Source organism: Panthera pardus, unplaced genomic scaffold, assembly GCF_024362965.1.
Source record: "Panthera pardus isolate Hobbes unplaced genomic scaffold, ASM2436296v1 HiC_scaffold_1, whole genome shotgun sequence".
Taxonomy (NCBI): Eukaryota; Metazoa; Chordata; class Mammalia; order Carnivora; family Felidae; genus Panthera; species Panthera pardus.
The window spans coordinates 14,069,000-14,213,178 of NW_026526654.1; the positions used below are offsets into that span (position 1 = coordinate 14,069,000).

The window sequence follows — 144,179 nt, forward strand, 5'->3', positions numbered from 1 at the left end:
ATATCTCTAAATATTTTTATACTTTTCTTCATGCCTAGAACTGTAACATACTACACACTTACAGTCTAAATGTGTGTTCTAGAACTCACTATCCTCAGAGTTTCCCTTTCTCTGTACCTATCTCCACTCTTTTTTATTAAATGTTTCTAGTCCTGCAATTCCAAATTAAGTTGCTAGTTGAACTAACTTGCCCTGTTCAGATTCTTTATGTTGTGTGTGTTTATGACAATTTCTCATAAAATAATCAAGGACAGAAAAATAAGAGAGGGAGAAATATTATATAATATGCCCCAGGAATGTCATTGGCCGACTATATTGGTCAAATATAATTAAACCATTGTAGAGGAGATTTACAGTTTATGTTCCACTAATTTGATGTGTAACATTGAGAAACACACCCCTTCCTGTCTGTGGTCCGGGCTTCAAAATGAACATAGTATTGTCCTAGCCTGGGAGTTTACAGTCCATCTCTCTCTGGGCTTTGCCAGGGAGAGGAGCTGACCTTCTCGTCTTCTTTATCCCAAGACCCTGGCACATTATTGGAAGACACTGACCTCGGGTCAAACGCAGATCCCCGGGGAACATCTGAAATTCACCCTTCTGCAGAAAAAGTGGACGCTTTCTGCTTTGCAAGCCTGAGAGATTCTGATACTTCATTGGACCTTTATCCCCATCCTGTCCCCCTTCTCTATGTCCTTGTCACCACCGGCCCTTCCCCAGGATCTCAGGCAGATGGGATGGGGGCGGAGCTCAGCGCGGGAGATCCTGCAGCAGACTGCTCCAGACCACTGTGAGAAGATAGTGAGTGATGGAATTCATATGTGAGTCATGTGCTTTCCCTTCGGAATATTTTCTCTTTGTAAAATGACATCATTCCCTATGATAATATTTACAAGCACAGAAAACTCCTTCCCAGGTCTTCAAAACGTGGAGGATGGTAATAAAAACCAATGCCTTTCAGTAGCAGACCCCCATCAAGTACTAATTGAACTGACCAGAATAACTTCAGTCTCTATAATTCATGCTTTCAGATAATTCTGCCATAAGTCTTTGAAAAACATTTGCTTAAAAGTGTTCTTGGGGGGCGCCTGGGGGCTCAGCTAGTTAAGTGTTCAACTCTCGGTTTCGGCTCAAGTCATAATCTCATGGTTCACGAGTTTGAGTCTCATATCAGGCTCTGTACTGACAGTGCAGAGCCTGCTGGGGATTCTGTCTCTCCCTCTCTCTCTGTCCCTTCCCTGCTCTCTCTCTCTCTCTTTCAAAAATAAATAAACTTTTAAAACAGCTTTCTTGAAAATGATGTTTCTTCGGATCATAAAAACAAATCCCTTTGCATTCGATGCAATGGCTTTCTTAAAAGGTGTGCACAAATTCAGATTATTTTTACGTCACTGTCTAGACAGCAAACATGTTTAAGAGATGGAATTAACTAGTAAATATATAACAATTAACACACTACTCTCAGGGATCCTTTGAATAATAGGAAGGGGGCATGCTCCATTAGTAAATCTTACTTGTTTTATTGATTTCTAGTAAGAATTTCTAATAAGTTGTAAAATTATTAATGGCATCGTGGTACATTCGTCCACGAGTTAAAGACAGAGTTCTACAGAAAAAGAACATGAAAAAGAAAGGGTGGGTATTGGTGGAGAGTTGCACGCTGCCATCTCAGAGGAAGGCTGCACGGGGATTAATGCGATACGGGGATCATCAGGATGAAGGCAGTTGGAGAGGAAGGAGGTGTGAGAGCCACACTATGGCTTGTTAGCATTCCAGAAAGCAGAGCACTGGGGCCATCATGTCATCAAGTCTGTCTGATGTCTAAGGAAGGTGTCAATCAGTCATTGCCCAAAATAGAGATGTCATAAGCAAGTTCTTAGGAATAACCCTGTTGGAAGGCATTTAAAAATTGTGAAATAAAGGAGCAGCAGGGCTTTAATAGCTTCTGTGGGTTTTGTTTGTTTGTTTTGGTTTTTGTGCTGAGCTTATACCTGGACCCAGAGTAGGGACTCAGGGGAAGTCACTTGAGATTGCTCTTGGCAAGGCCAGCCAGCCCTCGGCGAAGGAGAACAGATGATCTGTTCTGCTCCCTTTCCACATGACCCAATATGCTGCTGGGCGCAGGGTCGGCTGAGCTGACAGAACCTCTCAGCCCTGCCGGGCTGGCTGTCCAGCCTGTCTTTGATGTTTATAAAAATGGCATCCTCATTAAAGCAGAGAACACAAGATCCTGCCATCTCAAGGACACGTTACCCCTTGTGAAAGGATAAGCAGGTCATGGTTGGCGCAGACTGCCTGGCCCAGGTGCTGAGGTCCTGTCTGAAGACGCAGGCCACCGTCACCAGGTGACTAGCAAGAAGGACCCCACCAGAGCTCCAGGGAAAGTCCTCTCTGCCGTTTGATTTCCACCAGACCCACGTTTTCTGTATTTAACGATCTAAGGAGGAAAGATAGTGTTTGGCAGAGGATGTTGATTTATCACTCTTTACAAAATGGAGCATACAAAAATCTCCACCGAGTTGTGCTGGCTTCATTTAAAATGTAGCATTGGCCTGAATACCTAACTTCTCACTTGAGACTCTGAATACGAGAAGCCATAGTTGGTCCGTTACTACTGGAAAGGTAGAGATTTTCCAGCAGTCTACATCTTTATTTCTATGGCAGTTCTATTCCTCAGATAGTTTTGAGAGTCACGTAGTGATTCAAACGCAAATGAAAGGAAGGCCGTAACAGAATACACTCCTGTGATACAATAAGAGTATTGATCGCCTGTAACTTTTATTCCTTATCATTTTACAAGTAGACGGTCCATGTGCTTACCTAGGGTATCTTTTTCACTTAGTTTGGGAATGAATAACAATTTTTAAGTGACCTGCTACCTGTCTTAGGCATATCTTATGAATTGTACTCTTTCCAGTTATGATTATTTGACTCTTTTTTTTTTTTTTTTTTTTTTGTATTCAAAATACCTTTATGGTCAATATCCCCTTGACTTTAAAACTAAGCTAGCATTTTTAAATGACAAATCCTTTTTAGATTAAAAAAGCAAAAAGAGGGGCACCTGGGTGGCTCAGTCGGTTGAGCGTCCGACTTCAGCTCAGGTCACGATCTCGTGGTCCGTAAGTTCGAGCCCCGCGTCAGGCTCTGGGCTGATGGCTCAGAGCCTGGAGCCTGCTTCAGATTCTGTGTCTCCCTCTCTCTCTGCCCCTCCTCCGTTCATGCTCTGTCTCTGTCTCAAAAATAAATAAATGTTAAAAAAAATTTTTTTTTTTAAAAAAAGCAAAAAGAGGGCGCCTGGGTGGCTCAGTCGGTTGAGCATCCGGCTTCGGCTCAGGTCATGATCTCACGGTTAGTGGGTTCGAGCCCCGCGTCAGGCTCTGTGCTAACAGCTCAGAGCCTGGAGCCTGTTTCAGATTCCGTGTCTCCCTCTCTCTCTCTGCTCCTCCCCCGCTCGTGCTCTCTCTCTCTCTCTCTCAAAAATAAATAAACATTTTAAAAAAGCAATAAGATGCAGACGAAAATACTCTTTCCTCGGGAACATGGTGGGATGCAAAATTATTTCTAAAATGAAGGCTATGCTTCTATAGTTACATTTCAATAATAAAATATTTTTAAATTTAAGGGACTAAAGTTATTGTTCACTTCATTATCCGATCATTTATATTGGGAAGAAATAGCACTTTTGTGTGTTATTTAAAATCTTTCTCCCTCCCTCTCTCTCTCTCTCTCCCTCTCTCTCCCTCTCTCTCCCTCTCTCTCTCTGGCCTTATGTGGTAAATGTAGTTGTTCAGGCACTGAATTCAATTTAGCTGGTATTGATTGTTGTTCCTCTCTTCCTGCCTAAGATCTGCTTACGTAACATGCAGCAGAGCCAGACAGAAATACGCCTCCGTAACTCTGAAAGCAAACCACTTGTGGGTATTTTTGTCCTTTTCTGATGCTCCCAGATTTTGGCTGCGATGGTCTGTTGGGGATGTTTTCCACTCAGATACCTACTTCAATACCCAAAAAGGTCCTTTACCTCGAGATCTTCCGAAGATGCATAGGAGATGAGAATTAGCAGGCCCGCACCCTAGGCTGTGAATGCCACACCTGTATGCGTTCTCCTTCTTGCTCACTCCTTTTCAGACAGGGCGAGCGACAGACGCTTCTCTTAACCATGATCCTTGCTCACTAGAAAAAGATGATACCGCTACTTGGAGATGACGGTGAATCCCTCTTGCTGTGGCCTTTTGCTTGCGTCTTGCCTTTGTCAGTGTCTCAACCTTCCCCCATGTCTCTTCCTGCTTCAGGCTACCTTCCTGATACGAGGTTGCAAAATACGACGTGGAGCGGACTCTCCGTCTTTAGATCTGGCAGTGTCCAAATTTCAGAATTAAAGCACCCCTTTTCCCCTTAACTATTTCAGTCATTTTATGTCGACTCTCAAGGGCGTAGAACCCAAAAGCTTCCCTTGGAACTTAAAACACTGTCCAAAAGATCAAGATGGGGATATGATTGTACCTCTGGTGTGGGATCATTTGCAGGACGACATAAGGGGCATCATATAAAGTATCTAGAACAACAACTCAAAAGGGGTAAGTGCTCAGAAAATGTAGGCCTTGTTTATTGTCTGTGGTGTTAGTTTCCCAGGAGCTATGTGCAAAATCTTTTTGCACGGGGCTTTAGCCCTCTGCCCCTCTGAGTGTTCTGCCTCGAGCCCAAGCAAGTGCCCTCCTCACTTCGGCCTAGATCACTAACGAGGTGAGAAACATTATTAAGATCATGAAATTTCATAAATTTTACACACACATCTAGCAACAGGAGCTTATCAAATTGGTAGGTACTGTGAAGAGCAGCCCTTCTGTGCCTCTTTTCCAAGGATTGCGATTAGGATGACACATTCAGTTGATTTCTAGGTCTGTTGTTTGTGCTACGTGAAAGAGCATAGAATCTTAGAGATGGAAGGCGTCGAGGTGCCTGGGTGGCTCAGTCAGTCAAGTGTCCCACTCTCGATTTTAGCTCAGGTCATGCTCTCGGGTTCTTGAGTTCGAGTCCCGCATTGGGCTCTGCACTGACAGTGCAGAGGCTGCTTGGGATTCTCTCTCCTCTCTCTCTGCCCCTCCCCTGCTTGCTCTCTCTCTCAAAATAATCTTTAAAGAGAGAGAGAGAGATGGAGGGAGTCTATGAAATGTCATCTTTGTTTCCGTTCCCCATAGTTGAGATCTCTTGTACTCTATATAATGTCAAAGATGATATAGATCCCAAGATGACTACACTCTGGCATCGTCTCTCCGTGATCAGATAGCCTCCCTGATCACCTCCATCGTTCCCCTTATTTGGAACTGTCCATTTGTTCCTCTGATGTGGATGTCAGGCACCATGGCAGGAATAATAAGGCATGCCCTTCCCCACCTAATTACCTTGGCATTATCTCCAAGGACTTACGTAAATGGTGACTGGGAAGGAGGAAATGGCCGTGATTTGTAGGACTGATGTACTCGTGTCTCCATTCTTCCCAGACCTTATTTGTAAATGTTTAAATTTAGATCAAAGTGCTTGATCAAGCCTGCTTATTACAAGCGCCCTGACTTTTTGCGGTTGTCCTGACACACTTGTTTCCCCCCAGCCGTTTTGAACTCTATTATTGAAAAATAAAAACGAAATAGATTAAAATTGCTTAAAAATGTTAGACTACTTTCACCTGAGCTGAAACATCAAAACTTCTCTGCTGCAAGGGATGCTGTCTGCAGTCACCAGTGAAGCAGAAGATTGGGAAGGGTTTTGAAGGGCAGCTAATATTTTCAGTCCTCCTTCCCTTTGACCTTGACGCCATATAATATGGTTTGGGGTTGCTCTTTAAGTGCACAAATCGGATTGGCATTCAAAGTCACACAGAAATTAACAGCTCTCTCTTGAGGGCAAAGAAATTTTTGCACAGCTCAAAAATTGCTTCTTTTTTTGGATATTATAGTCCAAAGGCTTAAAGAAGAGCTACCAGTAAGACCAAAATGTAGTTGGTTGATAGCAATGCCGAGAAGCAGAAAGGTGAAAAATACGGGGCATGGATTTTTTTTTAATGTGGAGCTTTTCCATGTAAAGGAATTTCGAGTCTGAAAGTAAGGCAAGTTCAAATATGCACCAGTCTTCACAAATTAGGGGGCAAACACGGATTATATGAGCTGTTAAGAGAGCTGCTGTCTACATGTTATACCTATGTAACATTTAAAAGTCATTAATATAGGGGTGCCTGGGTGGCTCAGTCAGTTAAGTGTCCGACTTTGGCTCAGGTCATGATCTCGTGGGTTCGAGCCCCACATTGGGCTCTGTGCTGACAGCTCAGAGCCTGGAGCCTGCTTCAGATTCTGTGTCTCCTCCCTCCTCCCCCCCCTCCCCTGCTTATGCTCTCTCTCTCTCTCTCTCTCTTACAAATAATAAACATTAAAAAGTTAAGGGGTGCCTGGATGGCTCAGTAGATTAAGTGTCCGACTTCGGCTCACATCATGATCTCACAGTTTGTGGGTTCGAGCCCCTCGTCGGGCTCTGTGCTAACAGCTGGGAGCCTGGAGCCTGCTTCGGATTCTGTGTCTCCCTCCCTCTCTGCCCCTCCTCTCCTTGCACTCTCCCGCTCTCTCTCAAAAATAACTAAACATTAAAAATAAATAAAAATAAATAAATAAATATCATTAGTATAGTAGAAGACTTTTGAGATAACACAGGCAAAAATCGACAAATAACTGAGGATGTGTGAGGCTTTTTGTGTAAAGATTTGTATGTCATTCGTAAGTGGGCCTTGGATCTCATTTTCATTCTTATCCCTTCTTCACCCTGTCCCGTGCAAACATTTTTGTAAAAACTGTATTTGCCAATTTTCCATTTTGAAATACAGGCTACTGAGCTTTCATTCGGTAAATTGCAAAAGCCTTGAATTTAGAACAGCCCACGGCCATCACTGGTTTTCAACGTCTAAGGCACCAACGATGATTCTTGTTCTCCTCTGCCTAGCCCAGCTGGCTGGCATTCTCTTTCACCTCCTCTCATCTGGTTCTTTCTTTCTTGGGTTTCCTTTCATTTTTCCTTTGTATCTGCTTTGTATTCCTCGCAATATCTACCAGGCAGGCAATAAATATTTATTATCTTGACGTTTGTAATTTTCCTACTTAGTTCTACTGTTCCGTGCATACTGAAGGGGGGATAAACACCCAAAGAGAAGATAACATGGTAAATACAATACTGTCCATATATTTGCACAGAAAGGCTTAAAGATGTTTCCACCCCAACAGGGAACCAGAGATAAAGTGGTGGACCTTACCCTGGGCTTCTAGTTTACATGTGTAGATATGGAAATGCTTTTGAAATTAAAGGACATATAGAGATGAAGGAAAAAAACTTGGGGGAGTATAGTTTTTCTTCATATATAAAACCTAGAGTTTCTAGTTTATTAGATTGAACCATGTGAACTTGCTGTTTTTATAGATTACAGTGGTTGAATATCAGGAATTTCTTATGGCTCAACCTGGTAAGATTAGCCCACGCATGATATAATAATTTTAATTCAGAACCGTTGCTGTCCGTGAAGACGGAAGTCGGCAATGCAGCAATTCACGCATTATTTCGCTGTAATTCTAATTAGCTTGCTTCTCAAGGGCAAAATCGTAGGAGACAGGACTTCTCTATGATGTGCCAAATCTTCTGTCACACAATGGAACAGTGCTCCTTTGCTTTTCCTTTTTTCTTGCATAGGCTTGAAGTTCAGTTTGGGATCCGAGGCAAGAATAATGGTTTTGCTGAGACAGCAACGAGAACATAAGTGAACCTGGAAAACCCCTACCTGGAAAATGAGCTTTCTTGAGCCCAGGGAGACTTTAATTAATGTTAATGGAGAAACCTCCTTCAAAACCCAATTAAGCACTTAAATGTGTTCTTAATGATCTCTGCTCCCTGAGTCAGGGTGTAGAGAGGGGAATTGATTTAACACCAGGAATAAAAATATAAATGTTCATGGGTCCGGTGTTGTGGCTTTTTTCTGCAGAAGCTTTGCTTTCTCTTGGCAAACAAACTCGCCTCCGGGTTTCTCACGCACCCTGAATCTCCTGTCGACCCCTCACCCCGCTCTCTTGAGTTATGCCATGCAAAGGTTAGCAGCTGAGCCAAAGGCATCCTTTGATGCATAATAACAGTTATATAAAGCACTTTTAAAATACAAACAGATTTTGAGTACCTAAGCATGAGAAATGATCTCCACACTCTCTTTATCACAGGGCTGACATAATGAAAATTCCCTCTCCTCGGAGACAGAATGCCTTTCTCCAGCAGCCCGTCATCCCCATCATCATAATTGGTATTGATGTTAGATTAGCAGGTATTTCCCATGATGTATTTCCTCATTAAAAATTTTTTAATGAAATCTAAAATGAATATGCTCACCTAGGCTTACTATTGCTTCAAAATATTTGAGTACCTGTGTCCAAGACATGGCCTATATTTTATCTGACACGTCTCCGGCTCAAAAAGTTTTATGCTGGAAGCTAAAGGCAAAACAATATTAGAAAATACTATAAAACATTCCCAAGACGTCGCTTCTAGGAAGCTGGTTGGCTTGAACCATAGAAGAGAATCAGTTTTCAGAACTGACTGAGGTGTCTGACTCTTGATCTCGCCTCAAGTCGTGATCTTGCGGTTGGCGGGTTCAAGCCCCACGTTGGGCTCTGCACTGACAGCACAGAGACTTCTTGGGATTCTGTCTCTGCCCCTCCCCCTCTTGCTCTCTCTTGCTCCCTCTTTCTCTCTCTTTCAAAATAAATAAACTTAAAAAATAATAAAATGGAGGGTTTTCCAGGGAGACAAGCAGAAGCATCATCAACCAAGAGTCTCTAAAACCCTTCAACTTGTGTATTACCCTTATATTACCCTCTCTGTTTAGGGTGTTCCTGGTAACAATACAAATGACTCAAAAGGACAAAACTCTTTTTGGCATATGTTTGAGATAAACTCGACAACAGAGCTCATCGAATGGCTCACGCCATTGCTTTGCCTCTCCAGCAGAGGCATACATTTAACTTCTAGCCCTCTTTCCCCTGTAGTGATACAGCGGTCTTCTGCCTGCTTTCCTGTGTCTCCCTACTCTCCTGACACTGAGTTCTTTCCTCAGTCTACCCCTTGGAGATGCAGGATCTTCGAAGACCCTACGAGAGATGTTTGATGATCTGATTTCATTGAATTAGACTCTCAATCTGGCCATTTCAGTAGAACTATAGGAGCTATGATCATAATTGCATGCTGCCTCCTTACCTGTGTTATGCATTTTTCAAACAGCCTATATAGGTTGGAACTGCCATGGACCTTCTTTTGAGCTTCACCTCCATGGATATCACTGTTGATCTAAATTAACCAAAAATACAAATGGATCAAATAATCAAATAATGGTACCAATCCCTTTACCAATGTCTCCAGCATATGCTTTCCACATAGTAGATACTTAGTAAATGTTGGTGGGGTGAGAAAGTCAACAGAAAAGGCAACTCCTCGGTTTTACCAGCATGTGTTACACATACAGAGCTCACATTTTGAAATATGGGTCTTTGCCAATATATACCGTTGGCAAGGTCTTATTAAATTCGATTTTCCTTACATATATATGTGATTATTTTATCCTTCCTAAAATCCTATGAGGTTGGTATTACTCACGGAAGCTCAACTGAATAAGCTAAGTGCAAATAAATGCACATCTCCAATGTATCACAAGTAATAAATGCCACTGCTCACAGCTTCCCATGGCTCTTTCTCACATGAAGGAAGCTAGTTGTCTGTTACGTATTCCTTTCCATTACATTGTCAATCTTGTCTTGTAAAACTGGCATCTACGGGGGGAATGTGTGATTGTTTTAAACATTGTTACTTCCTGGTTTATCAAGATGTGAAAATCACCAGGACTATGCAGTCTTGACTTAGGTAATGGAGAAGATATTTCAGAAGCGTAGTTTGCTAGAATCGTAACTTCAAGTAATTACCAAGAATAGTTGATCAGAAGGTCTTAATTTATTCATGATCACTGCTTTGATGCTTCAGAGCCATCTACAGACATGTGTTTACCTCTTGCCTTAGACGTTTTACACACCTTCTGACTTGAACATCTTTAACAGCTTGCAATAATCAAACCCGTTCACTAACTCTTCCTAGGCGATCAAGGCACAGTGCTAGACACGGAGGGCTCTTCACATGTGTCAGAAAACATGTTGTCCTAATGACAAGTCTAGGACACTGTCACGGGCAGAGGGGATACTAAGGCAAGCACAAAGCAAGTATCCACATGATTCACAACCAGTCAGAACTACAGGATTTAGAAGTGTCCGTGATCACACAAGGAAGGTCTATGTAGAAGTACACAACACCTGTTTTGCAAGACGGAAGACACGTAGAAGAGGATTGGGGCTTTGACTTAACCAGGACGAACACTGTTGCAGATGGATTGTGTCCGGCCCCAAGGAATTTTCCCTCCCGCTCTGGCGATGTGTTGAGGTGCTTAATCTATACTTATCATTTATTTCGCCAGAAAGAAATCTCCTGAGATGATAGAACCCGAGAACGTCTGCATACAATATACATAGGGACAAATGAACCCCATACTTTGTGAATATAAAGTATCCAGTGGACAGAGATGCCATGCAGTCCAGTGGCTGGATGTGTGGGGTCTGAATCTAGTCTGGGTTTTAAATTCTGGCTTAACTTGGTCACTGCATTCAGGGATTTAAACTTTCGGGGCCTCATTTTTCACGTCCACAAGGAAAAGGAGGAATATTGCTATATTTGCCTCAGAGGTTTGCTGGGAGAATCAAAGGAGCTACTATACGAAATACTTTGATCAACAATTTCTGGCACATAATGGGTGCTGTGTGTTAGTGCTTATCATCTTTGCTTTCCTCAACGTATGCACGTCGTTCTGTTGTTTCAGATCGACAGTGATGATAAGAAGTCATGAAACCGACCTTAACCATTTTTAGACTGTAGGTCTATGAAATACGAGCATCAGGATCTCATGTTTTGTTACTCAGTTTATTCCACAGTGAAGGAGAAACCTTTTTGGATGGCTTTTTACAGGAGCACTATGTGAAAGGGACAGGCTATTGGGCAATTTTCACCATAAAAGAAGCAATTTCCGTCTAACTGTTTATACATTCCAATAAATATGCAATTAACAGGATTTTGCTCTTATGAAGGAAAATGTGAAAGGCATTTTCTAGATGGATCTGGGTTTGAAATAATGAAAAGTACCATAAACTCTAACAAATTTATTGCGTATATATAATATATATAATATATAGATACATATATATTTTTTTTAATGAGAAAATATGTTTTACCTGCCTGGCACAATGCTTCCCTCATACTGAACTCTATTATTTATTTATTTATTTATTTATTTATTTATTTATAGCCGAGGTGTAGTTGACACAGTTTTACATTAGTTTCAGGGGTACAACATAGTGATTCAACAAGTCTGTACCTTATGCTGTGGTCGCAAGTGCAGCTAAATCTGTCGCCCCACAACGCTATTACAATGCCTTTGTGCTGGACCTTTTATGCCCGTGACTAAAAGCAAACTGTTTTTGCCAGAATTTTCTGATTGCTTCACTTGACAATATACATCTTACCCAGAGTCTTCCCTCCAGTCTGTTCTCTGGATGCTCCGTGACTTCAGTGAGGGGGTGGGTTTAAACCCCAGGCATTCCCTGTGGTAAATCTTGTTTCTTCCAGCTCACAGACCCTCAAGGAAACAGCCTTTATGAAGAATCCTAAATTCCATCAAGAATATTGGAGTCATAGCTCCACCCAGGGGAAAAATGTAAGGAATGTTCCTGGATGTGGAAAGTTTCTTCCCTAATTGCATGTGCTCTCTCTCTCTCTCTCTCTCTCTCTCTCTCTCTCTCTCTCTCTCTTTCTCTCTGTCTCTCTCTCTCCAAACAAACAAAAATGGAAATGACATTTTTATATCCAATGATTTATTTTTTACTGATGCATAGAAACATGCATTCTCAACCCAGAAAATTCCTCACATTAAATACCCGGATGTTCTCATAGCAGTCTACATAATGGTTTTAAAAAGTACTCTCTTAATTTAATTTAGACGTATTCCAGCACAGTTATGGACTTGCTGTCAGGTTTTACTCTGAGTATGAGACCAGGTTCCGCCCTATTCATTCTGCACAATTTATAATCATCAGCTCTCTGCTCCGAGACTACACCTTCCACAGTTACTAGCAATTAAATTATTACTAGGAATTCTGCTGGTTATAATTTTCAGTGTTAGTGGATATTGTATTGTTTTAAACAAGGCATGATTTTATGTTAAAAAACACATTTCTGATGTCATGCTAAGCCCTGGGTCAAAGAAGACACGTGCAACTGAGAGTGGCTTGCCTGCCTACAAGCCACTGTGTTGTGTCTGTCTCTGCCGAAGAGGGAACAAAATGTCTTCTTGTTGACCTTGAGTTTTATTCTTTTAAACACAACATTCGCAGGGTAAGTGGAAAGAGTCCATTAGCCTATATTCATATTCTTAACTCTATGAGTAGTATAGCTTATTTTTTTCCAAGACATACACAGCATACTTGGAAAACAGGAAACACACTGTATCTTACTAACCTACAGGTTAAGGCGACGGAAAGTATGGAACGCGAGAACATCCAATTAAAATTTGTCTTAGGAAACGTGTGAGGGAGGAATTCAAAAGCCCTGCCTTTCAAACCTTCATGGTTTGCCTTAATTTGAATTAGGAAGCCATTGCGCTTGAGTGAATTTATTTCTACTTCCCCTTGAAACATCTTAACTTTGCCATTCAAAGACATGTGTTTCTGATTTCTTTGGCAATGACATGATCTAAAACGTTGAAACAGTACATCTTGCTCCTACCAATCGAAACAAAGAAATAAGAGTTTTTACCGCTATCGTTGCTAAGTCAAGTCAGAGCCTTTTTGGCTTATCCAAAATTGTATTTATTCTCCCAGCTTCTACTACTTAGCCTCAAAAGAAATGGGTGTCATGCAGTTTCTAGATTAATAATAATAATAATAATCATTAAGGACTGATCAGGAAAATGAATTCTACTAAATAGAATAGGAGGGAACCGCTTCATTGGTCAGTGCCATTCGGACTCTCCTTCGACTTGTGTATACACCAAATCATTCATCATTCAGGAAACGTTAACCAAGTCCTGCCCCAGGCCGGGCCCCCCGCTGGTGGATCATTCATTGATAAGTATGGACAGATGAGGTTCTTAACCTCAGTAGGATTTTTACTGTTTGTCTAGTTGGTTAGATAAAATTCATTAAGATTTGTTTGCACAATTCAAGCAGGTGCTCAGTTTAGATGTCTGGCCAACGCATTTTCACAACTGTCATGATTTTCTCCAGGACTTCAGGAGTTTGCAATTGCTTTTTAACTAATTCAGGCTTCTCCTGAGTGGAGTGTATACACACGGGGCATTCACAACATGGTCCATTGGAAGGTGACAGGAAAATCGTAGAATTCTGTTCAGAGTTGGTATCTATCCCATGTTTTGCATCGCTTATGTTTTGCGTCTGTTTTATAGTGCGCATATTATGCAATGGTGCGTGTGTATACTTTATAAATCAATGTTTATGTAAGGGAAATATACTAAAAATTTTTAAACGAGTGAGTAATAAACATATGTAAGGGAAATATACTAAAACTTTTTAAATGAGTGAGTAATAAACATTTTCAGCCAGTATTGTTTAAGGTGTGTATAATTTAGTATCACTTCCATATAAGGTAATAGTTGAATCAATATGACGTGAGAAATAACCAGGGCAGAGGAAGGGGGGGTGCAGATTTAGGACCAAGACGAGAAAGGTAGGCTTCCTAATTAGTGGGAGCTGTTAGTTCTAATGAGAGGCATTTTTTTTCAGACAAAATTCTGGCTCCTTTCTCATTAACAATAGTATGACTTGTGTCACTAACGCTAGAGTTTCAACCATGTGTTAAGATCACAATCCTTGTGATCCTTTGCAGTATTTAAAATCTTTCACTATCGAGTAAACTGCATAGCATTGGCTGAAATATCTTATTTAAATATGCATTGGATTATGAAGTGTAGAGAAGGTTTGAATCTCCAAAGCTTACTCCCAGTAAGGGGGTTGTGGGTATCTGTTTATACCTGAGGTCAGTGATGCACAGTGAAACACATTTGGGGGCTCCCGGGTGGCTCAGTTGGTTAAGCCTCCAACTCTTGATTTCGGCTCAGGTCAGGATCTCAGGGTTTCGGGAGTTCAAGCCCCGCATAGTGCTCTGCGCTGACAGCTCAGAGCCTGTTTCAGATTCTCCCTGTCTCTCTCTGCCCCTCCCCTGTTCTCAGTCTCTCTGTCTCTCTCAAAATAACGAAATAATCTTAATACACACACACACACACACACACACACACATACACACACATTTGGATGATGGGTGGGAGTAGGTAAAATGACCCAAATTCTCAGCCTGGCTCTGCTCTGTTCTGCTGTGGGATTTTGGCCAAGTTGCTGAGATTCTCTGAGCCTGAGTTTTCACACTTGTGAATTTGGAATCATCACACTCCTGTCACATCGCTAATGCTCGGAGGACACTGGCAAGATAACTGATCCTAGGAAATATTTAATTATCTGCTTCCATCCAACAGTCTTCCTCCCACCCTTTGCTCTCCTCCTTTCCTTCCTGCATCCCAGGCACATCAGCAACTATCCCCTTTCCTCTCTTTGACGACCCCTGTCACTCCCTCTCATGGACTGTCCCCTCCTCTTGTCTAGTAAACCACCTCCCTTCGTTCATCAGTGATGTCTGCTTTCTCCAAACACAAGAGCCCTGGTCACATCTTGTCTTGTCGCCTTTAATCCGATGATATTATTCATGATGCCAGGAAAAGGGTCTTGTAGTGGAATTTTTAACCTGCCCCCAGCCCTGCTCCCAAGGCTACTTACCTAATGTCAGGTCCGTAGCCAGCTCTCAATATGTAATTTTGGGCTAACGGATCAATTGAATGACACCTTTGAAGCCTCGGTCAGCTTCTCCCGTTTGGTGATCACAGCGTACAACTCAATCCCGATTGGAATTTCGGAGCGTTCACTCTGTGACTTCTTAAAGCCATAAATTCTACCAGGATCACTGGCACGTTTCTAGCGGTCAATACAGACCAGGTTTCAATCAATAGCATGTTTCAAGGGTCGGGTGACGTGTAAGACTGCTGTATTCCCAAGGCGCTGGTTCGCTCACATCCACACAGGGGCTGCCGTCTATTAATAGCCTCCCTGCTCCTCATTGCTGCCAGGACACATCAGAATAAGGCCGGAAACCATATCAGTGGCACAGTCTTGGCATAGCTGTTGCGCATCGACTCTGATGACGAAATCAGAAGCGCTCACTTCCATGGGAAACATAGACACTGCGAAGGTCCCACGCGACCAAGGGACAATGCACCTTCTTTGGGCAAAGGTAGATCATTATAGTTTTAACTGAGAACCCGTGAGAATCTGTGATAGGTGAAGTAGGACTGCAGTCGGGCACTGTGGATACAGAAACGCCCTGACGATATAGCAAAGATGTAGGAAACTCAGATAGATACACAAAGCACTTGATATTGTAGCTCTGGGAGGTATACACGTATGTGAACATTTTGGAATAGATAGATTAGGAGTATTATCAGAAATAACTAGAAATTACATGACGAATTTACTTTGCTATTTCAAATTTTCCATATTTTACTTTGGGTTCTGTGACAAAGCTATGCATTAACTTTCTTCAGACCTTTTTGTGTGTGCTTCTCTTAAGTGAAGCAGTTGTAGGACGTCCCCTTCTATTTAGTCTTATGAAGAAGTGATACATCGGAATTTTTTAGCGAATGTACTGATTACTTATGACAGCTTAACTGAGTGTATGGGTATTTTCTAGATTTATTCTCCATTCCAGGATAGAGCACTGATTCATTTACTAATCATCACGTGCTCTATGTATTCTATGAGTCCTACAAAATAAGGAAAGTTTGACACATTTACTCTCCTTCTTTCCTTGGTGAATGTATTATCCCTTAATATGCCTAAGACCGGTTTCAAGACGTCTTATCTACAGACTCACTGCACTTCTTTCTTCAAAAGGCTGATTTCCCGCTGTTTGAACCCTTTTCAACATTCCAAACTCACTTAAGGCATGGGAGTCCAAAATTGAATTCATTCATTCATTCATTCATTCATTCATTTATGTGGGCTCCACACCCGATGGGGAGCCCAGCATGGGGCCCAAACTTATGACCCTGAGATCAAAAAAGACCTGAGCTGAAATCAAGAGGCGGACACCCAACCAAAGGAGCCACCCAGGCACTCCCCAAGACTGAATTTATATTGAGGTGTTTGCTCACTGTCTTTTTAAAGCTGTGAATTCTAGTAGGATTGCTTTGCTCAAAGGATACTTTTATGATGGTTCATACGGTGGGTTTAGAGGTGGATTTAGGGGGCCAAGTGGCATGCAGTACTACTGTGTTCCCAGGTCTTGGCTGGCAATTGGTCTACAAAAGGATCTATCATTGACTCCTGTTCCTATTGAGGACGGCAGTGTGTCAACCCATGGCTCAGACTTGGAAGTAGTCTCCATGAAAGAAATCCCTTCCTTTCCAATGTCTGTAGTTCTGACAGTCTGTAGTTCTGTAGCTTCTGACATCTTTGTCGCTAACGTGATAATCTGGTGACTGTGGCTCATTAAAAGAGGTCTTTCTTGACACCCTAAGAAATGGCTGCTTCCTGAGCACTTAATTCAACTACTAATTATCATCTTCATATTCATTTCTGAGTGTACAATAGGTGTAGTTTGGGAAAGGTATGAATTACTGTAATCTGTTTGCCAAAACTTTTTAGCCAAAGTCTCAGCCAAAGCATTACATCCATTTTTTTAAAATTTTTTAAATGTTTGTTCATTTTTCAGAGACATAGAGAGACAGAGCATGAGTGGGGAAAGGGCAGAGAGAGGGAGACACAGAATCTGAAGCAGGCTCCAGGCTCTGAGCCATCACCACAGAGCCCGAGGCAGGGCTCAAACTCACGAACCATGACCTGAGCTGAAATCATGACCTGAGCTGACACTTAACTGACTGAGGCACCCAGGTGCCCCAATCTTAGCTGATTTTTAAATTAATCACATAATGACATTTAAAATGTCTGTTTCTTTTTTTAAATTTTTTTAGTGTTTTATTTATTTTTGACAGAGAGAGAGAGAGATAGAGCTTGAGCGGGGGGGAGGGGGTGCAGAGAGAGAGGGGGACACAGAATCTGAAGCAGGCTCCAGGCTCTGAGCTCTCAACACAGAGCCCGATGCGGGGCTTGAACTCACAAACCGTGAGATCATGACCTGAGCCAAAGTTGGGCACAACCAACTGAGCCACCCAGGCGCCCCAACATCACATCCATTTTTAAAAGCAAGTGCAGAATAAACTCCGCTCTCCACAGCCCTGCGCATTAAACCATACCCTGCCTCCTCTGGGTGGGAACCCGTGTCTTCTTGTGTCCCAACCCCACATTGTGCCTCAGGACCTAAACCACGGCATTTGGAAACAGAGGTTCAATCCATGAAGTAGGCTGTCAAAACCTTATTTCTTAAGGATTTATTGGGCCTCTAATAAAAGAGTTAGCTGATCACTTCAAAGGGATCCATACACTTCACTGTCTTGGAAGCCCATTGAGGTTCTGGTTTGGGCTGTTCTGCACGAGATCTCAGAGCCAGGAGGACTGGCTCACGCTAACCAAATCACTGGACAGAGCTCTGCAGACCTGAGGGCCGTGGGACAAATCTTTAATGAGAATTCCGAGGAAGGTACACCCAGGGCATTGAGATGCAAAAGCGCACAAGTGCTCCCAGCAGGGAAGGTGGACAAGGAAGGAGCTTCGCCTTTAGCACAAGCCATAGAAACATCCATCTCAGATCATGAGAGGTGCATGTAGACTTACAGACACGGCCACAAAGGGTGGTAGGAGCCAACCGGGCTAAGAGATCTGCGAGGCAGGTGGCAGGAAGAGCGTGGGTGCAGGGCCGTGGAGGGCATGGCACATTTAGTGGCCCCACAGGTCACCCTCCACAGCCAGAGAGCACAGAGTGGAGAGAGACACAGACAGAAATGAGCTGCCGTGCCAGAAGAGCAGAGTCACAAGTCTCTGGGTCCATTACAGAGTTCCAGCTTCTTCCTGAGCGCTGTGCAGAGGTCTGGAATGATTTCAAGTGGTGCAATGAAGTAATCAAACTAACGGTGGATAGATTATTCTAAGTTTAGGGTGGAGAACAGCATGGAGGAGGAGTCCACGCCTGAAATCCCCAAATGAGGTCCATGGATGTAGCCATGTGTCAGTGTAGGAGAGCGAGTGATGGTGGCAGCTGGCATGATAATGGTGGCGATAGAAATCAAGAGGTATGGGACCATTGGGTGGCTCAGTTAAGCATCTAACTTTGCATTTAGGTTCAGGTCATGATCTCAAAGTTCGTGAGTTCAAGCCCCGCAGAGGGTACTGTGCTCACAGTGCAGAGCCTGCTTGGGATTCTCTCACCCTTTCTTTTTGCCCCTCCCCTGCTCGCTCTCTCTCTCTCTCTCTCTCTCTCAAAATAAAATAATAAGCATTTTAAAAACTCAAGAGGTATGAGCAGGTGTTAGAGCTATTTAGGAGGTGGGCTCACAGGACTTGGAGATTAAACAGTCGTGGGACAGAGCAGAAGGGGGTGTCCAGCGTGACTCCCAGATTTCTCACTCTTGCCTCTCCCTGAGAGGAAGTTGCCAAATCCCACTGTGGACCCGCAGCAGCGATTGAGAGGATAGAGTACTGAGACAGAGACTGGTAGGAGACCATTTCACCATTTCAAGGTAGACCAGATGCCAGAGAATGAGAGACAGAGAGAGAGAGAGAGAGAGAGAGGGAGAGAGAGAGGGGTGCTTTGGAAACAAAGATTTTAGCTTCTCTGTTTTAAAGATGACCATTGAATCCTCCTAAGAGTGGATGATTGCCCTGGAAGAACGTGTAGAGGAAAGGTTAGAACACAAGCCGCAGGGGTACCAACATTTTGGGGAGTGGCAGAGGAAGCAAACAACAGTGCCGGTGATGAGGAAGGACAGGTACAGATGGAGGAGGCGTGGCTGGGGGAGGGGCCAGCCAAAGTCCCATCATCAGGAGCACGGAGCCAGTGCGGGCATTGAAAGAAGGAGCTTCATCAGTAGCGTTCAAAGCTGCCAGGAGGTCAAATAAGAAAATAACCCATTTCAGCAGCTGGGTTTATCATCGGAGCAGCCAAGTTGCTTAGAAAGAACAGCTTCTGTGGAGCGGTTGGGGCTGACGCCAAATGAAAGGGAGAGAGGAGGGAAAAGATGAGACAAGCCTGCAGGGGCCAAGCCAGGCAGGTGTGAACGAGGAGGAGAAAGGGAGAAACGGAGTTGGCTTTGTATCCCTGGGATAGCGCTGGAGACACAAGTGCTTGCTGGGGTTTTCTGAGCCCCATTCTGAGTTCCATTCATCTTTGGATGGAACATTCTCTCTTTATAAGAAAGCGCCGTCGATTTGCTTTGCTTTTTTTGTCATCTGTAGCATCTCATGCGTGTCGACAGATTCCCACAAATAGCTCCCTGGCTGGCAGACTGACGAGGTCGCACCCCCTTTTCTGACCAGCTCCCTCTCCTGTGCGGAACGAGCCTGGGGCCCCGGCGTGGTGGTGAGCACAGTTTGGGCGGACTTCAAAATGTAGGGCAGCCCCAGGGAGCAAGGGGAGTTCTGAAGTTCTGGAGGGGAATAGACCAAGTGTTATGACAGGATCCCAAAGTGGGTCACCAGCAGAAACTGGAAGGTATTTGCATCTTATTTAGGAAATGGGGCCAAGACGTAGCCCTGGAGGACAAGGCGTACGGACATCGGAGGCTCAAGGAGCCCGGTGCTCAGTGTGCCGTCCATCTCCTAACACATTCTTCGCTTGCCTTAGCTCATCGTTAGGCAGGGGTTTGTTTCCTCGTTTTTCTCTTAGAATACATCAGTATTTCCAATTTCTGGGTGCCACGCGCTTTAACGAGACACGGACACAAATAAAGAAGAAAGCAGACATTCAGACACAGGAACGTGAACGTGTATTTTGACCTCTACCTCTACTTACGTTGCAACGGCGTGCGTTGCACGCATCAGAGTGCAGTAGCCTGAGGCATTTGCTACAGCAGACTTTTGCTTACATAACCAATTATTCCACCCTCACATACTCAAAACTCAGGCCACTAATGCATTAGAGCTGACAGAAAAGGATCTAATAAAAGGTATCAACACATGTCGTAACTGTAGAAAGAATCTGTCCTTGCTAATGCTTGGGGAAATAGGAAAGCAACCTTCTAACACAAAGATGACAACCATTTTCAATACCTGACGTTCTTCTTCATAATAAAACATTGTAACCAACATGATATTTGTTTCAGCAGGCCAGTGTATATTTGCAATATCAATCTGCTCTCTAGCTCTAAAACACAGGCATAGATTTGGGGGAGGGAGGCAAACATATTTAAAGGAAATGAGAATCCCAGCTGCTATTGGAAACATTTGAATCTTATGTATGTTTGAAAGGGTCTCCACAGGATCAGCCACAGCCAAATGGAATGTCCAGAACCAAGAGAAGTCATGGGAATCTGACATCGTATATTCCACTGGTCATTTATAATGGCGACCCTGTTAACCATGATTATTTGGTAACAAAATGGTGACTATTTTAGGCTCATCCTTATATCCACAGAAAGCATTCCCTTCCAGAACCCCATAGCTTAACATCGCTCCCCATAATTGGGAAGCAGACAAAGAACCCCCCACAGCCCAGTCTTCCTCTTGAGATTTTTCAGCTCAACCACACTAGTGCCATTACAACCAAAACTTTGCCGGGCACAGAAAATTATGTGGAAAACACATCATTCTTCATTGTGAGTCTAGAGATGACTTCTGTAGACCAGGTTCCCTTGGATTGCCCCTCCTCTCCTCTCTCTTTGCTGTCCTGGCTCACATCTTCAAATAGGTCCGTGTCACTAAGGGATGTGAGTGCAGAAGCCAGCCTGGGGGGCAGGTGGGGTGGCTCGTGACAGCCCGCTGTGTGGAATTACAAGGCAAAGCTTCCAGAGTACGGTCCTGAAATGAAGTGACCTGCAGGGGGGGAAAAAGAGGATGTTAGGAATGAAAAATGCTCAGTTGATGGCTTCCAATATGGCGGTGCATTATTAAAACAATGGTCTGGAAGTCAGGGGTTTGAGGTCATCATCACCTGTGATCTTTCTAGGCCCCTTTCCACTTTAAATTAAGAGGCTCAGAAAGACCACCACTAGAATCTCTCTACTCTGGAACGCCCCCTTCGGTGACTCCAGAGGTGTGGACCTGTTCATGTAGCGGTCACTCCCCGCATCCCCTCGAGGGGCGGGGGGTCTCCAGTTTCCAGCATTCCCAGTGCCGGTCTAGCTGTCGAGACCCGAACTCCATTCGTTTGGTGCTACAATCTCTCTGTCCCTGTTTCTTTATCTGTAAAATGTTTCCCGAACACGTCCCAGAGTCTTCATGGGCAACACATAACAAGTGCGAAAATGGTTTGGGAGAGAAGGAGAATATCGTAACCGAGATAGTAAGTAAAAATGACATCGTCCTTTAGGCCATTGTAATCACGTAGTCTGTTGCTTTTGCAGACTGCGACTTGAGCATGTCGCCTATTTACCGAACAGTGGGCAGCTGCCAAGCAAGGTTTCTGTACAGTCAGTGCTCATTTCCACGGGGCACGGGGTGGAAGTGAGCATGTGGGTGAGGAGGTCATTTGCGGTGTCCTTCGTGAGCATAGGTACCTGGCAAACAGTGCTCTCCAGACACAAAAGAGCCCAATGCCCTCAAGGAGGGGTGTGGGTGGATGTACTCCAATCACCGGTTTTGTTTCTTTCCCAAATTATTGTTCAGCATCATATAATCATTTCTTCTATTTAGTGACACCTAAGAAAGCGATAACCTAATGCTTCTCTCTAGAGGAGAAGGCGAGGCCATCATAAGAAAAGATTGCCGACCTTCTTTATACTGCAGAGTTTGTATAAAAAGAGACAACTTCATTTACTCTTTATCGTGTGCTTCTGTGTGAGAATCCTTCAGTACTTTAACAAATTAACCATCTTGTTTCTTTAGCTTTGTGCCACTGAAAACCATCTAACTTTCTCAGCCTCTCTTCCTCAAAGACTTCTAAAAAGGCACTGACAGGTATCTCAGAGTCTCTTACTTCCCTCACTGTCCCCCGAGAATCACAGCACACTGGCGGGAGCTAACTCAACTCCGGCTCACGTGTTCCTGGTTACAGACAACTCATACCTCACAAGACAGCCCGTTGTATTTCTTCTCTTCTGGCAAGAAAGCTCTTCAGCCCACGCCAGCATGTACTTGTCTGCCTTCCCTTGGTCTGTGTCTTCTGATTTCACACTTAGAAACCCATTGGCCATGAGCACACAGTAGCAATGCCCTCAAAGTCAACAGCAAAGGCCTCCCCTTTCTTTTTCTGCCCACGATGCTTCTGTTCCCCGATTGCTTTCTGACGTATCGTATCCCCTGAACCAAAATTTTGGAAGATGTGGAAGGCTCAGGTGACGAACCTTCCATTGCATTTGGAAAGTCTCAGAGTTAGTTAATAAGAACTAATGATGCATGGAAACCCGGCTGGAGAGGTTGTTATCGCTCCGTAGAAGGTCCAGAGCCCTTTGTACTTTTGTCCATAGCTTACAACCTGATATTTATAAAAAGTGCTTTGATTACTTACTAGGTCTTTAAGTAAAAAAAAAAAAAAAAAATCTGCCAAGGAAATATAGCTGAAATAGCATGGAAGGAACCAGAAGAAAAATGGATCCATTCCAGTTGGGTGATGCTAAGGAGTTTGATTGCAAGGAGAATGTGTATATTTCCCGAGAGGCTTCGATCTGTGATACCCCATTGTCTGTGAGAGGCGACAGGGTCTTGCCTAAGGTGGGGTTGACCAGGTACAGGATATGACTTGCTATTCAGAAACCACTTTAATTTGAAGAGCTGTGCAATAGCAAAGTAGGAGGCGGAATGGAGAGGAGACTCTGGCCCATAAGAATGTGTGCAACTTTCTGAAATTGTGTAGCGGTATTCCCTAAGAGCAAAGAGGTCACTCTACTTTTTTTTACAACCCCAGAAATATGCAGAATGTGAACATTCCTTATCATGGAATTTTATTGTTGTTGGAACTGTAGACATACTCAACTTCCCCTGGTACTGAGAAAAGGAAATTAAAACCAGGAATCATAAGACAGACACTGCCATTCCTAGATTACAGCTTGGTTTATGTCATAAATCCTTCATATATCATATTACATATTATGTTATATCGCACAAATACCAATGTATTTTGAAAAACAATCTGCATTGCCCCCGAAACATGGTTGGGAAACCACGTTACTTTTCTTTCTTCTGAAACTCGTACTTTTGACCTCTTTCTGACAGCATGAGGGCACTGTCCCCACCTGTCACCTCTGTCCCCTTGCCTCTCATTCACACACCCCTTCCCGTTGTTTCTGCATTGAGATTTAAGAAATCGTAGGGGTTCCCTTAGCTATTTGTAGTACTTTTTTCTAATGTACACTTTTATGTTAAGACCTGTTCAAAAGACCTATGAGAGTGCCAATTATTTATGTATTTTCCTATCAAGTTTTATAAACCCTTATAAATGAATTGCTGATGACAGCGAATAAATGACTCTTAGCGGTCTAACCTTAAATCTGAATCTCACATTCATTCCATTTTACCCCCACTGAGGCCCCTTCGATCAAAGACTAAAGTTTCATTTTGATAAAGCAACATAAAGTGATGAATAAAATTTCAATACCAAACAGACACTGGCCAGGCACACGCAATTTGGTGCTGATGTCAGATGGATTCACAAACTCCCTTGTGATTTTACAAGTTCTTCTTGAAAAAACATTTTCGGATTAAGCAGAGCATCATTTTGAGGAGTGCAGGACTTGGAGCCCTACAAAGAGTGGGTTTGAATTCTGGATTTTTAAATTTACTTCCATTACTAATTACGATTTGTACGCAAAGCATGACGGGTCGTTACCTTCGAAGCGTGTGCTGAGCATTACATGGAGAAAAACGTATGTGACACGCTTAGAACAGAGTATATCAACCAAAGTTGATAAATACTATGTACTGTTCTTGCTACCATTGTCAAATGTTTATGATCTCTTATCTCTTAGTGTACGTCTAACTGTAAACCATTCATGTTTCTAGGGAAGGCATAGTTGACAAAATCTTACCCGACTATTATTAACCCTAGAGACAGACAGACAGCAGCCCCCCATGCCAAGGATCTGGGAAACACCTGCTTCCCAGCAACCTCTACTGTAGATGGGTGCTTTCGTCATCGTTTTATTTGGATTGAGGTTGCACCCTGTTTCCTTAGGCAAGGAAGGGGCATTTTTTTTCAATATTTATTTTCCTGACTAGCTATCGAAAACAAAGAGGTAAATCATTTCACATCTCATTACGTGAACTGAACACCTAACATATATCCGCATGGATGGTCCAAGCTGTGGTTCGCATGCACTGCAACGCCAACACATGCCAGGGCTGACCTAAGTGGGGTGTTTCCGGGCTTTGGGACGATGAGGTTTTTAATGCACTTGATGTGAATCATGAATGGAATTGCCCACGGCTACTTTTGTGCGTCTGGAGTGGAAGCGCTCGCTGGTGGCCCTGGTTGCAGAGGACACAGCGCCATCTAGTGCCCATTGGGAGCATAGCTGGAGGGGCCTCCTGCTCAGTCGAACGTTGCAGTCTGTTACGGGTTTTTTGGTGTTTGTTTTTTTGTTTGTTTGTTTGTTTGTTTACTTTCTGTATCCCTGGACTTTGAAACTTCAGGTTCTGATGAACGCCACTATTTTTCAGACGAGCTTCGTCAAACCAAACGCCGTGTGACCTTTTGCATAGTGTCAGAAAGGCTCAATCCAATCACGTTTGGCTCTGTTGCAGACTTCTGTGGCTACCTTGCTATCACTTGCAGCTAGCGTTGTGTAAAAGAGCGTTCTGGAAATGAGAGTTTCCTTAGGATCCACTTGGCACCACGGCATGCTTCTCACGGTACAGCATGTCCTGTACGAGAGACAGAACTCTTGTCATCCCTCCCGATTTTTGATTCTTCTCTTTTTTCAGATTGTCTACAAAGCCTGGCTGTGTTCCCAGTACTTTGAAGTCGCACAGTTTAACTGCAGAAAGACAATTCCTTGCAAGCAGTACTGTTTGGAGGTTCAGACGAGGTGTCCGTTCATATTGCCCGACAACGATGAAGTCATCTATGGGGGACTGTCCAGTTTCATCTGTACAGGTACAGTGCAGGGCGGGGTTGTCACTCAGCCGCTCCTGGTCTCTGCTCTCATAGGTGATGTTTGTCTGCTTTGCTTTTGCCTCCTACTGATGTCACCTTGAAGACATGCCTGGTAGTTTTCCACGCTTTCCTTCATCGAAGCCCTGAACGAACTTGGTTGGGAAAGATCACGTTATCGATAGGGGACCTGTGACCCACGGTCATTTACCTTGCAAAAGGATACTCCTGAGGGGAACATGTTAGCAATCATGAGACAGGCTTCAACTTGACTTAGAGTGGTTGGATTCTGCCTGGAGCTTTGCGTTACCTGAGAACAGATGATGTGACCAGGCCAGTAAAATTTCGCTGCTTCTTCAGATCGGTAACGTGTTCACGTCTCCACGTTTTCTGAGAAGGTTTATGTTACTTTATCTTAAATGAGTGTCAAGACCATAAAAAACTGGCTGCCTAAGTTATTCGTGTGTGTGTGTGTGAGAGAGAGAGAGAGAGAGAGAGAGAGAGACGCACAATAGAGGCTAGATACAATTTTAACTCCTCTTCCCCATTAACAGTGTTTACTTCTTCCAGCAAATCATTCAGGCTGGGCCAAACAACAATATCAGCATTCAATTTCTGGGTATTTATAAGCATTACATAATTGAGACACAGAATAAGACGTTAAGGATAAGAGTAAATTGTTTTTTGCTTTTATTTTAAATAAATGGCGAGTAGACACGTGAGAACCAGACACTTTGCCACGGTGATGTGATAGAGCGTTATCTTGGCACAAAAAGTACTACACATGTCCTTGTCACTAGATGGCTTCCATGGAGGCAGGGTTAGTTTTCAAGTTTTGAGGATAAAACTCTACGGTACGTGTCCAGACATGTGAAAAGCTCCTTCCTCCTTCTATTAGACCTTATGAAACCCTTCTACAATACAGTGACATATTGAGATGCTCGGCATGAGAGTTTATCAAATTATTTCCAGATCACATATTCACATTCCTATCCACTAGCCCTTCTGTTCGAAGTCTAGGCAATAAGCTATCAAGAGACAGTCAACCAAATTTCTCCCTGAAAAACTGGATGAGTATTTCCTGTGCTTCCCAGTCCAGTGGGAAGAACATCTAAGGGAAGGTTATGAGATAGGGCCTTTCGTCCTATTTGTATGCATTGTCTCTGAGCCATTGGGTGGCTCCTCGTTAGCAAATTAGCAATAGCAAACACCCCCAGGCACATTTGCTATGAGGGTTATGGATAAGAGAGAAGCACAAAATATGTCTTCAATAGGCAATAGCCGTTGTACATAAGAAAGTGATCTGTAGAATGTAAATGCATTTACCAATCATTTTTGTTATTCACTGATTGAATGCTGAGACTATTTTCCCAGCTCCTCTCTGATGGGAAGACAAAGAGAGAGGGAGAGAGAAAGAGACAGAAAATGAAAGGGGAGGGAGAGAGGGAGGGAGGGAGGGAAAGAAGGAAGGAAGGGAAGGGAAAGGAAGGGAAGGGAAGGGAAGGGAAGGGAAGGGAAGGGAAGGGAAGAGAAGGGAAGGGAAGGAGAAGGAAAGAAGGAAATTAGTATCATCTCCCTTTAATTGAGCCAAAATTCACCAGACACAGGCTATTAATTTACTTGACATTCACAGAAAACTTTCCATAAATGGTCATCAAGATAAAGTTTTCAGCTCTTGACTCTGTGGTCGATTAGGTGTCTATGATTTTAGGGACTTCAGAGTAACTCGTGGCATTTTATATAAAGGCTGTATGTTAGTTCAGTCACATGCATATAGATTTTTTTTTTTCCCCAGAGAAGGTCGGTAGTTTTCACCAGATTCTCAAAATAGACAGCAATCTCAAATGAAGGACCAGGTAGTTGTCTTTCTCTTCTGTTCCTAGCCTTTAATCCGTATGTGTGGATCTGATACCGGTTTGAGTATTCATCCCTTTTCCTTGTACACTTTCAAGGCCATCCGAAAGCTAAAGATGGGATATAATCTCTTTCTGCAGAACACAAGCAGGAAGTTCCCTATATATTTTTTTTTAATTGAAGTATAGTTGATACACAATATTATGTTAGTTTCAGGTATACAGCATAGTGATCCGATAAGTTGATAGATTATGCTCTGCTCACCACAAGAGCAGCTAACCATCCGTCACCAGGCAACACTATTACAGTGTCCTTGACCATATTCCTACGCTGTGCCTTTTATCTCTGCGACTTATTCATTCTGTAACTCGAAGTCCGTACCGCCCACTCTCCCTCCCCCATTTTGTCCGTGCCCTCCCCGCCAACACACACCCTTGCCCTCTGGCAACCATCGGTTTATTCCTTGTATTTATGGGTCTGTTTCTGCTTTTGTTCGTTTGTTTGGTTGGTTGGGGTTTTAGATTCCACATCTAAGTGAAATCCTATGGTATTTGTCTTCTACCTTGTATTCTTAATTGCCTTTGAGTTTTGTAAATTCAGCTTTTTCATAGTCATAGCTACATCACCGCAGGAAAGAGACAGGAAAAGGGAGGTGTGTCATTGGGTCCAAGAAAATGCCATGGACCATAGATTTCTGGGAGAATGCCATCACTGAATACCCAGAACCTAACTCTTCATTCACCACTCAGTTGGGCTTTTTTTGTTCCTTTCATCATTCAACTTCTCAAAAATGTGCAGGATAAATTCTGAAGGCATTTTACCTTGAAGTTCTACAAACTGTTTTGACATAAAAAGATACTAATCCTCAGATTGAGCTTCTTTTCTACGGTGTGACCCAGGCCTTCTTGAAGAATTCTTCTCTCTCTTGGTAACTAGCAGTCACCATTCCCCCTCAGATGTCCGTGGAAATTTGCTACTGGACCTGAACAAGAGAGATACTGATGCTGTCACTTGCTGGCTTGTCACTACTGAGAATCGTTCCAAACACGATCCCCCAAAATAGCATGTTCTGCGAAGAAGTTAACTCAGAGAACAGCTCCCAGGGGGCACTGGTCAAACCTATGGAGCCAAGTGGCTTGACACACTTCTAGAGAAACTAGTAAGACCTTTATATGTATAGCATTTATTCTCGAACATTGTCATACAATTTTTGGTGGCTCATCTCTTGCAGATGGGCATGGAGATCCAAATAACTCACCTTTTAGATGGCATGAATGAGAGTCATCTCAAGTGTCTTTATGCATTTTGAATGCAATGTCTTCTGTACTCAGGCAGAATTAGACTAAATAGAGTAGAGAAATAGGAATATTTTTTTCCAACTTCCCGATTGACTGCAGATAACCTGAGGCCAACTGGGATGGCGGGCTCACAGCCGCTTTACATGCTCACAAGTAGCAGTGGGCTTGCTGAGCCCCTTCCTTATTGAAATAGGTAGAATGACAATCACTGAACACAGTTCTGTTAGAAGGAATTAGCCAATAGGTTGGTCTTAATCTTGCCTTCAGTCATTCCTCATTGTTGCTTTAACTTAAGGGTTTTTTTTGCATTCTATATAGTGAAAAATATAATCATTTATTATCAATAGTTGGATGAATAGATGGAGTTTCCTTCAAATTCAACATATTTAATTATAGAGGTTTCCCTCCTATCGGAAATAAATCCAATTCACAAATTCCAGAAGAATAGCGATCCCCTCTAGAGTCGACCTCAAAAAAGTGTTCAGGAAGCACATCCCCCTGTCTGGCTTGTTGCCAGATGCTGTCCGAGTGAATCAATTTTGTTCAAGGTTCCTCTCCATGGTAACAAAGCAGCGGTGTTGTGATGCCTTTTCCTGAGAGTCCCCCGCACCCAGCCATTTAGGGATGTGGGCTTACAGGACACCCAGTTCCTCCTCTCCTATGTGCTATTATTACCTATCTGCTGACACCCAAGATTCCTGTCATCTGCCCCAAAAGGGCCTCTCAGCCCTTCGGTTCAGTTTGGGTGCAAGTTTTGGTAACAGTTATTAGGTTCAGGATTTAGCACCTCCTGCTTTATGTGGCTTTTGTGACTTACCCAAGATTCCTGTCATCTGCCCCAAAAGGGCCTCTCAGCCCTTCGGTTCAGTTTGGGTGCAAGTTTTGGTAACAGTTATTAGGTTCAGGATTTAGCACCTCCTGCTTTATGTGGCTTTTGTGACTTACCCATCGCATAAATTTGAATGTATTCAATGTTTATGTCTCGATCACCTGCTACTCCATGTGTCTGTGATCCTTAGTAAGCCCATCACTTATGAAAGAAAGCAGACTCTCAGACAATGCGTGCCTGCTGCTGTTCAGCGTCTTTGATTGAGGATGCTACAGAAGGTCATGACCAAAGGTCAAACCACAAACGTAGATGACAAGAAGGGTTCCTCCTTGTATGTTTCATTCTGATTCTGTTTTAGGAAATGAAGGCAGGACACTTTGCCTGAGATCGCTCTTGGGTTTTTTTTTTTCTGTTAAAGAATAAAAGTGGCACATCACTGAAGGGGTATTTGAAAAATTAATTGGGGAGAAATTCTGAGGTGCTGTCAAGGGTGAAACCTGTCTTTTACTGGGAGGCATTTATTGAGCTAAAACTTCTCAAGGTGGGCCCAGTTCCCAAGCTCAGCTCGCATAATGCGCTGCTATTTTAGAAACCCGGCTTCTTCCTCTTCAGAGTGCAAGGGTGGAGTCGTTCGCAGATTCTGGATGTCAACCCATCACTGTGATAATTATGCGGGTTTCCCCTCTGCACCCTCCCTCGCCTTGTTCTAGAATCCCCAAGAGAGATCCTTGATTGCTTACCTGTAATAGTGAACCAACATTAGGAAAACAGAAGTAGCAGAAGCTCACAGGCTGTGGGTGCTATGGTAACAAACATGAAAATTACCACTTGATTGATAGATCAAATAGAGTCGACAAGATTTGCTGCGGTATTTTTCATAAATTAGTGAAAGGGGAAAAAAAAGTAAAGTTGGTCTGCTGGGGGTTACTGACAATGGAGATAAAACATATTTTGAGAAATCTGTGTAAATTCTGCATTTCATTCTCTTGGCTGTGACAAGAATAAGGTTATGTTTCTGTCTCTGGGGGGAAGGCGGTGGGCTGCTGTTGTTGGTGCTGGTGACAGGGCTGATTAGAAGTGATGGAGGACGGGCGCCCCCTGGTGGCGAGACTGCGCTACTGCAGAAGGAGGTGGTGACCAGGAGAGACTGCTGGGGGGGGGGGGGGGGGGCATTGGAAGGAAATACTTTGATATGCATATTGTTCAAATTAGAGAGGAATTTTTTAATGTCTCCTGTCTTATAACCCACATGAGAGCATTCACAACTGGGAAAGATTATTTCCAAAATCCAGTTCTGACTGGATGACTAGGAACTGATAAAAAAATGTTTTTCAGCAATATACAAGATCTTCTCATTAAAGGAGGAGCATTTTCATAGAATAATCTGCTACCTATAGGTTTTCATTTACACATCTATGCTATTTTAAATTTCTGTATTTTCCTCAGCGTGTGGGTGTGTTTCACTATTTTTTAGAACGTGGTGGAGGACAAATTCTGAGAAAAGAATGACTTATTGGCACTTAGGTTATAGTGCCATTTAATGTCACACGACAACTCCTAATAAATGTATAAAGACTCAGGCCAAAAGAAGAATGTGAAGGGACGTGTCATGACTAGAATAAAATAAGGAAATATGAAATTGGGTTATTCAAAAAATTACCTAAGTAGAATGTAGTGACTTTGTGTGTTTGGGACGTCTTCTTCCATTAAAATACTACACTTTTTGAGGCTTATTCAACTCACGTATTCAGATCCGAGTTCAGGTCTTCATCCTCAAGGCTGTTTTTCCCGATCCCACTCCAACGGATTCCCAACAGCTCAGGTTTGCCTTGACCAAGGGGATAGTGCAGGGAACAAGTGCTGAATAACAGTTAAGATGCTTGGATTCTGACCATAACTGTGATTTTGGAAAGCCATGCCCTCCCGAAGGTTTCCAATTCCTGGTCTCTGCAAGTGGCTAACAGAATCCGGAGTTTAACGGGGACCAACTCTGGTCCGTTACGGCACATGCAGGAGAGCCCAGTGCCAAGAGTCCAGAGCAGAATGAAGAGTCCACGCTCTGTCGTGTTGGGGCAGAAAGACACCGGGCTTCTGGGTGATCCCAGGAGGAACCGGTGGGTGAACTCATCTAGCTCCAGCTCTGCTGATAAGGGTGATCATACCCTTGGCAAACCTGTGTACCGAGACAAACTTTGGGGGAATTCTAACAGGGTTCAAGGTGTCCTTCCGGGTTCCTCCCTCTGTGTTGCCTGGCCTGATCTCAGAGGACTAAAAAGGATTAGGTCGAGAAAAGTTGAGGAACAAGCCCTAAGAAGTGCACAGCCTGGATCGCAGTGAGCTTGGACATGACTGCTTCAGAGAACCATCAAGGGCCAAGCCTGTGGGCGTTTCCTGGCGGGTCATCAGGTAAGCGAGCATTGCAGATGGACCGAGCAGAAAGCTGGCCTCTTAGATGCCAGGGAGGATGCTAGCGACATCGGCCCACAGTTGCCTGTTCACCTGTAGCGCAAGTGACACTTCCTGTAGCGGACAGCTGTGTCTGTCTTCTCCGAACCCCCAGGCTGGACGGCCTCCCTTTGCTCAAGCCAGAACTGTTCAGCGCCCCCTTAATGGAGGGGCAGCGCCGGGCCCCCGGACGGCGAGCTGGTTACTCTGGGCTTAGGCAGAAGTTGAATCAAAACGTCAGAGATTTTTCTCTCGAGTCAGAGGGGGGATGACATATACATCCTTATCCAGATTCCCCAGCACTCTTTGGACTGACAACACTCAGAAGTGCTTCCAGATGGTGTGAGAGCAAGGGAAGAATTGTGATTCTGGAACTTCAGTTTCAGAAGGGTTGGGACTTCCCAGAACAGGTGAAATCCTATTTAATGAAGGTGCGGGTCTGCTTCGTCTTCAGTTAAACATCTCTGTGAATTATTTATACCCTCCTTGTAGCTATTCTGGATATTGAGCTGCTTTAGGCATTGCGATGACCTCACCGGATTATGGAGCCAGTCAATTGTAGAACCAGCCTGAATGACAGATGTCACACAGTCTCGTGTTGCTTGTACATAGGGTTATACAGAGGCTTCCCCCGAAAAGAACGCTGTTAGTCCAGAACAAGAAGAGATCCATATTCCCTGGCTATTAGTCCAGTGTTTGTGTTACTGGTACAACAGGAAATGACCAGTCAGTCTATCCTGGGATCAGCCGGTAAGCTCTTGTTTCCTTACCGCAAAACAGCTGGAAAAAGCCAGTCCATGGGGACAGAGAAGACGGATTACAACTCCTAGTCTGTGCAACACTGTCTTCTCGTCCTGGCTTCACTACATCACATACCGCATTAAAAATGAGCATTACGAGGATTCTCTACCCAGACCGTTTTTTTCTGGTTAAGGAAAAGAGAACTGTCATGCTCTGTTCTCTGGAAAATGTGTTTAGATGGTTAGCTTTTTTTTTTTCTTTTAAATTTTTTAATGTTTAAATGTTTGGGGGAGAGAAAAGGACAGAGTGTGAGCAGGGGAGGGGCTGAGAGAGAGAGGAGACACAGAATCCGAAGCAGGCTCCAGGCTCCGAGCTGTCAGCACAGAACCTGATGCGGGGCTCCAACCCACGAACCGCAAGATCATGACCTGAGCCGAAGTCGGATGCTTAACTGAGCCACCCAGGTGCCCTGATGGCTAGCTTTTTCAGATTAAGCAAGATTTTTAGATTGTGTACATACAAACGTGCACACGTATTAGGGCGAAGGGTCATGACAAAGACCCACCGTCTGAAATGTTTGCATAAATAATATTGCAATCTAAACGACCTTCTTCTGGGGGTTTGGCCATAAGTGCATGTTTGTGTCCCTTGAAGAAATAATGCATTAGATAATTTTAGAAAGGAAAGTGAACCAATTTTTCTCAATCTTGATTCTTGTGGGCTTTTTTTTTATGATTTGGCTTGAAATTACCAGATGAGATGGGTATTGTTAATCATAATTTCTAATTTATCAGATAATCATATCTAATCTTTAAAAAAAAAAAGGAATAGCAGCACACATCTTCAATGTGCAGTTTCTTCAAATTAGTATAATTTAGAAGCTCGGTTTTATACCGATGATGCAGTCATGGTTCGAAATAATTTTTAAAATTTTCTTTGAAAATAATTTTCATGGTCTACAGCATGCTTTAGGAAATTTATCCAAATGTGTAAGTGTGTGTGCGTATGTGTGTGCACACGTGTGTGTGTGCACACGCACACACACGGACATATAGCCCTATACATAATATATCATATGTCATTAATTTATATATACAAGTCACATGTGTAATTTAAATATGCATATAATTTAAAAAGCCAAATTTCACGAGTAACGGAGATAATTACAAGAGGAAATGCGTTTAAAAATTGAAACTCAGTTTTTAAGCATGGCTTTAAAATTAGCTTTAAAGTCAGTTCCAAAAACAGGAGTGAGTCCAATTGAGGAAAGACAGCACGGATGGAATTAATGTTCAACCTCCCCAAAGGAAAGGTTGAGAATCCAACGCCCCGTTGAGAATAAATCTTCGAGGATGCCATTTAAGACAACAGTTGTATTGCCTTTGTTACCTTATTGCTTGCACTGTCTTCCAGTCCCAAACGTGGCATCTTGTCTCTTTATTAATTTGAATTTGAAGCATCCTAAGTCAGGCAGAGACCCAAAACACTGGCTTCACTATGAGACTCATTCCCTCTAGTATGTGTAGGGTTCATGGTAACCTTTATTAGAATTCTCTCCTTACTATACATTTCATTATCAGAGGGGGAAGAAAAAGCTTAGCTGGGTTGACTTAGGACATTTGCCATGATTCAGCCTTTCTCAGTGTCTGTGGGCTCGGAAAGCCCCAGAAAGTCCAGCTTCCTCCTCTAGCTTTGGGAACAAACATTGTGAGAGAAATTAAAATAATTCCAACCACAAGAGAAATAAATGTCCCGAGATAGGATCTATTTCTTACTGCATTACTAATTCTTACAGAGATCATTTAAAATTGTGGAGTCCTATTTTGAACTGAACAGAACCAAAGACAGTGGAGTCTGATCTCTTCCAAGGTCTATTATTGTGTGCACGTAAGTAGATAAAAGCAACATCTTTGCCAAACATAGTGTGTTTTAAAGGCCAGTTTTCAAGAGCTGGAGACAAAGCCACAACAGTCGTCTCTAGCCGTCTTTTCTCTTCCAGCGTCTCTATCTGCCGGGATGGTCGGGTGATATTTTCACTGCATCCCACCCCCGCTCACCTCACTGCTCTCTCTTCTCTTACTTTGAACGTGGAGTTTCCACTGACTGCCTCCATTGGAACTGGAGCAAAGTCTATACGGCCACCCTGATGTCACTGCGACTAAAGCTGCTATTACATACGCTTGAAATAAATAAATTGTATTTACTTATTTTTGAATTGATAATACATGCATATGGCACACTATTTGAAAGATACTGAAGGGTGAAAATTAAGCCAATCCCTCCCTGCCCCCCCCCCCCACCTCCAACCGGCAAGAGAGCAGTCGCCTAAAGAAGTGTCGTTATCCAATCAGTTCTGAAGTGATGGCATTTAGGTGATTTCTAATCATTATTAAGTCCACGTTGGCAAGAAGCTTCTCCTTTCCTCCACTTGTGATGTCATCTGCAGGATAAATGCTGTACCAGGAGGCAGAAGTGGGTTTGCTGGGTCACAGGGTCTGTGCAGTTAGGGTTTGGAAGAAACTTGCCGTGTGCCCAATCAGAGCACAAAGTCCTACTGCCCTGAGGTGGTCCTTAAGCTCCAGTACAGGGCTGGACTTGACCCCTGTGACCCATCGTCCCCACCAGCCTCACTTGCCATCTCTTCTTTGGAGCACAGCTCTCTGGATGCCATGCAGCGAGAGCGTCCCCCTGCCCGGCACAGCCCTCTCCCTGCCCTCATCTGGCTAACCCTTTGGCACCTGTCACCCCCTTAAAAGGTCCCTGACACCCCAAGTTTGGGTGGGTTATACTTGTGCCCACAGCACCCTGTGATCACGTCTTGTCACCCTGCTGTGTTGCAGGGCAAGACATCACGTGGGTCTGGCCCGTCCTCCCCACCTCATGGTGAACCCAACTGGGGCCACAATTTACACTGCTTCTGACGGTGTCTCCAGGGCCCACAAAAGGGCTCAGTAGGCAGTTGACTAATGGGTGAATTAATGGGTAACAGCCCCCGGGGATCTGCGGGTATCCCCCTTGTAGGTGAGGTGGGGGAAGGGAAGCGCCTGGGGAAGGCACGGTAGTTCAGGCCCTGAGAGAGGGCAGGGGCTTCCTGTCTGTCTCCCTCTGCTGGCGACCTCTTGAGGACTCACACAAAAGGGGGCGGACGGTTAGATGCGCTTTAACAAAAGGTTAGTCCTTTGGAGACACAAGAGTCAGCGGTTCACTCTAAAGCTATTTGTTCCCTCAAATTCCACCCCCCGCCATGTGCATTATACAGATGTGTGTGGAAGAGAGTTCCTTCCGCCTGAGCTAGCTCATTGCCTGGCTCCATCATCCTGCACCTCTCTTCCTCAGCACGGTCTGGATACTGGGACTTTAACAAAAGTCTAACCAACGATGTGACATCTCACCTTATGGGGTTTACATTTTAATTAATTTTTTTTTAATGTTTTATTTGTTTTTGAGACAGGGAGGGACAAAGCATGAACAGGGGAGGGCCAGAGAGAGGGAGACACAGAATCTGAAACAGGCTTCAGGCTCTGAGCGGTCAGCACAGAGCCCGACGCGGGGCTCGAACTCACGGACCGCGAGATCGTGACCTGAGCCGAAGTCAGCCGCTTAACCAACTGAGCCACCCAGGCGCCCCATGGGGTTTACATTTTAAATGTCCCTCACCCCAAACTGAGCGTGACAATTCTGTCCCCAGCCCTCCAAATCCACAGGCTGTGGTCCCAACCCCGGTGTCTCAGAATGTGACCTTATTTGAAAGTAGGGTCTTTATGGAGGTAATCACATTAAAATAAGGTCATTAGGGTGGGCCCTCATCCAGTTATTACTGTATGTATAAATTTGCCAGGGTCGCCATAACAAAATACCACTGACTGGGTGGTTTAAACAACAGAAATTAATTTTCTCACGGTTCTAGAGGCCAGAAGTCCAACATCAGATGCTGTCAGCTTTGGTTTCTCCAAAGGCCTTCTTGCCATGCCGGCACACTGTCTTCCCTTTATATGTGGCCCCTGGTGCCTCCCCGTGTGTCCAAGTTTCCCCTTTCTATAAGGACATCAGTCAGATCACATGAAGACCCTCCTTAAAGTCCTCATTTTTTAATTAATTGCCTCTTTAAAGGGCCTGTCCCTAAATATGGCCGCATTTTGAGGTACTAGAAATTAGGGCTTCAACATATCAATTTTAGGGGAATCAGCTGGTCCCACAAGAGCAGGCTCAGAAAACAGGGAAAGTTGGACGCACAGAGGGAAGATGCTATGAAGAGGCACAGGGAGAGGATGCTCGTCTGCAAAGCAACTGACCAAGGCTCTGACCTCGGACTTCCAGCCCCCAGAACCATGAAACCAGACATTCCTGTTGTCCAAGCCCCCGTCTGTGGTGCTGGGTTACGGCAGCTCAGAGCAATGACTAGCAGTTTTGGAATAAAACAGATAACATTCAATATTGTTTGTTCAAGAATAGAATAACGTCAAAGTCTTACATAAAGACAAATTTGGGGTACTTCAAAAGTTCTAGAGGATTAGAAGGGAGGAAGCAATAAAAAGGAATTATAAAGGCAATGAGCTGGCTCAGCCAAGAGGATTTAGAAGATAATAGTTATGTAGAGAGAGTCATAATGAAGAGAGAGTATTCACCATCACAGATCATTTTTAATTGTAAAATCAAATTATTTTCGTAAATCTCACGAACCTCCTTTTGAAGAACTTTAGAACCACAATCAATTTGCAATGCTGTTGTGTTTGCTGTGTCCAAGTTTTCATGGCCCAACAGTCAGGAGATGTTTAAGCCGGAATCTGAAAACCCTTCATCTCAGGAAACAGTTGTGAGGGAAGTTTTTATTTTGGAAAATCTAGCCACTCTCTACACTTTCTGTTCAGAATTGCTGTGAAACTAAAACTCCAAAAAATAAATTCTATTGTTAGGTGTAGGATGGGGGTGGGGGTGGGTGGGAGAGGGAAAATCTCTAGCTAAATAAACTTTTCATCTCTAGATAAATTGTCTTCCTTTTGGAAATGGGATAGTTCTAATCACTTCTAACCTACTCTTGTTCTGGAATGAAATATAACATACAATAGTTTCATGAAATTTGTGGACAGCTTTTGGATTCCAAATCTTAATCCTTACAAAAAAAGAAGGGTTTACATGTATGTTCACTGCTTTTATTCTTTCCACAAAGAGAGAACTTTTGAAAGCATGGAGAAACCACCCTCAAGGAAAAGCATCAAATTTATGGAAAAAATCACAAGCTCCGTCCATTAGCACAAACAGAAGCAAACGCGAGCATATAGCCAGGGGACTCCTTGTGTGAGCTTGCGGAGTCTCGGGGCTGAAAGGACCTTGGCGGTCATTTAGCGCCATGGCGGGTCTCACGCTGGCTGCGAGGACTGTCGCCTGGACTGAGGGGGAATTGAGGTATCACTAGGAACGGGTGTGGTGATCACTTAGAAATGTCTGCAGGGTGGAGAAACAGTTGTTTGTATCTGTCCAACACAGTAGCTCAACGATTAAACCTAGCAGATAAGAACATTGAAGAGTAGAGAAGTTAGGGAACCTTCCCAAGTCCTCAGGGAGGCCGGCGGGAGAAGCTGGGGCATCTGACTTCCTGCCTAGCATGGCACCTGCTCTCACTCACTGGCCCTTTTCACCAGAACTTTACCTTGTACCTGCAGTAGCTGGCCTTCTCTCCATTGTGACTTTCTTACCAAAAGGATGATTCCAGAGGGTCATGACCTCTTCCAGCTTCTGTTACAAAACACCTGCTATGCCAGAGAAAAATGTCCGAGGAAAGTGTGGTGAAAGAATGTAAAATTATACTCTTTCTCCGCCATATTATACTCTATGCCCTTTCCTCCTAGGTGTTTTCTTTTGCATTGTCACACATTCATTAAGAATTTCCTGAGGACCCACTGCATTAATTTCTTACCACTGCTGTAACAAACTGTCACGAATGCAGTGGTTAGTGGCTTAAACCAATATAAATGTATCACCTCACAGTTTTATAGGTCACAATGTGGACACAGATCTCACCAGAGTAACATCAAGATGTCAGAAGACTGTGTTCCTTCTAAAGGCTTGAAGAGAAGAACCCATTCGTGATCATTCTGATGGCAGAATTCATTTCCTTGTCGTTGTTGCACCGCAGTCCCTCTTTTCTTGCTGCCTGTCTGCTCGGACAGCTCCCAGCTTCTAGAAGCCACCCACATTCCTTGGCTTGCTCTTCCCCATCTCCATGTTCAAAGTCAAGTCAACAGTGGTGGAGAAGATTCTTCACCCATCATATCTCTCTTACCCATGATTTGGCCTCCTTCTTTCCATTTTAAGAGCTTATGTTATTAGATTCGTCTCGCTTGGATTAATTTTCCTATTTTGAGGTCAGCTAACGAGCAACCGTAATTCCATCTGTATCCTTAATTCCTTTTTGCCACATAACCAGATATTCACAGGTAATGGGGATTTGGATTTAGACATCTCTGGGGGAAGCCAGCATTTTGCATACATCTATTATCAGGCCTTGTGCCAGATGCTGGAGATAGATTGATTAATAGATGTGGTTCATAACCTAAGACACACATGTTCATTTGTAGAATTAACAAATTAAATAAAAACTAGACTGGTGTTATTACATGTAAAGTCTTAACAGAGTACAGAGCAGGAAGGGAACAATTCACTATATCTCCATTACTTTTCTTGGAAGTAAGTACGGAGAGTGTTATTATCACAAACGCACAGACATGAAAAGGGGATACAGAGAAACTAGTTTTCCTCGGGGTTTTTTTTTAAGTTTATTTATTTATTTTGAGAGAGAGAGAGAGAGAGAGAGAGAGAGAGAGAGAATAGGAGGGGCAGAGAGTGAGAGAGAGAAAGAGAGAGAATCCCAAGCAGGCTCCACACTGTCAGTGCAGAGCCCGATGTGGGATTCAAACCCACGAACTGTGAGATCATGACCTGAGCCAAGATCAAGAGTGGGACGCTTGACCCACTGAGCCACCCAGGTGCCCCACAGTTTTCCTCAGGTTTCCACAGGTTATTTCCCAAGCAAAGAGAAAATCCATGAAGAAGATTGAACCCATTGCTTCCTAGCTACAGTCCTGTCTCAATACCATTACCATTACCACCACTGTTAGGATTGTTACTGGCCACTAACTGTGAGTGCAGAGGATGTGTAATACATTCAGCCAAGTACTTAAGGTTCATCTTGTTAAATCCCCACAATGTCTCTGAGGAGAGTGTGCACGTTGGTGACCCTTGCAAATGGCAGAGACCTAACTAAAACGGATGTAAGCAAAATGAGGATTCATTGGTTTATATAATCTTAAAGTCCAGGGATAAGTATCAGAGTCTTATATATTATACATTAGATAGATGATAGATAGATAGATAGATAGATAGATAGATAGATAAATGGTTGATTGATAGGTGATAGATACATAGATAGATGATGGATGGATAGATATATACATAGATGATAGATGGATAGATGATAGATAGAGGAACACAGATATGATGAGAATGTAGGTATATTGATCTATATTGATCATATAGATCATGTAGATGTCTATTGATCTACACGTGCAGAAATGAGACATAGATGTGGGCCAACCGCTAGTTCTGTCCCCAACGCCCACTTGACTCTTTCTCCCCAGCTCTAGGCTCTGCTTTTCTCTTCGTTAATTGATTTGACCAACAGCTACAGATCAATAACCACTCAGTTTAGGAACTTCGGCAGGAAGAGATCACCCCGTTCCTGGTGTGTTTGCAGCAGTCCCGCTTTGGAGTCGGATTGTCCTAACCTCGGTCCCGTGTCCACACTTGAGCCATCACTGTGGCCTGGGCCAGTCAGGTTACTCGCGGGCTGTCCTGCAGGGGGCAGGGGCCGGATCAGCCTCACGTGCACCGCATCCGTCCAGAGGAGGATGGCCGATCCCCAAAGTAAAATCTGCGGGCCGTTCATTCAGGGTGATGTTCCTTGCGCTAAACGGCAGCTGCCCACCACATGCCTCAAGGAGAACAAGGAAGCGAGCACGACTTTCCCAGGGGAGATGTGCTGGCAAGCACCGAGTCAGAGCCCAAAGCAGCCCCATCCTGTGCATAATGCTCAGTGTCCCTGCACTAAAGAAAAGATGCATCTCTTTGAAAAAAATCTAACCTTGGTGGTCAAAGAGCTTTAAACACCCACAGCCTCTTTTCTGTCAAGGGATATTCATTGCTATATTTAAGCTAGAAAATGTATGCTTAATCATTTTAAAACGTTCAGTGAATGCACATAAGCAAAAAGAAGAAAAACCATCATCTACCACCAAGGGGAAAATAACATTCTATACAATGAACAGGGCTTTGAATTCTAAAATATGCTTCTGCGGCATAAAATATCATTTGAATAATAATACAGGATATGAGTATAACGTAAATTACTTAAGCGTTTTACTAATTATAGGACTATATTAAAAAACGCTTCTATGGACATATATGCACACTTACTTCCATTCACTTCGGGTTTCTTTCCATAAATTCTTCTAGGTGGAGTTGGTGGGTAAAAGGGCACACAAAAGTTCAGCTTGTGATACTTGTTGCCAAAAACTCAGATAATTTATGACCACACATAGATTCTCCCCAGCGATGTGTTATACTTCTGGCTTCTCACTCCTTTATGGACATAGAATATTGTCATGAATATTTCTGTATGTTTTAAGCGAAGCATGATGCGTCATTACTTTTCAGTTTTTTAAATACTAGTATTTGGACTATTTTTTCTTTTACACTGTTTTTTTTTATTTCTCTCTTGTAGTGCCTCATAACATCTCATTTTAATTTCATACGTGATCTTTTCTTCTTTCCTTCCTTTCTTTCTGTCATGACCCAGGCACGCTGTCTTTTTCCTGAATCTCTTTCTTGTGGGAAATACAGAATTTTTAAGACTGTCCCTCCCCTCACATGGAACAGAGTGGCAGACTAATCAAACACAGCAGGGGTCAAGTGGAGGGGACACACTGAGCGGAACTTCTCGATGTGTTAGTTTACATTGTATCACCTCTGAGCCACACTTCAAAACTCATTCTTACCATTCTTTATATCTTCCCAGTTTAATGGATCTTCTACCAAACATAACTCTCGAGCTCTCAAATAAGAGTTATAAGTGAGTGTTAAATCCTGTTATCCCCCTCCCCACCCCAAAAAGAGAGAGAGAGAGAGAGAGAGAGAGAGAGAGAGAGAGAGAGAGAATCATTTCCTGGTGTTTTATCTCTATCACTGTAAACTCATTCTTCGGCTAATTAGCAACCATTGTCAGGCTCCTTTGTATTTTGTTAAAACTTGAGTCTTGTTTCTTCAATGGCAGGTTAAACCAATGACCCCAGAGGGCGACAATCAGAAAGCAAAACAAATAATTCAAGACATCATTGGATGAAATGAATCATAATTATGCTGCTATACCTGGCATTGTAACTAAGGAAATAAGCAATTAAAACGCTGCTGCTTGAGACATTCCCTTTGGCAACTGACACGCCAGAATCTCACTCAGCGGAAAATATGTGTAAATATAAGATATAACATTGTTTTTAATGGAAGTGTGCATTCTAACGATGAGTGATACCCTCTTCAAGATAGCTACTCCATCCACCAAACCCCACCTGCCTGCCCCCAGTGTCACTGCTTCCCATGTTTTTGTAATTCCTTTCGGAAAATGATTATTTTATTTTATTTTCATTTGAATGCCCTACTTTAAATGTTGCGACTACTAGAATTCAGTTCCATTTAAATCTGAAAAACAAAAGTGGCCAAGAATTCCAGTTAATATATACATTTTTTTAATTTAACATTAACTCTAAGATACTGAGACCAGTTTTCTTATCCGGTCTGTAAACTGCTCACGTACATTTGTTTTTCTTTAGAGTCAGAGTATTACCAATTTAAGTTTGGGCATTTATTTTGAGTACAAACATTTTGACTAAAATCACAACTGGTTTTGTTCACATTTAATGTTTCAAAACCTGGTACATCAAATTAGGAAAATAATTTTCCCCTAACTCATTGAAAAGAAAGCTTATTTTTGAAGTCAGGGTCTCTTTATGAGCTATTCCCATGCCTTGAAGCCATTACCTTGTGTTTGCCTCTGTTGAGTGCACATCGACGTTGAGATAGTTGTGTATGTGTTCTGGGATTACACAGAAAGTCTGGTTTTCTTTTTAGAAAGAAAAGCAGGAAATGTTGTTCGTACTCTAAAAACATCAATGGATCAAAGCATTAGCAAAACTGTCTCTTCAATTACAACTCATGGTTTGAGATACCGCAGCCACAGAATTATTTATATAGTTTCCTGTTTTCAAGGAGATTTCCTCTGCAGACTCATAGTTACCAAGGATTTCCAAATTAAAAAAAAAAAAAGGACTGTGGGATACATACTAAACAATGATACCGATTTATAATCAGTGAGCCCACCGTGCCATTTCACGGAGAAAAATAACACAAGTAAATAGAAGCAGAACATCACAGGTAATGTGCTTAACAAGGACCATACACTACACTTTTTCTCATATGGCTTCTTCGCTGCTGAAACTAGCTGGGTGCTAAGCACGAAGTCCCAGAAACATCTCCCAGAGAGTTCCAGCATTTTCACACCCTCCTGTGATGTGGATTCCTAGGACACACTTACAGAAATTTCTATGAATTTCTGAAACGCACTTCATGAAGTTCCTTCGACACACTTCCCATCTGCGAGAGCAGTCTGGTCGGAGAAGGGAGAGCGTCTCACAGCCACAATGGTTCCTGGTGAAGAAAGAGAAGGGGTTGAGATTTTTATTCCTTTCCCTGGTGACTCTTGTAAGCTCCACTCGAGTCGCTGTACTTGGTAACTGATCCGAATAAGGAAGAGGAACGTGAGACTTTCTGTCCCAACAGTCCCCATGGCCTGGGACCCTGCACTCTTTTGATGCTTTGTGCAAACCCAAACAGCTGAACTATGGCACGCTGACTTCTCCAGAAACCCATATGGCTTTCCTCCACACCAGTCAATAAAGTCTTCATCAAGGCCACCATCAAAGGATTCATTAGGGAGGGGTGGAAAATTAGAATGATATATCTAGTCAGACTGTATCTTCTTTGTCCATTCCTTTTTTCTTCTTCTTTTCTGTTTTCTTAGACTACATTTTTCAAATTAAAAAATCACTATAACCATTTTAAGGAAAATAACAATGTGAAATGTGATATTTAACAGCATGTGCTAGATTTCGGTTTAGATTATACTCTCTCAGGCTGCAGACAGTCTGTTTTTCTAGTACAGTCTTGGAAAACTTTAGGACCCGTTACGGAGAAAATTCTCTGCTTAGCTTCAAGACATTTCAAATGCCCAATTTATTTCTCGACTCAGCTTATGGCTTTAATGGATGAGTGAATTCTCTGCAGAACATCTCTGCCATTTTAATGTGGACTTTTGATTTTCCTTTCTCTTAGCATCATTTTCAGTTTTTAGAGCGATTTATTTTCGAGTTAATGCACAGTTAGCTTTCAGATCTGAGTGGCCTTTCTATATCCAGGTATTTTTGCTTTGTCATCCAAACGACTCAACTTACTAAAACATTCTCTTACAGCTCAGGGGGCATTATTCCTTGCTTCCTTCCCCTCATCAAATAAATATTTATTGTTCTTTGGGGGATAAACAGCCTGCCAGGTATTTAGAGCACCAGGATGGGGTGAAGAAGTGATCCTTATTCTCAACGGTATCAGCTAGAAGAAAAGGAATATAATGCTGTAAATGGTTAGATTCAAGACCGATGCTAACATTTGTTCATCTTACTAGTCTGATACACCTGGCCACTACTCCCCTCGAAAAATTACTCAAATGGAAAAATTTGCCCTTGCTTAGAAAAGATAACTATAAAATTTATAAATATACAGATACTCAGAAGTCCGATTCTAATTCTTTCTGCAGATGGTCATTATGATTTGGGAAAAAAAAAATTCATTTCTTAGGTTGACCTTTCATTTTATATTGTTTTATCAGCACAATTATAAAATAACCCGGGGGCTCTTGGGTGGCTCAGCCAGTTAAGCGTCCAACTCTTGGTTTCAGCTCAGGTCATTATCTCAGGATTCGTGAGTCCGAGCTCCTTGTAGGGCTCTGCGCTGACAGTATGGAGCCTGCTTGGGATTCTCTCTCTCCCTCTCTCTTTCTCCCTCCCCCCACCCATCTCTCAAAATAAATAAACTTAAAAAAATAAAAATAAAATAAAATAACCCTAGAAAACTACCCAATTTTCAAGAGATGACTTCAGAAGAAGCTGTAAAGAAACCACACATAAACATGTCTTCTTGAGATTTGAGAATACAACAGACACATGGACCATCCTAAGAGCTTTCACAGAGGATAGCAAGCCCCCCAGGGGAAGAAAGGGATGCTGACGTCAAGGTGGATTTTGGCCTCCTTGGTCTTCTCCCCCCGTCATATGCTTGTGATCACATGACATTCCAGACACATGACATGGCAGAAAGCACTTTGCACATGGAATTAAGATCACCAGTCTCACCAGGATCACCAAGATCACCAAGCTCACGTTTAAAATAGAAAGCCTATGGGCGCCTGGGTGGCGCAGTCGGTTAAGCGTCCGACTTCAGCCAGGTCACGATCTCGCGGTCCGTGAGTTCGAGCCCCGCGTCAGGCTATGGGCTGACGGCTCGGAGCCTGGAGCCTGTTTCCGATTCTGTGTCTCCCTCTCTCTCTGCCCCTCCCCCGTTCATGCTCTGTCTCTCTCTGTCCCAAAAATAAATTTAAAAAAATAATAATAATAAAATAAAATAAAATAGAAAGCCTGTCTTGGATTGTCCAGGTGGGGCAATGTCATCACAGAACAGAGAAGCATCGCCCAGAAAGATGAGGCAGGAAAATCAGAGAAACTGAAGGCAGGAAGGACTCCACCCCACTGTTGCTACACAGTTTTCCCACGGGGACAGGGGCCACCAGCCAGGGATGCAGGCGGCCTCTAGAAACAGAGTCTCCAGTCAACAGCCAGCAAGAAAACAGGATCTCAGTACTACAACCACATGAGAGTGAATTCTGCTAACCTCCGGAATCGGCCCGGGTAGTCAAGGCCAACACCTCGATTTCAGCCTCACGAAACCCTGAGTGGGGAAGCCAGTCAATCTAGCCGAGGCATCTGACCTGCAGAACTGGGAAGTGTTAAGTGAATGCCATTTAAGCCACTGTGCCTGTGACAGTTTTTACAGCAGCCCTGAAAAGCAAATGGGTGTTTCGGTACCGGACGTGTGGGGCCGTGTAACAAATACTAGGAAATATGGAAGCAGCTTTGGAACAAGGCAGTGGGGGAAGTTGGGAGAAGATAAAGGACCAGGCTAATGAGATTCCCAGATTGCCTTGAACAAGATGTCGAAGTGTGGCGTTAAAGACCACCGGCCAGGGCTCATAGAGGAATAAGGAAGGTATTAATGGAAACCGGAAACGTGTTACGTGGTTTCGGCACGCTCAGCAGAATCGTGCCCTGCAGGAGCATGGAAGGCGGAGATTGCATGTGATGAGTATGGGCTCTCCAGCCGAAAAGATGTCCCAGCAAAGCGTTCAAGGTGTAGCCTGGCAATTTTTGCTGCTGACGTTAAAACGCGAAAGGGGAGCGAGAAGTGAGGGAACCGTTCGACAACACAAATCCAGGATTTGATGATGTGGGGAATCTCTGTCTTCCAAGAGGGCAAGAGATTAAAAGACTTTCCTTTCAGGAAAGCACACTCTAGAAAAAAAACAGAAGAGAACAGAGGGTTCTGGGCTAATACCTCAGAAAGCTTGAATGGTCAGAGGAGGAAGTTAAAGGCTCTTCGAAGAAGTGAAAGGTGTGACTCATGGATCCCCTCGGCCACCTGGGCAGTAGCCAAAAACAGAGGAGGGATTACCTGGGAAAGATCTGTGGATGAGCTTCTCGTGTGATGGGGCGGATCCTTGCGGCACAGACCAGGAGCTCACACGTCGTTGAGAATTTATATCAACAAGAACACTGCCAGCTTTGACTGGAAAGGACAGAGACAGGATGGAAGGAAGAAAGGGTGTCAGACCCCCCCCCCCAAACGTGCTAATGAAACTTCTCAGCAGCAAACACGTGGTGTTCATCATAAAAGAGGAAGGATGAGTCAGAGCGCAGAGTTCTGAGCCCAGAGGGGAGCTGAGAACCACACATGACTATTCCCAGGCCTGGAAACCAAATGGCGTTTGTGCAGCTGGACTTCGAACCTGCTTTGGACTAATGATCCCCTTTTCCTTCTGTTTTCTTCCTATCTGAGGCAGAGTGTCTATAACTCCTGGCCTCTGCCTATCTCACCAGTGTATGTTGGGAGCAGATAACTTGCTTTCTAGCTTCACAGATACAGAGGACTTTTGTCCCAGGATGGATTACACCCAGAGTCACATCAATACCTAATTTAGGTGGTTGGACCATGGGATTCGGGGATTTTGAACTAAGATTTAGAGATTTCTGCACTTTGAGTTGATGTGGTATTGGAGGGAGGCATTTGGAACCTTAGGGTGTGGTTTGCATGTGGCATGGATGTGAATCTTTGGAAACCAGAGGGCAGGGTGGTAGACTGAATAATGGCCCACTCCACCATCACCCCCCCCAAAAAATGCCCCTAACCTAATCTTCAGAGCCCATGAGCACACTGCATGGCAGAAGAGACTTTGAAGGTAGGAATAAGATTATGGACCTGGAGATAGAGGATTATTCCGGATTATCTAGGTGGACCCATTCTGATCACCTGAGCCCAGAAAACCACAGAAGAAGGCAGACAGTCAGAGAGATGACGAAAAAGGAGAAGCCAGAGAGATTGGAAGAATGAGCAGAACTTTGTGGGTCATCACTGGCTTTGAAGATGGAGAAAAGGGCCATGAGCCAAGAAGCAGGGACACACAGCCTCTGGACACTGAGAATTACCCTGTCAACAGTATACAGGGACATCAGGACCCCGGTCCCTACAAGCAAAGGGAACCACCAGACTGAATGGCCATAGAAGTGAATTCTTCCCGAGAGTCTCTGCAGAGGAACTCAGCCCTGCCAGTGTCTTGATTTTGGTTTGTGAACAGGGGGTAGAGAAACCAGTCAGCCCCGCTAGACCTCTGACCCACAGAACTGTGCATAAATAAATGTGTGCTGGTTTAGTTGGTAAGTAAGTAGCGATCTGTTAACAACGTCAGTAGGAAACACACACAGTTAGAATTTCCACCACAGCGCTGGGCGCTAAGATACAGTGAAGTAATGCCTCCTGTTATTAGAAGACAAAGATTATGAATCTAGGATCTGTACCCAAGAAACTACCTTTCAAAATGCGACAATGAAGTTTATTTGTTTAAATTAAATATGTGTACGCATGGGGGCACCTGGGTGCCTCCATCAGTTAAGCATCTGGCTCTTGGTTTCAGCTCAGGTCATGATCTCACAGTTCATGGGTTTGAGCCCCGTGTTGGGTTCTGCGCTGACAGTGTGGAGCCTGCTTGAGAATTCTCTCTCTCTCTTTCCCCTTCTCTCTCCGTCCCTCCCCCTGCTCGCTCGGTCTCTCTCTCAAAATAAATAAACTTAAAAACATTTTTTAAAAATATGGGTACTCATGAAAGTTCACCTTCCGCATATGCTAGCCGAAACGTAAATTGAAGTTTTACTCTAGTGAAACAAGGGCACAGCAAAGAAGATAATGTAGGATCTTAATGCGGGTGGAATAGTGAAAAATAAATGGTAAGATGATATCTGTGCCACAAAAAATGTAAAAAAAAAGTTTGTATTAGAACATCGAGACGGGTATGATTACGAGGCTGGATGAGTTAGCGATACAGGAAAGAATGCAGAATACTTTCCTGATCATATGAAACATGAAAGACAATTGGAACTCGGGAAAAATGTGCAAGAGAATCATGAGTCACATACAAAGCTATCTAAAATTTTCATGATTTTTATGAATTGATGAAGCATAAAAGTGAGAATCTGTTTTGCCTGATGTTTAAACTATCTTCAGTAATATTGTAATGAAGTGGGATTACACGAACGCTAAGGATGTACTTTATTTTACTTTCAATATTCAAAACTAGCATACAGAGCACAAACACATAGGGAAGTGTCATTGTATTTTTAGAGAAAAGCAATGATTGGCCACATGTAGGGATCACTGGGGGAGGAGAGAACCATAGTGATACAGCTTTCTTAGTGGGTCTAAAATCACTGGATTAAGATATAGGTGAAGGGATTTGTCGTGTAGACTTCTGAAGATAATCACTCCCAACATAAAAGCAAATGAAAATGTGGAAACAGAATCCATCCAAAGTGTTTATCCCTGGAGAAGAGTATTAGGATCGAAGAGAAAGAAAGGTAATGATGTTTTGGGGACCCCGGGTGGCTCAGTCAGTTAAGCGTCCGACTTCGGCTCACGTCATGATCTCAGTCCATGAGTTCGAGGCCCGCGTCGAGCTCTGTGCTGACAGCTCAGAGCCTGGAACCTGCTTTGGATTCTGTGTCTCCCTCTCCCTCTGCCCCTCCCCTGCTCACGCTCTGTCTCTCTCTGTCTCAAAAATAAATAAAAACATTTTTAAAAAATGTTTAAAAAAGGTAATGTTTGCTTTCTGATGTTATTCGAGCATTTTTATTTCCATGCACATGTAATAATTTTCTCATTGCCATTATTGCCAGTTTATTTCCAAAGCATTTATTTTTTTATTATGAAAATGCATTCCAGATAAACTCTCTTAGGTGGGTATTAGTAAAAGGCTATCATGTGATCTTATCCTTACTACCTTTAACAATTCCTATTGGGCTGGGGGGGGGGGGGGGGAAGAGCAGACAGTAAGTGGCCAAGTAAACAGAAGCATCCTACTGTCCCACTTCTGACTCCAGTAAAATAACCAAGGGAACGTGAAAACTCCAGGTCATCAGAAAGGGCCCATCCACGTGCAAGAGACTGAGCCATTTCTTCAAGAAGAATGGAAATCAGATCACATTAGAGCATACTGGGGGCTCCCCTGGAAGAATTGAGACCTGTGATCCCACAAGTACTCGCTTGGAGGAAAATGGTTTACGGATAAGGGCGAGCTGAGAGAGAGCTGGCAAGCATTCTCCCAGACTTCCTGCGGTCAGGGCCGGCTGACCAGAGACATTCTCGACGGCCGTGCAGGGTCTCCAAGGCAAAGCATGGGCTTCCTCTCCAGTGTAGCACGAGAGCGTCGGTAGAAGAGGTGTGGGTCACACGGGTATCGTAATACAGCACAGAGAAGATTCAGGTGAATGAAACTAACTTGGGAAGGGCTACCCAGAGCACTGGATCCCTAATTGCACTTCTAACCATCCTTGGTGGGGGTGGGGGGGGGGGGTTGAGATGTCAAACCAAGTAAGTAATAAAGTCACTCGAGCTGTTTTGACACATCACTGTTAAAAGAGAAATATACAGAATATTATTTCCTAGGGCTGTTGTAAGAAAAATGTGTCACAATTTTGGAGGCTGGACATCTGAGATCAAGGTGTTGGGAGGGTTGGTTCCTTTTGAGGGATGCGAGGGACAGTCTGTTCCACACTTGTTACCTAGCTTCTGGGGGTTTGCCGGCGACTTTGGTATTCCTTGGCTCATAGATACATCGCTTGTCCACCCGACCTACTCCCTGTGTCTGTTCACAATGTTCCCTCTGTCCATGTCTGTCTCTGTGTCCAATTTCCTTTTTCTTTTAATTTTTAATATATGGACACAGATCATATTGGATTAGGTATCCCTTGGTGACCTCCTCTTGATTAAGTCTCTGAAGATCCTCTTTCCGAATCAGGTCACATTCTGTGGTACTAGGTTCTAGGTCTTTAATATCTCTGCGGGGGACTTGGTTCAACCTTTGTCACACAGAAAACAAAATATGGAATCTCATAAAATATGCTTTACATGAAAGCAGGAAGTTGAGAAGCAGAATGCTACAGCACGTATTGGAGAAAAGTTACTGCAGGGTAATTTTACACAGCATCTACTCAATAACCTTCAAGAACATACGGAAACTTTAAGACAAGAGGAGAAGAGTGGAAAGGGAATTGGGCTGCAAAGCAGGCAACCATAACACTGGTCTTAGATTTTAAAAAGGAAATATTGTAGGGCAACAAAGAAAACTTGCAAATACATGATAGATGTATTGCATCAACCATCTAGAAATCGAAATAAACAAAAGGGAGGGACAAGCATGAAGAATGTAGGGGCCAAGTCCAAGGTGCTGCGGCATAGAAATGGAGACAGGGGATGTGATAAGTTGAAAACGTACAACACATAAAACTGAGAAAAGAAACAAAGAAATGACGGGAAATATCTTGCCTGAGCTTGAGGACAATCCTATGGGCAGGTGAAAGCGATTCTCTCCATTGTGGCAAAATTTCAAAAATTAGATTAAATTCCAAACAGTCCCGAGTTCTGAGGATGAAGGCAATATCCCACAGGCTCCAGGGGAAAATATGTCTTTGACCACTGGACGTCATATTTCTCTTTCAAAAAGACTGGACCAGTATCCAAGGCTTCATCTGTTCTGCGGGAATCTCTCTCTAGCGTGTGGCTGGTTGGTCCCCCGCGGATGAGAGAAACAAGTCCCGTGGATCTGCCTCCCCAGGAGTGTGTCACGAGAACCCCACAATCCCTGTCACTCCCCAACGGCACTGCACTGAGAGAACAAAATGCTGGAGTCCTGTGTGACCACATGCATGAAAAGGCAGCCCAGCCTGCCTGCTGGGGGAGGTGTGCAGGGGGAGATCCAGGCATACGGGTTACAGTGCTCACCTCCACCAGGGGGAGGGCACGTCCCTCTCTGATGGCCACAGTAATCCCGTGATTTGTCCTTCATGCTGCCTGGTATGCTCTCGGCCTTGCAGTTCATGAAATAGGCTTGAATTTTTCCAGTATTACTCCCGCCACCTGTTCTTGTTCTTTTCATTTTTTCACCCAAATTGGCTCCTCTGGGTTTCTCTTAATTGCAACCACTTAATCCCTGAATAAGATAGATATAAAGCAATATGCAAACATTATTAATAATTACTGTGAGGGACACCTGGGTCGCTCAGTGGGTTGAGCGACTGACTTCAGTTCAGGTCATGGCTCGTAAGTTTGAGCCCCACGTCGGGCTCTGTGCTGACAGCTCAGAGCCTGGGGCCTGCTTTGGATTCTTTGTCTCCCTCTCTCTCTGCCTTTCCCCCACTCTCTCTCTCTCTTTCTCTCAAAAATAAATAAACATTAAAAAAACTTTTTAAATAATAGTTACTAGGTGAGAAGATATAAAATATGAGTAATTTGACAATAACTGAGTTTAAGACATCTGATGGTAGCCAAAAAATGATACAGAATGAGGAGATGGAAGAAACAAAATTTTGTTAACCTCCTTATCAGTGATACTGGTAATTAGACAAATCTAAGTTCAAGTGTGTATGGTTTTTTAAAAGCTAAAGTTCAAGTAGAATTAATAACAGCCAGCATTTAACAAATTATGAAAAAAATAGCATTTAAATATGCTCACACAGAAAATGATAGAAAGCAAAGGGAGTGGTAAAGAAACAATTTTAAATGTTTGGAAATATTATTATATGATGATAAAAGCAAGACCAAGCAGTGTAGATCTGACAATAAATGTAAATGGGTTAAACTCCCCTTTTCAATCATTGTGAAACTTACATGTAGAACACAGTGGAGAGAAAATATAAAGAGACCAAGAAAAATTAAAATAATAGACAAAGGTATATCAGATGATGTATCTGCATGGATGCTAATACACGTGAAGTTTATATTAATACCAGACAAAATATGCTCTATACGACAAGAGGAATAAAAACAACAATAAAACTTCACCAAAAACAAAGTGTCATGTTTTCTTGATTTATAGTAAATGTCTAGTGAAAAATGTGAAGATTTATGAATTTTCTGTACCTGACATACATATGTCTGTGGCTGACATAATAGCCAAATGTATAAAAAGCAAAATAGGGGCGCCTGGGTGGCTCAGTCGGTTAAGCGTCCCACTTCAGCTCGGGTCACGATCTCGCGGTCCGTGAGTTCGAGCCCCGCGTCGGGCTCTGGGCTGATGGCTCGGAGCCTGGAGCCCGCTTCCGATTCTGTCTCCCTCTCTCTCTGCTCCTCCCCCGTTCATGCTCTGTGTCTCTCTGTCTCAAAAATAAATAAACGTTAAAAAAAAAATTAAAAAAAAAAAAGCAAAATCATTACAACTGTTGTTGTAGAAGACACATTTCTCGGTGGGTGACATTCTAATAGGCAAAAAATATATAAACACAGAGACTAAGCATTGTTAGCAATGTTAATATTTGCAAAAAATAGCAAGATAATAGTTTTACATAATGCAAAGAAAAACCACAAAGAAAATAATTAGAGAAAATCAAATTTCTTAAGTATATGTATTTATTTTGTGAGAGACAGAAAGGGTGCACAAAAGTGAGGGGGAGGGACAGAGAGAGAGGGAGAGAGAGAATCCCAAGCAGGCTCTGCACTGTCAGCACATGGCCTGAGGCTGGGCTGGATGTCGGGCACTCATGGGTCCTAACCTGAGTGGAAATCAAGAGTCTTATGCTTAACCGTCTGAGCCACCCAGCTCTCTGAGAAAAAGAACTTTTTTAAAGGCCACATGCTTGAAACTAAGGTAAATAAAACTTGAAGTTAGTGACAAAATTAGTTTTGAAAAGGTATCAGCTGACATTTTTAAAAAGCCATCAAACACTCTTTTAAGTCACTTAGATATAAAAGGAAATGTACATTACGGTTACAGAAAATGTAAAATCGTGGCAAATTAAAACATGAAAGAATTGGCTAAAGCTATTCTCAGAGGAAAATTGAAAGCAATAACTAACTTATTAAGGAAAAACACGAATTCAAACGAGTAAAGTAAGATTCAATTCAATATGGTTACAAGGGGGATAATAAGAGAAGATTGAACAAAGGATGAAGAAGGAAATAACATAATTAAGAAATTGATGCATTAGCAAACAGAATAAATATCAGAACATATCCATTATTTCAAGACCTGTATCTCTGATCATGCAAAGGAAAGTGGGCAAAAAAAAATCTTTCAAGTCTTATCAGGGACAAAAAAAAAGATGAAATAGAGTATTAACAATAAAGAAGATATAGAAGCCTAGTCTTCAAATATGCGTAACTCTGCATTAATACATGTAAAACTATCAATAAGACAAGCTATTTTTAGAGAAATATGAATGATCAGACTTGACAAAAAACCCTCACAGATTGATAGCCATCAAAGAAACTGTAAAATTATGCAAATGACCTTGAAGAAAAGCTGGTATCCAGAAAGTTTTTTAGATTCCAAACTAGAGTTTCTAAAACTCCGTAATTATGTATATAGACTACACATACATATTGTGTGTATATTACATATATAATCTCACTTAGTAATATACACAAAGTTTAAAATCACTCCTACCAAACCAAATAAAGATTAACAATGTGCAGTCACACATGCTGAATAGAATCTTACTCACATGTGAAATCTATAAATTACATGCACACTTATGTGTGAATCTATGTGTCTGTATGAATAAACATTTGGGAAAACAAATGCAGCAGTTTCTTCTTGTTTCTTCATTCATCCTAATGAAGTCAGATTTGGGGTGATTTCCTCCCCTTCTTTTTACTTTACTGTTTCTTAAACTTTTGCATTCAGAAAAATATTAAGCATATTACTTGTTCAGATATCTTAATAGACATATATTTCTGGACTTAAAGACGGTGAAAGGTAAATTACTGAGATAATGAAGGATTATATTTAAATATTATCATGTGTTTATTTTAACCATTTCCTTAGAACATTTGATATTCCTGTACTTAGATAATATTTGTAATGACTAGACTAGAATAATTGTTTTGAGCTATTAAAAATAAGGGTCTTCCATGAGTGGTTCAGACCAACTGAAAACAGAAAAAGAATTTGAATTGGATGTTTTTTAAAGTCTTTCCTCATAATAAATTCTTTTTTTAATCTTTTTTAAAAATTTTGTTTTAATGTTTATTTATTTTTGAGAGAGACAGAGACAGAATGCGAGTGGGTTAGGGGCAGAGAGAGAGGGAGACACAGAATCCAAAGCAGGCTCCAGGCTCTGAGCTGTCAGCACGGAGCCCAATGCGGGGCTCAAACTCAGGAGCTGTGAGCTCATGACCTGAGCCAAAGTCAGACGCTCAACCGACTGAGCCACCCAGGTGCGCTTAACATTTTTAAAATTTTTTAATGTTTATTTTTGAGAGACAGAGAGAGAGAGAGAGAGAGGGAGACAGAACGTGAGCAGGGGAGGGGCAGAGAGGAGGGAGACACAGAATGGGAGGCAGGCTCCAGACTCTGAGCTGTCAGCACAGAACCTAATGTGGGACTTAAACCCATGAACTATGAGGTCATGACCTGAGCCAAAGTCAGATGCTTAACCGACTGAGCTACCCAGGCGTCTCCCCCCGACCATAATAAATCTGATTCTATTCTTTGTCCCAACTTACAAAAGCAATAATTATTATGTGAGGTTTTACTATCTGCAGGCACCATTCTAAGCAATTTGTGTATATTATTTAATTCTCCAAAAAAAACTCCATGAGGCTGGTACTATAAGATAGAATAGTAATTCCTATTATTATTATTATTATTACTTAATGCCAAATGGCAGCTAATGATTCGTTAGAGATTTCAAATAGAGTATTTTGTAAGCAAAATGTATCAGAACATTTCATTCACTGAAAATTTCCCTTTTCCCTTTCGTAACCCTTTCCCTTTTCCCTTTCGTAACCTTTTCCCTTTCTAATATATATAATGTGCAATGAATTTCATTTGTGCAATGAAATTATTGCATGAGAAATGAATTCTTTTCATCTGGAAATAAGTTCTGGTAGTCCCTTGAATGATGTGGAAGACTCAGCCGCTGGGGGTAGGTTTCCCAGGAAGCATGTCTGTTTCCCAGGAAGCAGGTGGTTGATCCCGGAAGTGCACCTGCCAGGGGGTCAGGGAAGCAGGATTCTCAGAGGGACAGTATCTGGAGCTGGAATGGCCCTTCACAGATGCCCTGATGATCGAAGGCAGATGCCCAGGGGCCGAGAGACGGTTTCTGGATCCACCTGCCGGTATTATTCTAGCTGGGGGAATGAATCAGAGATGGAACAGAGCAGAATGAGATACAGAAAAGTACAGTGATGTTTTCTAGGCAGACCCAACAGAAAAGAAATTGTTTTTAGGCATAAATCCGAAAGGATGGAAGGATGGATAAGGTTCAAAGAGCTTTTGCTCTCCTGGACAAATAGGCCACATGTTTTCTGGGAAATCCGACCCAAAGAAATGTACAAACTTCTCCATCTAAACAGTTCAGGCAGGTCCCCTTCCCAGGCCACTCACAACCTTGCTTAGGTGCTCCATTGCAATACTTTCTCCTGCAGACATTGGATCCAGAACGCACAGGCTTCTCGCGTAAACAATAAGAAATGAACAAACCAAGAAGAAAAAAATGACTTGAAGAAAACAGGGCCCCTGCAGGGAGGAAATAAAATGTGACAAATAAAAGCTCTGCAAATCTTTCCACGATGAAAGAATATATTGCCACTGTGAAATGAGACCAGTCAGTTCAAAACAAAACAACAACAACATTCGGAGTACGTGAAAGAACTCTTGGAAATTAAAATGTGATAGAAAAAAAAAAAAACTCAATAATATCATTACACAATAAAAGTCCCCAAAGCCTCCAGAAAGTAGAGGAAAGAGATGCAGTGGCATAAAGAGAAATGAGATAAGAGAATTCAAAGGCAGGGCCCAGGGGCGCCTGGGTGGCTCAGTCGGTTAAGCGGTCTGACTTAAGCATCTGACTTTGGCTCAGGTCATGATCTCACAGTTCGTGAGTTCGAGCCCCACAGCAGGCTCCACACTGAGTGTGAACAGCCTGCTTGGGATCCTGTCTCCCTCTCTCTCTCTCTCTCTGCCCCTCCCTCTCTCTCTCTCAAAAATAAATAAACATTAAAAAATAAAATAAAACTAAAAGGCGGGGCCCAGAAGCCCAACAACTGAAGAAGGGTGTCATGCACAGAAAGAAATCTGGAGGATAAGAATTTCTGAACTAGAATTCCGTGCTCAGCCAAACAAGAAATTAAATATGAGGTAGAATAAACACATTTTTAGACATGCGGCATCTCAGAAATTTGCTACCAGGAGCTTTTCCTTACGAAGATACTACCTTGGTCCACCAAACCCAGAAAGGACATAGGAGCTATTCCTCAATAAGAGAGCCACAGGATAGAAGCTGCAGGTGTCCCCAGGGGGTCGTTCATTGAGGCTGTCAGGCTGGTGGCTGTGCGCCAGGCATAAAAGCAACAGGTCCAGATCGTGAAAGACTCCGGGAGATAAAGCTGATAGAACATCCCCATTCTGCCAAAACAACTGGGAGGGATTTGGGGTTGAAGTCGTGAGTACGTAGGAAACTGTTAGATAATGATTAGCTCTTGGAAAACCAGAATGGCGAGGGACGGAGATCTCCAGGTGACTGCATGTCTGAGTTAAGACTTGTTTTGACAACGTCGTAATACAGGGAAGCATGCTGAACTTAGAGTGGGAGGTGCATATGGGCTGAAAAATGAGTATTTTATCCTCACGTGCCCTAGGGGGAGGTCTATAAAGATAAAAAGGGAAAAAAATCAAGAAAAGCATAAAACAGGTTATTTCCAGAAATGTAGCTAAATACAGAAACAGCAGAAAGAGGCTCAAGTATTTGTCTCTGAGAAGGAAAAATTGGGGCTGGGGGAGGTGGAAGAATTTTTTTTTTAAATATCTTGTGGAATTATTTGATTATTAATATATATGCATGTATAACTCTGAAAAAATCCTATAAAAGGATGGACAAGGGGGAAAGAAAGTGTGAATTTTATCAGTCAAGCAGAATAGTACATTTATGGGCCTAAATGAACTGCCTTATTCTTTCTGAAATGACTTTAGTTATACATCAGTAAACTAGCTTCTGAACACATTGGAAGAGCTTCTTATTTGGATGAAATTGTCAAATATATATATTCTCACTATTAACTTTCTAAAATGTTGATCTAAATGAGCTTTAGATTTCTATTCTTATAATCTTAACTATAAACTCTCTTTTTTGTAGAATATAATTTGGAAAATGTATACTTCAATAAATGATCAGTCTACTAGTGACGTATCTTATTTGCAAAAAGAAAATATCATACAATAAAAATGTCGGAGATGCAGACCTCATTAATTCAGTTTTTTTTCCGTATTCTATCTAGGAGAAGGTGAAGTTTACCTTTGAATGCCTAAGAAGAAATGAATATTGTAAGCATCATTATAAGGATATCTTGGTCATTTCTTTAAAAGAAACTGAAGATTGCAGTGTATAATATCTTATTTAATAGATTTTTAATTAAACAAATATGTATTGAGTTTATTCATGTAATAAGTGCTTGTTAAGTATCTGTTTTGTTCAGGCATTCTTACATAGTGGGAACACAAAGCTGAAATACATAGTTCCTGCTTTTAAGGTGACAGATGAATGAGGAAATTGACATAAAACTAGCACTTATGGTGAAAAGGACAGATAACAATTGAAGAGTTCCACAGAATACACCAGCAGCCCAGGAGAGAGTATAGACTTCACACAGGCAATGTCAGGAAAGCTGAACTTGAAGATAAATGAGAGTAAGGTCTATGAGTTGATGGAAAAAAGTCCAGGAAGAAAAAGCAGCTTGAGAAGTGGTGAAGGTATCGTGTGCTCTGGAAGAACCAGCAGTTCAGGCTGTCTGTCTGGAACATTGGCCAATGAGTCAGCAGAGATGGGAAAAGGTATTTTAGATTGTATTAGTTAGGTGGAGACAATGAGACTCTACTACTAGCTATTATTATTAAGAGGAGCCAAATTTTTCATGCTTCTGTATACTAGGCACTAAGCCAAGCTCTTTACATACAAAATCTTGATTTAATCCTTGTAACTACTCTGTCCTCACCTTTAAAGTTTCAAGCTTGAGGATAGTATAATAAAATCTGCGTAGAAAGTTTTTGCTAACACTCTTGCAAAAGTGTTGCTGTCAGGTAAAAAAAAAAAGATACAAAATGGGTTCTGTAGCTACTTAACAAAATTATATATAACAGAGCAAGAAACAAGATTGGAAAGACTAGAGGTAGCCAAGTATTTTATTCTTTTCACCAATTTGAAAGTTTCTAAAATATCCATGTATCAATTTAAAAATAAGAACAATGCATTATTATAGAGGAAGCAGGGAAAGGAGAAGGGAGGAAGAGAAGAGATTCCGGGAGGAGGGAAGATAAAAGAGAGGCGGCAGGCATTCCTGGAAAGGCAGGGGAGGTTGGAAATAGAACAACAGAGAGCCTCTTCCTGCAATGGTCCAGGCATAAGATAGGTCTTCTGCAGTAGAACAGCAAATGGAAGAAAAAGAACAATATTTACAAAATAAATCCAACGGAAATGTCCCCATTGGATGCTTAGAAGGCTCTGCCCATTCACCAAGAAGGCGAGCTAAGGACAGGGCGAGGTCGAGAGGAAGTGATTACTAAAGCTGGTTCCTAGAGCTATAATGTTACAATTGTTCGGTTGTTTCTCTTAGCACAAGTAGTTACTGTTACTTTACCTGTTACATCAGTTAATCGCATTCCTTCTAAAGAAAAAGGATGGTTGTACAGCCTTGGTCACCAAGCTGATCCAGAACCTCAGGTTCTGATTTTGGACCTAATGGAACCTTTCACTCTGTATTCATCACAACCCAGAGCTTCCCTGGTGTGGCCTCCGGGAATGTAAAAAGAGCGCAGTGAGGAACTTAAAAGTACCGGTTGACTATGTGTCCACGTTGCATTGACTTGCCTTTCCTTTACAAAATGCTTAACTGCCTGTAAGATTTTGTGGATCAGAACGTTAGAGTAACAGCTTCACTGTACTGTGTGAGCTCCTGCCCGTGGCCCTTGGCGCCTTTTAACCGGGCCCTGTCCTGTCTTCACCCTCCAGGGCTCTACGAAACCTTCCTAACCAATGATGAACCCGAATGCTGTGATGTCAGGAGAGAAGAGCGCCCCAGCAAGCCCTCCAGAGGGACGGTGGGGACCAGCGGCCCCTGTCACAGGACGTCACTCACAGTGTCATCAGCAACCAGACTGTGCAACAGCAGACTCAAACTGTGTGTGCTCGTACTGATTCTCCTGCACACAGTGCTCACGGCCTCCGCGACGCAGAACAGCACGGCGCTGAGCGTAGGGGGCATCAACGCGCTGGAAGACAGCTCGGCGCGCGAGGAGTAGCCGGGAGGGCCACCCCAGGGCCACCAGGGCCACCAGGGCCCCGCCGGGGCGCACCCAGCACCCGCCCGCTGCCGCTCGGACACACTGGGTGCTTTTACCCTCCAACCGCTTCTCGCAGGGCCTTTAGGGTAAAATCTCAGAAGATGGGCCTGGATCCAAACGAGGACACAAACACAGCTTTTTATTGACTAAAAGGCTGTAAAGTGACTTAAATTTCTCACACCATTTTATACACTGTGTTTTAATGTTTGGAGGTTTTATTTGCTTTCCTTTGATTTTGGGTTTATTTGTTCTTTTATTTTTTTGCACTTGTTAATACAGGATTTATTTTTTGGGGATGGTTTCTCAGAGGTAAACTAAGTCTTCACTGTCTCTTTCTCTCTTTCTCTCTCTCTCTCTATATATATATTTCTAGTCATTGTGTGTGTTCATCAGATAGTTCTGTCTCTATGTCCTGTCAGTTTCTATTAGCGGAATGATTGCTATGACCTCGCGGTATATAGCAAAATACAACAACAACAAAAAAATCATAAAAAAATAAAAAAAGACAAAAAAAAGAAAACAACAAAAAATAAAAATAAAAAAACCCCTAATTCTTCCCTCCCGCTTCCGAAAGCGACTGCCTTCCCCGCCCCCTCCCATCCCCAGCCCCTCCCAGTCCCCTCCCCAAAACCCTCCCTATCCCATGCCTGCCCCCAATCATCCCATCCCCACTCCCGACTCCCCAATCCCCTTCCCCCAACCTTCCCATCCCCGCCCCACCCCCCTCCAGCCCCTTCCCAGGCCCCGCCCCCGCCTGGTCCCCGCCAGCCTCTTCCCAGGCCCCGCCCCCGCCTGGTCCCCGCCAGCCCCGCCCTCTCCCCGCCCCGCCCCCAGCAGACAACATCGCTTGCTTCTGTCTGTGCAGCCGCAGTGCGGGCGCGCACGCTCCGCGGTCCTCGGGCCGCTGTCGCCGACCCCGCCGGGAGCAGAACAAGGGGTTCCTTTTTAGCTGAACAAACAAGTGCTCTCCATGGTAGGCGGAATCAGACAGTTAACACATTTTTATGTTGAAAACAAAACAAAAGCAAAGAAAACCACCATGAACTACGTTGCTCCAGCTCCCATCCCCCGAGGCCCCGTCCCTCGTCGCCGTCGCGGGTGGTCAGGTGGCCGCGAGCCCGCCCAGAGTCAGGACGGGCGCGGCTGGATGCCCCTCCTGCAGGACTGCGGACGGGCTCTCGTGCGGGTCTCGGCTCGCTCGGGCCCTTGCAAGGGCAGCAAAGGGACTGAGGACACAAATCTGGGTTTCTTTCTCCTCCTTTGTGGTCGTGGAGGAGACCGCAGAGATGCTCAAACACCGGCAGAATACAAAATATATACAATTTTACCCCCGTATTCCCCCACCTATGATTTTTAAATTATTCCAGGTATAAAGTGTATGCAATTCTGCATTATCACAAAAGAAGAACTTGTTTAAAAAACAAATAGGTTAGCCATTTTCATTCAAGTGCAAAAACTCTGTCACTGGAACACGCTCTAGGTAGTTGACAAAAAGAGAAGAAATCAGATCGCTCTGTTTGTATTTTTTCTTTTCGTGGGAACATTTCACCTGCTGAGTGTACATGAATTTGCTTTCTAAAAAAGGCTTTTATGAGTTTACAGTAGAATCAGTGGAAGGAAGAGTTCATAAGGGCTGTTTTTAAAAAAACAAACAAACAAAACAAATAATTAAAAAAAACACTTTACATTCCTTCCTATACTCTAACTACACTTGGGAAGTGCACTTCAGATATGTTTGCTGTGTAGCTGGGAGATGAAGGAAAACCATAGAAAAGGTCCTCGTAGCGAACAAAATTTAGTTATTAACTTTATAGCTATGAAATTCCCCCAGGCATTTGTTTTTGTTCAAACAAACTTTAATCTCTGCATCATACTTAACCCTGCGACATGCGTACAGTATGCATATTTTGTTTTGAATAAAAAAAATGTTTTGTTCCAGTCTGTTAAGAATATTCAAAAAATAATAAAGGTATTGCTTAATAAAATTGCTAGAATTGTTTAGCAGTACATGCACAAATATTTTACTAGATTCTTCGTTTTAATAGTGTTTTGTTGAGACTGAAAAATCCTAAAATGGTCTGCGCAAATACAAAAAAAAAAAAAAAAACCCGCCAAAATGCAAAACTCTCCAGTTTTTGTTCCTTTTTTAAAAATTGTTTTTTATGCAAATGCCAACACACATTCACACATGCATGCACACACACACACACACACACGATACAGTATTATAATTATGGAAATACGATGCTATTTCTGGGGCCACAAGAGGGTGGGAAGAGGTGCTTGGGGGACATTGAGTTGCTGCAAGTGTTAAACACTGGGAGAACCGTGCATGTTTAAAGACCATCTAGTGGTGGACCACAGATTTCAGGGGAGTTGGGGGATGACTAAAGTAGGGGAGCAGTGGGGGAAGGATACGGGGGTGGGGGCTGACTCATGAGAAAGGATTTAGGAGTTGAGTTCTTTTTCAACTGACCCCTTAAAGGCTTTAAGATATATGGCCAGAAGGGGCACTTGGGTGACTCAGTCAGTTGAGTGTCCGACTTCCGCTCAGGTCATGATCTCACGGTTTGTGGGTTCAAGCCCTGTGTCTGGCTCCATGCTGACAGCTCAGAGCCTGGAGCCTGCTTCAGATTCTGTGTCTCCCTCTCTCTCTGCCCCTCCCCTGCTCACGCTCTGTCTCTCTCTCAAGAATAAATAAACATTAAAAAAGTTTTTTTTAAAAAAAGATATATGGCCAGGAAAAACTGTGTTCTCACCTTCATCTACCTCTTCTGTGCAAAGGCCACGCCACGGTCCATTTCTTCCTTGTTCCTCATGCTATTGTTTGTGCCCTGGGAATTTCCATTCTGTGGGGAAATGACAGATCAACACAGATGTAAGTTCCACCCACTCTCCTGATAAAAAGTTACTATTTCAAGACGCTGGGCAAAATGATTTAAAAAAAAAAAAATAGCCCATAACAAACAGGGTTTCATTTTCTCTTAATATCTTTTGCAACTGGTTAAAATTCTTTTCAAATATAGAGGGATTGGAAGATTCCACTGCGCCATGTTTGAGCTTTAGTTTGAGGAGAATGGCAGCGGAGAGAGGGAGACCAAAACCCAGCAGTACCTTACCCTACAGGTAAGCCCTCCAGAAGACAATCTCAAGAGTTGGGAGAAACAACACAGTATCTAATCGTACTCTGAAACTATAATTTAAGTGAGGACAGGGTGGCGGGGAAAGAAGGAGAACCAGTTATTTACCACCCATCAACCAGTGTGGGAATTGTCTCTCATTCCGGTAGAATTCTTTTCTTGCCATATACATTTATCCTTATCCTGTGAGAATCATCTCAGTGCCTCGTATTTATTACTGTAAACGCACATCCCTGTGTTTCCATGGACACAGGGAACTAATGTGGCTTTTCAGGGGTCAGCCAAAGGGTCCAAACGGGCAATGGCTCCTTCGCAAAGTCAAGAAACAGCCATTGAAGATGCAAGTCTCATCACACCCATGGGCCATTCGAAGTGGCTTTTCTACTTGATCAACTTGCGCATGTTAATTCTGACACAAAAAGTTCAGACCTGGCACCTTGGCAATCATCATCCCATTCTATTTTTCTTGTAGTAGATATCCACTGCATAGTGGATAATGAATTATGTATTAAAACAATTATTTCTGAAAGCAAATTGCAAATCAAAAAAATACTACTTGATCCGCAAATGGGTAGAACAGATTTCCCCAAGTTTATTACTGTCTTTATTTCTGCAATAGGGAAAGCCCAGCTTGTGGAAGATTTTGATTCTGCAAAGCCAAAAGTCAAGTAACACAGTGTTACTCCTTATTACGTTTGCATTCGGCGAAGCTTTACATTGTTCTTTCATTAAAAAGATAGTAGCTGTATCCTTCTCCTCTCCCACCATATGGTAAGTGAAAATTGTTCATTTAAATGACATCACTAGGAACAAAGGAATGTAGCTCCTCACCAATGAATTGGTGCCATTTAAGTACTAGAACATGTAGTCATTAAAATAAAAGGAGGCAGGCAGCAAGGGAAAAAAGGAAGACAAGAAAGAAAGAAAAAGAAAGAAAGAAAGAAAGAAAGAAGAAAGAGAAAGGAAGAAAGAGAAAGGAAGAAAGAAAGAAAGAAAAAGAAAGAAAGAAAGAAAGAAAGAAAGAAAGAAAGAAAGAAGAAAGAAAACAAACAAGGAAGGAAGGAAAGAAAATAAAAATGGATATTTATATGAATGAATAAGAACATTATTTTTGCCAGGAAAAAACTAAGTGAATGGTGTATTTGGGAATCAGCTCTGTGTGCCAAGGAGGTGGCATCTGATACCTGGACAAGATTAAAACCCTGGTAGATCTGAGGCTTGTGTTCTTTCCAGGTAACAGCTAAACTTGTTAGTGGAAGCATTCAGTCAGTTACAAAAGGTGCATCTTATTTTTACCAGAACTGCAGACGGGTATTTAATTATACACACATGCAAACGTATACATAAGGAGACAGGCTATACAGCTACAGCATACCTTTATAAGTGTATAATATATGTATAGACATAGCTTTCAAGTAAAACTTGAACCACAAAATTATTCAGTCCATGACAACACACACATAACATTGTGATAAGTGATTCCTATTTATTTGCTAAAGGTTGAACAGTGTGCTCATTTAAAAACTATACCTACTTTGGGGTAGAAAACAGACTCTCAGAATGTCTCCATTAATGAAAGAATACCAATTTTTAGGTAACCAGAATCTTCTCTATCTTTTAAGCATTAATGATGTTTAGAAAAAAAATGGAATATGGCATGCAGGTATTGAGCAATGGTGAATAATAAGTCTTTAAATGGGAGGAAGGAAAAAAAAGTGAATGGAATAGCACCAGCCTAGAGCTTGAACCACCTCTGAGAGCAAATTCCAAACACTGTCCCCGGAGCCTAGTGAGATTCTTAGGTCTCACACATGCTTTGGGAGTATAAGTTATTTTCTCCGAATTCTAAGATACTTATAAAATTCCTAAGTTTTAAACTTAAAAAGTTAAAAACTGTAAAAAAAAAAAAAAAAAAAAAAAAAAAAGGAGCTATCTGGTGTCATAAACCACATCTGCCCACATTTCATTTTTTTGCCCCCTGGGCTGCTACTCTGCTCACTGATTTGAAGTAAAGGAGAAGAGGTCAAGGGGAACGTCCTGATGAAACACCTAGCCAAGAAGTAGTAGTATTATGTGCTTTTCAAATTCATTTTTTACTGTAAAGAAGCACAGGATCTCAGGGGCAAAGCCATCGTTTGGGTACCTACTTGGCACCTCTTAACATGTGGCACAAGGAAGCCAATGATTTTGAACACGAGATCACACACATGGGACTACTTGAGGCGTAAGTGAGATAAAGGGAATAAATGTGCCTGGACAAAATGGCGTCCTCAGTAACAGTTATGATTACTTGTTGGTGAAGGGAAACTCACTGCTTACTTATGGGGACTGCTCCTGGAAGTCATTCAGAGTTGCCGGATTGCACTGGTGTTTGTCTTAGTAACATGTTTTTAGAAACATTTCACACCTTTAGTCTAGCAAACTGACCACAGATGAGTTTTCAACATTTTTTAAGAATTTATATATATTATAGAATTAAAGTGGGCTCTAGGGGTGCCTAGATGGCTCAGTGTGTTGAATGACTCTTGATTTTGGCTCAGGTCATGATCTCACCGTTTGTGAGATCGAGCCCCATATTGCGTTTTTCACTGACAGCATGGAGCTTGCTTGGGATTCTCTCTCTCTCTCTCTCTCTCTCTCTACCCCTCAAAATAAATAAATAAAAACGTTAAAAAAAAAAGTGAGCTCTAATGACTTTTAATGTAATCAGCTATTGTTTCTTTATATGTCTTCCCCTCCCCGCCACCCCAACCCCCACCCCCACCAACAAAACAACAAAAAGTAGAAGAAACCCATAAGAATTGAGAGGGGGCTCCATGTACAAGTATGAATTGATCTAAGGTGGTCATAGAAACACTGATGCAGCCTCCAAGTGGTTTTGAAAGTGCTCGTGGATTTTTTTGTTTTAAGTACAAATCTTTGACACCTCTGGATTCCATAAGCAAAAACACTACAGTAAATTTAAGCTTACTCAGCATGAACATGTATCTAAACTGAATTGATATCTGTTTGTCTTAAAATAATACTATAATTTCCATGGAATGAAATTACAATGAAAAAAACTAGGAAGCCTGCAAAGTTTTTGATAAAGTCTAAGTAAATGGATTAAGCAGGACTCTTGAGTAACATTTCTTATTTCACTAATTCTAGTCTCGGGGGAGCCTATCGCCTTCCCCCCCCCCCCCCAGATATTTTAATGTATTTGCATGCTTGACCCACTCCCTACTTCTGACTATAACTGACATCTTCAAATGCTTTCATATTGACAACTGTCATTGAAAGCCAGACTGTGGATATTGATCTATGGATAGAGGCTGCTACAGAAACAGTAACTATTTCTCCGAAAGCTTTCAGCTCCTGTAACACCCACTGCCCAGAGCTACCAACTGTCTGAATGCTGGATACCTACAAAGGCATTTGTTTCAAAAAGCAAGTTTCAATGTGTGTCCATTTCTCATGGACTGTGCTGGAAGGAAAGTGTACGTTCAAGCAAAAGTTAAAGTTCTCTGTGGCCATTAGGAAAAGGCCGAAAGGAAGACTATTATCTCTGTTACTTGTTCTTTGTACTTTTCTTCCTTTTCCTCCCTGTGACTTTTATTTTCATATCATGATAAGCATCTGAATGTTTGCACTGCAACTTAATGGGCCATATTTCCATTTTTTCATAGATTTATTGATGTATGATAGATCAAAAAATAGGAACAACTCTACAAATGCCTATATTATTTAATTTTTTTCTAAATTCACTAACGTACTCTTAAGTAAGTAGAAACATAGAAAGAAGTACTCAGACCAATCAATTCTGAAAGACTAAGAATGAAGTAAAAACAAGCCAATCTCACTAAACTATATGTAGTATGCTGGCAGCTAGATGGATGCTTTCTTTCTTTTTTAAAAAAATTTTAAATGTTTATTCATTTTTGAAAGAGAGAGAGAGAGAGACAGAAACAGAGTGTGAGCGGGGAAGGGACAGAGAGAGGGAGACACAGAATCCGAAGCAGGCTCCAGGCTCTGAGCTGTCAGCACGGAGCTTGCCCCGGGGCTGAAACTCACAAACCGTTGAGATTGTGACCTGCACTGAAGTCAGACACTTAACTGATTGAGCCACCCAGGTGCCCCAGGATGCTTTCTTTCTTCAATTGAAAATTCTTAAATCATTAAAATATTAAAAATTAAACATACTGAAGATTTTTTTTTAAAGCCACTGGTAAGGTTTGTTTATACCTTGTTTCTTTGGTCAGCTAGCTTGCTCATTTCAGGTCAATTTGCTTTTTCTCTCACTATCATTATGTTGCTGACCCCAAGTGACTCCTCTCAGAATAGAATTGGCCAAATTTCTCTATGCAAATAGGTTATTAAGCTTGACCGTTTGGCAATGGAGACTTAAAAAAATTATCTAGTTAAATATAAAGGTTTCAGCGTTTTATTTAGCTTCTTTCTTTTGTGTCTTCATTTTATCTTTTTATTCTTGGCTATCTCTTTACATGGTATGAAAAAATAGAGCAGCACAGTTAAGATAATAATTTCTGCTGACTTTGTTGATCTTTGGATAAGACCAGGGGACCACAGCCGTGGATTGAAAGTGAACTAAATGACTTGGTCCGTCCAGCTGCAATCTCGAACTGTGGAAAAGACCAGGGAACCACCGCCATGGATTGAAGGTGACCTAAATGACTTGGTCTGTCTAGCTGCAATCTTGCTTCCAAGGTCAACATCCTCTGTCATAATGTCTCCAGATAAACCGTGTGATGATGTGGCCATATAACCTTGGCTCCTGCTGAGGCAATTGCCTAGAATGTCATTATAACACCAGAAATAACATGTCTATGTATTTTTTCCTTCCCCTCAATTCAAAGGGCGCACAAAAGTTATCAGTAAATGAAATATAACAGCAACAAAATTTGCTTCTAAGCCTTTAAGTAGTGATTCAATTTTGATGAAAATCTTGGAAAACATTTGCTGCATTGGTTGAGCCAAAGCATTTTGATTTAACGCGATTCTCCTTCTAAAACGCAATACAATGAAATAAAGATTTGGATTCACAAAATATATAGTATGATGAATAAATAATAAAATATATTTTAAGTGTTCTCATGTATTTTTACCTTAGAGTCTAAAATTTCATAGTTTTCTTTTTAGTGTAGTTTTTCTTTCCCCTTAAAACAATGTAGGTTTCTTTTTTTTTCAATTTATGTGGTTTTTCAGAAAATGTCTTTCCATAGCTTTCTGAATCTCTTCAAATTTCATACTTATGTTCAGTAAGACATTTGAAATTAAACTCTCTACTCATCTGTTAGGCCCAATATATATCAAAGTCTTTATATTGTTACAAGTTGTTATAAGTAGATTTAATTACTTGCTTTGATTCTGACCTCTTTCCCCTTTTCTTGCTCCTTCCTAATTTCTACTGCTCTCTCTCCTCTCTGTCTTTGTCTCTGTCTTTGCCTCTCTGTCTCTGTCGCTCAACTTCAGGATTTTGAAATGAGCTATCTCAATCTTTGTCAATGGCATTGTTGAACCACATGGACTGTCCTATGATTCTTAGAATTGAAAAGAGAATTAAATGATCTTATCAGAAAAACATGAAATTAAAAGATGTGAAATACATTAAATACTTTATAATTAGAATAACTTTGGTTGTGCAACCAAGACCCTTTAATCTTCTAGTGAGAACTTTGGTGCTCTAATTTATTACAATGCCTCACAAAGAAGTATTGTTTTCAAAATGAGTTAGGTGAACTGTCAAAGCATGTGAAAAGCACTAATATAATACCCTTATAAGAAAGCATTTGCAAACCACGACTTTGACTTTTTCAAGGTTAGACATTTGGATTTACATATGTTATAATAAAATACAGAAAATTTACTTTCAACATTTGATTTTGGAAAAAATATGCTCCAACTGAAATGGAAATTTAGCCTCCCTAGCCATCCAATTTTATTGCATACATTTTTTAAGCTATTGAGAAATTTTCATTTTTATACTTTTAAGGAGAAGTAGCCTCTTAACAAGAGCCTCGCCCTCTGACAATGCCCACAACACCTCACGACACCACTGATTTTGTATGTTTCTGAATAATTTGCGAACTATACACTAACTAGAACTATAACTATGCTAACATTACTCCTTCAAAAGGGCAGATATATTTTGAAAGATCGAAATACCTTAAGCAATTCTTTCTTTTAAGAGTAATCCATCTTGAACTTTATAACCCCGTGCAATGACAAACCACAGTCAAATCCTGCAGAATTTTTATTTAATGTATCAAATCCGCGTGCGATCTCATTCACAGAAACAGATCAACACCAGAGTCTTCCTTCTTTTCCTTGTGAACTTGGCCAATCAATCTATTTCTCCCTCAAGCTTTTCTCAAAGGTGAGTGTAGAGTGAAAATTTATTTCTTGTGCCGTTAGAGGGAGCAGGATGAAGTTCAGGCACAATATTATTTGTACTCCTGTCACAAAGTCCCCAGTATGCTCAGTGCTCATCATCTGAGGAGACAGCACTGTATCATCCAGGAAGCACACACCCCTGTTGACTAACCTCTCCGGAGAGGACTGGGAACCCATCCTGAAGTGGCAAGCAAGCTCGAATCAGAACAAGGTGTGGAGGAAGGGGGTATATTTCTTTTTTAAATCATATGATGGGGGCGCCTGCGTGGCTCATTCAGTTGAGCGTCCGATCATCAGGTCATGATCTCCTGGTTCATGGGTTCAAGCCCACCCTTCAGGCTCTGTGCTGACAGCTTAGAGCTGGGAACCTGTTTCAGAGTCTGTCTTCCCCTCTCTGCCTTTCCCACACTTGCGTTCTGTCTCTCTCTCTCTCAAAAATAAATAAACATTAAAAAAATTTTTTAAAAATCCTATGACGAACACCAATAAAAGTTCTGGGCAATAAAGACGTGTCTTACAGGATTCAAAGAAAGCATTATATATATTTCTTTTCCTGTGTTTTTATTTTATTAAAGTTTCCAGAAAGGGTTGGGGGGGGGATTGGGGTTTAAAATCAATACTTAATCTCTCATTTTGAGAAAAGTATGGATATCTTACATCTCCGTATATTAGTTTCTTTTAAACATACCCATAAGCTGCCACATTCATGACTTTCAATCCTTTATTGAAAAAAAAATTATTGAGAAGGCTTCTACATCACTGGGACTAAGCTAGGCTTTGGAGAAACAGATACAAAAGAAGTAATTTTGATCTCTCCGAAGTTTCTGGACCAGTGTAGGAAAAGGGCATATAACAATGATGGAAAGAGAAAGTCAGGAGCGCGGCAACCTTGAGGACTCTGGGAGCACTTAACTCTGATTGGCAGGGGTTAAAGGTTCACAGGTAAAGTGACATCCTCATCATCAAGTAGGAGGTTAGCAAGCAAAGGACAGATGGAGTATGCGGTCACATGCAGAAGACCAAAGCCAAAGGGACCTCTGTGTACAGGGCAGAGAAACATGCCAAGAAACCCTCATGGTTGGAGAGACAAGAGGCTGCTCTGATAACCCAGCTTAGAAGCTGGGATTTGAGGGGCGCCTGGGTGGCTCAGGTCATGATCTCAGTTCATGGGATGGAGCCCTGCTTTGGGCTCTGCATCGTAAGCAGGAAGCCTGTTTAGGATTCTCTCTCTCTCTCCCTCTCTCTCTCAAAAATAAATAAACATTTAAACAAACAAACAAACAAACAAACAAAAAGTTTGGATTTGACCCTCAACATAAGACAAAGCCATCAGAGAATATTTTAAAAATTATGCCGCATAAGGAACTTCATGCATTTAAAATTTTTTCCTGGGCAGGAGTGTAGGGCATTGATTGAGGAAAGGAAGGAAGGAAGAAACGAACAAACGAAGGAAGGGGACTGTAACATCAGTGAAAAATAATGAGAGTTGGAGGAAGTGTGGCAGTGAATGAGACAGAGAAGAGGGGTGAATCCGGTCAATACTATGGTGTAGAATTAGTGGGGCCTGATAATCTGAATATGAGTGTTAAAGACAAGTGCAAGACAAAAAAAAAAAAAAACAACCTAAAACAAAGACATGAAAAGGAATCTCAGTTTTCCAGTGTGGCCATTCATTAAATAAATCCAGGAAGAAGAGTGGATTCGCGGCCGTCGACAACCCGTGCACATTTAGAGATGTTGCGGTCGTCTGGGGGGACTGTGTCATGGCAGCATAGCATAGACTGTTAGGATAAAGCTACCTCCTCTCCAAAGAAGAGAACAAAACTGCAAATAGCTCAGCACAGCGGACTTTACTTTCTGCTTCCTTTAACCCCCCGTGGCCACCTCTGCTGTGGCGACTTCCAAGGCCCGGACTTCTTGCGTTGTGTCCGAAGCCTTGTCTGACCCTCTATCAATCCAGGTGAAGGGGACAGTGTGGGAAAGGTGCATCCACTTTCTAAACATGACAGCGACTAAAGCTTCGGAGATCAGAGCTCTGGGGGGAAATGAGTGAAGCCAGGTGCATTGGCTAAAAGCACACGGAAGGCTGAAAGGAGACGGAACTTTTTCTTTAGGCATCTGTCAAGGTCAGGCACTCTTCGTACTTCATTTCTGGCGTTCACAACAAACCTGCACAAATGGTGTTTTTCATCCTAAATATTTGGAGGAGGTACAAGTCTCAGAGAGAGCATGGAAGCAGGTCAAGGTCACACAAGTAGTGAACACCTGTGTTTGCACTCAAGTATGATTTTTCTAATGCCAGGCCCTTCTGCTTCTGTCACAGAACTCTGCATATAACCCTGCTCTCTTTCATCTGGGAAGTGACTAGAATAAATAAAACTAGTTAAAATTCAATTTTAGCCTTAAATAATAAAAACAAATCGCATTTTTAAATTTTTTTGAAAAAATGTTTATTTTTGAGAGAGAGAGAATGGGGGAGGGGCAGAGAGAGAGGGAGACACAGAATCCGAAGCAGGCTGCAGGCTCCGAGCTGTCGGCACAGAGCCTGATGCAGAGCTCGAACCCGTGAACTGCAAGATCATGACCTGAGTCGAAGTCAGACACTTACCAACTGAGCCACCCAGGCACCCCACAAATTGCATTTTTAATTGTAAAATACGTGGGAAAAATTCAGTGACCTTGTCTGGGGAAAGCGACCCCATTTTTCCACTGTTGCCTTTTGGTCCTCAAGGTTAGTGAATTTGCAGAATGTTCGATGCACAGATTTCTCCTTGTCAAATCTCTGGTCTTAGAATGAGGGTTTGGCTTCAGTATTGACTAAAAGTATGATCGTATCACATGCCTGTGGAACTCCAAAGAAAATTAGTTGATGCTAATTGAAATAGAGTACCATAGCGTTCAGGTCGACGGTTGAGATGAATAATAGACACTATCTTCAATTTTGACAACTTTATGACTTAGTGAAGGCTCCAGGCACACGCCTTCAAGAGAACAGGCAGCTACATTTACATTCTAGGTCTGTTGTTGGCAAGTGAGCAAATTATCTTTGTACTCAATGATTTAGTGGCTGGGATTCGCTCTTTCAAAATTGGTAGTGAAAATTACTGTTTTTCAGAAGGAAATATATCAAAAGGGAGAAAATAAGTGGTATTACCAAGGACATATAAAATTAAAGAGTGGCTCATTATAAACCCAACACTGCGTCCAAATCAGTGACGACAATGACCATTGTGGGCAAGGTTGGACATTCTTCACGAAGTCTACACATGTTAGGGTGCCCAGGAAAACTCCTATAATTTCATAAAAACCTATTTTTCAAGAAAATATTTCATTTTTAAGTGACTCTTTAATCTGGTGTTTACTTGACTTTCAGAATCAAAAATAGCATGATATATAAATTTTTTAAAAAGGTATATTCTTGGGGCCCTGGGTGGCTCAGTTGGTTAAGCTTCTGACTTTGGCTCAGGTCATGATCTCACGGTTTGGGAGTGTGAGCCCCATCAGCATAGAGCCCACTTTGGATCCTCTCTTTCCCTCTCTCTCCCTCTCTCTCTGTCCCTATCCTACTCATGCTCTCTGTCCTTCAAAAATAAATAAACATTAAAAAATATATATATGCTCTGGATGTTATTGTTTTAAACTTGGTCCTTCTAACTTGTGAAATCTTTAAAACCTCTATATTCAAAAAAAACAAAAAAAAACCCATATACTGGAGCTTAACATCTGACTAATGATTTCAGCTCAGGTCATGATCCCAGGGTCGTGGGATCAAGCCTCACATCAGGCTCCAGGCTGAGTGTAGAACCTAAGATTGTCGCTCTCTCCATTTCTGCCTCTCCCCTGCTCTCTCTCTTTCTTTCTCTCTCTAAAATAAAGAACAAAAAAACAGGGGCACCAGGGTGGCTCAGTCAGTTAAGCGTCGGACTTTGGCTCAGGTCATGATCTCCTGGTTCGTAAGTTCAAACCCCGCGTCAAGCTCTGTGCTGACAGCTCAGAGCCTGGAGCCTGCTTCGGATTCAGTGTCTCCCTCTCTCTCTGCCCTTCTCCTGCTGGTGCTCTGTCTCTCTCTGCCTCTCAAAAAATAAATAATAAATTTTTAAAAATGATAAATACATACATACATAAAAATAGCATCTAATAAGTAGGTTTGGAAAGCACTGGGGAGTTGATTTTACTAATTGGTAAGAGAAGAAGTATGCATTGTACTCACTTTCAGTTAGATGATATTAATGAGTGCAATTGCATATGTGAACAAATAGGAGATTCTGGATATAATAGACTATGCTGGTGTTTAGCCTACTTTCTGATAATAAGCCAAAATTAAGTATCTTCATAACATCTGCTAGGTTTCATGTGCAGAAATTACAAGTTATTTGCATTATTCAATATGGTAATGGGACTATTATGTAAATCCCAAGCTTATTTGTGAGCTAACACACTGAACAAGAACTCACTAGAAATTAAAGAATCTATATATAGTTGTTCTTATAAGAAGTTGTTCAACATAAATCTGGTTGAGGGAAAATACGTTTGGAAGGCTTAAATTAATAAACCTGTATTTAGATTATCTGGGGTTACCTGTATGAAGGTCAGAACTCAATTCCCAGATAAATATTAATGCATTTCTTCTTAATGGAATCTCTCTCATTGAGTGTACATTTAAGGACCAGTGATTTAATTATATATAGTGAAATTTAAAAAACAATTAACGGCAATATATTTCAATATTACTTAGCATTATAAAATTAATCATCAGAGTAACCTTACGTACCTGTCACATTAGTAACTAACAGATACCTAACATATCAGTTACTTAATACCATGAATGCACATGTACATACTTATCACTCACATACCCAAAAAAGATCCCAAAATCCCACTGGGCCACTGTCAAATTTAACTATGTAATAAAAGTATGATAAAACAATATAGACATATCAGAATTGCAATGAAAATGAAACACTGCCTGATACCTTAGGTTATAAAGTAAAAACTGTAAATTTGCATTACCTACTGAATATATGAACTAAAATTCATATTTCATCATCAAATACAAAAGAGAAAGCTGGGTCACTTATTCACTAATCTAAATATCCCAGTTTTACCAAAATTTGTGGTGTGAGACTTCTAAACATAATGATTTGGTGGTGTTCTTAGCCAACTTTGTCCTTTTAATTTAGAGTTTCTGTTATTTTAAAAACATGTATTTCTGATTATGGAAAACTTTGTAGTCTTTCTTGTTACACGGAAACAATCACACACCTACAGAACAGGTGCAAGAATAGTCCAATCAACTTTTTCCCTCTTTTCCAAACCATTTGAGAATAAATTGCCAACCTGAACCTCATCTTCTCTGAATATTTTAAGGGTGTATTTCCTATGAATAAAAATCTCCTTTATAACTAAATTCAATCTTCAAAATCAGAAAGCTAATATTGAAATTTAATGCCATCCCATCCTTGGATCCTATTTAAAATTTCACCCACTGTCCCAAACTTGACCTGAGAGAGTTCTTTAGTATGTCCCTTACTTTTATGACCTTGATGTTTTGAAAGTCATAAGCCAGTGTTTTAAAAAAAAAATTTAGTGTTTATTATTTATTTTTGAGAGAGAGAGAGAGAGAGAGAGAGAGAGAGAGAACACAATCAGGGGAGAGGCAGAGGGAGAGGGAGACACCGAATCCAAAGCAGGCTCCAGGCTGCGAGCTGTCAGCATAGAGCCTGATGCCGGGCTCGAACTCACGAAACAGGAGATCATGAGCTGAGATGAATTCAGATGCTTAACCAGCTGAGCCACCCAGGTGGCCCATAAGCCAGTTATTTTTTTACAAGTCCCTTCATTTGGGTTTTTCTGATCTTTTCACAGTATTATATTGAGGGAATATCAGAAAGGTTTATCCTATCATGTAAAACATGATTTCAACCTGTCCCATGAATGATGATCTTCACTTTGACTCCATGATGAAAACGTCACCACTCCCATGCCTGAAGACATCATAGTAAAAAACCAAGATAAAGAGAAAAACCAAAATAAATTCAAAGAAAGAGGAAAGTTGTAAAAGTAGCCAGGACAAAACACGCTTTACTTTTTTTTTAATGTTTATTTATTTTTGAGAGAGAGAGAGACAGAACACAAGCGGGGAAGGGGCAGAGAGAGAGAGAGAGAGAGGGAGGCACAAAATCTGAAGCAGGCTCCAGGCTCTGAGCTGTCAATGCGGGGCTCAAACCCATGAACCACGCGATCATGACCTGAGCTAAAGTCGGATGCTCAACTGACTGAGCCACCCAGGTGCCCCAAAACAACACTTTATATACAGGGAACAATCAAGCAAAGTGCTGCCAACACTTCATCAGAAATTAGGGGGCCAGAACAACATTTTTTAAATGCTGAGAGAAACTAATTAGCTGTCTCTCAAAAACTCCATAACTAGTGAAAATATCCTTCAAGAGTTAAGGTGAAGCAAAAGAATTTTCAGCTCAAATCCAACTGAGAGAACTTCTACAAACCAGACATGTACTGAAAAAATGTTAAGAGAAGTTTTTGAGACTGAGAAAAAGGGCAGCCTTTTTTGGTAGCAAAATAGTAGTGGGAAACTGGGATTGTCAGGAATGAATGAGGAGCATTGGGAAAGGTAAATATATATGTGTAAATATAAAAAATAATTTTTCTTAATTTCTTTTAAAAATTACTGTTGAAAACAGAAAGCATAATATTGCATCACGTGATTTATAACGCTCTTGGGTGTAATGCGCAAAACAACAGTAACAAGACAACCATAATGGTGGTGGGGAAATGGATCCACACAGGTTCAAGACTTCTACATTTCACATAAATTGGTACAATATTAACTCTAAGTATTAGGAAAATATAAAGATGCATATTATAATCCCAAGAACAATTACAAAAAATTACACACCAAGTACAGAGAAAAACAGATAAGGAGACAATATAAAGTGAAATTCTGAAAGTATTCAAAGAATCCAAGAGGACAGAAAGGGGAGAACAAAGGAACAAAACACAGAGAGACAAACAGAAAATAAATATTAAAATATTAGATCTAAATCCAACTATATCAATAATTACATTAAATGTTAATGCAATTAATATTCCAATTAAAACACAGAGATGGTCAGACAGAGTGGTACAATCACAAGACCCAACTATCTGCTGTCTACAAGAAAGGGCACTTTAAATAAAAAGTACAACCAGATTGAAAGCAAATAGATGTAAAAAATATATACTATACAAACAGTCAGCATAAGAAACCCGAAATTTCAATATCCATTAAAACAGACTTTAAGAATCTAGTATTATCCGTTAAAAAGGGAGTTTTCATAATGAAATGGCTATAACATAATGATAAGCATAATGATAGTTTATAGCAATCATAAATGTGAATGTATCACATTCGCTTTCAAAATTGATAAAGCAAAAATTGACAGACTTAAAGTGAGAAATTCCAGGTGATAGTAGGAGGCTTTAATACTTCTCTTTCAGCAATTGACAGAACAGAACAAAAAAACCAGCAAAGATATAAAAGATCTGAGCACTAACAATGACTTAATCATATTTGATACTTACAGAACAATGGTAGAATTTAACGGTAGAGTGCAAGTTCTTTCCAAGTGCTGATAGTATAATGTAAACAAAAAAACAATAGTATAAAAAATAGGATTTATACACGGCCATAAAACATGTCTTTAAAATTTTTCAAGGATCAAAGTAATACAGAATGTGTTACATGATCACAAGTGTATTAAATAAACAGCCAAAAATAATAATATATCTGGGAAAACTCATATATTTGGAAATTATTTTTTTAATATTTTAAAATTAAATACATTCAAAGAAATCACAAAAGAAATTAGAAAATGTTTGAATTCATGATTACCAAAAATACAATGTATAAAAATTTGTAAGGTACAGCTAAAGTAGTATTCAGACAAATATATATACATTCAGATGCTTATTTCAGGTAATAAGGAAGGTTTAACATCAATATTCTAAGATTCTACTGCAAGATAGTAGAAAAAGAAGGGCAAAATATGCTCAAAGCATGTAGAAAGAAGAAAATATCAAAAACGAGAGGAATTGTTGCTATGGACTTAATGTTTGTGTCCTCTCAAAATTCATATGTTAAAACCCTAATCCCCAATGTTATGGTATTTGGAGATGGAAACTTTAAAAGCTAATTAGGTCATAAAAGTAGAGCTTTCCTGATGGAAGTATTGCCCTTATAAAAGACACATGAGGGAAATGATGACTTCTTGCCATGTGAGAACACAGCAAGAAAATTGCCAGTACAAACTAGATAGAAGACTCACTAGACATTGAATCTGCTGACACCTTAATCCTGGACTTCCCAGCCTCCATAACTTTGAATAATAAATGTCTCTTATTTAAGTCACTCATTGTATGATAATTTGTTATAGCAACCCAAACTGATTACGACAGGAATCAGTAAGATTGTGAAATAACACAGAGAAAAGTAGCCAATCCAAAAATTTGCTTTTAGAAGTGATTGACATAGACAACACTCTAATTAGACTCCTCTAAAAAGGAAAGAACACAAATCACCAATATAACAAATAACTAAAGGGTTATTACTACAGATCCTACAGAATGAAAAAGATACTATGATGATATTACAAACAACCTTTTGCCAATAATTTCAGAAAGTTAGATGAAATTTTAAAAATCCCTGAAAGATCTCACAAACAACAAAATCTCACCCAAGAAGAAATCGATAACTTAAATAGCCCTGTATCTAGTAAAGAAAATTGAATTCACAGTCCAAACCTTTCAAAAAGAAACTCCAGTACAAAGTAGCTTCATTAGTCAATGTTTCAAACATTTAAGAAAATAATAATACTAATTCCATACAAAGTCTTTCATAAAATATAACAAGAGGGACCATTAACTAACTTATTTTATGGGAACAGCATTACCCTATCAAAACCATCTGATTTTATAAGAAAAAATGAAGTTATGAACATTATATCTTTCATGAATATGGCTGAAAATCTAGGGGTCTTATCAGTCAGAATGGTTGAACACTTTGTGGTAGTCTCATAGACAATTTCCAGCTCCTTTCCTTTGTAACGTCTAACATGTAGATGCCAACAAATTAAAGAGAGTTTAATCTTTTTCTACTTGTTTGGGTTGATTTTCCATCAAAAATTGAAGTTTTATTGACAAGATCGATGCAGGTGCACAATTTATAAATTTAGTTATATGCCTATAGGATTTTGTGGGTGTTGAGATAGCAGAAAATGAAATAAAAATTTTAATGGTTTTTCACCATGTTAATAAGTATCCTAATGACTTAAAAAGTTACAAATAGGGACGCCTGGGTGGCTCAGTCGGTTAAGCGTCCGACTTCGGCTCAGGTCATGATCTTGCGGTTCGTGAGTTCAAGCCCCGCGTCGGGCTCTGTGCTGACAGCTCAGAGCCTAGAGTCTATTTCAGATTCTGTGTCTACCTCTCTCTCTCTGACCCTCCCCCGTTCACGTTCTGTCTCTCTCTGTCTCAAAAATAAATACACGTTTAAAAAAAAAATTAAAAAAAAAGAGCAAAATGTTTAAAAAAAAAAGTTACAAATACATCAGAAATAAAGGACAATCATCCCCAAATATATATATTTGACATCCCCCCCAAATACCAAATAAACCAAAAAGAATTATGTGGAATAGTTTTTAATATATGTGTGTATATAGATGTGGATATATGTGTACTTTTTATATTTAATGAGTAAAGCATCCTGATTAAATCTAATATTATAAAAAGCATTTAAATATTTACACATGTTGTTTTTCATCTCCTGTACACTTTCATAAGATTATAAAACGACTTTCTGGCTGTAAACGTTGATCTATTTTGATTCTTTGGCAAATAGTGTACTACTTATGGACACAATATATGTATCAAGATGTTGGCAGGGCCATGCTGCCGCTGAAACCTCTAGGGGAGAATCCTTCCTGCCTCTTTCAGCTCTGGTAGCCCCAGGTGTTCCTTGGTTTGTGACAGCATCTTTTCAGCCTCTGCCTCTGTCTTTACATGGCCATCTTCTTTGCTTGTGTCTTTGAACACAAGGTGTTCCCTTCTCTTTCTCCTCTGCTTGGAAGGACACCAGTTATATTGGATTAGGGTTCATCCTAATCACTTCATCTTACTTTGATTATATCTGCCAAGATCCAATTGCTAAATAAGGTCATATTCACAAGTACTGGGGGTTAGGATTTTGACATATCTTTTATGGGTCGGGGGGGAGGGGGACATGATTCAACCCATAACAAATAATATTTGCCTGCAGGATCAATGCTGATCATTATTAATAAGTGGATCAAACACGTTGCATTAATTTTCTATAATTCAAAATAATTTGAATTGGTAGCATTTTCCCTCTCTTTCTCCTGTGCATATTTGTGCATTGGCTGCTTGGTATCTAAGACCTAATCAATAGATTTAAGTATAATTTTGTTGAATTCAACAAAGAGCACTTGTTCATCAATAGGAACAATATCTACAAAGTAGCTCTCATTGGCATTGCCATTTAATACTGACTTGGCCCGTTAATTATTCAAATATTTAATATCAATGAGATTTGTGTCCAAGGAGGAACCATAATTCCCTCAGACATACTTGTTCATCAAACTGGACTGACTGCACGAACTGTCTGACTGTGTTACACATGAGGAGGGGGCATTCTGGAATCTCAGCTCCCCTAGTTCTGACCCTCATTTAAATATGAATCGACTTTCTGAGAAACATTATTTGGGTCCTCATTCTTTCCTCCATGCTCAAGTTGACTCTTAAAGTAAGATTTTTCTTCCTGGATATCCAGATTCCTGATTTTTTTTTTATAGGTTTATATTGCAGACCGATCCTGAGGCATTTTATATCACTGGGCTTAACAGCACTCTGTGTATTGAAGGAAAACATCCTGTGGGCCGCTCTTCAGGAGTAATGTCTCTAGGTATTTCCAACCTTTGCACTGTTGACACTCTGGGGTCAATAACTCTTTGTCACGGAGCGGGGCTATCCTGTGCATTGCAGAATATTCATCTGCATCCCTGGTCTCTACCACTAGATGCCAGAAGCGTCCCCACTCCTGTTGTGTTATGACAAGCAAAACATCTCAGACATTGCCAAATAACCTAAGAGGGGCAAAATCGACTCCCGCCCTATATTGGATTATGACCTCATTGAAGGAAACTGAATGGGCTCTCACTTATACAGAAATGCTAAAATGTTGGACACAATCTTACAGCTCTTAAGGTCTTTATTTTTCTAAGAACGAATCTTTAAAAATACATGCAGTGAGTGTTGGCATTATTTATTGATAAACATTTTATGTGGAGTCACTTCGAAGGAGTTTTGTTTGGAGGTGTTTTGTGGTTAAAATCTGAACTCTTCATTCTCTCACACCAGTTTGGAATTCAATTTAAGTAGCCATAGTTGTGCCCTAATTAAAATCATTTGCTCAACAGCTACAGGTGAAATGAACAAGCAGAGGGCTGAAGGAAATGAACTTTAGAAGGGGCAGAGGCTTCCAAATGTTTTAAACATTGTTTCTGCTTTCTTTTATTTTCTTTCAGGTAAGAAAACCCATCTGGAAGGAATAAAATAACTGACCTCGTTGTGACAGCTCATTATTTATTGTTTTGTTTTTATACAACAGGTATACAATTTTACTTCTTCATACATTGATGAAAAATCCGTTACAAACTCTGAACTATTCAGATTACTATGTGGTGCAGTGGAAGTGATGTCCGTATTCATTAACAAAAGAAATCAATACCATTCTGAGTCATGGGACCACTGTTTCCTATATAAAGAATCAATCTTAGCCACCCAAACCTAAGAGAATCTTACCTAATATTATGGGCCATTTACAAGGCCTATCCCCTGAAATTCGTATTTATGTTTGCAAATACTTGTGATCATAAATATTTAACTACAGTTGAATTCTGAGTAAACACAAATAATTAAGGTAGGTAATAAAGCATTATTTTAAAGAAGGAAGTTGTAATCCTAAAAAAAGACAGGTAGGTATTGCTAACAGTCTCACACAACAAACTGAAAACAGTACGAAAACCAAAACACTACCAGAACAATTCACAATAAAAAAAAAAGAAAAGAAAAGAATTTCAGGGGTGAATAAGTGAAGGGGGTTGAGAGGTACAATCTTCCAGTTAGAAAATAAATAATACCCAGGGATATAATGTACAGCATAGGGAATATAGTAGATGATATTGTACATAGACTTATCATAGAGATCATTTCATTATGTATATAAATATCAAATCATTGGGGCGCCTGGGTGGCTCAGTCGGTTAAGCGTCCGACTTCAGCTCAGATCATGATCTCATGGTTTGTGGGTTCAAGCCCCGCATCAGGCTCTGTGCTGACAGCTCGGAGCCTGGAGTCTGCTTCGGATTCTGTGTCTCCCTCTCTCTCTCTGCCCTTCCCCTGCTCACACTCTTTCTCTCTCTCAAAAATGAATAAATGTTAAAAAATAATAAAATAAATAATCACTATGTTGTTCACCTGAAACTACTGTAATGTTGTATGTCACTTGTACTTCAATAAAAAAACAATTTCAGGGAAGTGGAGTATAAAAAGAAAAAAACCATAAGGCTATTATGAAATCATAAAGACTTATTTGTGAATCCGAAGCCACAACATCAACAAAATGATAAGGTGAAAAGCAAATAACATACTCCAACCATTGTGTGCCTCGTCTCCGTGATATTAAAAAACAAAACAAAACAAAACAAAACATCTCACCTAATCTAAAAGATTCCCAATCCTGGAAACTAAGTTTTTGGTTCTTAGTGAAAATTAACATTTTTCTGCAGATTAATTTTAAATAATAAGATTGTGGGGATCTTTTGAATAAGCACTTATAATTGAATGACTCCCCCTAGAAGAGACATAGGATGACTTTCTTGTGCTCTATGGTAGAAAGTGTGCCTGGAATCATCTTAACAGGGGCAACTCCTTAGTCCTATCCCACCACTCCAATGCTGGGGACCCTCTCACAACCGGGGCTGTGAAGCGGGCCCGGGGTCAGACTACTGCTTGATACAATCTAGGAAGAAGGAGACTGGCGCTTTCAGAGTTCATCAAAATATAGTTTTGAATTTTTCATCTACTACTCAGTTCACTGAGAAGAGAAATTCACAGCATCGGATACACAACTATACCATCCAAAATAATATAAAAGACCATCAGTGACCTAGATTCCAACACTGAGCTACCTAAGAGGAAGTACCTGACTCAAGGAGCTTCCTCTAAATTTCAGGAAGACATTCATACGAGGAAGGTGTTTTCCCCCTTGAGGGGCAGAGGTGTTTTTACGGGCACCTGCACCCACTGCTGGGTGAGGAAGGGCAGAGATGCAGGCAGGACCCTGGACTTCAGTGACCCTTTATTCCCTCCAGGAAAAAGGGTCCACAGGCTGTGTGAGTGTGCCTGTCACTCGCCACCCACCCCCCACCGTGGAAATAGGGAGCTCAACATCTGGGTGGAGAAAGACAAGGAAATATGGGAACAGAAATAGTATTTTTCCGGAGTCTCAATGAGAAACTTCTGCCCAGTTCTATTGTGACACACTACAGGCCCCAAGAGCAGAAAATGCTGTCCTTTCCATCACCCTGAAATGCCAGCCCATAAGAGGCTGAGGCACCTCACATCTGGCACTTAACGTACCCGAGAACTGTCAGTCTGCGAGGCCTCGGCAGCCAGGGAGGAGTGAGGAAACAGAACAACTCCCTGGTGAATTCAAGCAGATGGAACAGTTCAGTGACAACTCTTTAAAAATTAAATGAGAGCACTCCAGGATGTTAAGGCACGTCGGAAAACACATGTTTGGAAGGATGTTGTTGTTGTTGTTGTTGTTGTTGTCGTTGTTGTTTAATCTGATTTTTGAAGTAAAGAGTCAGGTGCTAAATTGAATGTTGTGGAGGTCTAGAAGGTCAAGCAGGAAAATGATTTCAAGTCGCCGAAAACTATAGGCGAAGATAGAAACTGTGAAGGCAAAGCTAGGGAACTTTTGGGAGCGATTCATAAGACTTACAGAAAAATGTAATGAGTAGAAGATAGTCAATTAAACAAATAATAAAAGAAAATTTCCCTCCAAGGAGGAATTATGTCTGGAAATTGAAATTATTGAAGTATGTCTGGAATTGAGTTCCAGACGGGATTGAAGAGAAAAGACAAATATCTAAGTGTAGACTTGGTCCAAAATCTCCATATTTCAAGGATAAAACAAAACTCCTTACGAACCTATACAGACATACGAAAACAAGCTCTTATACTGTTATTTTTAGGCTTTGCACAATGCTTGCTACTATTTTTTTTTTAATTTTTTTTTCAACGTTTTTTATTTATTTTTGGGACAGAGAGAGACAGAGCATGAACGGGGGAGGGGTAGAGAGAGAAGGAGACACAGAATCGGAAACAGGCTCCAGGCTCCGAGCCATCAGCCCACAGCCTGACGCGGGGCTCGAACTCAGGGACCGCGAGATCGTGACCTGGCTGAAGTCGGACGCTTAACCGACTGCGCCACCCAGGCGCCCCGCTTGCTACTATTTTAAATACAATCAGTGGGTTTCATCATTTAGTGAAAATGCAGTGTTTCAATACAAATTAATGTAATATTTTATTACAGTAGCAGCATGGTGGAAATAGCAAGACCTTTGGAGTTAGGCAGACATTACCTTTTTAACCTATGACCTCCAGAAAAGAATCTATCTTATGGAAGCCCCAGTGTATTCGCATGTAAAGGGGGGATATTTATGTTGCAGAGTTGCGTTAAGTGCGATGATTGGTTAATTTCACAGACATGTATTGAGCCCCTACTCTGTGGGCATCATCGTGCTACGCCCAGGGCATACAGCTGTGAACGACACAAATATAATCACCTTTCAAGAAGCTTAGGACATAGACTATGGCAGTATAGACAGATATTACACGGCTAACCTTATCATTTGTCATTTCTTATAGTTGCGGTCACTCTTCCAGGGAGAAGGGCAGGATGTGCTGTGACAGCAGATCGTGGGTGGGGATGAACTCAGAACTGGTGTTGGGGTTCATGTAGACTTCCTACACAGCAATCAAGGTGGGCTCTGAGGGGTGTGTTGATACAATGAGGAGAAAACAAACAAAGGGAAAAGTGGAAAACTATGGAGCCTACCAGGTAGAGGGAAAGGCATGGACATGGGGAGGTGGTGTGGAGGAGTTTGGTAGTTTCCAAAAACTGGGAGAAAACTCACGGAGGTCAGCAAATGATGGCCGTGAGCCCAATCCCGCTGCCCCCCTGTTTCTATACAGCCAGTGAGCTAAGACCAATTTGTGCGTTGTTAAATGGTTAAAAAATGTTAGATCTCATGTTGTCCTCTTACCACAAGAAAATAACATAAAATGAAATAGTTAAAAAAGAGAATATTTTGTGACACATGAGAAAGATGTGAGATTCAAATTGCAGGTTCCATAAAGTTTTATTAGAACGCAGTCTCATCCATTCACTTACTGGCTGTGACTGCTTCTACATTATGGGTGGCAGGTTTGAGTGCTCGCACCAGAGATCAGGGACCTACAAAGCCTGAAGTCTGTACTATCCGCATCTTTGCAGAAAATGTTTGCCAACCTCTGAAAGAGATAAAACACAAATTCAGGGAAGAGTGGAAAAATGAGGCACTGATGAGGCAAGCAGGACACAAATCATAGGCGGTATTTAACAAATAGTAGGCTGTTGATAAATGATTGTTATTATTACTGAGCTAGAAATCTAACCACAGCCCGTATCACTGCATCTACAGGAAAATGCATTTCAATATCCCAGCCAAACAACTTTAATATCAACTGCTGGATCATAACCAGTTCTTTTTCGGAAAGCTCAAGAATTCCTTTATTTAAAAAATTGTTCTGTTTTCTACGCAAGCTCTTAGTTCATAAACAAGTTTATAAAAAATGAGGAACCTTTCTTTATGTTCCTGGTTGTACCTAGAGCACAATTAGCTGCCCAACGGTAGAGAGAGATAGTGTTATTAGCAAATGTTGGCAGAACAATTTTTCTGCTCTGAAAGTAAAGTCAATTGTAGTGCTATGTTACGAGATTATGAGCCAAAAGAAATATTAGATTGAGCCAAATGGGCCACTTTATTCCAGGTTACTCAAATCAGAAGGGACACATCTTGGAGAGATTACAAAGCAAATTAGTTAAGAGGATATTTTCAAAGGAGGGAACGCAGCAATCACTATTGAATACTAGGAGTTGGGCAGTTTTTTATACAAATGCTGCTTTGAAATTTCAATCAACGATTAGTTTTCCTTGCTAATGGGGAAGATAAGTAGAGACGTTGCAAAAGCATGAATACCCCCAAGTCATTTTTGTTTGGCTTTGGTATACACTCTATGTGTTCTTGGCATCCTGCTCACCTCAACAATTACATTCAATTAATTTAAAAAATGATATTTCCTAGGCACTAACAAATGATGGTAGGGAGAAGTCATTCAGAAACAGCTTGAGAAAAGCTGTCCTTGAATCTCAACACGTGCTCTTGTATCAGCGCGGATAATTCCTGGAAGTGTCGTTTAAACAGCAGAATGATGACAGCTGTCAATATTTGCCACATGGAGAGGGCACCAGCTTGGTGACGAAGGAGTATTCCAGATTCCTTTGGAGAATTCCTTTTGCCAAGTGCTACGAAATTTCATGTGACCTAAATCTCCCCATTACAACTCCATGTCCTAATTCTTAACTCAACCTGATTCTCGCGCCTTCCTAGGACCTTTATGCGTCTAGAGCTGATGCAGAAATTTCTTGACAGTGGAGAGAAAGTAATGAGACACGGCAAAAAAGGAAAGATAAGAAAACCTAGTCTGTTGAGTTGGCTATGATGGAGTAACAGCTAACTGTATTCTTCTCTGAAGGGACCAGGTAACAGAAAATGGAAACTCAACAATCTGGCTTATGAAATACAAATAAGCCGAACCAAATCCCCATAAATAAGTTAATTAATAGGCTGCAACCAGATAGAAACCAAAGACCATTCAAAAAAAGGGAAGCGTGGTAGAAATACTCTTCTGAAATTTTTTTTTCAGGTTTTATTTATATTTATTTTGAGAGAGAGAAAGAGAGAACATGAACAGGGGAGGGGCAGAAGGAGAGGGGGAGAGAGAGAATCCCAAGCAGGCTCTGTGCTGTCAGTGCACAGCCCAATGTGGGGTTCGAACTCACAAACTGTGAGATCGTGACCTGAGCTGAAATCAGGAGTGAGATGCTTAACCAACTGAGCCACCCAGGTACTCCAGAAATACTCTTTTTTTTTTTTTTTTTCAAACTGCATTTAATGAGGCTAAAGTCTGAAACAATTGATCTTTTATTGGTCTTATGTGAAAATTAAGGAGTCTACTAAAGGTTTTTTTTTTTTTTATTTTTTTTTATTTTTATTTTTTTTTATTTTTTAATATATGAAATTTACTGTCAAATTGGTTTCCATACAACACCCAGTGCTCATCCCAAAAGGTGCCCTCCTCAATACCCATCACCCACCCTGCCCTCCCTCCCACCCCCCATCAACCCTCAGTTTGTTCTCAGCTTTTAACAGTCTCTAATGCTTTGGCTCTCTCCCACTCTAACCTCTTTTTTTTTTTTTTTTTTTTTTTCCTTCCCCTCCCCCATGGGTTTCTGTTATGTTTCTCAGGATCCACATAAGAGTGAAACCATATGGTATCTGTCTTTCTCTGTATGGCTTATTTCACTTAGCATCACACTCTCCAGTTCCATCCATGTTGCTACAAAAGACCATATTTCATTTTTTCTCATTGCCACGTAGTATTCCATTGTGTATATAAACCACAATTTCTTTATCCATTCATCAGTTGATGGACATTTAGGCTCTTTCCATAATTTGGCTATTGTTGAGAGTGCCGCTATAAACATTGGGGTACAGGTGCCCCTATGCATCAGTACTCCTGTATCCCTTGGATAAATTCCTAGCAGTGCTATTGCTGGGTCATAGGGTAGGTCTATTTTTAATTTTCTGAGGAACCTCCACACTGCTTTCCAGAGCGGCTGCACCAATTTGCATTCCCACCAACAGTGCAAGAGGGTTCCTGTTTCTCCACATCCTCTCCAGCATCTATAGTCTCCTGATTTCTTCATTTTGGCCACTCTGACTGGCGTGAGGTGGTATCTGAGTGTGGTTTTGATTTGTATTTCCCTGATAAGGAGCGACGTTGAACATCTTTTCATGTGCCTGTTGGCCATCCGGATGTCTTCTTTAGAGAAGTGTCTATTCATGTTTTCTGCCCATTTCTTCACTGGGTTATTTGTTTTTTGGGTGTGGAGTTTGATGAGCTCTTTATAGATTTTGGATACTAGCCCTTTGTCCGATGTGTCATTTGCAAATATCTTTTCCCATTCCGTTGGTTGCCTTTTAGTTTTGTTGGTTGTTTCCTTTGCTGTGCAGAAGCTTTTTATCTTCATAAGGTCCCAGTAATTCACTTTTGCTTTTAATTCCCTTGCCTTTGGGGATGTGCCGAGTAAGAGATTGCTACGGCTGAGGTCAGAGAGGTCTTTTCCTGCTTTCTCCTCTAAGGTTTTGATGGTTTCCCGTCTCACATTCAGGTCCTTTATCCATTTTGAGTTTATTTTTGTGAATGGTGTGAGAAAGTGGTCTAGTTTCAACCTTCTGCATGTTGCTGTCCAGTTCTCCCAGCACCATTTGTTAAAGAGACTGTCTTTTTTCCATTGGATGTTCTTTCCTGCTTTGTCAAAGATGAGTTGGCCATACGTTTGTGGGTCTAGTTCTGGGGTTTCTATTCTATTCCATTGGTCTATGTGTCTGTTTTTATGCCAATACCATGCTGTCTTGATGATGACAGCTTTGTAGTAGAGGCTAAAGTCTGGGATTGTGATGCCTCCTGCTTTGGTCTTCTTCTTCAAAATTACTTTGGCTATTCGGGGCCTTTTGTGGTTCCATATGAATTTTAGGATTGCTTGTTCTAGTTTCGAGAAGAATGCTGGTGCAATTTTGATTGGGATTGCATTGAATGTGTAGATAGCTTTGGGTAGTATTGACATTTTGACAATATTTATTCTTCCAATCCATGAGCAGGGAATGTCTTTCCATTTCTTTATATCTTCTTCAATTACCTGCATAAGCTTTCTATAGTTTTCAGCATACAGATCTTTTACATCTTTGGTTAGATTTATTCCTAGGTATTTTATGCTTCTTGGTGCAATTGTGAATGGGATCAGTTTCTTCATTTGTCTTTCTGTTGCTTCATTGTTAGTGTATAAGAATGCAACTGATTTCTGCACATTGATTTTGTATCCTGCAACTTTGCTGAATTCATGTATCAGTTCTAGCAGACTTTTGGTGGAGTCTATCGGATTTTCCATGTATAATATCATGTCATCTGCAAAAAGCGAAAGCTTGACTTCATCTTTGCCAATTTTGATGCCTTTGATTTCCTTTTGTTGTCTGATTGCTGATGCTAGAACTTCCAGCACTATATTAAACAGCAGCGGTGACAGTGGGCATCCCTGTCGTGTTCCTGATCTCAGGGAAAAAGCTCTCAGTTTTTCCCCGTTGAGGATGATGTTAGCTGTGGGCTTTTCATAAATGGCCTTTATGATCTTTAAGTATGTTCCTTCTATCCCGACTTTCTCAAGGGTTTTTATTAAGAAAGGGTGCTGGATTTTGTCAAAGGCCTTTTCTGCATCGATTGACAGAATCATATGGTTCTTCTCTTTTTTTTTATTAATGTGATGTATCACGTTGATCGATTTGCGAATGTTGAACCAGCCCTGCATCCCAGGAATGAATCCCACTTGATCATGGTGAATAATTCTTTTTATATGCTGTTGAAATCGATTTGCTAGTATCTTATTAAGAATTTTTGCATCCATATTCATCAGGGATATTGGCCTGTAGTTCTCTTTTTTTACTGGGTCTCTGTCTGGTTTAGGAATCAAAGTAATACTGGCTTCATAGAATGAGTCTGGAAGTTTTCCTTCCCTTTCTATTTCTTGGAATAGCTTGAGAAGGATAGGTATTATCTCTGCTTTAAATGTCTGGTAGAACTCCCCTGGGAAGCCATCTGGTCCTGGACTCTTATTTGTTGGGAGATTTTTGATAACCGATTCAATTTCTTCGCTGGTTATGGGTCTGTTCAAGCTTTCTATTTCCTCCTGATTGAGTTTTGGAAGAGTGTGGGTGTTTAGAAATTTGTCCATTTCTTCCAGGTTGTCCAATTTGCTGGCATATAATTTTTCATAGTACTCCCTGATAATTGTTTGTATCTCTGAGGGATTGGTTGTAATCATTCCATTTTCATTCATGATTTTATCTATTTGGGTCATCTCCCTTTTCTTTTTGAGAAGCCTGGCTAGAGGTTTGTCAATTTTGTTTATTTTTTCAAAAAACCAACTCTTGGTTTCGTTGATCTGCTCTACAGTTTTTTTAGATTCTATATTGTTTATTTCTGCTCTGATCTTTATTATTTCTCTTCTTCTGCTGGGTTTAGGCTGCCTTTGCTGTTCTGCTTCTATTTCCTTTAGGTGTGCTGTTAGATTTTGTATTTGGGATTTTTCTTGTTTCTTGAGATAGGCCTGGATTGCAATGTATTTTCCTCTCAGGACTGCCTTCGCTGCATCCCAAAGCGTTTGGATTGTTGTATTTTCATTTTCGTTTGTTTCCATATATGTTTTAATTTCTTCTCTAATTGCCTGGTTGACCCACTCATTCGTTAGTAGGGTGTTCTTTAACCTCCATGCTTTTGGAGGTTTTCCAGACTTTTTCCTGTGGTTGATTTCAAGCTTCATAGCATTGTGGTCTGAAAGTATGCATGGTATAATTTCAATTCTTGTAAACTTATGAAGGGCTGTTTTGTGACCCAGTATATGATCTATCCTAGAGAATGTTCCATGTGCACTCGAGAAGAAAGTATATTCTGTTGCTTTGGGATGCAGAGTTCTAAATATATCTGTCAAGTCCATCTGATCCAATGTATCATTCAGGGCTCTTGTTTCTTTATTGACTGTGTGTCTAGATGATCTATCCATTTCTGTAAGTGGGGTGTTAAAGTCCCCTGCAATGACCACATTCTTATCAATATGGTTGCTTATGTTTATGAGTAATTGTTTTATATATCTGGGGGCTCGGGTATTTGGCGCATAGACATTTATAATAGTTAGCTCTTCCTGGTGGATAGACCCTGTGATTATTATATAATGCCCTTCTTCATCTCTTGTTACAGCCTTTAATTTAAAGTCTAGTTTGTCTGATATAAGTATGGCTACTCCAGCTTTCTTTTGGCTTCCAGGAGCATGATAAATAGTTCTCCATCCCCTCACTCTCAATCTAAAGGTGTCCTCAGATCTAAAATGAGTCTCTTGTAGACAGCAAATAGATGGGTCTTGTTTTTTATCCATTCTGATACCCTATGTCTTTTAGTTGGCGCATTTAATCCATTTACATTCAGTGTTATTATAGAAAGATATGGGTTTAGAGTCATTGTGATGTCTGTATGTTTTATGCTTGTAGTGATGTCTCTGGTACTTTGTCTCACAGGATCCCCCTTAGGATCTCTTGTAGGGCTGGTTTCGTGGTGACAAATTCCTTCAGTTTTTGTTTGTTTGGGAAGACCTTTATCTCTCCTTCTATTCTAAATGACAGACTTGCTGGATAAAGGATTCTCGGCTGCATATTTTTTCTGTTTAGCACACTGTAGATATCGTGCCAAGCCTTTCTGGCCTGCCAAGTTTCAAAGGAGAGATCAGTCACGAGTCTTATAGGTCTCCCTTTATATGTGAGGGCACGTTTATCCCTTGCTGCTTTCAGAATTTTCTCTTTATCCTTGTATTTTGCCAGTTTCACTATGATATGTCGTGCAGAAGATCGATTCAAGTTACGTCTGAAGGGAGTTCTCTGTGCCTCTTGGATTTCAATGCCTTTTTCCTTCCCCAGTTCAGGGAAGTTCTCAGCTATAATTTGTTCAAGTACCCCTTCAGCACCTTTCCCTCTCTCTTCCTCCTCTGGGATACCAATTATGCGTATATTATTTTTTTTTAGTGTATCACTTAGTTCTCTAATTTTCCCCTCATACTCCTGGATTTTTTTATCTCTCTTTCTTTCAGCTTCCTCTTTCTCCATAACTTTATCTTCTAGTTCACCTATTCTCTCCTCTGCCTCTTCAAGCCGAGCCATCGTGGATTCCATTTTGTTTTGCAATTCGTTTAAAGCGTTTTTCAACTCCTCGTGACTGTTCCTTAGTCCCTCGATCTTTGTGGCAAGAGATTCTCTGCTGTCCTGTATACTGTTTTCAAGCCCAGCGATTAATTTTATGACTATTATTCTAAATTCACTTTCTGTTATATTATTTAAATCCTTTTTGATCAGTTCATTAGCTGTTGTTATTTCCTGGAGATTCTTCTGAGGGGAATTCTTCCGTTTGGTCATTTTGGAGAGTCCCTTGCGTGGTGAGGACCTGCAGTGCACTTCCCCTGTGCTGTGGTGTATAACTGGAGTTAGTGGGCGGGGCCGCAGTCCGACCCGATGTCTGCCCCCAGCCCACTGCTGGGGCCACAGTCAGACTGGTGTGTGCCTTCTCTTCCCCTCTCCTAGGGGCGGGATTCACTGTGGGGTGGCGTGTCCCGTCTGGGCTACTTGCACACTGCCAGGCTTGTGTTGCTGGGGATCTGGCGTATTAGCTGGGGTGGGTAGGCAAGGTGCACGGGGGCTGGAGGGGCAGGCTTAGCTCGCTTCTCCTTAGGTGATCCACTTCAGGAGGAGCCCTGTGGCAGCGGGAGGGAGTCAGATCCGCTGCCGGAGGTTTGGCTCCGCAGAAGCACAGAGTTGGGTGTTTGCGCGGAGCGAGCAAGTTCTCTGGCAGGAACTGGTTCCCTTTGGGATTTTGGCTGGGGGATGAGCGGGGGAGATGGCGCTGGCGTGCGCCTTTGTTCCCCGCCAAGCTGAGCTCTGCCGTCCGGGGGCTCAGCAGCTCTCCCTCCCTTTGTCCTCCAGCCTTCCCGCTTTCCGAGCAGAGCTGTTAACTTATGACCTCCCAGACGCTAAGTCGCGCTTGCTGTCGGAACACAGTCCGTCCGGCCCCTCCGCTTTTGCCAGCCAGACTCGGGGGCTCTGCTTGGCCGGCGAGCCGCCCCTCCGCCCCGGCTCCCTCCCGCCAGTCCGTGGAGCGCGCACCGCCTCGCCGCCCTTCCTACCCTCTTCCGTGGGCCTCTAGTCTGCGCTTGACTCCGGAGACTCCCTTCTGCTAATCCTCTGGCGGTTTTCTGGGTTCTTTAGGCAGGTGTAGGTGGAATCTAAGTGATCGGCAGGACGCGCTGTGAGCCCCGCGTCCTCCTACGCCGCCATCTTCCGGAACCCCCCCCCCCCAGAAATACTCTTAAAGTAGCCATGTACAATCCCTGTCTCTCACTGGTTTGGGGTAATCCCACACCTTTAACTCAGGTATTGTCTATTACTCTTCCCTGTCAAAATCCCACCCTTGATCAATGTTTCTCCACGTTTTCACCCAGGATGCTAAGAACTCCAGAAGAAAAAAAGGTACAGTGAGACCGTCAGATGCTGCCATTACAAATACAGGATGTCTAACAATGACAACAAACACTGGTCCCGTGCTAAATTTGCTCTCTCTATCCTGTGCTCTGCACTGGTTATTTCCAGCCATCTTGTCCTGTTTCAGATCACTGACTTTCTTATTATCCACTTAATTTAAGCAGATGACCTCACCTTCCCCTTCTCAAAGAAAAGACAAGCCATCACAGGAGATGTTTTCATTTTCTGTCTCTAGTGATGACTATCTAAACACACACACACACACACACACACACACACACATGCACACACACACGTGCCATGCACATTGACTCTTCCTCTGCTTGCAACAGGAGATGTGTTTGTCCCCGCCTAGAATAATCCCTCCGTCTGCCTTAGGACACTGTTCCCTCCTGACATCTTCAAGGACTTCTTTCTCTTGATGATTTTTCCCTTACATCTTCAGCTTTTTTTCTCTCTATTGGATTCTTCCAAGCACTACTTAAACATTCTTCATCATTCATCCTAAAACAAACACTTGACCCCACTAGCTACAGCTGTAGCTCTTTCCTCCACTTCAACTAACTTTTTCAAAAACTTGTTTATACTTGCTATCTCTAGCTCTTCCCCTTCCTGCCCTCCTCTCACCCCCGAAATCTACCATCCACCCTTTTGCTTCAATGCAGTGCCTCTCGTTGAGATCACCATGACTTCCTTGTCAATAAATCCAGTGGACACTTCTAGCTTTATCATTCTTGACCTTCCTGCAGTTCTCGGTCACTCCCTGCTTCTTGAAATGTTTCCTCTCATGGCTCCATGACCACAAACTCTTCTGATTGCTCTCCTGCCTCTTTTAGCCAGTCCTCTTTGCCTTCCCTCCTACTTCCTCCATCCTCCTGACCCATTTTCAGCTTCTCTTAATTCTGCCTCCTTGTCACAATGCCCCTTGGTGAGCTCGTCCTCTCCGTGACTTCAGTTACAACCAACAAGCTGCCAACTTTCAGCACAACAGAAATCCAGGCTGGGTTTCCGTTGTGTTCCATAGTCCCAACAAAATCCCAACAAAACTCTCCATCCAACAAAAGGCATCTCAAACTCAAAATATCCAAAATTGAGAACCTTCATCCGTACAGTCCTCAAACTTCTGTTTCTACCTTGATAGGTGATTCCAACATCTGGTTAAATTACCCAGAAAGTCGAGATTCTTCATGACCCTTCCTCCTTCAAACAAACCTACAGTCTTATTGATTCTATCTCTTAAATGTCTCTCTTATGTGTTCATTGTTTTTCATTCCAACAGTCAATCCCCTAGGATGATACTACCTTTTCTAGTGAATTGTGGGAAGAGCTTTCTAAGGGACTTTGTATTCCAGTCTTGATTATCTTCAGTCCCTTATCCACAGTGGCGGCATGACTTTTTTAAAAAACGCAAATCTGATTATCTTTTCCTTTTGTATAACATTCTCATTAAGTTTTTTGGTCACACACTGGCAAAAATCACCCTTACCATGGCTACTAAGGATTTTATCAAATCCTCTAATTCGTCAACCCTATAATTTTCTTTTCACCCACCAGTGTCTTCTTTTTCTTGTTTATGACTGCTTTGCATTGAAATCACGGGATTAAGCAAGCATTACGATTGGAAAAACCATCACGTAGGGGTTTCCAAACACAGCCATGTTTTCGTTCTGGGCTTTTCTAATTACTAGATGTGACCTTAGGCAAGTTTTTTTTTTTTTTTTAAACCTACCTGTGTCTCAGTTTTCTCACCTATAATGGGGATGCTAGTAATAATTCTACCATAAGTACCTCAAGGTACTATTTTTAGGGTTGCATCGGTGATTCCTGCAAAGTAGTTTAAAAAGAGCTCGGCACATAGTCAGTGCCCTGAAGGTGTGGCCCACTATTTTATTACAGTCATTTCCTTGCAACTACTCAGACTCCCTTGAGGCTAGTCTCCTAAGCTCTTTGCTGGGCAAACTCTAACACAGGAAAAATACAAATGTATACACCTCTGGCCTGTCCCCTACAGAAAGTAGTGGCCGGATCCCTCCAGCACACAGGTAGCCCGATTACATAAGCCCTAGGCTCCTTGCAACACTGTCCAACAAAACACCAGGTTTCCTTGTCATAACGAAAAGATTTGTGGATACCTTTTCCAATTCTCAAGCCTCCTATCACCTCCTCCCCACAAATCCTCGTCTTCAGCTGATGACTTTGCCTCATGTTCAGTTGAGAGACCAGAAAACGTCAGACTGAAACCCTGTGACCGTCTCCTCTCAAATCTAAAACCCTACCTGAGTCAGCGCCTACTTCTGCCTGCCCTTCCGAAGAGTGGGGCGACACTTATCTCATCCAAGAACAATACACAACCAGTCCAGGCTCCCACACCCTTGCCCCTTCCCAGGGATGTGGCTCCGTTAGCTCTCTGTCCGTCCTGCCTCTGTCCACCTCGCCCTCCGCTGATCACTCTTGCGAGCATTCTGGATATTCCGCCCCTCCCCTCCCGGGCACATTCTTGTCTTCCTGTCCGTCTACAGCTATGGCTCTACTTCTCTGCTCTGCTGACAGCCAGATTTCTCAACACTTCCCATCCCAGGTCTTCCTCCTTATTTCCCCTTCTTCCAACTGAACTCTGAGCAGGTGTAAGTTTTTAAATTGCTTCCATTTATTTTGGTCACATTTCTTTTTTTCTGTTCATTCGAAGGTGACATGTGATTTGAAAAAAGTCTATGTCTGAATATGTTTAGAACAATATCTGCTGATAAGTACAAATAGAGATTCTAATTAAAGGACAGCTTAGGGTTACAGTTTAATTGACTACATTTTTTTTTCCTCAGTGGAACATAGAATATCAAAGTGTCTTGTAATCAGTGCATCTGAGTTGTGATGAAATGCTGTGCCACAGACACACAGACACCTTCACTGGTCACCCAGGAACGCATGCTCTTCTCCCCAGCCAGAATTCTTTTCTCTTCCAGGTGCTTATCCCAATCCTAAATTTGTCTGTCTCTTTATCTGCTGTGTAACTATTTCCTCAACTGGGGTCTTTGAAGACAAAACCCCATCGGTTTGGTTCACCCAGGATACATTCTGCCAACAGAATGACTGGTTCCTGATGGGCTTTCACTACATATTTGTGGGTTTGCTGAATCAGTGGATGAAAACCTCCTTTGGGGAGCTCACTGCATGGTAGTAACAGAACGTTGGTTGCTATAGGCTACGAGGAAGTAAAAGACGGCCAACTTTGCTTTTCGCCATTAGACTTTTGGTTCTTAAGTACTAAAACAAACTTGCTGTAAAACACTTTAACATGAGAACACTCCAGGGCTTTATAAAATAAGACATGGAAAAGGCCATTGGTTTTTATTTAGCAGAACAATTAGGATAAAGCTTTCAGATTTGGTTGCCACATTACCCAGGTGAACCTTATTAATGAGATGACCCAAATGTACAGCCAGGAATATCCTGTAAGCATGGTTGCAGACCCCAAAAACGCGACATTTCCAGAAGACAGAAGAGAAGACAAACATAAACAAAACCCTGGAAATTTCTTGCACAAATCCAAAGCAAATATTCCCCATCTGGGTTTCCCTTTGTGCAACCGTGGATATAAACCAGAGTACAGCAATCATTCCGTAATCTCTCAAGTCCTTAAGCGAAGGATAAATGCAATTTTCTCTTCTGGGGACAAAAATATGAAGTAAACTCTGATTTGGAGTGGGTGTCAATGCTTAAGTGGATCATAAATCATAATTATACCTAAATGGTGCCTTATCTCATCTCTTGATCTTAGTTCTTCTTTTTAAAGACAAAATGAAATGGCAGAAATCCCTAAACAAGTTATGTTTCCTTGGAAATGTGGATTTGTCCCTTTGGTTCTGCATAAGGATCAGGGTTATTCCAAGAGACGTCATCATTTTTGTCCATGTATTTGCACAGTCTTTTGCTGCTATGGGAAGAAAAAAAAAGCATAACTGAATCACAAAAGCAATTAAATGTCTACAACTTGCATTTGAAAAATCAATTACGAGCTGCCACGACAGACCTAGGAAGTTGAACAAATAAAATATAATAATTTGTTTCCTCCTGGGGATAATGTGAGACTAAATGAGAAAACATGTATTAAGGGCTCTTTGAAAATGTCGTATCAGCACATGATACTAACAACCATCATTATTTTTCCTACATTTTCTGGCTCATTAATTTATATCCGGATTTCAAAAGATTTATGCACCACTTTTAATTCTAAAAAGCCAAATGAAATAACAATTTTGAAAGAGATTGTATGTAAATTCACACAGGAGACTGTTTCTAGTGTGCAAAATGATTTCTAAAATTTGGTTTCTTTTTGAAATCCTTTTTAGAAATGTTAGACCAAATATTACCAGGAGAGGGCAGTCATGCTTCATACTTTCACAGCCTGCTCTTTCTCAGCTTGGACAGGAATAGTCATTTCAATTTTTCATTGCAAATCAAAGCATAATTATAAGCTAATGTCCTATTCTGCCACCAGCCTCAAAGGGCATCAGAGTATGTTCTATAAATGAAAAGAAATTGTTAGTTCTAATTACATGTAAAATTAGCATTGTATGCTCTGGAACTGCTTGCTTCTTCTTGGTTTCACTCTTCATCTTTAAATGGAATATCATTGGAGGGACAAAGAGTAGCTACCACTATCCTTCATGGATTAAATTCCATGCATTATAGTTTAATTCAAATATTTGATTTATTACTCCTAAAACTTAGATCACTTCCATTGAGATTACTATGTTTTCTACCTTCTGCATTTCTCAGCAAGGACACTTACATTTACTTAGAGAAATGAAACAGAACGAAGCAGAGAATTTTGTTTTTGTCAACCAGATACCTTCCTTATGGTTTCATGTATTCAGGAAAACTAAACATCGTGGATTTGGCATAGGTCCTGACCTCGCTGGTCGGGTGAATGTGACCATGTGTACATGTGAATCATGACTTTCTCAGAGTCTTGGAGACGGAGTGCAGTGAATCGGAACATAAGATGTATCAGCGGAATAGCACGTTGATGCGGAAGGAGTAACATTCTTAGTGACCGTGAAGAGCAGTGGAGCTCCAGGCAAAATTCTCAAGTAAGCAACTATCTCACTCGAGTGGGGCACTCTCATCCATTTGGGCACCAATACCCCCTAGTTCAAGCCAAATTTAGCCGAGCCAAGAGCACTGGATGGAAACTACCATGAAGCAGATTTTGGGTCAACTTGGACTGAACTTTATAACAATCAGGGCCAGTGAATGAGATAATGGTTTCCGTGAGAAATGACTTAGCGATTAAAGACTGAAGGAACCAATGAAGTTGAAGCGGCATGTCTTTAAGTCAGTTGGCAAATCTAGAATGCTGCAGAGTCAATACATATTTGTCGGACATCTACTATGTGCAAATTGCGGGCTCCATGGACCCTGGTGTCTTTATCGTGCCCCAAATCCTACTTGGGTGCCATTCTAGAGCCAACGTTTGAAGAGATACTCAGTGGGTTTCCCTTTCCTTTCAAGTTGCAATTGGTCCATGGATCTGAATAATCTGCTGGTTTCTGAGTCTCACAAACCGGTATAGTCTACAGGAAAGGAAAGTGTAGAATAGATTGATCCTTGTTCCACTTTGCTAGGTGACTGCCGGTGAGTCAGGGGCAGCAGCAGTTGCGTTCAGATGCTGAGCTGCTATTAAAGCCTCCCTGTACCGCACCCGTCAAAATGCCCCTCCCCTTCCCAAATGTCCTTTCCCCAAAACGTGCACATCGATGTTCTCAGGATATACGAGCTCTTCACTGTGAGCAAGAAAAGCCAGGCTTGGTCTATTGCACTTGCCTCTTGTTTAGACACAGGGGCCGAGCTTCTCTTCACCTCATCTCTTCTGCCCTTGATCCCCTGCACAGGGTCTCTCATCCAAGCTACTTCTCTTTGTCCATCAGTGCCCAGGGGGATCATGAAATCCCATGGCCTTGGAAGGTCTTCAGTAATTCTCTTTTGATCCCTGTGCCCATCCTTTGAGGATACAAGCCAGGCCCCCTAAAGCACCCTCCAAATGGCCTTTTAGGCCATCTCCGAGGGGACATTTAGTAATCATGTGATACCTACCAGGAGGCTAGGTGAGCCCGGCTTTACGTGAACTGCTTCGTTTCATATTCAAAACAATACTACGAAGTTAATTAGGGGAATTAATTAGCGATGGAGATCAGGAAGCCCAACCAACAAAAAGTGACCTGGGAAATAACCCTGCCACATCCTGCACCAATTTGGTTGAACCACAAATGGAAAACACATTGTGTTTCGCTTCCAGAATGAACACCCGGTAGTGAGTAGCCCAGGTTAAATATGCTTAATTTACTAAAACTGTGGGAGGAGACATAGAGCCATCAAAACCCAAAGTGATCCAAGCCAACGTCTCACTTGATTCTAGTGCTCCGATTCAGTCTTTAAAAAAGCAGAGACGTGATGCCTTTTTCTCCCTACTCTTACTACCACTATTCCACTTGTTTATACCAAACACTTACAACTGAGAAATAACATTCCTTATTTAAAAAGTGGAATGAAAATGTTACCTATACCAGAAGAACAGCTTCTAGAATTCATGAGATGACCATAGAACCAGCCCACGGGAAATGCTCGGGACGTGTCGGCTATTTTCATGATTTGCAATATCATCAGAATGTCCTTCCTAGAGACAAGCTCCTGTGTCCCTTTTTGTTCCTTCCTGTGTCTTTGGAGCCTGAAACAGTGCCTGGAAATTATGCACGCCCATGAAATGACTGTTCGTTGGTGTCTGGCATAATGACAGAGTCTGGGGCCATGACACCAAAATGTTCAGAGAACAGTATTTCCACCTGGCTGTGCCACGTGAGGTACGTATTCTATCTCTTTTTACTTCAGGTCTTAGTTTTTAAAAAAAAAAAACAACTTTTTTTAACATTTATTTATTTTTGAGAGAGAGGGAGAGGGAGAGAGAGAGCACGAGCAGGGGAGGGGCAAAGAGAGGGAGACACAAAACCCGAAGCAGGCTCCAGGCTCTGAGCCGTCAGCACAGAGCCCGACATGGGGCTCGAACCCACGAACAGTGAGATCATGACCTGAGCCGAAGTCGGACGTGTAACCGACTGAGCCACCCAGTTGCCCCAGTGATGTGCGTATATTTACGCGAATAGTTCTTTTGGCATGAAAGCAGCCTTCTAGCACCTCAGCAACATTCTGACCCAGAACCCGGGCTGCTCGTCTGAGGTGCTCTTGGACCAGCGATGTATCTGAGCAGTGAGCAAGATGTAGTTGGAAATGCATGTGGGTAGGCAACATAGGCAGCAGACAAAACCAAGCTAGAGCCCCATGGTGTAAGGGTTGAACGTGAGAGGGGCACCCGGGTGGCTCCGTCAGGTAAGTGTCTGACTCTTGATTTCAGCTCAGGTCATGATCCCAGAGTTGTGGGATCGAGCCCCACATTGGGCTCTGTGGTTGGCATGGAGCCTGCTCTTGAGATTCTCTTTCCTTCTCCCTCTTCCCGTCTTCCCCACTTGTGTGCTCTCTCTCTCTCTCTCTCTCTCTCTCAAATAAAAAAAACATAATTAAGAAAAGGATTGACCATGAAGAGTAGTTAAGGGGCAAGTTGAAGTTCAAATGAGGCAGCAAGAGAGGGGGAGCTTTGAGGGAGATGTGGGACCCCAGCTGAAGCAGTATGGAGATTCTAGAGCTTCAAGAGAGGTTGTTCCAGCCAGGCTCAGACGACGTGGGAGGTTTATTCTTCTAAGTCCGTGACTGTTCATCTAGTCCTGTGCTTTAGACCCGACCTTCTCTTATTACAGGACTTACCCTGTCATATTCCCCCGGGGCCCAGAGGAAGCCCCGTTAGCGTTACTTGCCAATCCACGCCGTGCAATTCAGGTAGCCAGTAGACCAGAAGCCCGGTCCTCCAACCTGACTGGCAATTTAAGATCTGACCTCTTTTTCTCTTCTTAGGCACATCTTTTCTCTTTTGCAGCAATTGTTAACCCTTGGGGACTTCTGTCTCTTTCAGAGCAAGGGTCTGGGAGCATCCTGGGCCCCAAGTGTTGATTCTCCTAAATGAAGGATGGTCCATATGAGCATCTTTAAACTTTTTTTTAACGTTTATTTATTTTTGAGAAAGAGAGGGAGAGAGAGAGAGAGACAGAGCATGAGCAGGGGAGGGGCAGAGAGAGAGGGAGACAGAATCCGAAGCAGGCTCCAGGCTCCGAGCTGTCAGCCCAGAGCCCAATGCAGGGCTCAAACTCACAGACCGCCAGATCATAACCTGAGCCAAAGCTGGACGCTTAACTGACTGAGCCACGTAGGTGCCCTGGTCCATATGACATTTTAAAAGACCATCTATCTAAACTATTAACATGAATTCTTTTCCCCCTCGGGATTACAGATCATCTCAGGGGTGGACTGGGGAAGGTGGCAGAGAAAGCAGGTGGATGTTACCTGAGCTAACCCTCCACACATCTCACTGAATCATGTACTTAATTCATTATTGTCTCATGGCTGGGGTCATACATGCACAGGACTGAGAAAATTGTCTGTGTTGGGATGAAAGGCCACAGTACGGCTCACCCAGCATTTTGTTACGAGAAACGCCTGGTTAATGCTTAATTTTGTAAGGAGCAAAAAGAAAGACAGCTTTCTTATTAACCAGGCAGAAGCAAATTCAAATATACTTTGAAATATTAATAATTACTGATACTAAAGTGCATTCATTTGTTGATAGTTACACTACTTTATGTTTTCTGATCTTTTAAATTCAGTATTAACCGCTGTTTAGACTTTAGATCCGGATGATGAATCAGAACTATGGTTGCCCAGAGAACTGGATTCTTTCTGTCCATGGCTGACTCACGTATATTTTAGAAGCTTCCCCACCAACTCCCACTTCAACATGGAAGCGTTCAGGTTCATTCATTCCTAACTGGAAGGTAAATTTTGTTCTGTAGGAAAAGGAATGTAAAATCTCTCTCTTAAATTGGGAGCACATATGGTCTTACTGGGAGCACTTCCAGTCTTGCCAGCAAAATAAAAAACTCGTGCGTGTGCATGCCTCTGCACCCTTCTCAATTTTGCGGTAAATTGTTTCACGTGCTACTATCGTCTACAGGTTATTTCACGGGGCTTTCTCGGAACGGAATGGCTGTGCTGAGTTGTGCAAGTTTTCACCAGCCTTTTCGGTTTCACGCACTCCCTCACAAACTTTGAGCCACATGCCGTGGAGTTAAGACTTATGCTCACTAAAATGTATTGTCGATTATTTATGCCAGACGCTGTGCTAAGCAGTCGTGTGTTTGTGCTCTTTATACAACCCCACGATGGGAGGACTACTGTTATGTCCAGGCTAAAAGTCGGAAGATTGAGACCAAGAGATATGGAACAGCTGGTAAATGGCAGGTGTTAGATTTTAGCCCAGAGCCTTCACGTCTGAACTTTCGCTAAGCGTTTCGCTCGGACCCTAGCAATGTAAAAATCAAAGCCAGATCGTGCCATGTGGGAAAAAAGTTGGAAGATGATATGTAAACAAAAGAATTATACTATGATTAGTTTCAAAATACTGTTATTTACTAAACGTCACAGGAGGGGGATTCTCTTACATTAAGTCCCTACAATATGCATTCTACCACTCCAGGCGCCTTGAATATGTTATGTCATTTCATGATCGAGTTAAATTTCTAAAGAAGCTACGAAATGCAGAGGACCAATGAGTGTCAGGAGTGGTGGCTGGGGATGGCCAGGGAGCAGACTGGAGAGGCTTCTGTCTTCGTGGAATGGACACTAAGTGTGTCTTCTACATGGTGAAGCCCGCTATGGGTTCATCAAGCACCAGGACTCATTCCAGGTGGGCACACAGCCAGACCCATTTCCCAGCCTTCCTTGAACCGAGTGGGCTCCTGGGACGGATTTCTGGCCAGTGGAATGTGAGCTTGAGTGAGACTGCCCGCTTCCGGGCTTGGCCTCTGCAAGTGCCACCTGCCCCTTCTCCCTTCCCTCCTCTGCCAGCTGGAAACAGAGCACCCCATGCTGACCCTGAGCCACAGGGCACAGTAGAGCCGCCATATGGAAGAAGGTCTCTGAACAATGGCGGGAGAGATAAATCATCCTCCAGGGCACTCAGCGGCTGGGGGGGGGGTCATAGCTCGTTACAGCCACTAGCTTGCCCTGAGTAACTTGGATGTGAGTTTGGTTTTAGACACGGAGACAGTATGTGTTTTGAAGATGAATCTGAAGCGTCTGCTGCTTGGCAAGAACTGATGCTTGTGACAAACTATGGGGGAAAAACACTCCACTTTGGGACGGCTTGCCAATTCTTGTCAAAACGATTTCTAACTGGCCCCACAAAAACCTATAAATCGACCAAAGAGGACCTTTAGTATTCTTGTAGAACACCAGCTCTCAAATTGGCTGTGTACAAATAGCACCTGGGGAAAAATTCAGATTCTAACTCACAAGGTTTGAGGCCTGATGGTTTTTCCTTCTAATAATCATCCGAGTGATTCTGACATGGATGGTTAAGGGTGAACTCCATTTTGGAAAAAGCTGCCTCAGGTCTAATCCCTGGTCGTGGAGGTCCAGGCTTTCTGAGACTAACCAGGAGAATAAAAATAGCACCAGTCAATATCAAGGGCGGCACAGGCCAGATCTCTGCACATGACGCGAGTGTTGCACTAAGGGGGGTGTGGTGCCTGTGGGAAAGAATGCCTGACTCACCTTGATCCACCTGGAGGGGATTCTGCCTCCCAGCGTTCCAACGGCCCGGGTATATGGAGGGCTTAGCCAATAGGACCCAGCGGCTTCTCCAGGCCACGTTTTCCTGTTATATATTGTATGGATCAGTATGACGTCAATAACTCAAATGATGCTGCATATGAAATGCATATGAAAATTTGTTCCTGAAATCACGGTTCCGTTGTGAGAGTCGGACGGTATTTCTAATAAAGCTGAGTTACCTTGGGGCCTTTGTCCCTGCAAACGGACCACCAGAAACCATAAAATCTAAACTGATGCGTTTGCTCTTGCTGGTTCATGAACTTATTCGAGTAAAGATGATGGCATTTCTTTCCCGACAAGCTCACCATTGTGTATTCCTCTCCTTTTCCCTCTCGAAGGTGACAGGATGGAGCAGGTTCCATTACGCCCCATCTCGGCTTAATCCCTTGCTGTTACGAGAAGTGGAAAATGCAATTAAATGCACTTCTAAAACCTGCCCCCGGAGAACTGTTTACAATATTGCCTGCATTAAACAGGCTGAGCACGGCCGTGCGGCCACTCTCTTTGCATCTGGTGGCTTTGCCGAGCTTGGTGAAACCCGTTTGTAAATTAAAGCATTCAATCAGCTGGTCTAGGAATAAATTCCAGTTTGTTATAAAAGAATATAGTTTAAATAAACACTCTTGTGAGCTTTCTGTGGGGTAGGGTTTTGGGGTGGGAGGCCTGGCAGGGGACTCCATGGGGGCTGAATTTGGGCTCCGTTTTGCTCAGAAAATGTCAGAGGAATTTAAATATTAACAGACCTTAAAATTGCCTTAAAAGTAAAAGGATTTTTAAACCAAGCAGGACTTTTCCGCCCGCACCTTAAATGTCAATCCATTATTTGGTTAAGCGCCATTTCTTTAGGTAAGGGCTATCGCTTTCCTGTCTGACCCTACAGTCCTTACACTCTTGTCACAGGGAGGAGTGCTAACAGGTGAGTAGGAGCCACGATCAGATGAAATGTGGTCTTGGATCCACCTAGGGCTTGGTGGGTGGCTGTAATCAGGACACGTAGCCTCTCGGTGATGCCATTGGCCTGTTTGAATAGATGTCATCAGACGGATGAGGTTGTCATACTTTCTGCCCACAGCATCCTTGCTCTGTCTTTAAGTGGCTGGGGAGTGGATGGGTTGGACACTCGGGGCAAACATTTCCTCAACACGTTTCCTCCAGCGGTCAACTTCCACACCGCCACTTGCTTCTGAATCTCCTTTTTCCGTCTCAAAAATGTTGCTTTTCTCTTTCCATCGGTTAATGATCATATTCCCAGGCATCCTGCACGCACGGGCCAGGCCTGTGCTGGACAGGGCTAAGTGATCGCTCTGGCCTCAGGGGTCCTTCACCGGCTTCTTCTGTGTCCTTCCTTCTCGGTCTTTCATTTTCAGTAGTTTTTTAAAAGTATTTTTTAATGTTTACTTATTTTTGAGAGAGAGACAGAGCATGAGCAGGGTAGGAGGCACAGAGAGAGGGAGACACAGAATCTGAAGCGGGCTCCAGGCTCTGAGCTGTCAGCACAGAGCCCAACACGGGGCTCGAACCCACGAACAGCAAGATCATGACCTGAGCTGAAGTCGGACGCTCAACTGACTGAGCCACCCAGGTGGCCCTCATTTTCAGTGTTAACAGTGTTTGCATTTTAGTGCAAAAAATAAAGAGCTGATTTCTGCCACTCACTGCTCATCCCAACACGGGGAGTTTCAGAGCACGGACATTTTGTCTCCAGGCTATATATGTCACTGCATCTCTGTCTTCCTGTCCCCCAGTCTGTTTCTCCATCTCTGTCCCCATCCCGTCCCCCCTCTGTTACCCTGTGTCTCCATCTGTCCCCTCTCTGTCTCTCTGTCTCTGTCCCCTCACTTTCCCCTCTGTTGTTTCATCTCTGTCCCCCTGTCCTCCACGCATCCCTCTCCTCCTGTAAGGTGTTAAGTAAACCCAAGATGACTTGGCCATTCTCATCGGGAACAGCAGCAAATGTGTTGACAGGCCGATGGGAGTCAAAGCACAGAACTAAGTGCTCGGGATCAAAAGAGGCATCGTAGAAAGACACCGGTTCCTGTGTGTCCCCAGAACCTTCCATCAGAGAACACTCTCAGCTTCAGCAAAGGTTTAGCCCCACTGATCCACCAGCCCAAACTGACCAAGGAGCTTGTGGGTCAGTCTTCTTGGACCACGTGCCCACGGGTCTCACTGCCTCTTGAGGTTGAGAACCCCCCGTGCTCATACAGTCATGGCCTCTCACCGTCCCCGGCACACTGGACCAGCCTTCGTAACTGTCTTCAATTCAGAATCCGCTGTTTTCCTCTCAGCTTTCTTCTTCCTTGTTGGGATTAAGGTCTTAACATGCCGCCAAGCCCTGGGAGCTAGTGTCCCACCATCAAACCTGTCCCACCATCAAAGCCGTGTCTCATCAGCTCCACCTTCTATGCTTGACCTCCAACTGCATCCTGAAGCCAGGGGCCAGGGGTCCTCTTGTGTACCACCTGACCCTGGCATTGTGCACACATGGGGTCTGTCAGTGTGCTTCTCAACCAAGATGGAAGCTGTGTACACAGACACATTCACCAGAAGGAAACCAGAGTGGACTTCTGGTCACGCTCCCCAAGGGTGCTCAGCTGTGCTCTTCGCAGCACGCAGCCCTTCCAGGCCCAGCTTCTTCCCCCCACTGGAATCCCCGGCTTTGGATTCCAGGCTTCAGCGTGTCCCACAAGCCCTACCACCCCACTCATAACTCCGTGAAGGAGCAGGCTCACAATACGGTTAGAAAGCCTTACATTTGGCGGAACGTAATATGAGTCAGTAATGGTTATAGTATTGCCACAAACAAGGATTCTCACAACAAGGGAAGCAGGGCGCATGGGAAGGGAGGAAATTCGTGGTAGACTCATAGAGGTAAGTGTTCTGAGGGGGGCTAACAGCAAATACAAAGTAGAGAGGGGGGCGTAGAATGTAGGAACAAGGGCTAAGATTAAAATGCAAAGGTGGGAAATGGGAACATCTTGCAGAACTGTAGGTTTCATTTAGGATGATCATAACAAATCTTCAGAGATGTCACTGAGATCAGACAGGGGTGTATACCAAGCTAAGTAGTAAAAAGAAGTTTCCATTGAAAGCCAAGAGATTTAGATTATAATCCCAGCTCTGCCTTGGCCAGGATGCATAATTTTAGACAAGTTATTTATCCCCCAGTGACCTCATTTAATTCAAGTTTTAGGTGTTAAGGTGTGTGTACATGTGACCCATATTGCTTTTTGTGATAAAGCACTATATAATAAGGTGACTCTGTGAGATATTCTTTTTTTTTTTTTTAATTTTTTTTAACGTTTATTTATTTTTTTGAGACAGAGAGAGACAGAGCATGAACAGGGGAGGGTCAGAGAGAGGGAGACACAGAATCCGAAACAGGCTCCAGGCTCTGAGCTGTCAGCACAGAGCCCGACGTGGGGCTTGAACTCACAGACCGCGAGATCATTACCTGAGCCGAAGTCGGCCGCTTAACCGACTGAGCCACCCAGGCGCCCCTCTGTGAGATATTCTAATGAGGGACTCCATAAGCGTTCTGAAGGAAAGACCATGTTGTGAAGTTAGGAAAATTAATAAGGAGTCCATCACATGATGATCAATGGGACAGAAATGTAACAGTAGGGAATTAGCCAAAGGTCCTTTATAATTATGGTGTGGACCAGTGTAGTGAGTCTACGAAAACAGAATAGAATATGAGAGTTTTTAAAAAGAAGGAAATTTACAGAATGTCTTTGTAATTAGAAATGGAAGAGGTGAAAAGAAAAGTCATAATGACATAGTTTTTAACTGAGTTATAGCAAGAATGATATTGCCATCACTCAAAATTAAGAAATTTGAAATAGAAACGAGATGTGGGGTTGGCAAATGTTTTCAATAAAAAGCCAGATGGTAAAAAATTTTTGTGGCCATATTGTCTCTGTCAGCACTGCTTAATTCTGCTGTTAAAGCACAATGGTAGACAACATGTAAACAAATGGCCATGGATGAGTTCTAATAAAACTTTATTTATAAAAACAGGCAGTAGGCCAGATTTGGGCCTTGGATGGTAATTTGCTGACCCCTAAGCTAGATGAGTTGACATTGGAAACGTTGATTTTTGAGAAATCACAAACTTAAATGCCTATAGTACCTACCAGCTCCCCCAAATGTGTGAATCAGTTCAAAATAAGTACTAAAGAATGGAGGGGTCTGCAGCAAAATGAAAAGCATATGTTACACGTGACGAAATTTAAATTCAAAACCCTGAAAGTAAATGTTGTGTCAGCCAATCAAAACAAGTGGCAGACAAGTGAAGAGGGCATCCAGGCAGAGACAATGTGAGGTAGATAAATCACAGGTTGATATTATGGAGTTATCTATACCAATTGGGTGACTAATTCTATGAGGTTGACTTGTCTAGGAAGAAATTAGAAGAAAAAAAAAAATTATGAATTTCAGTGTCAAGTTCCGGAACGTGCCGGCTTTCGAAAACAGAAGCATGTGGAAGTCACCAAAGGTGTGACCCAAGACACAAGAGGATAATCGAGGGGAAAATATTTTCCTGAGGAGCTGAAGGCAGAGGAGTCCGAAGAAGAAGAAGTCAGGTCAACAGGATGCCATGATGCTCGGCAATCACAGAGAACGCAAGCTGACAGGAGGCCGTTTGGTTTGGAGTGTGCAGGGCATTGGTGTCCTTGGAGAGGCTGTCTCGGTGATGAAGTGTGAGCAGAAATTTTAGGATTTTAGGTTACATTGTAAGGATAAGACATGGACAGGAACACATTTGTAGACCGAACATTCGATGTAGGGACAGACAAGCCTGGGTTCAACCCTCTATTCAATCCTTCTTAGCTACTTAGGGAATCTTGTTATAGTTAACTTACTCTCTTTGAGAGTCAGTTCTGTTGTTTTTAAAATGACGAAATTAATATCCCCCTTCAGGATTGAGATACAGCGGAAATGAAACAGAGGCGTGCACACGGTGGTGTGGGTGCCCGGCACGTCTCAGCCTCTCAACATTTGCTGTCCTGTCCCCTTACCTCCCAATCCTCTTGGAATGTAGATCTGTGTTTTAAAAGGTATGGTGGTCAACACTCAGCTCTATCCTGGCCTAAATCGACCGCAAGTTCTTGTCCATGTGACAAACTATAGGGTCAAGTTGAAGCCATGAGATAGCCCATTGCTTCGTGTGAGGGAATGTACCATCAAGAACCAGACCTTGCTTGTATGTCTGCTCAACCAGTTGTCATCCAATGCAATGTTGGTTTTTTTTCACTCTAGGTGCTTTTATGCTAAAGGAGAAGACAGCAAGATTTTTTTTTTCTTAATGGTAAATAACTTTCTTTACTATCGTTTGAAGAAACAGGACTTTCACTTCAAAATTAATAACAGATAAGGAAAAAGGATTCTACCCTATGATTAAGTCAATATGAACATAAGACAATTGTGAACTCTTTTTCCCTAATTGTTAAGTACATGAATTAAAGTTCCAAGGTCTCAGGGAATTAATAGTTTAACGCTATTTCAATTGCTCTAAGATCATTTCATCCTACAGACCAAACTTTGAGAGAGTTTTTAATAAGAATATTTTGTAGCCCATATTTAATATACAGTTGACTTGAACGATACAGGTTTGAACTGCATGGGTCCACTTACACATGGACTTTTTACAGTTCATACTATGAATGTATTTTCTCTTTTTAATGATTTTCTTGAGAACATTTTCTTTTCTCTAGATTACTTTATTGTAAGATAGTACAAAATAAATATAATGTAAAACATAACACACATTAATCAACTGTTTATTTTATCGGGAAGGCTTCCGGTTAACAGTAGGCTACTAGTAGGGAAGTGTTGGGAGGGTCAAAATTATACATGTATTTTTGACTGCCTGGGGATTGAACACCCCTAACGGCTACATTATTTAAGGGTCAACTATAATCTGTAATAAAATTAATGAGTTTTGTAAGCTTCATATGAAGCCCTGGCATACTTTTGATATTATTTGCCTAATTTAAATAATACTTTACAGTGATTTTTGCTTAGTACTTTATTAAATATCAGTTCCCAAATGCTTAAGATGAACTTTATAATACCTGTATTTAAGATGAGGAAATTGATCCTACAAAGGTTAATGAATTATTACCAAAGGTCTCAACTTTTTTCTACCTGGTCTCATCTCTGATGTTTCTCCTTGCACAGGAGAAGTACCCACTTCTCCAGAGATCCCTCTAAAGCCTGAAAACCACTGAGAAAACTGGGTTTGTATCTTCATCCTCATTTGAGGCAGATCCAGAGCCTGGGATAACTGTCTGCCATTCTAAGAGTGAGAGGCTGAGGTGATTGGAAAATATGAGGAAGCCAAGGAGTGTTAGGGAGCATGGCTATAGAACTGAGACCCAAGGTGGGTGACCAGCAGTCCAAATCACAACTCCATAAGTCATGGCACAAAACAGATTTCAATCTGCAGTTATCCCTATGTACCAGAAGCCTTATCTGCCAGATGGACACCTAAGAGAAATCTTAAGCCTAATACTTCTAGACTTATATTTTGTAAAGGGAAGAGGAGAGAGTAAGGATGAGTCTTTGCAAAATTTGACTGTAAAGACAAGGGATAGACAATGGAGTTGGGGTCGTTATTTCAAAGGGAAAACGGACTTAATGCATTCTTTCATCCATTGGCCAGATAATTGTCATCTCCTCCGTAGTAGATGAATGCGAGGCATGGGGAAGACAATGATGAACAACACACAATGAGTCCTCTCCAGGGTCTTTCCACCCGACACAGCCTTGGGTTTTGAAGCAGTGAGTGGCTGGGGAGGTGGGCACCAATCCAGCCCCTGAGGAGAAGGGCTTGGCCAGCCAAACCAAGTCACCTGGAATCCAGGGCAGAATTCCATTCTTAGAAGGGACTAATGGTACAAGACAGGAAACGAAGACAGACACTCAGCCCCAGACTAAACAAACACAGGGGAGTTGTAGGGCAAGATTATAACATGATGCACGGGGAGTGCGCAGGCGTTCTGCACGGGCTCTAGGAAGGACAGCCATGAGCTGAGACTGACTGTACACCCCACTCAATGTGCAGGAAAGGACCCACCGACTAAAGAGCATATGTAGCTGGGTGGGACTTAAGCCAAGATAAAACGAGACTTAGCCTTTAGAGGACAATCATCACATGGCATCTCTTAAATGGTCAATTTTGGTGTGTGTGTGTGTGTGTGTGTGTGTGTGTGTGTTTTAATTTTTTTTAAGTTTTTATTTATTTTTAAGACAGAGAGAGACAGAGCATGAGCGGGGGAGGGACAGAGAGAGAGGGAGACACAGAATCTGAAGCAGACTCCAGGCTCCGAGCTGTCAGCACAGAGCCCGACGCGAGGTTTGAACTCACTGACCGTGAGATCATGACATGAGCCGAAGTCAGACGCTCAACCGACTGAGCCACCCAGGTGTCCCTGGTGTGTGTTTTTAAAGTTAACTTTTATTTCTGAAACTCACATTTTCCTTCAGTCCAAAATTTAGATTACCATGAATGTTATAAAAGAAATCCAATTTGATTGTACCTTCTAATAAAGTAAGACAATGTTTTTTTGTTATTTTTGGTGTATTCATGTCACTCAACAAACATCCATGGTATTATCCCCTCAGATGTGAAAGAAGGATTGAAATCTGTCTGAAGTTGGTGAACCTGAAATTAGAATTTAGCCTTGTCTATACGACATGCAAATATACAGTCAAGTAGATCAAGTACCCTGGAGATTTAACGCAAACTCTTTCAAACTATTTCCTGACATGTGGTTAAATAGTTCATCAATTGAAATGTTTGGGTTGAGCATCAGAATAATGCCAATTTCCAAGTACTTCCAGATTTTTCAAATTTTCGTGATTTTTTAAAATACTATAAACTACTAAAGCAATCCACATTTTTACATAAAGAGATTACATAAAGCATTTCCTATAGGGCTTGCTGGCAAAGATTATGGCTTTAGTTCTCTTGCACCCCAAGTACCTGAAAGTCTACTGGGAATGTTAGCAATTGCTAAAAAATTATTCGATTCATATTTCATGTAAATGTGAGCTGACTTAATATCAACAGGTAATGTTGGGTATACAGATGGTCCCCCACTTAGGATGGTTTGACAAGACTTTACAATGATGCAAAAGTAACACACATTCAGGAGAAACTGAACCTCAAATTTGGAATTTGGATCTTGTCCCGGGCCAGCGGTATACAGTTTGATCCTCTGTCCTGATGCTGGGCAGGGTCGGCACCCCTCCCAGCCAGCCCGCTGTCATGAGCATCAACAACCCATATGCTGACAACACTTGTGTACCTGTGCAAACATCCTGGTCGTCACTTTCTTTTATTTTATTTTAATGTTTATTTATTTTTGAGAGAGAGAGATAGAGCACGAGCAAGGGAGGGGCAGAGACAGATGGGGACAGAATCCCATGCAGGTTCCATGCTGTCAGCACAGAGCCGACCGGGGGGCTGGAACTCAGGAACTGTGAAATCATGACCTGTGCTGGAGCCAAGAGTCAGATGTTTGTCCAGTTGAGCCACCCAGGCATCCCCTGGTTATTACTTTCAGTACGGTATTCAATACATGACATGAGATATCCCACATCTTATTATCAAATAGGCTTTGTGTGAGACGACTGCCCAACTGCAGGCTACTATAAATGTTCTGAGCACATTCAAGGCAGGCAGGGGTCAGATGTGGTGTTAGGTAGGCTAGGTGGTTTAGATGCATTTTTGCTGTTACGACATTTGCAACCTACAATAGGTTTTTCGGGATGTAACACCATTGTAAGTTGAGGAAGTGAGTTTTGTGCCCTGCTGGCGAAGGACCACCAGGATGACTATGGGTGATATCCTGAAAAGCTGATCTGGAGGGTCTCTGAGGGCAAGAACATATCTATTCTGCTACCATAACTGAAATGTTTGGAATACTTAGATGGACAGAGAGGGCTGTCCCTCTAGAAGTACCCATAGAACCGCCACGGAATCAAGACTGAGTGCTCATTCATTCAACAAATTTTTATAGAATACCTGTTCCATGCTGCATACAGTGTAGGCTGCGGATACAGGGTAGCCTAAGTCAAAGGCTCTAACCCCAGTGAACTCCCGCTCTTATGAGGAACACAGAAAGTAAGCAAGAAATCAAAAAGAGCACAGTCCCTGGTTGACAGCTATAGCCGTAGTAGGTGGCCAGGAGCAATCAAACAGCTAGCATATATAAGGGTGTTAAAATCCAGAAATAGTCTTAGAAATAAATGCTAATACTACTAGTTCTTTCCTTAAAATATCTTTACAATTATTCCATTTCGTTCCTTCCTTCATCAAACTACCTGTTAAGTGCCTAAAGCCAGACATTTTGTGATCTGATAGGACTACAAGCTTGACAAGCATGTGCTTTGAAGAATAATGCATGTAAACGGCATTACTGGATGTGCTGATAGATAGATAGATAGATAGATAGATAGATAAGATACGATACAGATATCGCTATAGGAATTCACAAGATGGAGCGCTCAGTTCTGTGTGCAGGACGTAAGGAGGGCTTCCAAGAAGAAGGATGTTTCACTGGAGTTGAGCAGAATTTCATTATGTGATGAAGAACTCACGAAAACCCTCCCAGGCACAGGGGCAGCTAGGATAAAGGTGAAAATATTTTGGAAATGGCGAGTCAGGTGGCTGAGCAAAGGAATTTTGGAAACAGCACCAAGATGGCTCCACGGAGAAGGGAAAGGAAGACGTGTTCTATGACGCTCAAAGATCGTCTGGAGCAGGGAGGAAAAGGTTTTGCTGATTTTCATTTGGTTCGATTCATCCAATTGTCTACATGAAGCACTGAGAACGCCGTCTTTGTGTTCTCTTATGTTTATCCTCCTATAACTTCAAGTGGGGAGGAAAGCGCCATGTACGCAACCCTAGAAGGCAATTATTTATGACTATATTATAATCTGCATAGAGCTCTTATTAGCACTCACTCTTCTCAGCCACAAAAGATCATTAATAAGGTGAAAGACCTAGATATACAGTGAGGGGGATTTGCTCAGGGTTTTATTTCAGTGATGGAGAACACTATATAAATCATGTTTTAGCGATGATAAAATGTGCGGCAGCAAATCTAAGTGTCATATATCATAAGGAGGATTTTGTCAAACAATATATTTCATCCTGCTGACATAACACTATCAAACATCTCAGACACAGTCTCTGCCTGGCTACATAAATTTAGTGTCAATTGTATTGCCATTTTGTTAATGAAATACAAAAATTAAATGTGTTGCAGTGAAACTTGGAAGTAAGTCGTATTCTACATGCCTTTGGCTTTAAGGAAAATAGAGTGGAATTAATGATAATCGGGTACTGAGCCCTGACGGGAAAAAAAAAGAGCAAAAGTCTATGAAAGTAATCTGATGGGTGTTCTCCATCACGAAAATTTAGTTTTCTTGGGAACCTATGTTGAGATAAGTTATAGATCATTCTCTGAGACAGGATTGATTGATTGATTGACTGATTGACTTTTTTACATTACTGGGTATGGTAAACCAAAGCTAACACTTTGTTTAATTAATTTCATGATAGCACTCTGATGAAGAAAAAAAGGGGTCAAATAATAGAGCCCTGCTCTAGAAAACCCATGAAGTTGCAAGAAAAAATGAAACTCACAAATGGCCGGTCATTTCCATTCGACATTAATTTGTCTCCAGCTCTGTGCCAGGCCCCGTGCTCGCAAATTGCTTCATCATATCCTCATTATGTCTGTGCTCAGGTTTTCAACATCATGTCTATATTTCCCCAACCCATTCTACACAGAATGGATGATATTAGGAAAGTGACCCATATGGAAGATGCTGGAAGACACCGATATAAGCTGGAGGCGCCCCAGCCCAGCCAGATTTCTGAGCTTCCACAAGATTAGATATATTTACAGCAGAATGTCAGGATGTCAGGGCAAGCAGTCTCTGCATGGCTAAACCGCCAGATGAGATGACTCCAGAGGCCGTGTCCCTGCTCCCGCGGGCAACACACAGATCCTCTGACTCAATAAAGATCACATAAAGGTGCAGGAAATGTGAGCACAAAACCCGAGACAGACATTTGGGCCCATGAGAGGACTTTAAACAAACATCACAGATCGAGTTTCCTAATGATTACTGCGATATATGACCCGGAAAACAATGGTTTCTATAAATTGGGTTTCGACTTAAAGAAAACAGAAATACGTGTAAACAGGGGCTAAGGGCATTTGATATAGGCTAAGGCTTGCTTTTCTCAGGCTCGGTCTCTTCTAGCAAGGAGTGAATCAGCCCTAAGCTTATCTAACTGTTGCAGAAGCAAAGGATCCGCTCATCAGATTCTGGCCCAGAATTCTTCTTTATAAAGGTGGAGAAAATTATGCCTACTAAGAATTCCATTTCAGTTCAAATCACTCTCAGCTATATAGAGCATCTGAAGTGGGAACAATATAAAGGGATTAGGGGAGCTTTAAGAATAGAAGAGGAGAATGGAGTGTGCGGGCCAGGTGCACTGACGTTTTAGCATTAAGCAGAATGCTTTTGCAGGGTAATTGCATGCGTGTGTGTGTGTGTGTGTGTGTGTGTGTGTTTAACATCAAGCAAACAAATAACACTTGCTTATTTTCTTGTCTTTCAATTTATGTATCACCTACTTTTGTAACACTTTTTCCCACCACAAAAAATAAAGTTTTATTTTTTGAAGATTTGTATGTGGGAGCGAGACTCAGAAACAACTTTCTTTTTTCCTCTCAGAGGCCATATCCTGTATGCTAACAGCAAGTATCACTGAGGAAAGCCTTTGTGCCTAGTGACGGACTGACTCCTGTCCATACTTCCAAAGCATATAATACATAACACAGAATAATCATCAGGATCCGTTAACGAAACTCATACAGTCTTACCCTGATTATTATATAAACAAAAGCAGAAGTTCTCAAGCATCGTTAAAGCTTTGTAACTGTTAGGTTGACAATAAATATCACGAATAGGGTAACTTCCCCATTAGTAAGAAATTCATTGTTTATATATTTAAATTACTTGTCTAGCATCCGTTTTGTTTGCTGCAGGAACAGAACAATGCTGAGACAGACAGCAACCCTTCTATTCAAAAAATTCCCACTATTTTGCTACTTATTAAGTAGGTCTCCATATTTTACAACCACCCTGCCTGGGACATTAGACACTACATAAATATTTGTAATTTATTTTCTTCCTATCTCACCAAGAAAAGATCAAAAGGTTTTATCATATATGTTAACTTGGTAAAGAACTAGTCAAATGTCCACCTGCAAGAGTAAGCAATGAAGGCTCCTTATCTCTTTTACTGCATGCCTGGGTCAGTAGAATTCCAAAAGCTCATAATACTTATCAAAACGTCTTTTCTGAGCAGGATTTATCAGTAATGTATAGGATGCCGTCCATTGGTCACCTTACAATTTATTTTATTCATAACAGGGGCACAGGCAAGAGTAAAAGGCCGGCTGCTATTCAAAAGCCCATCCTGTTATCCGTATCTGTGCCTATAATCAAGATCGGATAGGTCACTTTCATGATTGTGACCTATGTGCCTACCAATTACCTTGATGCAGTTACCCTCAAAACCAGAGTCCCCCAGTTGGATGCGATTTTTTTCGAAGTTTAGAATGACACGGGAGTAAATCATTTCCTCCATTCTGTTGCACTTTAAGAACGTTCTAAACTCTGCGTTCACAGTGAAGCCTGGCTGAGTGAATTCTTCCCTTTTGAATGGGCTGGGGCTTTGTTCTTTTTTATCATCGACGCGCAGGCACCGAGGGGTCTCTTGGCTGAAGTAGGTTCCGCGGGGCTGTGGTTTTCGTTGTGATAACCTGACCATTCAAGGCTCTGCCCTTTAGATGGGCCCTTCAGACTGTTTAATGAAGCGAAGAGCTAGAAAAGGACTTTGTTCTCTCAAGGCCCCTTTCACCGTTTGGGCCATATTGTTTTACAATGCACTGATAGCACATGTTTATAAGATTTGTCCGAACTGAGTGCATTTTAAGAAATTCACATAATGCGTGGAAGAACAAGATAATCCAAGGTGGAAGAGGGAAATGTGATGTGTATTGCATTTTAAGAGCAGAGCGTACGATTGGATGTTACCAACAACCATCCCAATTTTCAAAAGTACCAGATTTTAGTATTCGCATGTAGAAAAGGCCATGACAAATTTAACAGAACTGCTTCACTTTCAAATGAAGAAAGTTAGGAAGCAAACTGTGGTCAGGTTCTGAGTAAAGACTTTCAGACACAGAAGCTGAAATTCTAGTGCAGTGGGTGGTTCTGAGGGTCCTGCGGAGCGCCGTGACCCCCGGCGAGGAAAAACTCTTGGTAAGCACAAAGCGTTATGACAGTTTGAGACGTCCTCAGCTGCAATCATTTAAAAGACCGGTTGCTCTTGCCACCAAAATATTACCAAATTAACCTTTTGGGGAATTGCCAGGCAGTTATAAAGCATTTGGAATAGAGAATGATTTAAGGGAGCCATCAGAAACTCCACGCTCTCCTAAGACTGGGGTTGTTGAAGATTGTGTCCAAAGCAGGAACAGAATCCTGGATCCCACCATCCTGAACGCACTCCGCAAGAAGCAGACATGTCAGACAATGGAGACTGTGATTCGTCTTCTCCGGGGATAAATGGGTCTCTTCTCGTCTCACCTGTATGCACGTGCCTCAGTGAACATGCAAGGGGCCGTCACAGAGAGGGGAATGAGGATGATTTCTTTTAGAGCAGATCCAACCCTCCTTAGACATTGCAGAGCTTTTTGGGGAGTCCATAGCCGGTAGTACTTAACCTATCTTATCAAATCATACACAGTTAATCGTACCATCGGAGATGACCACGTTCACAGAGAAATAAGAACATTTGAACGGGCTTCTGGAGACTTGGATTTGTGTCCCAGGGATTCCTGTGCCTAGTTAAGTGCTCTGAGTCAAATGGCTGAATCTAATGAGCCTGCTTGTCAGCTGTCACAGGGAAGGTTCTGGACAAGACAACTGCTGAAGTGACCTCTGATGTTCCGTGTTTAAAAGTCAATATACCTAACATCTAGCTCAATACATCTGAGCTCTTCTGGCTTAAGTTCTTCAGTTTATAACATTGTCTGGGGACAAGATTCCCATGACAATGGGAAGGGGAAATGAAGAGAGGTGCATATTGATACATTTGGGGGAAATCATGGTGGTGTTAGCATTTTCAAGTTGCAGCCTGAAAATAAAAACACTGGGTATGGTGTCTAGGAAACAACAATGTAAGGAAAACATGTGATTAATATGTGTTTGGTGCTGTCCAGATGAGAGGACACCTCCCTGTGCTGAGCACTGGGCTTGGGGCCGGGTTACAATAAACCCATCCAAACCTCCGCTCCCAGTCCAGTTGGAAAGCCGTGCAAATAAATAGACAATTAAATTACAGTGTGATCAATATTATGACAAATGTTTTTTCCTAATATTTCTGTGTGTATTTTCATGTCTATAAGACACAGCTTTATATTTGCTGCCCTGAAAGTCTATCTATGAATAACACCGACATAATGTCACAAGCTTTGGTAAAAGCTTTCTGTTAAGAAATGTGAAAAACATAGGGCTCCTGGGTGGCTCCGTCGGTTATGCGTGTGACTTCAGCTCAGGTCATGATCTTGTGGTTCGTGAGTTCGAGCCCCGCGTGGGGCTCTGTGCTGACAGCTCGGAGCCTGGAGCCTGCTTCGGATTCTGTGTCACCCTCTCTCTCTTCCCCTCCCCCATTCATTCTCTCTCTCTCTCTCTCTCTCTCTCTCTCTCAAAAATAAACATAGAAAAAAAACAAATATGGAAAATGTATTTTTTATGTGCCATGTTGGGCCTCTGTTCTAGACTTATGCCTGGAACCCTCCTCAATTCACCTCGCTAAATCGCACCCCATACTTTAGTCCAGCTTCCACTGCAACTGACCATGCCCTCATTACTGCACATTCTACTGCCATGGTTCTTAGAGTTTACCTCCTTGGGCAGCAGCATCAGATTAGAATGCAGATTCTCTGGCCCCATCTCAGACCTACTGAATCGGTAGTACTGGGAGGGGAACCCAGCAATCTATGGTTGAACAAGCCTTCCGGGTGATTCTGATTCTGCTAACTCACAAGAACCACTGTTGTGTCACCGTTGGTCACTTGCGTGCCGTGTAGACGATCAGCCCCATGTATGGAGGGACCACGCTTCCCAACACCCTGTTATTCCCTGTGTATGATACATGTTGGGTACCCAATAAATATTTTTGAATGAACAACCAAAATAATGAATGAAATGGCTTCTAAAAAGTCATTTCTTCTTCTACTAGATTCCTTTACAAGCATCCATTGAAAACACTCTCAAATACCATACAAATAGTTTATAAAGTTTAAACAAAGAATCCATCTGCTGGAGATGACAGATTAATCTCCCTTAAAGTCTTCATCATATACTTCCTTCCTTACTAATTCCCAGAGGCTTCTAGCTACTGATGTAGTTAGATCAGCACGGCTCTTCACTGGGATGATTTTGCCCCTCAAGGGACGTGTGGCAATATGTGGAAACATTTTCAGTCTTGACAACTTGGATAGAGGGGTACTCACACATCTAATGAGTAGGGGCCAGGGATGCTGCTTACTATCCTACAGCACCCAAGACGAACCCCACTACAAAGAAGGACCCAGCCCCGAATTTCAACAGTGTCGAGATGGAGAAACCCTGATCTGAGGCATGAGAAACCCTGAGTGATTCCAGCATCCTGTATGGCATTCAACCCCTTCATCAAATACTTATCTGCACACCACCGGCTCTTCAAAAAAGTCCCTGATTTCCTCCTCATATAGTATGTCTCGCCAATGTAATTTTTAATAATCTGTAGGACCTCAATTAAACATTACAGCAGTTTATTAGACATAAAACTCTCGACTCCTAAATATTCACTAAGACTTGGGGGCAGACTGTAGCTCAACGTCTTTATCACAATGGCATATCTAAACCAGAGATGCTGAACTTCCAGATCCAACAGAATTCCCTGTAAGGAGTGATTATTTTTATTGTTCATAGCAAAGAGGAGAATGAAAGAGCAGCTATCCCCAAGGTTAGGAAGTCAATGATTCTTTTCTCTTCCTCTGATCTATTTTGGGTTGGTAAAGGAGAATGCAGGCACTTTATAAATCTCTTTTCCCAGCTGTAAAGTGAGAGGCTCGAACAAGCCTAGGAATGACTTACACTTGGAAGATATTTCAAGAGATGCTTTGACATACATGGCCAACATGACCAATCAGCAGGGCCCTTTTAGCATTGAGTCTGGATAGAAGTTCAGTCTTGCCCTAGCACAGAACTTGAGCCACTGGGCTGGAGGCTACAACCAATCATCTGGAAATGACCTGGGAGCTGAGACCCATTTTCCAGTCCCTAAGATACTCTTTAAAGCCATGTTCCTTCTTCAAAACCACACCTCCTTGCTCTCTGAGCGGAGACTTCACCTTAACCTGGCACACCACCTCCCTCACACAGTGGTAACTCCAAAGAGCATCAGGAGCACACAGTTGGCGGATTGTAAAAACTCACTTCCAACAACGGAACAAAATCGTTACTCTCGCCATTGTACTGGAAGCAACATATTCAACTGTGACTTTTGTAGATCTGTAGGACCCAAGCTGCCAGGGGTTGCTTCTCACCACAACCTGCGAGGACAGATGACAACAGATTGCCACATGGTGGCTGTGTGGCCAAAAAGCTCCGGCATGAGCCTTGTCCAGAGCCTGACTCAGGGCATCATCTTCAGTGCGCACCTTCCTCGACTCTCCTTGAAGCAAGAATACAGAGGAGGCTTGCCATGACACAGGTTTCTAGGAAGTGTGGCAAAACCCCAAATCCTATCCCAAGAAGTGTGGACACACAAAGGACATCGCAGTTACACGTCTGCGCTCACCTTTATGCTCGGTCCAAGGTTCCAGAAATTATAGGATGCAGGTGCATAATTAGGTGTTGGTAATAGTGACTTCAGAGCAACATTTAATTTATTGATGTGGTTAGAACAAAGAGGATAATGACTGGCTGTCTGTTCAGTTAGGACTTCCCTGGTCGTAAAGGATTCAATGGGGTCCTCATGTGGAAGGTTTGGGCTCTCAGACTCCATGTGCAGAAGCTTGATATTTACCAGTATATTAGAAGGGGGGAGATTTGGAGGACCAACTTACAAGAGATCAATGTATAGGCCAGTAACCCAAGTTATAATATTGAAGAAGAACGTGTGTTTTACAGAGATCAAAATACTTGAACTTACTATGCAGAATTTACAGGTTCCCTCTGCAGTTTTCAGCACAGGGGGGCATCAGAGCAAATGTTCAACAGTGTTAGTAAATAATTGTCCCAGATAATATATAAACCTAGCGGACTCTGCAGGTCTTGAAATTGAGCACGCTACTCTAGTGATTCAATAATTCAAATATGAGAGAAAGTTGAATGAATACTATAATTTTGTACTTTCTGACTTCCATTTTTCTGAGCTCTGTACAGATTTTTCCCTCTTTGGTTGATATTGGCCTTTTTTCATATAGTCAATAGGCTAATTCTGTCACAGAAAATTCACAATTAATCATTCCAGCCTTAGACTGTCATCCTCTGATTTTCTTTTTTTAAAAATTTTTTTAAATGTTTGTATTTATTTTTGAGAGAGAGAGAGAGAGAGAGAGAGAGAGCACAAGTGGGGGGTGGGGCAGAGAGAGAGGGAGACACACAATCTGAAACAGGCTCCAGGCTCTGAGCTGTCAGCACAGAGTGCGATGTGGGGCTCAAACTCACAACCCGTGAGATCATAACACATTCAAATAAAGAGTGAAAACCATAGACAATAACCTATTTTTGGTTTACCCAATACTAAGCGTCAACTCTGACTACCTTTTTCCTCATGGAATTAACTACTTTGACAACATTTTCTTTTCTTTTTTTTTTTTAACGTTCATTTATTTTTGAGAGAAACAGAGAGAAAGTGAGAGCAGGGGAGGGGAAGAGAGAGGTAGAAAGAAAATCCAAAGCAGGCTCCTTGCTGACAGCAGAGAGCCCCATGTAGGGCTCGCACTCACAACCACAAGATCATGACCTGAGCCAAAGTCAGACACTTAACCGACTGAGACACCCAAGTGCTCCTGACTACATTTTCTGAATCACATACACATACAATATTTCTCAAAAAATTTTTACTGTTGCTTATGCATAAAATAAGCATGTAAAAGTTGTCTTATGAAGTTGATTTTTTAAAATTATTGAGCAATCCTTCCCTTGAAATGCAATGAGAAGCATGGAGCATAAACATCTGGGAAGTTGGGGTTCGGCCACGGACATTCCTGGAGCATCCATTCACAAAGCACTCACTGCACCCAACAGTTCTGGAACATTTGCCTCTTGAAGACGTTCGTTATTTTTTCCCTCTCCATTGCCATATGCTTTACAAGCAATCTTCCAAAGATAGAAAAATACAAAGCTAATCCAGAGAAGCCAATAGCACCAAGCAATTATTCTGTGCCCTCCTCATGCTGCCTCCTGCCCAAAGTCCTGAAGCCTCAGATGGAACAGCAGCTGGTGAAGAAGGGGCGGTTGATAACGGGGTGTGATAGGTCCATTCGTTCTGGTTCACGGCTGCTGCCATTAAGCACTTATTTGGGGCTATTTCAATATGGGTTTTCAACTGCAGCAGAAGCCTCCCACGTGTCCTTAAATGAGCCACCTTTCAGACGAACGGAGACTGCGTGGGCATCCCAGAGGCAGCAGGCTAGCCCCACGTGGTGATGCTGCATCAGAACGGTACCGAGGGATCCAATATTCTGATTACTTCTCCATGTTAAAAGTCCCCTTCCAGGGAAAGCCAGGATCTTACCAGCTTGCAAAACCTCAGCTATGCAACTGAGGGAGCCTTGATGTCTTAGCACAAAACTTTACTTGAAAGGCAAAGCACACCAAAATCTATTGAAGGTGGATGAGTTGTGTTAGCCACCAACTGGCGAGCTTGACATTGGACGTGACCATGTAATGGGTCACGATCATTTAAAGTACTTTAGCTCGTTGGTTTGAAAATAGGCAAGAGTAGCCAGAATGACCTATTCTAGTTCTGTGACTTTCTGAAAGTCAATGTTGGTGGTGATAATTTTAGATAAATAAAACCTTCATTGGTCCTAAGAACTTGGACATTATTCTTTCCCGAGAATTATTCAGCCACTACAGCCAAAATGTGTGATTTAGCATCTTCTGTTTCCAGCATTTCATTCTCCTTCTTTGATGGTATGCTATTAAGTTTTATACTTAAATCCTTCTGTAATTCAGAAGTGTATAATGAATGTCTTAAAACCTAACCACAATACATAAAAATGTATTTGCACTATCCTAATATAAAATGGTATCTATGAGAAAAGAAAATGTGTTAAAGATCAAAGAATATTGTTTATAAGTGCAATGAAAAGTGACACATTTGGTACCAGCCACCTAAAAATTGCTTCTTTCAATATTCATTCATGCACTTGATTATGAGGATGTCTCACGTCCGTGTTGTTTTTCCTTCGCAGAAAACAAATATTTAATAAGTTTGATTGACGTTGAGGCTGACTGGGATATCATGCCAATAAATTTTGAAGAACCAGCTAACAGCGGAGTACTGAGAAATGCAATGTCACTTCATCATTGCAGAAATAAAACTACATTTTCAATTTTTCATGACGTTTAACCATCCTTTCCTGAACTCAATGAATCTAAAATATGTGGTTTGACAAAAGTAATTAAAGTGTGGACATTTTGAGTTATTTTGATATTTGAAATGAGAACTTGTCTACCTTACCATTCCTCATCCATCAACCTTTTTTTTTTTTTTTTTTTTTTTTAGCTTCAAGTGACCTTAGAGTTATTTAGACATGGTAACCTTGAAGACCGGTTCTGAAACTTTGGTAAGCAGCCCTTCCTTATTTCAGTAAGATTTCCTTGTATGAGACCAAGAGCGCATTCAGTTTCACTGGAAACTGAGGCCACGAGTGCAATCTGGGATCTACACTCAAAGAGCCTATCCTCAAAGACAATGTGTTTATGAGTCAGATAGACATAACCAAGCTGTCACCTCTCTCTGGCTCCAGAAAACGTTGCAGCACCCAGAGAGCAAAAGCTATGCTGTTCTTGAACATGATCTTGGCTTATGATAACATGTCCATGGCATATTTCTAATATCCTATTCTCTTCCAAGTTGGCAGTCTGAAAAGGAGGTAGCAATAACATCACTCAAGTGATTTGGATTCCCAAATTATGGACATGTTAATTGGGTACAAAATGCAATGCTAGATGGTGCAAGGATATAGGACGTGCTTATAACTGCACGGATAGGGATCTTAACATCCAAGTAAGGGATGGATATGGTAGAAGTTGTACGTTAAAGGACTGGATTTCCCTTCATCTGCAGCACTGGTTCTCAAACTGAGTTCTCCAGATCAGCAGCGCCACCTGGCAAGTTGTCAGAAATACAGACTCTTGAGCCCACCCAGACCTACCTGGTCAGGATCGCTGGTGGCAGGGCCCAGAAATCTGCATTTCACTGAGCGCTGCAGGCCAATCTGATGCACACGGATCTGAGAACCACAGTTCTCTGTAGCGGTGGTTCTCAGAGCATGGCTGCAGGTCTCTGCAGATCCCAGAGACCTTTGTGAGCTGCAAGGAAATGTACCTTTGTCATTACACTAAGATGCTGTTTGCCTTTTATACCGTGCTAGCATTTGCCCTCCTGCTGTAAAAGCAAGGATGAATGACACTGCCGATTCTTTAATACCAGTCAGGGCAGTGGTGGCACCAAACTCTATTAATAGTCAATATATTTTTTACCAGCATGAGCATGCAATTTTTAAAAAGAAATGCTAATTTCACTTAAATACATTCTTAATTACACAGTAAAAAAAAATTACTTTTACTAATACTTGACCCTTGGGTGACTACTTTTTATTATTCTCTGCGATGAAATGGGAAGTATGCGCAAAGCCCTTTGCTTCAAAACCAGAGAAGGATGGTTGTCTGTAGGAAAAGTAACGATATTCCTTGAGTTGCGAGCTGAACTAGCAGCTGGCAGCTTTGATTCATGGAACAATATTTTTACTTGAAAGAAAAACTGACAGAGAAACTGGTTATTCAGATATGAGTATCTGGCAGGCTTTTTCTCCAAAATGAATAAAGTGAATTCATCACCACAAGAAAAACAATCGACGGTATTTGTTGCCAAACGTTGAGTTTGGAGCAAAAATTAGAATTTTGGACAACTGGTGTTTGTCATTGTGAAGCTTAACAGTTTTCCAATGTTTGAGGAGCTTTCTAATTAGATTAGTTATGATAATAAAGAATGTGATTTGTAAAATATCATATAGGAATATGTTAGCTGCATAATTTATCAAATTGTGCACCGGTAAAATAGCCAACCAAAGCACAAGCTAGACTGAAGTGCTTCTGAAGCAAAAGCACATGGGAAGTTCGTGATGTGACTTTAGGTCCTGTGTTTCACCTGACCTTCCTGAAACAACCACTTAGTGAATTTTGCTGAAGTAACAAAGCAGGACATCAGAGTTACCTGAAAACGTTGAGATAATACTCCTTTCTTCTCAAACCTCATATTTGTGCGAGGCCAGATTTTTTCCTCCTATACCTAAGCCAAAACAATAGCTTACAACAGATTGAATGCAAAAGCAGATATCTTCTGTTAAGGCAGACATTAGAGAGATTTGCAAAATGCAAACCAATGTCATGCTTCTCACTTTTTCACTTGTTGGAAAATACGGTTATTTTCATACAGAGATGTTGTTTTCCTGAGCATATAATGGTTTTGTTATTATTATTTGTAAAAAAATTTTAAAGTTTATTTATTTATTTTGAGAGAGCAAGTGAGCAGGGGAGGGAGAGAGAGAGAAAGGAGAGCCAGCGCAGAGCCAGATGTGGGGCTTGAACCCATGAACCATGAGATCATGACCTGAGTCGAAGTCAAGAGTCAGATGCTCAGCTCAACTGACTGGGCACCTAAGATGCCCCTTTAAAAATTTAATAACTAAATATATTAATGAGTTTAAAGTCTAATATCACAAATGTCCATAGTTATAACCCACACAAACAAAAGTTCTTGGGGATCCCCAGTAAATCTCACCTTCCTTTGAGAAGTGCTCCCCTGTCAGAGTGATACAAGGATGATGTCGGTCACCAGATGGAGACATGACCCACCAGGGTCCCTGGTTCTGCACGTAGAAAAGTCTTTTCTATTTCAGGGACCCAGCTCCCACGTCATCCTCTCTGGGAAGACTAGCTTCTCCTGACCCCCTCTTGCTCAGATCCTGGCTAAGGCTTTCACTGCAGTAGAAAAGATCCTGGTTTGTTCAGGCCATTGCTAATGAATAGCCGTGAAATTAACACCTTATTTTTTTCCTAATAGGGAGTTATTTTTCTCCCACAGAAATATGGAATCTGTGGTCCAGGGTGGGAAGCTGCACGCAGTGTCATCGGGACATGACATCTCTCCCCTCCCTTCTCCTAGGACCTCTGTTTCTCATCTTCAAGATGGCAAGTTCCCTGTGGAGCCTCCAGGCACCACACCGATGTTCTGGGGGGCAGGTGGGGAAGGGTGGTGGACATTCTCCAACTATGTTTGTCTTCTTCTTTGGAAAGGGAAGCCTTCTTCAGGGACTTCTGCTTGCCCCCTGCTGGCCAGAACTGGACCATGTGACTATCCCAATTGCAAGAAGGCAGAAATAGTAAGGATTTGACTTCCCCAGCCATTATGGCAGAAGAAGGGGAAAGGGTTGTATAGGCTTTCAGAGAGCAAATCCACGGGTGTGTGTCTGCCATGCTCATCCATTAACATGCCAGCCATTCTCCCTTATGCCTCTCCCACCCTGGACCATGCCTGCTCCACAGCAAAGACCTGCCCAACATGCTTTCTTCATCCTGTGGCCATCCCCGTGCCTGGCTTCATGGTCTGAGGGGTCCCTCCTCCAAGAGCCTATTTTAAAGTTATCACATTATTAATTATTCCCACCTTGGCCTCCTTACCCCTTTCCCTGCTTCTTCTTTTTTCAATGGCAATTGTTAACATCTAATATTCTCTCTACATAGAGATAGATGGATAGATAGATAGATAGATAGATCTCCCCTGTGATACCACCTCATTGATGTAGACATTTTTTCCTCTATTTTTTCTTCTTTGACAGATCTCAGGGTCACACCAGTACTTCTATCCTCATATCAGCCTACTTAAGTTTCTACACCAGAGCCTTCGTAGGGCCCTGGGCATCTCTGGCAGCCTGAGCTGGAGCTGGAGCTACAGCCCGAGACTTGGTTTGAGACTTGGCCTTGGCCTCTGGCCAACGGAGCCCGAGACCCTTGGCAAGACGGGCATGGGCACGTTTCCTGAGCTTGGGATGAGTCATGCAGGCAAGTCGATTAAGCTTTCGGCTGCCACCCTTTGGAATCTTGGGCTTGATCTCATTGGGCTTGAAGACGGTCCTGATGGCCTGGGCTGTGCCTGCCTACATCTTGTTTGGGCCCTTCTTGCATTCTTGGTAAAGCACATGTTCCTCAGGTACGTGGAGTTCACCCTCTTTGGAGATTTATTATCTTTGCGATGAGGTTTCTTGGTGCCATTTCTGTGCCATTTTCATGACTAGTTGCACACGGTGTAGTTCTTGGACTTGATTGTGTCAGCACCGAAGCTGGTGGCTCCCAACGTGTCTGGGACCAGAAGAGAAAGAGGAAATTTTCCCCAGGACCTGGTACAATGTAGGGCATGCAGTAGGCGTTCAATAAATACTTGTTGAATGAATAAGTAACTGCAGCAGATGTTCACGGAAGGCAGAGAAAGAATGGAGGAAAGAAAGAGGAGGAAGGAACAACTTCCTGACTAGAAAAACTCATCGTTTTTTTCCACACCAGTATTTTATAAACAATTATTGATGGAGAGTCATTTTGTAGGAGATAGGAAGTATGAGTCTACCTTCAACTTATTGCCAAGTTTGGAATTACATAACATTTCTTTGTATTGCTGTCTTTTGGAATATAGCATCCCGCTGACTTTCAGAGGCTTTACAAGTAAATGTGATTATATGACCGTCTCTATACTCTTCATAATAAATGTTATATGAGTTCAAGGTGTTATTATAATAATTTTATTTTGCTGACATTACTTTGAATCATGCTATGCAGGCACTTGGCACCTCGCAATGACTCATCACAAAGCAGTAGGCCATCTTCTGGAATCTGAAAGAGGCCCTTTCTCAAAAATACACATTTCTCAAAAAAAAGAAACCATTGCTAATATGAATATTCTATTTCTTTCTCTGGAAGAGGCTGTTGGAAATTCTGAAGACAGACAGAGACCCTCACACGGGCTGGACTTGTTATTTTCTCCAGAAAAAAGCCTCCTGAGGAGGCGATAGCTGCTCTCAGAATGGAGAGTAACAGCGCACGCTTCACTTTACGAGAGCGACCTGCTGTTTTGTCATTTAGCCGTGCGACGCTGCTGTGTCACGCGACACAGCGCATCAGAGAAGATTCAGTAATCGTTCCTTCACTGACGTTAATTGTGACTGACAATTTGCTGCTGTGCTCGACTGGTAAGCACACTCCCAGAAGTGATGTTCCAATTCTATGTCCTTTTAAACAAATAAAACCCATAAAGCCGCTCAATCCTCAGAATGAATCTTATACAAAATTTCCAAGGGCCAAGCAAGTGTTCCACCATCCATCGTGACAAGCAGGCGGCAGGCAGACCGTATTATTTTGCTGTTCAAGGTGGGAAGCCAAACGACGCGGGCCATCCAATATGGAGCCAGTAACAGACTAGTAATGGCCGCACCTGGTGCCTGCGTGTCAGCCTCTATTCTGAAAAACCCTTCACACAAGTTCATTAGAACTGTGCTGACTTCTCAAACCCTCATTATCGACATTCATTGTCACGAACTTCTCAAGCAGCGATCGTCCCACGCCTCCCCAAGAGCTGGCCCCAGAGGCTCAAAACCACTTTGCTCAAACCAGGAAATGGAAAGTAACTTGCTTTTAGTGATAGGGTCCTGTGAAATGTTAGAAACAAACTTGAGTTTTTTATTTGATGTTTAAGAATATGGAATGTTTCATTCCTCATCTTCCCCCAGCCCCCCTCAATGTATGGTACAATATCAGGCCGTGGGGAGGAGCAATGTGTTCCGGAACATCAGGACTTAATTATGGAGGTTGTATCAATCCGTTAGTAAATGGTGGAACCAGAGAAGGCAACAGTTCGGCGGGAAGCTGAGGTTTCTAAAACAGTTTCCAGGACCGACTGTGGCATGGATATTTGTGCATAGACCTGTACCAGAATCAATAATATTTTCGAGGATCATGATAAGGAGGCCATTTTCATAGGGATAAAAGCAGGAAGGAGATTGTACAAAGAAGCCATTTGGACAGCTGCCCGAGCCTCTACATCAAGTCAACAGGAGGATCTTGTTACAATACCCAAGAAGGCACGGACCTCACGTGGAAGGCTGCTGTAACCCTGCAAGAGCGAAAGAAGGGCAAGAAACTGCCTGTTTCCATGCATAATTGATGTAGCTCAGGGGCCAACTCAAGCCCTAGAGGAAGCCCTAACGACATGCCATTCAGAGCAGAAAGAAGGAAGAGGGCCAGGCTGGTGCAAAGGTTTCCTTCAAGGCTCTGAGAGCTGGAGGGAGGCAGAAATCTCCCGTGCAGACCCTCTGATCTCTGATATTCTGGAATACGTGCTGAGCCTGATTTTCAACCTTGCCTGACTTTCAGTGAGTGTTGAGAGCGGGCCAGCGTGGCTGCTGGGTGTCCAAGTCGCGGGAGCAGTTCATGGAACCCTGGTATCCATCTATGACAAAGACAAGAGGGCTGAGTCGCCCAGGCACGCTGCCAGCACCCCAGGCTTGTTCTCCCCCAAAGCGCAAGGGGAAGAATGAGAGCACCTCAGTGCGGACACCCAGAACCTCTGCTGTTCACTGATCACAGGTGACAGGAGCTTCTGAATGTACCACCGTGCCAGCTGCGTTCCGCCAAGGAGGGCCTGCTGCTGTGTCCCAATGTGTCGTCCCAGCTGGCACCTCATTTCCGGTATTGGTAAGTACTTAACGCATATGGATGAGAATGGGCACACCTGCCATTCAAAGTAGGCTTCCTTTAATCAGAATGTTTCATACTCTAGTCTCCCAGTTTATGAACCCTTGTGATGGATGTAGCTTCTTTTAGATAATTGCTTGGGATGAGTGAATGCCCCAATATTTATTTAGCAAGGATGTCGATGAATTATGAATGGGAGCAAATAGTTCCAATGGGCAAGCACTCTAATTAATAAAGCCAGTTTCCCGTGGTCGCGTGTATGCGAGAGCGGTACCGGGGCTCTGTGGCAATGTAAGTGATGCGTGTAACAGATGTTAGAGGTTTTCCTGGAGGCAGAACAAGGCCCACGGGAGACGAGCTGGCTGGACTCCGGAACGGCCCCCTTTTATTCTCTGCAAGTCTTTCTCTCTTCCCCACCGTAAAGACCTGGACCACATCAAGGCATTTGCATAAGACAACCTTTCCCCCAGAACCTCATGGTTTAATCACTAGCCCTGAAAATGATTTTAACAGGTTGCCTCTCCTGAGAATTCTCTTGGGAGGTAAATATTCTTTTTTTTTTTTATTTTTTATTTTGTTTATTTTTGTTATGTTTGAGAGAGAGAGACAGAACACAAGCAGGGGAGGGACAGAGAGAGAGAGACAGACAGACAGAACCTGAAGCAGGCTCTGGGCTGTCAACACAGAGCCCGACACGAGGCTCGAACCCACGAACTACGAGATCAGGACCTGAGCTGAAGTCAAGAGTCAGATGCTTGGGGCGCCTGGGTGGCTCAGTCGGTTAAGTGTCCGACTTCGGCTCAGGTCATGATCTCATGGTTCACGAGTTCGAGCCCCATGTCGGGCTCTGTGCTGACAACTCGGAGCCTGGAGCCTGCTTCTGATTCTGTGTCTCCCTCTCTCTCTCACCCTCCCCCCATTCATGCTCTGTCTCTCTCTGTCTCAAAAATAAATAAACGTTACAAAAAAATTTAGAAAAAAAAAAACAGATGCTTAACCGACTGAGCTACCCAGGTGCCTGAAGGTAAATATTCTTAAACTACAAACAGGGCCAATCTCTAGCCCGTATGCATGTCTTGCATACCGATCGATAAAATATCCAAACATCTCTACAACTTTAGGTAAATAAACTACTCATAAGCCCTGGGCCCCACCTTAGATGATGGAACCTCATCATTATCCAGTAACTGAAGAGTTAATGTCTGGCCCCACAAAGAGTCTTTAGGTTCAGCTCCACCTAGCAATCTGGGCTGTCCTTACTGGAAGTTTCTGGTACCTTACTAGTTGTTATATGTTTGGGATAGATGTCTGAATGTCCCCCTGAACCCCCGAATATTACATTGTTATATTTTACCCACACCAATAGAGACTGGAATGCTGTTGGAGTCTGCAGGAATGCAGGCACTTTTTCCTCCCCCGCGTAGGCATCCATCTCCCTGGGCACCCTGGGAGGAAGAGTGGAAGGCACTTAAAATATGTTACAGTCTGCTGCAGCAGGAGTGTGAAGCAATACTAAGCCGCTGGTAGGTTCGGTGTGGCTCTTTTCAACAAGTCACTCGGAGCCGGACCACGTTGTTAGGGGCTTTGATGAATGAATGTTCTGTGTCACTTATTCCTCACGATCCGGGCACGGGTGGAGGTAACACAGTGCACAATGTGCAGACGCGTACAAAAGTTTTGTCTCTCTTCGGTGGCACAGGGGATGTCATGTTTACGATGGCCCCTGCGATCCCTGCCCCGCCGTGTACACATTCTCTACAACAGATCCCTTTGGGCATGGGTAAGACCTCCGAACATGTGCCAAAGGGAAAGAGATTTGCAGGTGTCATTAAGGTCTTCAATCAGTTGACTTCAAGTTAGTCAAAGGAGAGATTAATCTGAATGCATCTGACCAATCAGGGAAGCACTTGAAAAAAATTTTTTTTCAACATTTATTTATTTTTGAGAGACAGAGAGAGACAGGGCATGAGCAGGGGAGGGGCAGACAGAGAGGGAGACAGAATCTGAAGCAGGGTCCAAGCTCCGAGCTGTCAGCACAGAGCCCGACGTGGGGTTTAAACTCTGCAAGATCATGACTTGAGCCGAAGTTGGATGCTCAACCGACTGAGCCACCCAGGCTCCCCCCCCAAATTTTTTAATGTTTATTCGTTTATGAGAGAGATTGAGAGAGAGAGAGAGAGCGAGCAAGGGAGGGGCAGTGACAAAGGGAGAGAGAGAATCCCAGGCAGGCTCCACACTGTCAACACAGAGCCTGACACAGGGCCCAAATCCATGGACCACAAACATCAAAGCATCAGCAGCAAACGCCCACCTTCTGGCCTTGAAGAAGGAAACAGCCATGATGTGGAGAGGGCCATGTGGCAGAGAGCGGCAACCAGCCTCCAGGAGCTGAGGCCCGCAGGCCCATGACCACAGAGGACAGAATTCTGCCAACAACACCTGCGAGCTGGGGCAGAGATACCAGCTTCGGATGAGACCACAGACCCAGCCGGCACCTGGATCCTCACCTTGATGAGAACCCGGGATGAGGACCCACAGCATCTTGTTTGTACTTCACACCCATGAAAACTGGGAGAAGATAGCAACGTTTTAAGTGCTAAGTTGGCGGTAGCTTTTATCCTAGGCCAGTGGCCAGCTCCGAGGTTACGCACACAGAGTTCAGACACAGTTGACAGTTCACAGGAAACACATGAGGTAATCTAATGTGTGACCCGCCTAAGAGTGGGTAGCCTCTAAGAGCCCGACGTTCAATTCGTACGAGGTATTGACTACTTAGGAGGCTAATGGAATACCAGCATTTATCCTAAATGTGGATGAACGGAAGCTCATGCATAAAGTCAGTCTGGCAAACATTGGATGTCTACCGCATGTCAATCAAGAAACCAAAGGACGTTAAGCTCTCAATAGTGATAAAAGAAATGGGGTAGTTCTTTACCCTATGAAGTATTAAAGGCCACGTAAATATTAATTATAACTAAATTGATACAAATGCCGTGAACACCTACCTTGAGGGGCAGGGTGAGTTGAAGCCATCTCATCATCAGCGAGTGAACCTACCTACAGTGGGTTAAGCTGATGTCTGGGTTGATCAATCTGAAAGTTGGCCAAAGATAATGAGGTCTTTCCATTTTGATTCAATATCATTGTACATCATTTATTTAGGATAATTCAAATTACTTTCTCTTAAGACTGCCGTAACGGACACAAATGACACCAACAAATATGGGAATCAGAGTCATCAAAAATTTACCATATTACACTGAACTTGGCTTGAAGCCTTGAGACATGATATCTGTCGGGTATCTGTCATTACAAGGAGCCTGCTGGTAGAGATTAGAGTAGCTATTAAGCCCTGTAATGTGGAGAAAGGTCCTTTAGGCATCAAGACAGCGTTGTACATACAGCTACTCATTCAAGCACCAGTTTCCCTTCAAAGCGGGCTATTTCTCTCTCTCCATAGCTAACGAGGATGCAGGGTTGTTCCACTGCTGCTCCAATATGCTCGTTTGGGGTTCCCTCCACCAGAATCCTACAGGGTACCCTGTTACACCTTCATTTAAGACAACTGGACAATTAATTCACAAGCATCATGTTCTGCCAAGGCCGTAAAGGTAGGTGGGTGTTAGAGATGTCTTCCCAACCTTGCTACCAAATCAGATCGCCCCTGGGGCCAGAAGTGGAAAGCTTTAGTAATTATACGTGGACAACAGGCATAAACCGAGACTGTGCTGGCAAATCGGGTCTTATGGTCCCCTTCGTTATGAGGATCATTGATTTCAGCAAAATGCAGCCATACTTGTAGACAGTTGATGGCAAACAAATTGGACAACCACCTGTAATGGGAGCCGTGGGGTTCTGGCTCTTTCCTTTTGGTGATCTGAAAAATGTTCCATTAAGGATACATCTTGGGCAAACATGGCAGTGTTACCGTGGCAGGTTTCACACGACCAACCAGAGTCAGGTTGGAGGAGGCCTCACAAGATCACCTAGAATCAGGTGACCATGAACCTTCTGACCAGTGACAGAACAGAAAGCCACGCAGGGTTTACTGCCTAGGATACATTCCCACGGTTAGAAAGTGAAGGTTCTACTAGATTCTTAGAATCCTTTCATGCAAGACTGGGAGAAACTCAAAAATACTTGAACCAACCCAAGGGCCTTGAATGCCCTTGAATTGTGTACCCCCCCAAAAATGTATGTTGGAGTCCTAACCCCTAATACTTCAGAATATGACCTTATTTGGAGAGAGGGTTTTTTACGGAAGTGTAAAGTGAGGTTATTAGGGTGCCCCTTAACCCCAAATGACCATTGACCTTATGAAAACAGTTCAGAAATAGAGACAGACAAGCACACAAGGAGAACACCATGTAAAGATGAAGACAGGGATCAGGGTGAGGCTTCTACAAGCCAAGGAATGCCAAAGATTGCTGGCAAACTTCCAGCAGCTAGGAAGAGGCAGGAAGAATTCTGCCCAGAGTCTCAAGGGACCATGGCCCTGCTGACAGCTTGATTTCATATTTTTTACTCTCCAGAACTGTGAGGCAAACATTTCTGACATTTTAAGCCACTCAGTTTGTAGCGTTTTATCAGAGTAGCCCCAGGAAAACAAATACAGCCACATTCACAAACAAACCAGCTGTCACAATTAATGTGATCCTATTTTGAAAAAGAAAGGTGTACACACCCAGGGGCTCCAAATTCCAAGTAACTGAGCACACACACACAAAGGTGAATGCCAATGTCAGGAGAGGGAAGAATGTAAGTAACATGCAAGAGGGGCCGCTTGCCAAGTAAGGAGACATGTAAACGAGTGACAGACTATATCCCTCTTAGACACTTCCCAGGAAACACCCTTTGCTCAAGGATTTTTCCATCTCAGGACACACAGGGTGGTCATAGCACAAACTTCCGTAGGATACGCAAACTCTGTAGATGTATTCTCATCAGAGCAAAGCCAAAATCACCCCCTGACCCCTCCCACAGACCCACCTTCCCAAGTAGTCACACAGGTCAGGAGGACATCTCGCTGTCCCTTAAAGCCACTGGCATCCTGGACTCTGACTCAAGGTGATTATCCTTCACTTTTGTCTCCATCCCCCAGCACCCTCATCCCAGCACATGACCTTTATGTCTACCCACAAGAATGTAAGGTTCCCCCTGGAGAAATGCCCTCAGTTTCCACCCCCTTCTACTTGAATAAATCAATTTCAGACAGATTCCCATCTCTTTCTCTCTGGTCAAGGAGAAGTATCACTGCTCTTCTCCTAGAGTAACCCTCTTTATTCATCTTTCCATCAAGTATCTGGTGATTTGCCGGTTTATGTCAGACACTGTTCCAGGAACTCTCCATGAAAAATACCTCTGCTCCCACAGACTTGAAAGCTGCTTGGAAAAGACAAATAAACAGAAAGAAATATATAGTGCAGAGTGATGGGTTTAAAGGCAGGATACGATGGAACCATTCTGTCCCTACCCCTAAGCTACGATTTTTAATCAGGCAACATAGATCCCCTCCCCTCCTGAGCCCTCTCAGCCATGGCATCAATGAGCTCCGTCTTTGCCTTTCTGCATTTCATTTTAGATTTTGCTTCATGATTCTCTCACTAAAACCTTGATGCACAATTATTATTTTAGAGTATATAAGTAAGAAAAGGTCCCAACCTCATAGGATAACCCATGTGTTTTACATTTGGTGTGGCTCAGCCTGCCTCTAGAATAGATCAGTATTTTTAATTGAATCTTACAATACACACAGTTTTGAAACCTTTTTAATTTTGCCTAATACCATATTATGTCATAATGTAACCTTCCTTCCCACATGGTACATGCATGTTAAAGTATTTAGCCTTATTGTATATAGTTAGATATTTCCCAGATTTGCATTAATGAAAGCAACGCTCTCATCAATATCCATCCTTATATGCAAATCTTTTGCACATCTCTGATTATTTCCTCTGGAATTCCTGGATCCATATGTACATACAGTTACAATAACTTACATAGTTACATATTCATGCAAAGCTTTTTTTTTCTTAAATCAGTTTATTCTCCCACATTCAGTATAAAGGCTAGCCTCTTTTAATTGAAAAGAACAATGACTCATTCAAGTTTCTTAAGTACTAGGAAGGGGTAAGAGTAATACAAAGACACACAGGAAAGGGAGCCTGGATAAAGCCAAATTATCAGAGAACAAATAAGACAAGGACCATAAAGAGACCATATTCTCAGTGACCCTAAAAATTAAAATCACAGGTTTGTACATGCTCCTTAATTTTCATTATACCTCTCCACCGTGATTATGATTCTATTATTTTCTGCATTCTCCTTTCTAGAAGTTCCCACTTAATACTTTCTCTGCTGCTGGCTGCTTAGTGCTTTCATTGCATCTGTATATTTCTCCGTCTCCCAGGCCCTTGTAGTTTTTCCTTCTTCGAAACATGGGTCTATCATGACACATTTTGAACCTGGATCCTCTTCCACTGCCCAGCATAGCCTCACTCTGTTTGTGTTGGTAAGTACCATCTATCTGAATACCAAATTACTTGCCCTACTCCCTTCTGCCATTTAGATCTCAATATCTAACTACAGTATGTGGAACCACTGGTACAGAATGGAAGGTATTCTCTTCCTCTTAAATCATGCTCTTCCTTCTATATTCTGGGCCTCAATTAATAACCTCGTTGTCATCTAGCTTTCTAAATTTGGAAACTTGCAACGTCTGACTTCTAAATAATAACCAAATGGTATCCATTGTAAGGTTTTGGCACGGTTCTCCCTTTACATTAACACTATGTGATGCTGGTATGTTTTCTTCAAAGTATTAAAACAGTTTCCATCAGGATTTACTGACCATAGTTCAGTCCTGACTTCCAAACATGCATAGTTCAATCCCTTTATCATATCACTGTCAACATAATCTTTCCCAAAAAGTGTGATCAAGCAACTCCAAAGCTTATAATATTCTGTTGGCTTTCCAGAATATAAAATGTAAACTCAGTGCGACAAGGACCTTCAACTCAGCAACAGTCTACCCTTTTTCTGACATTTGCTTCTGCTTGTCACCACGTACTGTGTCTCCACCACATTCCTCAAACTTGTTGATTTCTTTGGCCACCATACAAGCCATGAGTACCTCACGATTGCCATTCACAACATTCTTTGCTGGGAAAACTCCTACTGTGGGCTCAGTTCAAATCACTCTCCCCGTGGAGCCTCCCTGACTGAAGGCAGAAACTTGGCTCCCCTCTGTATCTGTATATCATTGTGTATATTCATCTACTTGTGATGCCCATACTGTATGATCATATGTTTCTCATATGTACCTTTTTCATTGAATTTCACACTCCTGAATTTCATTTGTCATTTTCTTTTCCATCTCTAAAAATTAACATGATACTTATCACAGAGCAAAAGCTCAGTAGTATTTGATAAATGACTAGATAGGTAAGATAATAACAATGATTATAGACATTATACACAACACATATAAATCATTTACATATAATATATTCATATGTAATTATTTAAAAATATTAAAGTGTGTGTGTTGAACCAAACCTCACCACTTGTACTTGAACGTGTGGTATCTGATTGTACTGTTCTATGGACATATGGTTCAAGAGTAACCACTGACAAGGGGTATATCTCTGTCTCCTTAAAAATAGACAGCGTAGTGAGGGTTTGCAGCAGTTGGAGAAAGAAGAGAGTTCAAAAGCACCTGAGAAATGGCTGATGCCAGCTTCTTAGACATTCAGCAAAGCAAGGGCCACTTACATTTAAAAATGAGGAGATGCCAGGGGTGCCTGTGTGGCTCAGTCAGTTAAGCATCCAACTTCAGCTCAGGTCATGATCTCACAGCTTGTGAGTTTGAGCCCTGCATCAGACTCTGTGCTGACAGCTCAGAGCCCCCTTTGGATCATCTGTCCCCCTCTGTCTCTTCCCTTCCCTGCTCTCACTCTTCCTCAAAGCTAAATAAAACATTAAAAAAATTTTTTTTAAATGAGGAAATGCTCAAGCAAGATCATACAAGTTGTAACATTTCGAAGCTTCCTTTTATACTCATTAATAATATTTTCACACACACCATTAATGAACGCATTATCTCATTTAGAGTCTGAATGTGAGGCCCTCCTTTGTTTGTTTGTAAAAAGTTGGCTTTATTTGTCACTTACTCATCTTAATTCAGTTATGCCATTTCGGTGTCCACAGTGACAGTGCCCTGGAAGCTGAGGTTAGCTCCCAACCACCATGATCACTGCCCAGCAAACACGAGCCACACAGGGCCCCACCATTAGCTGGTGCCTGCAGTGTCCCCGTGGGTGGGGCCGAGCAGACTGTGTGTGGCACAGAGTGAAAGTCTCTGCTCAGGACTGGGTGTGACAAGGCCACGTGCGATATGGCAGTATACCCTGGACGGGGGGTTCACAGACATGCTGGGCCCGTCCTGGTTCTGCTTCTGACTTGCCCAGTGGCTTTAGACAAGTCGCTTCTTGTCCCTCAGCAGGTCTGTTTCCTGGTTAGCGCTGCTGGTAAGGTCTCCCAGGAGCTCGGACAGGTGCCAGCTTTGCTGCCACTCCTGAGTCGTGACCATGTGAGACCCTCTTTTCAGATGGGACCCGGAGCAAGTAGACGTGTTGATTAGACCTCACCAGTGGGGAACGGTGGCACATGAGGATCCATTTATTCGCATATGCGTAAATATTGGTAAGCATTTCCCAAGGCCAAGTGCTGAGAAGGCAGGTGACGAAGCAGCGCACCAGATGAAGATCCTTGACCTCATGCCATTTTTTCTGGTGGCAAGTAGACAATAAAGAGGCAAAACATTAATGACTTCAGAGCAGGCAAGTGCCAGAAAGAGAGTCAGTAGGATGAAGACCCGGCACGTTGCTGAGGGTGAGCACTAGGCAATGTCAGGCCATGGACGCCTCCTCCAGGAAGTGTATCGGGAGTGAGCTCCCAGTGGAACCAACCATGGGAAAATTAGGGGAAAGGATGCCCCCAGCAGAGAAAGAAGTGTGTTCAGGGTCTGGAATAAGCCTGGGACACTGGAGAAACAGAGACAAATAGTGTGGCTGCAGCAGTGTGAGGGGAAGAGGCCATGAGTGAGATGAGGCAGGAGATAGAGCCATGTGACAGAGCCTGACTGCTGGCAGAGAGAAGGAAACGGATTTCAGTGTGTATTCACTTATTTTCTTTGCGCCTCTGCCCTGGAGGGTCAGCTCTGTGAGGAAAGAAAGCCTGTCTTCTTAACCACCATGTCTCCAGTGGCATTTGAACAGGGGCTCTGTAACTGCTGGCTGAATCACTGTATGAGTGAATGGGGTTGGACATGGCAGGAAACAAGATACCTATAAGAAATTCACTAGAGATAATATGATCCAGAATGCACTGAGCACTTACTATGGACCGAGCATGGTTTAAGCACTTTATCAGTATTTGACTCATTTAGTCTTTGTAACACACCAGAAATAGGTATTACTAGTACCCAATTAACAAACGAAGCAGTTGAGGCACAGAGGGTAACTTTGCAGTAGCACGTAGCATTGGAGACAGAAGCATCTAGGCAATGCTCACCCTCCTCTTAAGCATCCCTCCGACGGCCATGTAGACCGTGGATAAACAAACCTCGGATTCAGGCTTGAGGTTGGGCCAGGAGGTGTAAGCAAGTGAGCCATCAGCACAGAGGTGCTGGTCAGGCGAAAGGGTCCAGTGTAACAGCCAGCACAGCAAGGTGAGCAAAAGGGGTTGCCAGCACCACCAACTGCATCATGGGAGCGTTTTACATTCATATCATTCGATCCGCAATTCGATAAGGTAGTGACTTTATCCCTGCTCTACAGATAAAAGAAAACCAAAACTGAGGTGCAAAAAGCTGAAATCACCTGACCCAAGCCAGATGGCTGGAGAATTCAAACCCCGGGAGTCTAGTCCTGGCAGAACTCAATGACACTGAAATGGTTTATTATTCAGTGGAAATCAGAGATATGAGAAACATTTTTCTCCTTAAGACTCTCGGCCTGAACTGAGAATACGAGTGGCCCGTGTTCTCCTGGGGTAAAAATAACAGTATTTCTGGCTCCGTCCCCAGTTGGAGGATTGAGAGACTGTCTCTAATCCCTCAAGAACTTTCCAAAGGGGGCAGAGATTTGAGATTGACTGTAGTGTCACATGAGGTGCCTCCTGGCCACTTTCGTGGGGTTTTCCTCAACATGAAAAGCACCTAGATCTTTGATATCTGCCTCCTTTCCTGTTCCTTCACTGCCGAAAGAGGCAGGGGGCTCCATCTTCTGAACTGAGCCCCATGCTCTGTTCCACATTCATGTGTGCAGCTGACTCCTCACGAGTGGTGAGGGTCATGGGAGTGCAGGTGCTGCTTTCTTGCTTCTGCTTCAGAAGCGGGACACAAGGCCACGCTTCTCTACTGCAGGACCTTTCAGAGATCTTACATGCCCACATCTATTCTCTTGACTCATTCTCTGAAAAGCGTTCTCACTCCAGGACGTTGGCTTGGGTTCACAGGTCCCCAGTTGCAAGTCGATCAGCTGATATAGTTCCTCACAACCACCTCTCTTTCTACCCTTCTTTCTAACCCTAACACACAGCCCTTGGGTCTAGCGGGCCCGTCACTCAACTTTGGTGAGTGGCTTCACACAACACAAATGTATGGACAGATTCTAGCCCTTCATACTTAAATGGATGTTTCTGAATCCACATTACAGACAGAGCTTAGCCTCCCATGCAAAAACCCCTGTAACCAATTCTTGAGGAGGAAAAGCGAAAATGGAAATGATTGGACCTATTTATTCTTTTTTGCATATCTAAGTGCTATTTGTGTCATTTTCTTCTTATTTGTTTAATCCCTGTTTCAAAGTGGCATGTTTGAACTTATGAATGCCTATCTGAAAACGTGCTGTTAAAAGAAGGAGCATGAAAAATAGAACTAAAAACAAATTCACAAAGTTGTAGCCATTGAAATCTTTTCAGCTATCTTCAGGGAGTGGCAAATAAGGCCATCAAGAGTCCAGTTGGCCAATAGGGCATTTCCAAATCTCCAGGGATTGAGTAGTTGGAAAGGCCTACTCAATACCATTAATTGGTGTCTTTGGCTGCATTTATAACTGTGTACATGTCTAGTGACATTAAAGAAGGATTGTTTGTTTGTTTGTTTGTTTATCAGAAGTAGAATAGGTAGTTCAAAAGTACAAGCAACAACAAGCAAACCTGAGACTCTTCCCTGGAATCTGTGGTGGCAGGGACCTTCTGCCACCGAAGAATCCGAACCATGTTCCGCAGGTATTCAAGTCCAAATTGTGTTTTTAAAAAAAACTAGAAAGCATTTTGACACCCGAAAGAATTCAGTTCAGATCAATCATCTCAGTAGCCAACGACATTTATTTGTTTGACACTGTTGGGGCAAGTCCCGCGGTGTACTCTGGGATACCTCCTATAAACCACTCCCTTGCAAGCCCCACCTCCCAGAAATAAATAATAGTCTTCCCTTTCCTCACTTCTTCCTTGGAAATCACCAGGTAAGAATTTCCATTGGAGAAGACCATCCTTTTCCCTTGAGGAAAAATATAACCTTCCCCTCCCACCCCCAGAACACCTTACTCCCACACTCTCATTAAGGTAAACATCCTCAAAGCCCTACAGTAAGAGGTAAGATCTGTAATTGCACATCTTAAGAGAATAGCTTGATAATCGTGACAGATTTGGCCACTGCATTCTCTCTTTTTGTCTACATGGCACCAAACAATCCTGGTGGCCAATATTTCCGCCAAATTAATTGGACAAGCATCAGGCGTGCCCTGATTTTGCAATGCACCCGCCCCCCCTTGCAGCCCTGGGGCAGGGGCGGGGAGAGGGGGGAAGCGGACACGCTGGTCTGCCTTTGAAGTTACTGCTTTGGGAGTTGAGCTGTGAAGTCCTCAGCTCCTTAGTGCCCCTCAGTGACTGGCAACAGACTACAGTACCTCCTTCAGCCTATCCCTGAAAGCGCAGCCTTCTGCTAAAGCTGAAGACAGCAGGCCTTGCTTCCCGACTCTCTTCCAGACCCTCTCCATACCTCAAATCTATCCATCATAACTCCCAGCTCCCCTACCAAGCAATTTCCCTCACATATGTCTCCGCTGATCCCTTTCTTCCCTCACATTTCTTGTTCTATTTTTAAAATCACTCCGTGTGCCAATACTCAAATGCCGCCTTGTGTTATTATTTAACGGTTTTCTGTATATCTAGTTGATGGTAGAAATTATCTATATTTCACTGGGCTTACTGCCCTCCTTATTTATCTTGTCTGGTCCCATGCCCCCCCACAAAGTATATATTATATATATTATATACATATAATATATATATTTCCATAAATAATTGCATTAAATTATGGCTTTTTAAATTCATAACTTGCAGTGTGTCCTTGTATTGTATAATTACCAAAGCGTGTGTGCTTTCAAAGAAATGTGTCTTCCCTCTGTTTTTTTACCATTCCTAAATGGTATTTCTACAATTCCTAAAATCCATCCAACGGGTGGATTCTCCTCTTCCAGATCCCCCTCTTAACTGTTTCTGGAATTTCATCAAAGAACAAACTTAGGAATTCTCAAGGTCCAGCGCACAACATCTATTTTCTTTCACTCTGTGTGCATTACAACTACATCACGTAATCTGCTTTTCTTGGAATATATACACGCTACATGGATTATATTATTTTGACCTTTGGCTCACCTTTGGTGGGAGGGTGGTTTAAAAAAAACCTTTTACTTTAACCACATCTGCACCCCATACTTTTGGTTGGATAGAAATAATAAAATTTACCAAAATATTTCATTAACAACTTTTCATCCCATTTGTATTTTTATGCGCATTCACCAGTAAGGTAATTATCATTGAGTTTTCCAAAATTCTTCGTTGATGAATCTCCATTATGCCAATTCGCAAGAAGTCTTGATTATTTCAAATATCTTTGGTCTGGCTAGTGGCTTTTTCACTAGACTCGGTCATCAGTTCTAGCTAAAAATCCCAATTCTTAACATTGGCTGACCTACCTCTAGTTCTGCCTGACCCTAAACACAAGTTCACCTATTAAATCACAAGAAAAATGGACTAAGTTTCTTACAGATAATCTATAATAGGGGTTCTTGACCCCTATTATAGTTCTTGACTATCTTTCTATTTCCTAAAAATTATAAACAGAATTTGGTGCGTGTGGATATATTTTTTTCCTGGGTGAGGAACCATATCTTTGTCGGATTCCCCCAAAAGGCCTATGACTCCAAAAGAATAGTGAATATGCTAGAAATAAGTGCTGAATCTGAAGCAGAAGCAAGGAGAACTCTGAGATTTTTGGAATTTTTACCGATCTTTTCACGCCCTGTATTCATTACTGTGGCCTGCATTGGTGATAAATGTATAAATACCTAATTTTTCACATAAGCAGAAATATATAGTTATTTCAGAGGGTTTAGGGAGACCATTGGCTCTCATCCCTCATGGCTTGATTTGACATCCTCTAAATGAGGGTTCAGGGGAATAGGAAGAAAGGAGATTGGATTTAAACATAGACAGCAGTCAAAATGAGAAATTTGGACCCCTTCCAATAAGTTTACATTCTGACATGAGGATGGTCTGAGGAATACAGCTTCATTCCTTAACACTCTGAATTTCTTGGCTATCGTGCACTCATGCGTAAAGTCCAAAAAGAAAGATGTGAGTGACCCCCCCCCCTTTTATCTGCCTTTCCCACCCCACGTCCGGTGTAATTAAGAGTTGATTCTCAAAGAAGACATCATATAGACAAAAACAAACAAAAAGTATTGAAAGCCCTCGAGGAAGAAAGCAAAGAGAAACACGAAATCATCCTTTTCAAAATCTTTTAACCTCACTGGGTCTCAGACCACGTTTTATCCTAGAAGAGGGAATTAAGCTAGATGTTCTCCACAGTCCCTTTCAAGTCTGCAATCCTTGGATTTCTGTGATCTTGTGGTTTCATTATTTTTATTCCTAGTTTCAATAAGCAATTTCATCGTCAGCCTGCTGAGAAATTCTTCGCCCACGTCCCCCTGCCACAGCCCCACGGGGCCTGTACTGTGAGGACCCCTGAGGGACCCTTCGAGCCCCGCTGGCTGAGGGCCACCAGTGGGCGAGTTTCAGGAACAGGGTTTGCAAACAAACCCCCACGCACACAAAGAAGCCTCCTTGTGACATGGCAGCAGCTGTAGGTGTGTCCCCTCCCTCCTCCTCACAGTCTAGGTCGTTGAAACCAGCAGGAGCCAAGGGTGGGATTTAGCACGGTGGCTGGAAAATGAAAGGCATGCACGG

At 42.3% G+C, this 144,179-nt stretch overlaps 1 protein-coding gene across 2 annotated transcripts; it reads left to right on the top strand.

Annotated features, from left to right (window-relative positions):
- The first annotated feature begins 25,052 nt into the window (after positions 1–25,052).
- Positions 25,053–60,547, top strand: NALF1 (NALCN channel auxiliary factor 1). 2 transcript variants are annotated; one of them, XM_053889516.1, is made up of 3 exons: positions 25,053–25,365; positions 57,778–57,823; positions 59,505–60,547. In XM_053889516.1, exons 1-3 carry the CDS (start codon positions 25,324–25,326, stop codon positions 59,792–59,794), a joined length of 378 nt encoding a protein of 125 aa, XP_053745491.1. In that variant the 5' UTR covers positions 25,053–25,323; the 3' UTR covers positions 59,795–60,547. The 2 variants fall into 2 exon arrangements, with proteins under 2 accessions (XP_053745491.1, XP_053745469.1); XM_053889494.1 differs by lacking the exon at positions 57,778–57,823 and having other exon boundaries at positions 25,064–25,365; positions 59,505–60,545.
- Positions 60,548–144,179: the final 83,632 nt, after the last annotated feature.

Coding starts and splice junctions, on each gene's coding strand:
- NALF1 (XM_053889494.1), top strand. CDS start 25,074: ATGAGAGTTTCCTTAGGATCCACTTGGCACCACGGCATGCTTCTCACG. Junction 25,366..59,504: donor GTCCAGTTTCATCTGTACAG/GTACAGTGCAGG, acceptor TTCACCCTCCAG/GGCTCTACGAAACCTTCCTA.